Genomic DNA, 144,179 nt, shown 5'->3' with positions numbered 1-144,179 from the left:
GGGTGTCACAGTCTGACCCAAAGTGATTAGTTACAACCGGGGTGGGAGGTGGGGGGCAAGGCCGTGTTGTGAGGGCACCTTGCTCTCCCCAGGGACTCCCCCTGTCAGCTCTGTGTGCCCGTCCCCCGTTCCATCCTCCCCCAGCACCCCGTGCCTCAGATGACTACCAGCCCGCTTTTCTCCCCTTGACTGTCTCTTTGGCTTCCCCAGGGAGTTCCCAAAGGGCTGATCTCTAAAATCGCTGTCGCTGGGATAGACACCATGGCCCCGTCCCCATCTCAGCTGGCTGTCAATCCCCATGTGTTATGGGGCCCACGCCCCAAACTCTGGCGTCCGACACACAAAGCCCCTCTTCTCTGCGGAAGCCCAGCCTGGGGAGCGCGAGCTCCAGGTGGCGCTGTGTGGCTGCCAGGACATCCTCAGGCGGCATCTGTCCTGGTCGTCACCCCTTAGGAATTTTTCTTTGCCTTGTGCAAAAGGCTTGGCTCTCTGCCTGGCCTCTGGCTTTTCACTTAATTCTGTCACCATCTCCCAGGAACCGACCGCAGGGACAGTCACAGTTGTGGACCCTGGTCCACCAGCCACGAGGAGTGATGCTTCCTGCAGCTTGGCCACGAGGCTTCCTCTGATGATAGGAGCCCACCGTGGGCTCAGTAGACCCGGGTTGCAGCTGGGCTCCTTCACGTACTGACCGAGACGTTAGCATGTAAACCACAGGGCTGCGGTGAAGGTCAAGTGAGAAGCCGTGGGTTCTGTGTTTTGCCCAGGGCCTGGCACCCAGCAAGTGCTCAATGCATCTGCGATCTTAGGGTTTTTATTCTCATTATTATTCCTGGACAGTTCTCGTGTGAAGAATGGCAAAAGTTCAGGCTGTCACCCCAGGGTGACCACAGGACAGTGGGTGGGACACCGTGGAGGAGTGTTCCGTGGCCCGGGGTGGGGGAACAAGACACAAGGGAAGGGCAGTTGGCATCTCAGCCACGGGCCACAGGAGGTTATGGGCTCTGCGATGGGGGACCCCAGCCGTGGGACAGACAGGCAGCCCAGCGTTCAGCTCCTCCCCTCTCCCGGGGCCAGGCCAGTGCCCGTGGGTCCCCCGAGTGCCCACGCTTGCTCTGCTCTGGGTTCGGCCTTAAGAGCAAACCCTGTGGTCATGTCCATAATTTCATTTCGGCTCCTTCCTCTGGAGGGACCCACATCCACTTCTCCAGAGGTCTCCTTTGGGGAGACAGATGGCGGGGAGGGTCTAGAACAGTCCCATGCCTAATCTTCCAGGCCCCCAGGCTCCTGATCCCACCCACAGTATAAATGAACACAACATCCCAGAGGCATTGTTGGAAAGGGAGGCTCTACCCCACTTGATCCCTGCAGAACCCTTATTTTCATTCTTCAGCATTTAAAAGAAAAGAGCTCCTGACAGAATAATTCTGCGTTTTGTCCAGAGCAGAGACGGAGACGGAGACAGGGGATGTCTCCTTAGCGTCAGCCGACCGCCCTGCCCCGCCCCGCTCTCTATCGCTCCCTTGCTGTCTTCCTCCTCATCGTCAGAGCCAGAGGGTCGAAGAGGCCCCACCACAGGGTGTAAGGTGCTTCACGTGCCAACAGAGCATCAGGCCCTTTCCTTGGTGGCTTCCAGTGGCTTTCCCTGCGGCCATCACGGCCTTTGTTTGTTTTTATAAGCATTACAGGCTACACACAATGGAAAGAAACTAACCACTAAAGGGAAAAGCCAGAGATAAGAGTTTATAATTACAGAGAAACAGCAAGAAGGAGCAAGGCTCTCCCCCCACCCCATGCAGCGGTGAAGAGGGGGCAGGGGCAGGGCTGGGGTCATGAAGCCCCGTGAGCTGAATGAGCTCTTTCTTTCAAACCAAACAGGCTTCCATGTGTCCCCTGCATCCCCTGATCTTTCCTTCCAGAATCTGATACTGTTGCAGTGTTGAGGTCATTATCCTTAGCCAAGAAATTGTTTAGAGACAAAGAACGAAAAGCAAAAATTTAGGTTGCTTTTGCTTCCGCTCAAATATTGGGAACACAGTCTCTAGAAGATCCTTAAAAGAAGCCAGTGTGAACTGAACGCTGCTGAAATGACAGGCCCTAGACTACTTTTGCTTTTACAAGATGATTTAAAAAGTTGAACTCGAACCAGTCTTTCTCTTCTTGCAAATGAGTAGTTCGTTACTAGTTAGTAATCAATTTATTGACCTTTTCCCCAAAAAGGCTTGTGTAAGTATCATGGCCCATTTCCCTCACCCACTCTTCCTCACCTGACAGCAAACCTTGTTGATTTCTGCCTCCAAAACATCTCACAAAGTGCCCCATCCTCTGGGCCACCACCCAGGCCCACTGAATCTGGGGCAAGATCAAATGCTCCTGCGGCCCCTTTGAATTTGGCTGAGGTGGTCTAAATTTCAACCTCTCATCCCTTCTCCTTCCCTTTGCTCCAAGATATATCATTTCACATAAAACACTACAGGGCTGTTTTTAAGAAAGAGATCCACTTCTTAAATGAACTGAAGTTTCATTTAACAAGTGTTAAATTAATTTAAGATCAACAAACACTGTGGATTTCGATTTAACATCATTTGTAAATGAATTAACAAATCACAATCATTTAGCATCATACGTACTGGGCTGGTGCTCTGTATGCAGAACTCTGATCATTCTTGATCGTAAGCTAAGTTCAGAGATTTATGTTCCTGAAAATATGAAGAACTGTTTTTTCTCTTCTATGCTAAATGTTTCTTTTTCAGTGAACTTTAAAAATCACTTTGAGAGCACTGTATCACAATGTTCAGTGTGATCTTCCCCCAGTACTTAGAGGAAGAGGGAAAAACAATAAACTGGGAAAGGGCAGAAGACACCAACACATGGAGGAGAGGTTTAGATTTTGGGTTAGGATATGCAATACTAACTCTTAGCCTCAATAAATGTTCCCCTCCTCCCCATATAGCTTTAGTTTGAGATTTCTAAATCAATATTTCTTTAAAAACTTAAAAAAATAAGAAATATATGCTCATTGTAGAAAAATATAAAATATGGATAATACATAAATAGTGAAAATGCAAAACTGACAAAAATTCCTACATCGAAGCTAATCATGGTTAACATTCCAGTAGAGATTATTCCAGACCTTCATATGAACATATTCTTCTAGATATCTACATAAACCAATATTGGATCAACCAATATATACTGTTATGAACAATGGTCTTTAAGTTGGAGGCTATTTTTAGGCCCCTCTGGGGAGGAGGTTTGCTATGCTCGACCCCCTTGGTATTTGAGTGCCCAGTGGACTTCAGACTGAAGTCTCCCTACCCACCATGCTCTTTGGAGCGGGGACAACATCATGGCTTTTCCCTGGGGATGCTCTTGGAGACGGGGGACCAGGAATGCTGGTGTGCTCCAGGACAGCGAGGGGCTGAGCTTCGAGTCTCATGACCAAACTGGACCTGAGCAGCCAGAACACATGTGGGCCACTCCGGGCCGGGGTGCTGTGAGAAGCGCTCTTCTAAGCGGACTTCTCAGGCTCTACGCGCATGCGCCTGCCCTCAGTCTCCATCACTCGCTCTCTCTCGCTCTTTCTGTATCTGCCAACTGGCTAGAAAGTAGCGAGTTCTCACTCCTTCCTTCTATCTCTTTGTCTCTTTCCCCCTTAACTTGGTTTGACCTGCCGAGTTCTAAAGAACTTCATGCCACAAGGGTCTATTTTCAGCAAATGTGACTTACAGGATTATTCCTGCACGAAACAGGTCATCCAACACCTCTCACTGCAGAAGTTTCGATCAATTGTTGGCCACTCTTACCCTAAAGAACAGTGTGGGCCAGTGAGTGAAAAGCTGTGCACGGTTCCCCTTAGTGTCCAATAGAAAGTGGCTCCCCGAGCAATTGCTTTTTATAGCGCGCACAGGTGGCCGTACAAGCCCCCCTGGTGAAGGCAGAGTGCTCGGCTCCCCGCCTTTGCAGAGAGCAAAATTTTCAGAGAGAAGAGAAGCGCTAATAAATGACTTGCTTTCTTCTGGTAACTTGAGAGCATTAATTTAAAAAATTTGTTTTTTGGTGACTATCAGCTTTTTGACCGACTCAGTTCTAACTGGTAATCAACAGAAAGCATGTATTTCTTAAGAATTTTCTATCAGTAACTGTTATAGTCGTTCAGAAGATCCTTCAGAATTTTAGATTTAGCTGCAACTTGAAAGATAATCTGGCCCCAACTCCCAATTTTCTAAATAAAGAAACTAAGATTCAAAATCAGTAATTTCTTCAAGATCTCCGAACAGCCTGATTTGGTTTTGGCTTCCAGCATATTACAGCATAGTCTCTGATACTGGATTTATCATTTGCATTTGGTAAAAAGACAGCATTCCATGCCAAGGTGCACGTTCTAGATGCCTTTAGTTTGTGTGCTGCACATAAGGACAGGCATGGACCACAACTAGAAACCACTATGTTCATCTTTGTATAGACTTACACTCATGGTAGTTTCCAAATACAGAGAATCTGTTAAATATTAAAAAATGAAGCCCCTGTCTTAAGGTCGCATATCAAAAAAATCATGTCTCATTCGTCTCTAACTTTCTTTAAATAATGTGGGAGGAAAAGAGCAATTTCAGGGCAGGAAAAGGGAGACTGAAGTGAACTGGGACAGGTTCTCAGTTCTGAGAGTTAAAGAGCTTCTCTTCCAGATTTTTCTGCAAGGCAGTATTTCTGAGATTATCAATTGAAAGGTGAGGTCATCTGAAATGAATGTAGCCTCTGGCCAATTAGTCTATGCAGAAGTCTATTCTGTGATAGCATTTCCATCCCTTTCTTTGGGGCCTGTCCTGCAGCTTGGGGAGAGCAGCTGTTTTACGACCTGGCTGCCACTGGCTGCTTGGGTCTGGCTGGGCCAATAGTTTTCCACACAGCTCCCGGCCACAGTCAATTCTTGCTCCAGGAATAACCCAAAATAGGACAGAGTTATTTCCGAGGGATTTTGCAACTGGTATGAGGAGAAGAAACCACCTCTTGGGCATTGGAATTGTGAGAGGAAAAACTGGGGATGCCTCAAGGAACCACTTACCCCCATGTGTTCTGGGGAAGAGGAGACAGTCAGTCTGCAAAGGGGAAAGCAGAGTGAGGCGGACAGGGAGGACGGAGTGGGAGGTGGAGGGACCCTCACGGCAGCCACTGGGTCCCATGGGGCCACGTGTTTTCTGATTTTGATTTTTGTGAGTCTCTCCAGAATCCTCCTGGCAAATTTACATCTCTAACTCCTATAAATCAGTTCATGGTAAGTGGAGCAGTTAGGGCTGATTTCTATAAAATTACCCCAAATGTTCTCATTTATCTAGTTTGTCTAAGTAATTTTCTGCTAAAGGAGGTCTGGAAGACAAAGCAAATCAAAAACTTTTCTTTGTGAGTTTAAACAAAAAAATGGCATAACCTACAGATGGCCTTGCTTTCTCAGCTTCCTCAGGCACCGTAGCCATTGTTCAAGCCTCACTTGTGTGTGGTTCTTCGGTCTCTTATCCGTCTGTGAACGTTTCTTATCCAGGCCCACCAGGCGGTGGCTCCATCTCTAGTGGCCCCTAGCTGTCTTTAATCTTGTGGTATGAAATACAAATAGCCGGTACAGTGAAAACTGCGTGTCAAGTCTCTAATTGTGGTTTATTTTACACATTTATACGCACACGTGTGCTGAATTATGATTTGCGGGTGTACCTGCCTCCTCAACGCACTGTGTTTTCCAGGATGCAGATCACGTTGTATTTCTCTCTGTAGCTCTAGGCTCAGCAGGATGCCTGGTATTTTGTAGATATACAGTCTTTTTATTGTTTTTGAAAGAATGGATGGATGTACACTCATGAGGAAATCAGAATTCCAAGTTTATAGGAGCAAAACCATAATTTCTGACAATTTAAACGTTACCGAACTTGCCTACCCAAAGGGCAGGGTTTGTCTCTCAATGCAAAACTTTGTGAGTAAACTAGATTTGAAGTGACTCTTGGAGCAGGCTTTGCTCTGCACACTGATTTTGATTCTTCACCCTGGTCTCTGCTTGGCTCCTTTCACAGGGCATACATACACTGCTGTCAGGGTCAGAGTCATTCACAGTATCCGGGATCAGCCAGTTCTCTGAGGGTCACACGGAAGAACAAGCTAGTTCGCGACTCCTTGTGTGCTAACAGGAGATGAGGCTTTCTTTTGTGGTTGAAGAGAAGAGAGAAGGTTTGGGCAGAGAAGTCTGGGTTGAGAGGGGAGACAGGCAGCAGCAGGATGGCTCTGGGGACTGTTCTAGAGAGAGCTCTGCAGGCTGATGCTGGTGGTGGGTCAGAGGAGCTGCTTCTTGAGACCTGCAGCCCAGGTGATGTGGCTTTGGGGGCACAGAGGCACAGTCCCCCAAAGAATTTGGGGGGGGGGATTCTCTTCCCTTCAGACCTGTTGCCCAGGAAGCACAGGGCACAGGGTGTGGGAGGTCGTGCTGATGTTGCTGTCATGTACTTGTGGGCAGAGCAGACTGGGGCGGGGGTGGCGGTGGGATGGAGCAGTCCCGAAGCCTGGGTCCTGATGCCCACAAGTCTCACTCCTCACTGCAGACAAACGAGGCCTTGGGACACTTCCCCTCCACAGAGGATATAATTTTTTTGTTTGTTTTTCAGGAAGGTCAAATAGTCATAGAGATACATCTGATAAAGCCACGTTGCATCACACCATCATGAGATGAGTGCATTTCAGGTATGATTGTCCCCATTTCTCCTTTCCTCCCGTGTCTTCTCCAAGGGTCCCTTCGCTCGTTATTAACAATGGCGTCTTTCCCTTCCTCCTTTCGTTTATTTTTCCCACCACTCAGTTTAGTACTTATTTCTCTCTTGTCTCACATATTAGTTTGGTTTACTCATCTAGGTTATATAGGCAGCTCTTTGAGGATGGGGACCTGCTCTCACTTTTCTTTTCAATACCCAAACCATCTACCACATTCTGAGTACACAGCTGATATTCCAGAATTGTCTGTTACCTGAATGAATGGCTGGAAACAGAGTGATTTTCTACAGGGATGAGCCCTGGAGGCAGTAAAGCAGTGCGCTTCCTTCTATCCGAGTACAGCCAACCGTGGTACCCATACCTCTTTGCTATTTTCAAACAATGCATCCTTTTCTCCTTCTACCGTACACTCTGTATGCTCTGTGAAGATCCTCACTAGTGAGTTTTGGAGAGAGAATCTCTGAGAACTGTCAACTCAGTTTAGCTTAGAAGTGTATTTAGAATTCTATGAACAACTTTTTCTTTTCACATGTCTTCTTCTTGCACGTAATAGACATCCAGTGAAAATTTCTTCAATAGATGCAGATAAATAGAAACTAAGAAAAAGAGAACACTCTTATTTGAGTAAAAGAATGAATTCATATTATTTGTACCCCTATCACACTTCGCTTGGTTAAACTATATCTTTAGGACCCGCGGGAAGAGAAGGAGGAACAGTTGCCAACAAGCTCTTTGCTTGGCAAGTGAAGGAGGAAGTGACTCCACGTCAGCCGCATCTTTACTGTGATGGCTCTCTATTTCCCTCTGGTGGCAGATCTGTGCACTGCAATGGATGTTTCTGAGGCTCCAGTGAGGTTAGATTTGAACAGAATGGACTTGAAGGGTTTTAGAGGTTTCTGATTCCAGTATTTCTCCAGCTGGAGTGTTGTGACAGATTCTGGAAATGCCTCTGAGTTCTCTACATGATTAAACCTTTGTTTGGATTTCGGTGATAATCTGAAACAGGTGTGTATTCTGGGTTATGTGGATGGCCCCCTTCTAAGCGCTGCCCTGCTGCTCTGTTTTCTCATTTGTGTTTGCGCTCATGGTCAGGCTGGTGCCACGTATTCCTACTTCAATTGCCAAGGGAGGCCCAGTGAGGTTCGGGCTCCCTGTAACAATACAGGTTTTGCACGAAGCCACTACAGTAGAAGCAAGCACCCGTGCAAAAGACTCACACTGTCAATACTGCATTTGGAGGTGAGGCGCAGCGTTGTTCAGAAACGTGACATTCTCTCTCATGTCGGTTTTGCCAGTTGAGTCCTGTTGACCTGTGGTGTTGCTACTATTTATTTTTAAAATGTTTTAAAAGTGTGCTTTAGTGATACCTAAGAGCTATAAGCCTAAATGGTTTACACCTTACTTTATCATTGTGTAAATTTATGTGTTATTCCAGAAAATGAAGTAATCCAACTGTGGGGTGGAGAGAGCAAATTTTCCCTTTAAAAGTGGTCCAAATGATGCAATGGGGGGGGTCCCAGGTGAGTGACGTCATTCTCTCAGCATCAAGCAGTAGTCGGGGGCGGAACCGGAAATGCCCAGAACGGGTGAAGCTTTCAGACTCACAGCCCTGTGTGCTCCCCACCACCCATCTGCACCATATGGATTTTTAAAGATACTTTGATAGAGAGAAACTGCTCTTTGCTTCACTTTGTCAGTGGAGACCTGATCTGTAATCATTTAAAAATAATAGGCATTGGGGTATGTTCCTCCTTTTCACGTTGATTCAAGTCAAAGTGTATTTCCCATTGTTCATAGCACTTTTCTTAGCATTTTAAAAAAGTATAACATGTGATTCTTGCCCAAGAACAGTTTAAAATTAAATTTGGGGGGAAGACATATGTGGGATTTAAAAATATTTAATGATAGTGCAGCAAAGTAAGACAGTCAAGGAGCGACGCTGTCCCCTTGGTCCAACCTGCCAGGTGGCCCTTGACACTGCTTTCCTTCCTTGCATCCCTGCAGTAACCTTTTTGCAAAGTCTCCTGGGAAGTCGAGAAGGAAACCCCCAACCCCCTCGGTACCTCAGGTGCATCTGCCGAGGGCTCTGGAGCCTCACTCTTGTCCTCCGGAAGTGGCCCGGGAGCGGTCCTCAGGTCCATCCGTGGGAAGACGGCAGGATGGCCTACAGCGGGAGTTCAGTCTCTGATAAATCCGCTGCTCACGAGGTCTGATCGCGTGCTAGGCTCCTCGGGAAGAATCCAGGCCCCCGCAGTCGGGGTCTCCTTCTGTCAGCAGCGTCTCTGCCATCGCATGGCCCAGTCTGCCGGGGTAAGAAAGCAGCAGCCTCCCGCCAAGGTGGGCCCATGGCCTTTGTCACCAGTGTCTGCACGTGCGCCAATGTGTTGGCGCAGTTGTGCCTGCCTGTGCGCGCACAAGTGCAGGCTCGTGGGAGGCGCGGCCGGTGTCCGGCCCTCCTGGGGAGTAGAGCAGTCCTGGGTAGAGGATGGGTTTTTCAGCCTGTGAGGAAGGGTCCATCGGGGACCCCGAGTCCCGACTGGGGTATTCCTGACTCCAGAGGTTATGTGACTCTAACCCAAATCCCCAAACACAGGCTTGTGGTGTTTCCTAATCCCAGGCTGATTAGCCCTGAAGCCAGTGAGTGACCTTTGAAAGTGCGGCTCTATCTCTCCAGGACCTACAGATACAGGTCCTGTATCTACAACATAAGGAAGTATGTAAGCAGAGGTTCCAGAGTTTGTGAAAACTAGGACAGTCCCCGTTCCTTTCATGTGTAAATGAGCCATTGGTCCTCACACAGGGGCATTTTATGATTTCTCACCTCTCTCCGGCTAGTCTAGGGTAGCCTCCCTCCTGGGTCACTCGTTGGACGCTGTCACATCTTGTTCTCTGTCAGACTGGCCTGGACTCCTTCCTGTGGTACCTGTCACTTCTGCTGACGCCCCATTGGCCCAGACGCTTCACATGGCCAAGCCCAGCTGCAAGCGGGTGGGGGGTAGGCGCCACCTGGCAGGGCACGAAGAAACTGCAAACTCACAGCCCAAAGGGGTGTGGGTCCAGGGATTGAGGCTTTGGGGGGAATCTCCCCCACATGCAAAGAGCAAGGATGAAGACACTGGCCCCATCTTCACAGCACTCAGAGTCTGGGTGGGGGGCAGGCAGGGAGATATACAGTTCCCACGACCCAGTGTCAGAATGGAGTAAACCCAACAGTGGCCCTCAGTGGGCTCCATGCGGTGGGTGGAAGCGCCAGCAGGCAGCACCGGGAAGGAGACTCTACAAGGCGGAGCCAATGGCAAGAGAGAGGGCCTGGGTCTGCAGCCCCGGCAGCTGCACAGTGAGGTGTCTGGGACGAGGGGCCGGCTGCAGGGGATCCTGGTGGGTAGCAAGGAGGAGAGGTGGAAGATGAGGCCACCAGCTACAGCTAATTGACATCATTACAGACAGGGTGGTACCATGTTATTAGTTTTAGTCAGTCTCACATTCTTGCTCAGGTGACTCTTGAAATTTTAAATACTTATAATAACTCCAGCAAGTTTTTACTGGGAAGTTGTGCAGTTGGCATTTACTGGTGCAAGTGACACAGTAGGATGGAAAAGATGTGGATGAATTTATATCACTAGCCTAAGGATGATTTTTAAATCCTTTTTCAATTTCAGATGCACGTTGATATTTCTGTGGGAGTTACCTTTCTTATCCCAATTATATGGTCAAAGGGAAAGCACATTGAAAATTTTGTAGCTGAGGAGGCTGCAACTTCAGCTTTTTGGATTAAATTCGGCACAAGGACCCTGCCAACATTAGGGGCTGAAATTGCTGGAGATGTGTTTATTATGGCCTGCAGCCACTGTAGCAGAAATGGAATTTTGTTTGAGGTTGTAAAGAAAAAAATGCTGCAGGATTTATGGAAGCGCAAATTGCCTGGGTATCTCTGGAAAGGGTGTATAATGGGTGCTCCGGTGATGAGGGGCCCCAGGCAGCAGCTTTGCTTTGCTCTGCACTTAATGACACAAGCCTGTGAAAAGTTCCCACCTCTCTTCCACCCCCTTTCACTCTCTGCTCCTCCACTATCTTCAATTTCCCTCTCTGTTCCTTTTCCTCTCTTCTTTCTTGCTTTACCCTAAAAGAGGAAGTAGCCGTTTCTGCCCCCTTGGGAGTCCCTTCCATAAACTTTAAACAGAAATTGACAAGATCTGCCTTGCAGTTCAGTTCAGGAAACATTATGGGCTACTTTTCCAGAGAGGCAGGCAGGATTTTTCCGCAGGTGGTAAAAAGAAAATGCAAGGAGATGGATCAAAAACTAGAGTTCTTAATATAATCTTTAAAATGAGAGTTTTTAATACAATCTTATTTTTGTGTTCCCCTCCCGCCCGAGTCCCCAGCAGGTATTCTGGGCTTTGTCATGGAGTGAGTGAGAGAGGGAGAAAGAAGCTGAGGCAGGGCAGTTTCCTCATTCTTAAAGCTTCTGTTTGAGAGAGACGAAGAGGAGGGAGAGAGAGAGAAAGAGAGAGAGAGAGGTGCAGAGAGAGGAGATTTACAAAATATCTACTTGACTGCACAAAGGTTCTAGTACAAGGGTGTTCTCTGCAGCATTGTTTATAACAGTGAAATGCTGGAAACAACTTATATATCCAATAATCAGGCACTAGTTTAAAATTATGGTGGGGTGTGACAGCCTCCCAGCCCCCAGAATTTCTGACTCAGTCCGTCTGGGGTGGAGCCTGAGAACCTGCATTTTTAACAAGCTTTCAGGTGGGCTGATGCGACTGACCCGGAACCACCCTTATATCACTCTGAGAACCATTGTTCTAAATAAGGAAAAAGGTGTTTCAAAGTTAGAAGTAATAATCTTCTTTCCAACTTTTCCATATTTTCTAGAATGAGTGCTCCTTTAAAATATCATATGCAAAATATTGTAAAAGAATTTTGGAATTTTTATGAGACCAGTTTTTTTCTTAAGCTGAATAACACATCTGCATGAATAAATATTATTTACGTACTACCTCCCAATACCTGTAAATTGAATTTCAGATAAAATTCATTCTCTACTCTGTGTCCTAGCCCTTGCCAGCTGACGTTTGTGTATGTTGACTACCACTATGTGCATTGTGTGATATTTTGCAGTTCGAGTTGATAAATTCTTGGCCCGAAGCCATGGCTCAAAAAGTCACAGTACTGCTGACATTATACATGGAAGGATCTCCGTGAACCAGAGGGGTGCACACCCCTGTTTGAAGAGTTTTTAAACATTTTCTTCTCTTCCCTCTGTTTTTTTTTACACTCACAGCTGCTGAATCGTGGTGTGTTTCGGCGTCAGCACTTGCCTTCAGGAGTTCTTGCCCACCTGTCAGGTCAGTGGGGCTGCTATACTGGTCAGTGCCCAGGATCTGCTCACGTCCTCTTGGACCCTCTCCCTCCATGTCTGTGGGCTCCCCGACCTTTTTTAAAGGACTGCCCTTGGCTATGGGAGCACCTTAGCCCCAATACCAACAGGCCCAGCTCCCTGACTCGCGTGGGGACCACCCTGAGGTGTAATTTATCCTCTGAGGTTCCTCTGTGGAATCAGGCTGCAGTGACCCTCTATGGGGCGTTGGCTTGAGACTGAGCCTTTGCTGGCCCCCCCGTCTTGCCTTCCTCACTTCCCAGTCGGCCCTGGGAGCACTGCTTTCACAATCAACACATCACCTGTGTATGAATCTTCATCATGGGGTCCATGTCTGGGGAATTCTGACTTAAGTCATGGGTCCTTGTATGGTGTATGTAATCTACACAGGATTATTGTCAACAATAAAAATGCATTGGTTGGTACTCTGCTGACCAGTGAGGACATATAGAGTTATAAGGCACAGCTGATGGCCTGGAGGGAATCAAGATCTTGTTTGGGAGATGTAAAGCATGTAGAATAAAGTTCAGTGATACCTGGGGGCAGGATATTATTTGAGACATATTTGCCCATGCTTTCGTCTTCAGGTCACTCTCTGCCATCCTCCCCTCCCACCTGTGGAGTGCTGGGGGAGCCAAATTGTCCCTGTGTCCCAAGTGCAGCACAGAAGTCACAGGAAGACCCACAGGTATGAAGAACGGTGTGGTCAGGCATGTGAGATGTCTCAGTGGGGTCTCATGTGACTAGATGAAATGGCCAGGTGGCACCTTCCCAAAGGCTGTGCACCCTCTGAGCTTCTTAAACTTAGGGAAAGGAGGGGAAGGTGACCGAGATTATGTTTCTCTTCATCTTGATAGGAGGAGGTGTCAAAATAGAAATCCGGTCGACATACAGAAAACAAGAACTGAGGTCCATGCGCAGCACAAATGTAGGGGCAAGCACCAAATCGATGGTGCAGCAGGCAGCTCTGTGGCGTTGAGCATATGACAGTTTTATGGGTTCAAGGAGGCTCTGCAATGCGTGTGTCTTCTTGTATCAAGTCTCTCTATCTTAGACCTTCAGGGAAGTCAAAGAGTTGGTTAAACCAATAAATAAGAAAAATCCTATGCAAAAATCACACCCTCATGTTATGCTTTGCTTTGACTTGCTTCACTCTCAAGCTTGTCCAAGGCCAAGTAATCCCCAATTCAAGCCTGGTTAGAACTAATCAAAAGAGTTTTGTTTAACAAAGCAGAGGGAGGTCAGCTCTTTAAAAGCAAAATATTCAAAGGATTTAATTTTTATACACATAAATGCATCCTATTTACTGAGTCCCTAATTTGGCCCAGAGCTGAAGTGGCCTCTTCAAGGTAAACAAGGGTGAGGGACTTGTTTGCCTGGCTAGTTACTCCTCCTTGGCTTTCCTTCGTGGTAACTCTTGGAATGAAAGATGGGTGTGTCAGATCCTGGTTCCTTAAGGCCACGGTCCCCAACCTTTTTTGGCACCAGGGGCCGGTTTCGTGGAAGACAATTTTTCCAAGGACCGGGGTGGGGGGATGGTTTCAGGATGATTCAAGTGCATTACATTTATTGTGCACTTTATTTCTGTTATTATTACATTGTAATATATAATGAAATAATTATACAACTCACCATAATGCTGTCAGGAGGCGGAGCTAAGGCAGTAATGCGAGAGACGGGGAGAGGCTGTAAATACAGATGAAGCTTTGCTCACTCGCCCACCACTCACCTCCTGCTGTGCGGCCCAGTTCCTAACAGGCCACGGACTGGTACCAGACTGTGGTCTGGGGGTTGGGGACCCCTGCCTTAAGGGACTTCTGTTATCAATTTCTTTTCCTATTTGTAGTATAAGGAGGATGTTATTTGCCTTGCTAATTATTAAGAATAGGAAAGAGATGAATCCTTTTAGAGACTTTGGCTGGTACAGATTATGACCTGAGAAAACCAGTGCTTTTATGATACATAATGTTAACAGTGATATTGACAGTGAGATGCTGACCAGCCCCTTGTGTCAGTCAGGGTTTGATCAGAGAAGCAGAGACACTAGGGGAGATAAATATATCTCCCTGTCTGTCTATCTATCTATCATCTACCTGTCTATCTATCCAACACCTATTTGTGGACATAAATATACACATACATACAGATAGATATAGTAATAAATATAGATACATAAATCTTAAGGGCTCAGTTATAGAGATTTGACCGTGGGCAATTCTGGGAGCTGCTGCAATGATCTCTCTGGGAGCTGTTGCCTTTGTGCGATGCTGGAGCTTGAAGTCTGAAAGGCAGGCAGCAGGGAAGCAAAGATGGATGTAAAGTCTTGGAAACCAGGATCAAGCTGCAAGCCAAGAGCATGACACTGGAAGCTGTATCCATTTTCATCGCCTCTGACCTAGATGGTATGGCGGCCCTGCAGGGACTGGGCCCTTTGTCACTCAGCTAGTCACTCTGGCCCAGGGGTCAGAGAAGCTGGAGGGGATCTGCAGATCTGGGTGTTGGCAGGGGTCCATTCCTTCTGGAGGCTCAAGGGGACAATCTTCCTAGTCTTTTTCAGCATCTAGAGACTGTGAACCTTCCCCGTTTTGTGGTCACGTTGCTCTGACCTCTGCTTCCATTGTTGCATGTCATTCTCTGACTCTCCCACCTCCTTCTTCCATCTTTTAAGGACCTTTTGATCACGTTGGGCCCAACTAGCTAATCCAGAATAATTTCCCCATCTTGAGATCCTTAACTAATCACACCTGCAAGATCTCCTTTGCCGTGACGAGGTAGCACATTCACAGGTTCTGGAGATTAGGACATCTTTGGGGGCCATTATTCTGCTACTGCAGGGAGTGGGTTCCAGCTGTTTTGTGCCACACTCCCATGTAGAACTCTGAAATGGCCTGTGCTGAACTCTGGATATCAGTGAAGTTTACTTAGCTCTAAATGCTAGTAAGCACTTCCTGAGTAATGTAGGGTATAAGGCATGAATTAAGCCCTAGATCACTGGACACTACTGGACTCACAGAGGAGAACCTCATATGCTGTACACAATCCCATCTGCAGCCTAGAATCGTGTAGTTGTGACTATAATTACTCAGTGTATTTTTAACTTTTCTTTAAATTACAAAAACAACCCATGAAGATATGCTTGTTGTAAAAAAATTCAAAATGAAAAAAACAGAACTATAAAGAATGAAAGGCAGAAAAGCCTCTTAGATAGCCTCATCCACCAGAGAGCAGACAGCAGAAGCAAGAACTACAATCCTGCATCCTGTGGAACAAAAACCACATTCACAGAAAGATAGACAAGATGAAAGGACAGAGGGGCTATGTACCAGATGAGGAACAAGATAAAACCCCAGAAAAACAACTAAATGAAGTGGAGATAGGAAACCTTCCAGAAAAATAATTCAGAATAATTATAGTGAAGATGATCCAGGACCTCAGAAAAAGAATGGAGGCAAAGATCGAGAGGATGCAAGAAATGTTTAACAAAGACCTAGAAGAATTAAAGAACAAACACCTAGAAGAATTAAAGAACAAACAAAATGAGATGAAAAATACAATAACTGAAATGAAAAATACACTAGAAGGAATCAATAGCACAGTAACTGAGGCAGAAGAATGTATAAGTGACCTGGAAGACAGAATGGTGGAACTCACTCTGTGGAACAGAATAAAGAAAAAAGAATGAAAAGAAATGAAGACAGCCTAAGAGACCTCTGGGACAACATTAAATGCAACAACATTCACATTATAGGGGTCCCAGAAGGAGAAGAGAGAGAGAAAGGACCCGAGAAAATATTTGAAGAGATTATAGTAGAAAACTTCCCTAACATGGGAAAGGAAATAGCTACCCAAGTCCAGGAAGCACAGAGAGTCCCATACAGGATAAACCCAAGGAGAAACATGCCGAGACACATAGTAATCAAATTGGCAAAAATTAAAGACAAAGAAAAATTATTGAAAGCAATAAGGGAAAAACGACAAATAACATATAAGGGAACTCCCATAAGGTTAACAGCTGATTTCTCAGCAGAAACTCTACAAGACAGAAGGGAGTGGCATGACGTATTTAAAGTGATGAAAGGGAAGAACCTAGAACCAAGATTACTCTACTAGCAGCAAGAATCTCATTCAGATTCAACGGAGAAATCAAAAGCGTTACAGACAAGCAAAAGCTAAGAGAAGTCAGCACCACCAAACCAGCTCTACAACAAATGCTAAAGGAACTTCTCTAAGTGGGAAACACAAGAAAAGAAAAGGACCTACAAAAACAAACCCAAAACAATTAAGAAAATGGTCAAAGGAACATATCGATAATTACCTTAAACCTTTAATGGATTAAATGCTCCAACGAAAAGCCACAGGCTTGCTGAATGGATACAAAAACAAGACCCATATATATGCTGTCTACAAGAGACCCACTTCAGACCTAGGGACACATACAGACTAAAAGTGATGGGATTGAAAAAGATATTCCATACAAATGGAAATCAAAAGAAAGTTGGAGTAGCAATACTCATATCAGATAAAATAGACTTTAAAATAAAGAATGTTACAAGAGACAAGGAAGGACACTACATAATGATCAAGGGATCAATCCAAGAAGAAGATATAACAATTATAAATATATATGCACCCAACATAGGAGCACCTTAATACATAAGGCAACTGCTAACAGCTCTAAAAGAGGAAATCGAGAGTAACGCAATAATAGTGGGGGACTTTAACACCTCACTTACACCAATGGACAGATCATCCAAACAGAAAATTAATAAGGAAACACAAGCTTTAAATGACACAATAGACCAGATAGATTTAATTGATATTTATAGGACATTCCATCCAAAAACAGCAGATTACACTTTCTTCTCAAGTGTGCATGGAACATTCTCCAGGATAGATCATATCTTGGATCACAAATCAAGCCTCAGTAAATTTAAGAAAATTGAAATCATATCAAGCATCTTTTCTGACCACAATGCTATGAGGTTAGAAATCAATTACAGGGAAAAAACTGTAAAAAACACAAAAACACGGAGGCTAAACCATACGTTTCTAAATAGCCAAGAGATCACTGAAGAAACCAAAGAGGAAATCAAAAAAATACCTAGAGACAAATGACAATGAAAACACGATGATCCAAAACCTGTGGGATGCAGCAAAAGCAGTTCTAAGAGGGAAGTTTATAGCAATACAAGCCTACCTCAAGAAACAAGAAAAATCTCAGATAAACAATCTAACATTACACCTAAAGGAACTAGAGAAAGAAGAACAAACAAAACCCAAAGTTAGTAGAAGGAAAGAAATCATAAAGATCACAGCACAAATCAATGAAATAGAAACAAAGAAAACAATAGCAAAGACCAATAAAACTAAAAGCTGGTTCTTTGAGAAGATAAACAAAATTGATAAACCATTAACCATACTCATGAAGAAAAAGAGGGAGAGGACTCAAATCAATAAAATTAGAAATGAAAAAGGAGAAGTTACAACAGACACCACAGAAATACAAAGCATCTTAAGAGACTACTACAAGCAACTCTATGCCAATAAAATGGAGAACCTGGAAGAAATGGACAAATTCTTAGAAAGGTGTAACCTTCCAAGACTGAACCAGGAAGAAATAGAAAATATGGACAGACCAATCACAAGTAATGAAATTGAAACTGTGATTAAAAACCTCCAGCAAACAAAAGTCCAGCATCAGATGGCTTCACAGGTGAATTCTATCAAACATTTAAAGAAGAGCTAACACCCATCCTTCTCAAACTCTTCCAAACAATTGCAGAAGAAGGAACACTCCCAAACTCATTCTATGAGGCCACCATCACCCTGATACCAAAACCAGACAAGGATACTACAAAAAAAGAAAATTACAGACCAATATCACTGATGAATATAGATGCAAAAATCCTCAACAAAATACTAGCAAACAGAATCCAACAACACATTAAAGGGATCATACACCATGATCAAGAGAGATTTATCCCTGGGATGCGAGGATTCTTCAATATATGCAAATCAATCAATGTGATACACCATATTAACAAATTGAAGAATAAAAACCATGTGATCATCTCAATAGATGCAGAAAAGGCTTTTGACAAGATTCAACACCAATTTATGATAAAAACTCTCCAGAAAGTGGGCATAGAGGGAACCTACCTCAACATAATAAAGGCCATATAAGATAACTCCACAGCAAACATCATTCTCAATGGTGAAACACTGAAAGCATTTCTTGTACAATCAGGAACGAGACAAGGATGTCCACTCTCACCACTATTATACAACATAGTTTTGGAAGTCCAAGCAATGGCAATCAGAGAAGAAAAAAGAAATAAAAGGAATACAAATTGGAAAAGAAGACGTAAAACTGTCACTGTTTGCAGATGACATGATACTATACATAGAGAATCCTAAAGATGCCACCAGAAAACTACTAGAGCTAATCAATGAATTTGGTAAAGCAGCAGGATACAAAATTAATGCACAGAAATCTCTTGCATTCCTATACACTAATGATGAAAAATCTGAAAGAGAAATTAAGGAAACACTCCCATTTACCATTGCAACAGAAAGAATAAAATACCTAGGAATAAACCTACCTAGAGAGACAAAAGACCTGTATGCAGAAAACTATAAGACACTTATGAAAGAAATTAAAGATGATACAAACAGATGGAGAGACATGCCATGTTCTTGGATTGGAAGAATCAATATTGTGAAAATGACTATACTACCCAAAGCGATCTACAGATTCAATGCAATCCCTATCAAATTACCAATGGCATTTTTTACAGACCTAGAACAAAAAATGTTAAAATTTGTATGGAGACACAAAAGACCCCGAATAGCCAAAGCAGTCTTGAGGGAAAGAAATGGAGCTGGAGGAATCAGACTCCCTGACTTCAGACTACACTACAAAGCTGCAGTAATCAAGACAATATGGTACTGGCACCAAAACAGAACTATAGATCAATGGTACAGGATAGAAAGCCCAGAGATAAACCCACACACCTATGGTCAACTAATCTATGACAAAGGAGGCAAGGATATACAATGGAGAAAAGACAGTCTCTTCAATAAGTGGTGCTGGGAAAACTGGACAGCTACATGTAAAAGAATGAAATTAAAACACTCCCTAACACCATACACAAAAATAAACTCAAAATGGATTAGAGACCTAAATGTAAGGCCAGACACTATAAAACTCTTAGAGGAAAACATAGGAAGCACACTCTCTGACATAAATCACAGCAAGATCTTTTTTGATCCACCTCTTAGAGTAGTTGAAATAAAAACAAAAATAAACAAATGGGACCTAATGAAACTTAAAAGCTTTTGCAAAGCAAAGGAAACTACAAACCACATGAAAAGACAACTCTCAGAATGGGAGAAAATATTTGCTAACGAATGAACGGACAAAGGATTAATCTCCAAAATATATAAACAGCTCATGCAGCTCAGTATTAAAAAAAACAAACAACCCAATCAAAAACCAGGTAGAAGACATAAATAGACATTTCTCCAAAGAAGACATACAGATGGCCAGAAACACATGAAAAGCTGCTCAACATCACTAATTATTAGAGAAATGCAAATCAAAACTACAATGAGGTATCACCTCACACCAGTTAGAATGGGTATCATCAGAAAATCTACAAACAACAAATGCTGGAGAGGGTGTGGAGAAAAGGGAACCCTCTTGCACTGTTGGTGGGAATGTAAATGGATACAGCCACTATGGAGAACATAGAATTACCATATGATCCAGCAATCCCACTCCTGGGCATATACCCAGAGAAAACCATAATTCAAAAAGACACATGCACCCTAATGTTCATTGCAGTACTATTTACAATAGCCAGGTCAGGGAAGCAACCTAAATGTCCATCGACAGAGGAATGGATAAAGAAGATGTGGTACATATATACAATGGAATATTACTCAGCCATAAAAAAAGAAGGAAATTGGGTCATTTATAGAGACGTGGATGGATCTAGAGGCTGTCATACAGAGTGAAGTAAGTCAGAAAGAGAAAAACAAATATCGTATATTAATGCATATATGTGGAACCTAGAAAAATCGTACAGATGAACTGGTTTGCAGGGCAGAAATAGAGACACCGATGTAGAGAACAAACATATGGACACCAAGGGGGGAAAGTGGCAGGGGGTGGTGGTGGTGTGATGAATTGGGAGATTGGGATTGACAAATATACACTAATATGTATTAAATGGATAACTAATAAGAACATGCTGTATAAAAAAATAAATTAAAAAAAAAGAATAAAAGGCAAAAGCCATCTTCCAGCCTCCCTCTCAATAGATAACTGCTGTGACATTTTGGAATGTGTATTGGTCAGCTTCCATTTGCCCTTCTGACCTTCCCCATCCTTCTCCACCCTACCTGCCCTGCCCCTGGGAGACTGATCCCTATGGGACCGCATTAATGAGATCCTTTACTCTCCAGATTCTGACTGGACTTGGCCAATGGGAGGCACTAGGAGGAGATTGGAGGGAGGGAGGGAGAGGAGTGATGGCAGGGTTTTACTCCCTCTCGTTCCCTCCCTGTTGGGTCACTGTGAGTTGGTTGCATCTCCACCGAAATTCAGATGGTGACCTTTTCCAAAAAGCCATCTCCTCCATGTCCCCCAGGCTTGGCGGTTGTTGTGGTTCCCTGCTTTCGTTGGTCCTGGGAACTACATTAATCCTTATTCTTTCCCAAAATTCTTCCCCCACTTTTGTAAGCCATCCTTTTATCAAATTCTCTTCAAATTATTCAGCTCTAATGCCAGCACCCTGATGGATACAGAGCATGTCCTTCCACATTTTTTATACAACTTTATACATACACACACATAAGTAATCAGATGGTAAGCTGGATGCTTTGATTAGGGATGTGTGTGTGTGTGTGTGTGAGAGAGAGAGAGACAGACAGACAGAGAGACAGAAAGGGAGACAGAAAGACAGAGACACACACACACACACACAGAGACAGAGAGAGACACAGAGATATTTGAGATATACAACCACACAGATATTTGGAAGTAGATGGTCCAGAACTGGTTGAATGACTCACTTCCATGAAGGTGTGAGAGGGGTTAGTTTGTTGCAGACTAGAGTGTATTTCTCAGGAGGATTACTTTGAAAAGATACACATATAACTTCAGTTGCTCTGAGTACCAACCCCACCTCCTAGGGGTGGGAGCATAGGGGTGATTCCCCGTGTATCTCAAGTCAACAGGAACCTTGATGGGGCTGTTCCAAGTGGGGGGATTAGCATCTGACGCACAGCTCAGAACGTAAAGAGAGGCTTTACCCTCAGCCTGAGGCAGCTGGGTGAGGTGAACCTGGACTCACGGAGCTGGTTACACAAGCAGAGATGGCAGTGGGAAGGTGGGAGGTGGGGCATACGTGTTGCTCGTAGGCCAGATGGGGACCACAAGGGAGGGAGAACTGGCTATTTAAATCCTGTCCTAGAGGGACAACTAGGTCAACCAAGAGAATCCATGTAGATCTGACTCCCAAAGAAACAGGTGTGAAGGGATCAGCCATCATGGAAAATGCAATTGCATGTTTCCCGAGGGGGGCTCTAAAGTATCCACAAAGGTGCCCCTGAGAAAGAGAGAGTGACGCCAGCCTACAAGACCCTCAGTTGGCCAAGAGCTCGCCTGCCCACCTTCTTCTCACTCTCTTCCATACTCTTGATCCTGGAGGGGTCCCGTTAGCAAGCTGACGGCTGTGAAAACCTCCGGAGGGCAAGGGGCAGCAGCTTGGAAGTCTGCGGGCTTCTGGGTACAGCCGGCTCCAGGGGAGGTTGGGAGAAAGTCTAATTCAAATCAAGTTTGGAATTTTTATGACTATACAGGATTAGACATTTTTAGGTATGGAATTGACACTGTGTTTATGACTTAGAGCAGCCATAGGATTTGTTTTCTCCCTATGAGTTCACAGAAGTCATGACACTGCCTGAGTTTTCTCCCTGAGACAGAAGACGAACTGATCCCACTGTAGATATTTTAAAGGAACAGTGGAAGACAAAAATAAAGTCATTTTCTTATCAAATCTTACGAGGCTTTCCTGTTCCATATACACCTTAAAATTTTTTACTTGACCTTTACTATACTTTATACAATCTTCTGAAACATCCTCTAGTCGCTAACTGGCATGTATTAGACATCATCCTGTGTCAGTATAGTTTCAATCCATTGATTTTCCCAACTGCCTAGAACTCTACGGTCTGGATGTACAATACTTTCACCAGTCCTTTATTCCTATTATTTTTGTTATTTACTATTAAGAATAATATTGCAAAAATATTTGTTTACCACTTATGTGACACCTATGAGTAGATTCTCTGGATGGATCACTGACGTGGAGCTGCTGTCACAAAGAACATGTTGACCCCATGTGGTTTTTGTTTTTTTTTTGACCCCATGTGTTTTTATCTTCCTACCCTTCATGCTCTTTCTTTCTGATAATAGCATCCCTCTTTTCCTTTGGGGAAATGGAGATGTAATAAGAAAACATCTCAAATTTTTGTCTTCTGCTGTTATTTAAAAGCAAATACAGTGGGGGCAGTGCTTGCACTGCCTGGGGAAGAAACTTAGCATCCTGTCCTCTTGTGGGGAAGTGGAGTCATGTGATCCATCTAAGCCAATCAGATGCTACCTCCCGAGAACACAAAAAATGGAAAACGGTTGGGGATGATTTGTCCCAAAAGGGGTACCTTAATCAAGCTGGCTAAATATTTCTGCCCTAAGGCTCTACTGAGTCCTATTTTTCCAGAGACTTTGTTATTAATTCTTATTCTTCTAATGCGGTGGGGGGGTTTGTTTTGTTTTGTTTAAATCTAGCTAGATGTGTCTGTGTTGTTTGTTAATGATACAAAGAATATGTGTATTTAATATTTTGACAAATACCTCTAGTTGTCCTCCAATCTGAAGTAGCTGTTTAAACTTCCACCAACAATTGGCAGCTTTGGGGCTTCATTTCACTTTGATTTGTTTTAAACAGTTGTGTGGTGTTATTCAATTTTTCTAATACAATACCACTTCGATTTCCTGATAGAGTGATTCTACTTCTAACTGAGTAAAATGTCATTTTCTCCTGTAGGTTGGCCAATAAACAACTTATTATTCCTAGAATGCGACAGACTTGTATTATCTTGCCAGAAGTATAGTTGATGAAATGGCCCAGGGTCAAGTTAATTTGATTTATAACTGGAGTGATTCACAAGGATATGAACCACAAACCTGGACTCGAAGTATTCCAAAACTGAGTATTCTCACATGGTCACCTTGGCAACTGTAAATAATGACGTAATCCTCAAGTATCAGCAAAAAGAACGGTCAAGTATTGTACAAAAAGTTCCTCTAATTCACATCATGTTTGCCAATTATTTTATTCTTACTTTAAATGTATATTAGAAAAACCAGCTGTAGAAGCTGAACAATTTGAATTGAAGGCATATGAAAAAAAAATCAGATCCTCCAACTGGGCAAATACCATCACTGAAAGCAGTACATGTAGGATTCATTGCCCTGTGTGAAGAAACGTGTCCAGGTGACTTATGGACAATTGGAGCCATAAGTAAAGGTGAAAGATAGTGAGCACTCAATTACCAATAATTGTACCAGGGAGAGTATGGAGAAATGAAATCATGCCCGCCACCAACTTCTTGAAACATTTCCTGCAGTGTGAATAAGGGGGAAAAACTGTACACATTTGACTTTTATCTCCTCTCCTCTCTCCACCTACTTCTGTTGAAATTTAAAGAATGGAAAATGTCCAGAGGAGAGAGAATTAAAATATCCTGGCACAGGGGCTTTGCAAGGTTTTGCCTGAGAGCTGGAGTGCTATTCAGAATATTTGACAGCCAGTATGGTAACGTAAATGAACATATAAGGCAAAATTAAATCAGTTACCGCCATGTGTTTTATAGGATCTTACAAAGGAAGATCACTTGAGTAAATAAAGTTGTGTTGTTTTGTTACTAAGATACGGGGAAAAGATTGCCTTTCACATGGCAAGCGGTACAACTGACAGCAGAGAGATTGCCAAGTGCCTGAAATAAATAAAGACTAGTTGCCAAGGCCTCCAGTATAGACTGCTGATGAGAGTGGACACTGCATTCTGCTCATATTTCACAATTAAGGAAGGTGTTTTCTGTATGGAGTTTCTTTCTTTCTTTTTAAATAAGAGAAAATCAAACAAAAATTTAATAGCATGTATATGCGGGAGAGACCCAAGAAAACTGAGAAACTCCTGGGGGTTCTTTATAGATACTATTTCAGTTTATGGACTATGCCTTGTGTTTTGAGTTTCTTAAGAATTTTTTTAAAACATGAAGTGATGTTAAGTTTTATCTAATAATTTTTCTGAGTCAAATAAGAAGAGCATAAGGTTTTTCTCCTCTAGTCTATTAATGTGGTAGATTACATTTATGCTAATGTTAAACCTTCCCTGAATTCCTGGGAAAGAGCATATTTGGACAAGATATATTTTTGTTTTTATGCTTGACTGGATTTGGTTTGCTAATGTTGTTTAGGATTTTTGCATCAATGTTTATCAGTTAGAGTGTCTTTAATGTTCTCTCACTTTATCATCTTGGTCTAGTTTTGGCATCAAGATTATATTAACCTCATGGAATCCTCCTAGGGGAGCATTTCCTCATTTTACATCTTCTAGAACAGTGGTCCCCAAGGTTTTTGGCACCAGGGACCAGTTTCATGGAAGACAATTTTTCCAATGGACCAGGAGTGAAGGGGTGGAGAGGAAGATGGTTTGGGGATGATTTAAGCACATTACATTTATTGTGCACTTTATTTCTATTATTATTACATTGTAATACATAATGAAATATTTATACAACTGACCATAAAGCAGAATCAGTGAGAGCCCTGAACTTGTTTTCACTTGCCACTCACTGATTTTTGATATGAGCCTGCAAGCAATCGATCTGTTATGGTCTCTGTGTAGTCAAACCTCTCTGCTAATGATAATCTGCATTTGTTGCCATCCCCCAGCGCTAGCATCACCGCCTTGACTCCCCCTCAGATCATCATAAGGAGCGAGCTAGCTAGATCCTTTGCACGCACAGTTCACAGTAGGGTTCGCACTCCTATGAGAATCTAATGCGGCCACTGATCTGACAGGAGGGGGAGCTCAGGCAGTAATGTGAGCGATGGGGAGCGGTTGTGAATACAGATGAAGCTTCGCTCGCTCACCCGCCGCTCACCTCCTGCTCTGAGGCCCAGTTCCTAACAGGCCATGAACTGGTGCTGGTCCATGGCCTGGGGGTTAGGGACCCCTGTTCTAGAAGATAAGAACAATTTTTCTTTGAAAGTTATGTACAATTTGCTCACAAAATTGGCTGAACTTGCTATTTTCCTCGTAGGAAGATTTTAAACTACTGATTAAATTTCTCTAATAATTGTAGGACCATTTGGGCCTTCTCTTTCTTCTTGAGTCAAGTTTAATAACTTATAATTTTCCAGGAGTTTATTTCGTATAAGTTTTCAAATTTATTAGCATTATATTTATGAGCAGATTAAGTAATTATGATGAACAGATAAAACAACTATGATACTTCATAATATTTTCTTTTCCTTTTAATATCTGCTGTTTATGTAGTTGTGTCTTCTTTTTTTTAAGTTCCTATTTACCCTTTATCTGTGCCTTCTTTCCTTTTTTTCTTAATAAATTTCACTAAATATTTAGTTATTACTCTAAGGACCATTTTCTATTTTTATTTTTATCTTTATTTATTTATTTATTTATTTATTTTGATAGGTAAGAAGTGGATTTATTTAGAGACATACACATTCCATAGACAGAATGCGGTCCATCTCAAAAGGTAAAAGTGACCTTGGGAAAAACACACTCCACAGACAGAGTGTGGGCGGGGATTTCCAGGAATTGAGCCACCACTTACTTTTGGGCTTTTATGGTTGACCTTGAAACTGTCATGACGCCTGTGGGTATGTCAGTTAGCTAATGCATTTACAGTGAGTGTATGAGGCTCAAGGTCTACTGGAAGGTGAATCTTCTGCCATCTTGGACCTAGTTGGTTCTAACCAGTTTATGTCATATCCTCAAGGGCTATGTCATTCTTTTAAAGGTTGTGCCCTGCCCCCTTCCTTCCTGTTTTACTTCCCCCTCAGAGATTTTACTCCCATATTCTTAAGGGAAGCAGAGGGGCAATGGTCCGTCTTCTGTAACTGCTTCAAGGCTGAGTAGGGGCATTGACCCTGCCTGTCAGGGAGCAAAGATCTCTGGATGCCTGATCTAGGGGCCCCAGTAAGGACCATTTTTAAAAATTATACTCTCTGTTGTAGCTGTGGATTTCTTTTCATTAATGTCTGCTCTTTTTTTTTTTTTTAATTTTTACTATTGCCTTCCTTTTCCTTTAAAGAGTTTATTCTCTATTCTTGTTCTTTTCTTAACTTCTTAATTGGGCATTTAGCTTATTTTCAATGTTATAATTTTAAATCCAGGTGTTTGAGGTTACATATGTTTTTCTCATATATGAATATTTAAGGCTATACACTTTCTAGTTTTGCAACATCCTATGTGTTATGATATGTACAGAACTTATTATTGTTCAGTTCTGAGCATTTAAAAATTTCTGTTATGATTTTGTCTATGTTGAATTTCCAAATATAGATTTAAAAGTTTTATTTTATTATTTTAAAAAATAAATTTATTTATTTATTTTTGGCTGAGTTGGGTCTTTGTTGCTGCATGTGGGCTTTCTCTAGTTGCAGAGAGCAGGGGCTTCTCTTCATTGTGGTGCATGGGCTTCTCATTGTGGTGGCTTCTCTTGTTGCGGAGCACGGGCTCTAAGTGTGCGGGTTTCCATAGTTGTGGCATGTGGGCTCAGTAGTTGTGACTTGTGAGCTCTAGAGTGCAGGCTCAGTAGTTGTGGTTCACGGGCTTAGTTGCTCTGTGGCATGTAGGATCTTCCTAGACCAGGGATCAAACCCATGTCCTCTGCATTGGCAGGTGGATTCTTAGCCACTGTGCCACCAGGGAAGTCCCTAAAAATTTTATTTTTGACTTTGATTTCTGACTTCACTGCACTTTGGTAAGAGATCATAGTCTGTATGACACCTATTTTTTTTTTTTTGAAATTTGATCTGCCTTCTTTATGGCCTAGTTCATGGCCAATTTTTATAAATGTTCCATGTGTGCTCAATAATAATGTATATTCTGTATATGATCAATAAATCGAGCTTGTTAATTGTTTAAATATTCTACAGCTTTACTACTTTATCTGATTTATATATCCATAATTGAGGAAGGAATGTTGAAATCTCTCCTCTCTTGGTTTAGAAGCTATACATTCTATATTTTTTAGTTGTTACTCTTAAAATTTTGCTGCACTTAATTAAAAAATCTAAATTAAATTTCCCAACCTCGTTTCTGGACAATATATGTTTATTTTAACACTCTTAACAATGATTACCCCAACTAGATTTCATTCTTTTGTGATTCAGTATTTTAGTTGTCTTCTTTTGTAACTCCATAATTATATATTATTTTTATTATATTACACAACTGGTATTTGTTTATATTTACCTACATATTTCCAAAGTCCTTTGCTCACCTTCCGTCTTTGCATCTCAGACCTTTATTCTGAGTTCATTCTTTTAGAAGTTCCTGTAGTAAAGGTTTATAGGTAGTAGGTACTCTCAAATTTTATTTATCTGAAAATGCCTTTATTTTATTTGATTCTTAAAAGATAATTTTGCTGGGCACACAATTCTAGATCTGAGGTTATTTTCTCTCAAAGTCTGAAGATATTATTCCACCATCTTCAACCTCCTGTTGTTGAGAAGATTGCTGTTCAACTTAGTCCTTTTGTAGGTGTTCTCTCATTTATTTCTGGCTGCTTTTAATCATCTCATTACACTCTGTGTTTTCAACATCACTACAATGTACTTAGGTGTGTATTTTTTTGTATTTATCCAGGTTGGTGTTTGCTATGCTTCATACATTGATGGGTTTATATCTTTCATTAATTTTAGCCATTGTTTCTTTGAATATTTCTTCTTCTCTATTCTGTTTTTTTCTTCTGGGACTCTTTTTTCCATATCTCTTTTTTTAAAATATATTTCCCTCTCTTTGTATCTATGTGCTGCAATTTTAGTAATTTCTTCTGACAGTCTTCCAGTTCTCTAATTGTCTCTTCTGCCATGTCTAATCTGCTATTTAACTATTCACTCAGCTTTTATTATTCATGGTAGTATTTTTAATTTATGACTTATTTTGGCTATTGTTCAAACCATTATTTTTTTGATTCTGTTTTTATTTAATCATATCATGTATAATTATTTTATTTATTTTTTTAAAACAGACTTTATTGAAACATAATACTAATACAGAAAAGTACACAAATTATAAATGTATAGGTCAATAAATGTTCACAAAGTGAGCACATTTATATAGTCAGGACTAGATCAAGAAACAGACCATTACCCCAGAAGCCCTCGTGTCCCCCTTCTAATCAAGGGTAACCAATATCCTGACTTCTTACAACAACATAGGTGAGTTCTATGTATCTTTGAAATTTAATAAATGGAATCATTTAGTAAATAGGTTTTGTGTGTCTGGCTTCTTTTGCTCAGCGTTATATTTGTGAGATGAATTCAGTGTAAGCATGTAATTTAAGTTTTTTTTAAAATTTAATTTAATTTATTTTTTTATACAGCAGGTTCTTATTAGTTATCCATTTTATACACATCAGTATATACATGTCAATCCCAATCTCCCAATTCATCACTCCACCACCCTGACCCCCCACTGCTTCCCCCCTTTGGTGACCATACGTTGTTCTCTACATCTGTGTCTCAATTTCTGTACCGCAAACCAGTTCATCTGTACCACTTTTCTAGGTTCCACATATATGCGTTAATATACGATATTTGTTTTTCTCTTTCTGACTTACTTCACTCTGTATGACAGTTTCTAGATCCATCCATGTCTCTACAAATGACCCAATTTCCTTCCTTTTTATGGCTGAGTAATATTCCATTGTATATATGTACCACACCTACTTTATCCATTTGTCTGTCAATGGGCATTTAGGTTGCTTCCATCACCTGGTTATTGTAAATAGTGCTGCAGTGATAATTGGAGTGCATGTGTCTTTTTCAATTATGGTTTTCTCTGGGTATATGCCCAGGAGTGGGATTGCTGGGTCATATGATAATTCTATTTTTAGTTTTTTAAGGAACCTCCATACTGTTCTCCATAGTGGCTGTATCCATTTACAGTCCCACCAACAGTGCAAGAGGGTTCCCTTTTCTCCACACCCTCTCCAGCATTTGTTGCTTGTAGATTTTCTGATGATGCCCATTCTAACTGGTGTGAAGTGATACCTCATTGTAGTTTTGATTTGCATTTCTCTAATAATTAGTGATGTTGAGCAGCTTTTCATGTGCTTCTTGGCCATCTGTATGTCTTCTTTGGAGAAATGTCTATTTAGGTCTTCTGTCCATTTTTGGATTGGGTTGTTTGTTTTTTTAATATCGAGCTGCCTGAGCTGTTTATATATTTTGAGATTAATCCTTTGTCCGTTGACTCGTTTGCAAATATTTTCTCCCATTCTGAGGGTTGTCTTTTCGTCTTGTTTATGGTTTCCTTTGCTGTGCAAAAGCTTTTAAGTTTCATTAGGTGCCATTTGTTTATTTTTGTTTTTATTTCCATTACTCTAGGAGGTGGATCAAAAAAGATCTTGCTGTGATTTATGTCAAAGAGTGTTCTTCCTATGTTTTCCTCTAAGAGTTTTATAGTGTCCAGTCTTAAATTTAGGTCTCTAATCCATTTTGAGTTTATTTTTGTGTATGGTGTTAGGGAGTGTTTTAATTTCATTCTTTTACATGTAGCAGTCCAGTTTTCCCAGCACCACTTATTGAAGAGACTGTCTTTTCTCCATTGTATATCCTTGCCTCCTTTGTCATAGATTAGTTGACCATAGGTGCGTGGGTTTATCTCTGGGATTTCTATCTTGTTCCATTGATCTATGTTTCTGTTTTTCTGCCAGTACCATATTGTCTTGATTACTGTAGCTTTGTAGTGTAGTCTGAAGTCAGGGAGTCTGATTCCTCAGCTCCGTTTTTTTCCCCTCAAGACTGCTTTGGCTATTCGGGGTCTTTTGTGTCTCCATACAAATTTTAAGATTTTTTGTTCTAGGTCCGTAAAAAATGCCATTGGTAATTTGATAGGGATTGCATTGAATCTGTAGATTGCTTTGGGTAGTATAGTCAATTTCACAATATTGATTCTTCCAATCCAAGAACATGGTATATCTCTCCATCTGTTAGTGTCATCTTTAATTTCTTTCATCAGTGTCTTATTGTTTTCTGCATACAGGTCTTTTCTCTCCCTAGGTAGGTTTATTCCTAGGTATTTTATTCTTTTTGTTGCAATGGTAAATGGGAGTGTTTCCTTAATTTCTCTTTCAGATTTTTCATCATTAGTGTATAGGAATGCAAGAGATTTCTGTGCATTAATTTGGTATCCTGCAACGTTACCAAATTCATTGATTAGCTCTAGTAGTTTTCTGGTGGCATCTTTAGGATTCTCTGTGTATAGTATCACGCCATCTGCAAACAGTGACAGTTTCACTTCTTCTTTTCCAATTTGTATTCCTTTTATTTCTTTTTCTTCTCTGATTGCCGTGGCTAGGAGTTCCAAAACTATGTTGAATAATAGTGGTGAGAGTGGACATCCTTGTCTTGTTCCTGATCTTAGAGGAAGCGCTTTCAGTGTTTCACCATTGAGAATGATGTTTGCTGTGGGCTTATCGTATATGGCCTTTATTATGTTGAGGTAGGGTCCCTCTATGCCCACTTTCTGGAGAGTTTTTATCATAAATGGGTGTTGAATCTTGTCAAAAGCTTTTTCTGCATCTATTGAGATGATCACATGGTTTTTATTCTTCAATTTGTTAATATGGTGTATCACATTGATTGATTTGCGTATATTGAAGAATCCTTGCATCCCAGGGATAAATCTCTCTTGATCATGGTGTATGATCCTTTTAATGTGTTGTTGGATTCTGTTTGCTAGTATTTTGTTGAGGATTTTTGCATCTATATTCATCAGTGATATTGGTCTGTAATTTTCTTTTTTTGTAGTATCCTTGTCTGGTTTTGGTATCAGGGTGATGGTGGCCTCATAGAATGAGTTTGGGAGTGTTCCTGCCTCTGCAATGTTTTGGAAGAGTTTGAGAAGGATGGGTGTCAGCTCTTCTTTAAATGTTTGATAGAATTCACCTGTGAAGCCATCTGGTCCTTGACTTTTGTTTGTTGGAAGATTTTTAATCACAGGTTCAATTTCATTACTTGTGATTAGTCTGTTCATATTTTCTCTTTCTCCCTGGTTCAGTCTTGGGAGGTTATACCTTTCTAAGAATTTGTTCATTTCTTCCAGGTTGTCCATTTTATTGGCATAGAGTTGCTTGTAGTAGTCTCTTAGGATGCTTTGTATTTCTATGGTGTCTGTTGTAACATCTCCTTTTTCATTTCTGATTTTATTGATTTGAGTCCTCTCCCTCTTTTTCTTGATGAGTCTGGTTAATGGTTTATCAATTTTGTTTATCTTCTCAAAGAACCAGCTTTTAGTTTTATTGATCTTTGCTATTGTTTTCTTTGTTTCTATTTCATTTATTTCTGCCCTCATCTTTATGATTTCTTTCCTTCTGCTAACTTTGGGTTTTGCTTGTTCTTCTTTCTCTAGTTCCTTTAGGTGTAACGTTAGATTGTTTATTTGAGATTTTTCTTGTTTCTTGAGGTAGGCTTGTATACCTATAAACTTCCCTCTTAGAACTGCTTTTGCTGCATCCCATAGGTTTTGGATCGTCGTGTTTTCATTGTCATTTGTCTCTAGGCAGTTTTTGATTTCCTCTTTGATTTCTTCAGTGATCACTTGGTTATTTAGTAACGTATTGTTTAGCCTCCATGTGTTTGTGTTTTTTACGTTTTTTTCCCTGTAATTGATTTCTAATCTCATAGCGTTGTGGTCAGAAAAGATGCTTGATATGATTTCAATTTTCTGAAATTTACTGAGGCTTGATTTGTGATCCAAGATATGATCTATCCTGGAGAATGTTCCATGCACAGTTGAGAAGAAAGTGTAATCTGTTGTTTTTGGATCGAATGTGCTATAAATATCAAGTAAATCTATCTGGTCTATTGTGTCATTTAAAGCTTGTGTTTCCTTATTAATTTTCTGTTTGGATTATCTGTCCATTGGTGTACGTGAAGTGTTAAAGTCCCCCACTATTTTTGTGTCACTGTCAATTTCCTCTTTTATAGCTGTTAGCAGTTGCCTTATGTATTGAGGTGCATGCACCTATGTTGGGTACATATATATTTATAATTGTTATATCTTCTTCTTGGATTGATCCCTTGATCATTATGTAGTGTCCTTCCTTGTCTCTTGTAACATTCTTTATTTTAAAGTCTATTTTATCTGATATGAGTATTGTTACTCCAGCTTTCTTTTGATTCCCATTTGCATGGAATATCTTTCTCCATCCCCTCACTTTCAGTCTGTATGTGTCCCTAGGTCTGAAGTGGGTCACTTGTAGACAGCATATATATGGGTCTTGTTTTTGTATCCATTCAGCAAGCCTGTGTCTTTTGGTTGGAGCATTTAATCCATTCACGTTTAAGGTAATTATTGGTATGTATATTCCTATTACCATTTTCTTAATTGTTTTGGGTTTGTTTTTGCACGTCCTTTTCTTCTCTTGTGTTTCCCACTTAGAGAAATTCCTTAAGCATTTGTTGTAGAGCTGGTTTGGTGGTGCTGAATTCTCTCAGCTTTTGCTTGTCTGTAAATCTTTTGATTTCCCTGTCGAATCTGAATGAGATCCTTGCTGGGTAGAGTAATCTGGGTTGTAGGTTTTTCCCTTTCATCACTTTAAGTATATCATGCCACTCGCTTCTGTCTTGTAGAGTTTCTGCTGAGAAATCAGCTGTTAACCTTATGGGAGTTCCCTTGTATGTTATTTGTCGTTTTCCCCTTGCTGCTTTCAAGAATTTTTCGTTGTCTTTAATTTCTACCAATTTGATTACTATGTGTCTCGGCGTGTTTCCCCTTGGGTTTATCCTGTATGGGACTCTCTGTGCTTCCTGGACTTGGGTGGCTATTTCCTTTCCCATGTTAAGGATGTTTTTGACTATAATCTCTTCAAATATTTTCTCTGGTCCTTTCTCTCTCTCTTCTCCTTCTGGGACTCCTATTATGTGAATGTTGTTGTGTTTAATGTTGTGCCAGAGGTCTCTGAGGCTGTCTTCATTTCTTTTCATTCTTTTTTCTTTATTCTGTTCTGTAGCAGTGAATTCCACCATTCTGTCTTCCAGGTCACTTATCCGTTCTTCTGCCTCAGTTACTCTGCTATTGATTCCTTCTAGTGTAGTTTTCATTTCAGTTATTGTATTGTTCATCTCTGTTTGTTTGTTCTTTAATTCTTCTAGGTCTTTGTTAAACATATCTTGCGTCTTCTCGATCTTTGCCTCCATTGCTTTTCCAGGGTCCTGGATCATCTTCAATATCATTATTCTGAATTCTTTTTCTGGAAGGTTGCCTATCTCCACTTCATTTAGTTGTTTTTCTGGGGTTTTATCTTGTTCCTTCATCTGGTACATAGCCCTCTGCCTTTTCATCTTGTCTATCTTCCAATGAATGTGGTTTTTGTTCCACAGGCTGCAGGATTGTAGGTCTTCTTGCTTTTGCTGTCTGCCCTCTGCCATTTTGTATTTTGAATCTAATAATTCCAATATCTAAAGTACTTGGGAGCCAAAGTCTTGTTTCTGCTGACACTTCTTATGGCGTTTGTTTCTTTGGAGATTTATGATCTCATATTTGATTGATCGTAAACTGTGGGTCTGGAAGTGGGATGTGTTCAGCAGATGGTTCTGGGGGACTTACTTCTGAAAAACCAGGGCTAAACAGGCTTTCCACTGATTTGTGTTTTATATGAAAAAGGAGAAAATAAGCCCAGAGATACAATCTTGAATGGATGATTCACTCTTGAATGAATGAAAAGAATACAGGTCTGGTAGCGGCATCCACATCCAAGGGGTATCAGAGCCAAGGCAGAGGTAGATAGTGAGAGCGGTCCAGTCCTCAGTCTGGAGGCCCTCAGTCCACCGGCCAGAGGATGTGTTTGCCAAGGAGATGCTCCTCCCTCAGGTGAGAAGCCCTGGCAGTCTCTCTTCCTGGAGAACCTGTGACAGTTCTCCAGTTGGTTGGTTGGCTCAGCAGTTTCAAGGTTTCCTTGTGATCTCTGAAACATTGCGTATTTTCTTTTTTGCCAAAAGTTAAAATAAGACATCTTGCTTTTAAAAATACATTCTAATGACATTTTCATGTTAGGCTCTACAAACCAAGCTAGCAAAGGCCTAAAGAGAATATCCAGCTTGATTAATTAACCTAATTAACCTGTTCAGGAGTTTGCTAACTCTCACAATATGCAAAGTGACCACAATTTGATTGCTACATTTGAACCTCTGTTTGATATAAAGTTAATTAAACCATGCAGATAAATCGCATTAAAGTGAATGATACACGATTGGATCTTGTACTTTGTTGCTACCAAAATATCTTTTTTCTGAAAGACAATTCCATACACCGTGTCTTACTCATGTTTGTGCCTCCAGTGTTTATCATAGTGCTTGACACATCGTAGGTACTCCATGAACGTTTGTTGGAGAAATAAATTATTTAAAAATGATTCCCTAGGGCCTAGTGTGTTCTCCACATTCTTCATGGATTTATGGGATAGTAAATAAGAAGGGGAGCTCGCCATGAAGTCAGGAACAAGAACACATGATGATAAACTGTGTGATGCAGACTATAAGTGCTAAGAAATTTGCAGGGAGAAATTCTTTGAGGGGCTAGTCAGGAAAGGCTTCCAGGAGGAGGTGGCATAAGCTTTGAATCCAAGCTGCAAAAAACATTTGTTGAAGTGATGGTTAGATGAAGGGAAAATGGGTTGGGGCTTCTAGGTTCAAGGAGGAACATGAGAGGGCACAGAGGAGGGGTGGCCTAGGTGGCCTAGTGGAGCACCGAAGGGGGAAACCCTGCATCATTTCCATCCATGGGATGCTATACAGGCCCCGCTACATGCAGTGATGCTGCAAATGGAATCCATCCTGGAAGGGCCCACTCATAGAATTTACGAGCTGCAATATATGTTATATTTATGAGCACACAAGAAGGATACTTGTCATGAAAGCAAACCAGAAGATTATAATCTAGTTTAAAAACATGCCCAAGGACACAGGATGGTGAGATACACTGACAAAGGGCACCAGAGACAATGGCATAAATAAGAAGGGGAGGCAGTGGAGGGTAGAATGTCATGTTTGGTGACCCTGTAGAGTAGGCGTTCTGGGGCCTGTGCAGGTGGCATGTCCTCCCTAGCAACGTGGCCTCAGCTGGAACAAAGGTGAGTGAGCTTGGAGGAAAGATTCAAAGAGAAACAAATCATTGGTCAGTGAACCTGGGGATCTGCATGAAAGCAGGGGTGCTGCTACAGCATCAACCCGTGGTAGCTGGCCTCCAGGTCGGCCCTCCATGATCTGCACCTCCTGGTATTCATGCCTTTGTGTAGTCCCCTCCCACGTTAAATCAAGGTTGGTCTGTGCCACCAACAGAATGTGTTGGAAGTGACTGTGGGTGACTTCCAAGGCTGGTGGTAAAAGGATTGCTACTTCTGCCTTGGACTTCTGCATTGCCTGCTCTAGGGAATACCAACTGCAGACACTCAGCTCTCCGGGAGGCCCAGTCGGAGAGGAGCCGAGGTCCCCATCCAACAGCCAGCACGGACTTGCCAGCCACATGAGCGAGGCTCCTCGGAAGTGCATCCTCCAGCCCAGTCCAAACTTCAGATGACAGCAGCCCCAGCAGACATTCTGACTGCAACTCACAAGAGACCTCCAGCAGCCCCACCAAGCTGCTTCCAAATTCCTGACCCACAGACACTATGAGGAATAGTCTAGGAGTATTGCTTTCAGCCACTAATACTTGGAATAATTGGAACACAATCCTTCTGGAAAATAAGCAAAAACACAAAAAAACAAGCCTGTCACATCTCTGGGTAACCGTTCAGTCATGGACATGAGGCGGGGTCAGACAAAGGCAGGTGGAAGGCGGCCAGATGTGCTTTCTTAGCACAATGCCTGGGCCAACTTCTGAAACTGCCAACTGCAACCTGAAGACCGTCCTTCCTGAGCTCTTGTTCCACTCCAATTGATTAACGCCTCCCCCCGCCCCAACTGGGCTCTTTTAATTCCACAGGATTACAGTGGATGCACTTGATATCCCCCTATGGGAAGCACACATAGGGTTAAAGCCTCCTTGGGGAAAAAAAGAGAACAAGGGAAGGGTAGGGAGAGGTAATACTGAGAACAATTCCTGTAAGCTTCAAGGGCTGACATCACAGCCCTCTGGGCTGTAATTCGTTCCTCTCTGACCTGGAGTGTGAGCTGGGTGAGGTAAGGGCTGCCTGACTCGCAGCCACATGTGCATCCCCAGATGCTAACACATCACTTGACACAAAAATATCTGTTCAATAAAGGTCCTAGAAAGGAATAGATTCATGAATGATTTCCCTATAGCCCAAGCCCTAAGCCCGTTGACAAGAGGTAGAGGATAGAACTGGAGTATCTAGCTGCTTCCATTTACAGTATGTGTGACTTATGGTCCCGGGATACAGGTCTGTGGGCTTGTACATCATGGCAAGAGAAACATTCTCAGAATCCCTAACAGTTACTGTGCTAGACTGGATATCTGACATCTTAATCCTTTATGTTTCACTAATTCCCAGGATATCTGTACAAAAGAGAACTTGCCTTGGCACTGCCTTGCAGGGGGAACAAGTTAGAACTTCTGTGCAAAGAAAGCACGTTTCAGGCAGTGATGGATTTACAGCAGTTTGTTTAAGGAGTACCTTCCAAACCCTGAGAAGATGCATGATGTAATATTCAGGTCTTGGCGATTGTTGGCTCAGAAGGATCTCTCACCATTTGGATGATAAGGAGGTGTCTCTGATAAATGTGTAGTGGACATGGGGCAGGCCAGGCAAAACATATTTTTATTTGCACTTTCTGCCTTGGTCCTGATGCTTTTATTGAAAATCTGATAGAGAAGGGGTTTTTGGAGATGCATGGTATCGTGGCAAAGACATGCATTTGGGGTCAGGAGTGTTGGACTCTCACCCTCACGGGTCACTAGTGTGGGTGGACACGGCATATGACCTCTCAGGGCCTTGGTTTTCTCTCTGTAAGATCAGAGTGATGCCTCTGACGTTCTTGTGGGACGTGGAACAAAATGGTTACCCCTCAAGAAAATTTGATGAAGCGTTATTTTATTTCATCGCTGGTTAGAAGCAACCAGCTTTTTTCTCCCATGTCAAGGTGGAATCTACTTGCCTATGTTGATTTGCTCTTTTCTTTTCCCTTTCCCCTCTGTTTATGGAAACCTAGAGACTGATGTTTCCCTCCAGGCCTGTTGTGCCTGAATTAATGCTCTCCCCCCATCACTCCAAGCACTGTGGGTATGCCATCTCTTTCATTCTACTTCTATGTAGAGTCTTTTAAAAGTTTTGTGCACATCACCGTTGTGTAATGGATATCGTACAATGTCCTGCTGCTGTCACGGCACAGAGACAGATTCAAATATGGTGCTTAAAAAGGAATTCAAGAGCCAAGAGCCAGACTGAAGCCTGAACAAGATTTGATGTCGGATGACAGTATGAGACATGCATTGTAGTTGGTACTGGATGGCCATCTGAACTAGGTTTCTATTTCTCCACATGAAACAGGAAAACAGCATTTGAATCTATTTTGCTGCATAGGAATGCCATGACAATGTGTATGGGGAGTGCTGAACTCTCTGAATGTATAGTTATTTAAAAATTAACTAGAACCAGAGATAGCGTGCCTGGACACAGATTGATTTGTAAAGCTAGGAATAAGCCATAGAAATAACTTGGAGGCAGGCTAGTAAAGGATTGCAATTAAATAGCTGAGGATCTGCCTAGCCCAAAGATGACATTGTTCTGTTTCGTTCTGACAAACAAAATAGAAGCAACAACCACGAGCTTAAGAAATTATGTGAAAAAATAATAAAGTCTATCAGGACAAGTGCAACAATAGAGTGGACAAAGAAATGACCAGAAGGAAGGACACTTCAGAGAGCTTATATTTTTGAGATGATCACATTCAGGACAGATGACCATGGCTCTTAGGTCAGGTGTTTTGAGATCTTTTAAAAGGTTTTAAAAACCTTTACAATTTCTCTTAGGACTTTTAAGATTAAACACACTCTTAAGTTTGTAATCAAATCACAATCCAGAGTCATAAATGTTAGGTATTTCATTTACTATCCAACAGCCCATGGCCAGTTGTTCTGATCTAGTCATCAAAACTCTAAAGTTGGAGGTGATTTTGCATTTTACTTTACTCTGAGATGTCCAAAGAAGAAAGTGGCTCTAATAACGAACATGCTGGGGAGGTAGGTGAATGCACGTGTATTTCACGAGGAAGGAAGGAAACTACCCTTCGATGAGCCTTCCCTGTGAGCTTCTGCACGCTATGCCATGTAATCATTTTCTTAAAACTAAACTGAAGAGTGAAATCCTGAAATTACAAAAGTCCTAATGGAGAGTTAATGCCCAGGGTGAGAACAGTGTGACTTCTTGTATTGCCAATTCTCTTTCTCTGTTCCCTCTTGTCCAGTGTGTCAGAAAATCATCTTACCTGTACCTTCAAGCTGTACCGAGAGTCTCATTAGTTCTCATCTCCTCCATGGCTATCCAGTCCGAGCACCATCTTCCCTCACCTTGATCATAAAAGCCTGCTTACTGGCCTTTCGCTTCCACGTAAACCTTGTCACGGCACTCTTCTCATCAGGGTCCTCCAATGCGCTCCCCCGCCCCTCCACCGTGGGATAAAAGCCTAAATCTTAATGGAGCCTGCATTGTCCTTACTACGATGTTCCCCATCTTTTAAAACTTATCTCCTGCTAACTTTCAATCACTGCTGTTTTTAGTGTTTTAGATCCCCCGTGCCTAGAGCAGTGTCAGGCACGAAGTAGATACACAATAAATATTGGTTGAATGAGCAAATGAATGGCAGCTGATCTATCAGTATTTCCTGGAACTTACTGTGTGCTTGGTACTGTGATGGCCTTTTTGGGTGGCAGACAGGACATAAAGGTAAATCTTGATTCTCATCCTCCTGAGGACAGGGGGAAGGTACTGGTTAGAACTCATGGGTTGCGAGGTAGAAATCCTACTCCAACTTAGCCAAAGAAAACTTTTGTCTCCCGGAAGCAATCTTCAGGAAGGACAGAGCTGGGGCTGGAGCCCAGGACTTGCCCACTTGCACGATTCTTTCTCCCTGATTGGTTGTTCTCTATGTTTTGGCTTCAGTCTCTCTGGATGGTACCCTCGAGGCTGGAGCCAGACACACAGGCCCCTCTTGGCTACTGTATCAGTTTCTTGCGGCCGTTGTAACAATTACCAGTTTGTGGGCTTAAAACAACCAAAATTTATTCTCTCAGTTCTGGAGGCCAAAAGCCTGAAATTCTTTCCACTGGACTGAAATCAAGATGCTGGCAGGACTGTGCTCCCTGCAGAAGCTCTAGGGGAGAATCTGGTCCTTGCCTCTGACAGCTGCTCATGGCTGCTTGTGTGCCATGGCTTGTGGCTGCATCACTCCCATCTCTACCTCTGTGCACACATTGTCTCCTCTTCTATGTATCTCAGATCTCCTTCTCCTTCTTATAAGGACACATGTAATAGTATTTAGGGCCCACCAGATAATCCAGGATAATCTCTCCATCTCAAGATGCTTCACTTAATCACATCTGCAAAGACTTTTTTTCCCCCCTCTGTATAAGGTAACATTCATGGGTTCCAGGGATTAAGACATGGACATCTTTGGTGGGGGGGGGGGCATATTTCAGCCTACCTCAGCTACCATCCTTCAGCATCCATGAATGACCGGAGGAAAAAAACTTTTTCACCAGCTCCAACGAGAAAAGTCCTGACTCTGACTGACCCTGCTTGGGCCACTGGCGATCCTTGGACCAACTTGGGTGGGAAAGAGGGTGGTTGGGAGGGGACAGGCCCCACTGGAGCCGCTTGGTTGGAGTAGAGGAGGGGGTTTATTATTCCCGGAATAAGAGCAGGGAGGGGGGGTGCTGGGCAGACCAAGGCCATAGCGCGTTAAATGGCGGGGGGGGAAACATTGCAAAACTGGGGAGTAATTAAACATTAAAATGGTTGCAACCTGCAGGAAGAGTTCTGGGAGCTCATAGACCTTGCAGGATGAATGAAGACCTGGGACCCAGGGCAACGTTTTCCCGAAAGGAAGGCCATAGAATTCTGCCTTTCCTGGGTGCTCACTGGGCAAGCGGCGCCTGCCAGGGCTTAACCGCGCGGATATGGTGTTTCCGTTCAGAAAAGAGATGCTGTGTTTCTTTTTCGTCAGTCGAGAATTCGTCTTGCAATCTTTTCCTCTTTGCAGAAGGACACAAGTCTGGTCAAGTTGTGGCCTGTCACGACGGAGGGCTGACTCGACCTTAGGTTGTGAGCTGCAGTCACATGAGGTCTGCGAGGACGCTGCTGGGCGACGGCGGCACCTGCGCCCAGAGCGCGGACCTGCCCGGGCGCAGGCGTCCTGCTCGCCTCCAGGGGCTCTCCCAGTCCGCTCGGACGGGCGGCGAGGCTTCCGAGGCGGAGAGCCGACCACAGATAGGTGGGAATCGGGAGAGGTATCCCTAGGCCGTGCTAACATCATAGAGATCGGAGGAAGCGAGGCCGGGCGAGTGCTCGGCCCTGAGTGCTCCGCGCTTACAGAACGCTGCCTTTGAACCCAGTTCAGGCGCTCCGCAGAAACCACAGCCGGGAGCAGCGGTATCTCAGGACATTAAACCCCCCTTTCCCGGGCGCGGGGTGTGGGGAAGACCGGGGAGAGCCGCAGGGACGACCGCAACAGGCTGACAGAGGTGAAGGCGCCTGGCTCGGGTCCCCAACGTTGAAGCCAGAGGTATTTAAGGTGACAGAGGGCATGCCTGGGCTTGGCAAGGATTGGAGGTGATGGGCCATCCCCGCAGCCAGAAAGCCGGAGAGGTTAGACAGCGGGAGCGCACGCCCGCACAGCAATCCCTGCGTTTCTAGACCCGCCCAGCGCTTTTCCCGGGCGCTTGGGCACCCTGAGCCGCGGCCCCGCGCCCCGCCCGCCTCGGGCCGTCACCCCGCCACCCTCGCCGCCCCCGCAGCCCGCACGTCGGCAGGGGGCGCCCGCGCGCGGCTAAAAGGCGCGGCCGGCGGCCGGCGGCCTCAGTGCGGAGCGCGGCGGCCGCGGCGCGAGCAGGGGGCGATCGGCGCAGGGCCCGGGCGCGCAGGCGCGACGCAGAGCGCTCCGACGCACACCGACGGCGGGGACCCGACGGCGGCCCCTCTGCGCTCCCAGGCTCCAGCCCAGCGCCCACCCGGCAGCCGCCCGGCCCAGCCCGCCGCGCACCCCGGGCTCCCGATGGCGCCCGAGGTCGGGGCGTCCCCGCGGGCTCGGCCCCCGCTGCCCTGGGCGGCGCTGCTGTTCCTGGCCGCGCTGCTGCTGCCAGTCGTCTCCTCGGCGGGGGCTCCAGGTATGCGCAGTCCCGGCCTCGGCCGCCCGGCTCTCCGCGCCTCCTCACCGCTTCCCTGTCCGCCTTCCGTGCGCCGCTCACCGCGTGTCGCTCGGGGGGCCGCCGGCCTGCGCTGCACTGGCTGCATGTCCTGTCACTAACCTGTGCGTCCTCACCGCTCGCGGGTCGCGGCGCGGAGGGGCGGCTGGGGACGCGGGTCCGGGCATTCGGAGCCTCGCGCGCTGCAGGCGGGACCGGGGACACGGTTGGCGGCAGGGGACCTCAGCGCAAAGCGGTTTCAGCTTTGCCGTCGGACGCCCGGAAGACTCAGCAGTCTAACATTCCGGGAACATTCCGGCAAAGAAAAGAAGGGAGGAAAAAAAAGAAAAGAAAAGAAAGGCGGCCTCTCGGCGCTGCGGTGGGGGGAGGGGTGACGCTTTCCTTTGCCCAGAATTTCCCCGTGGGCATCCTTCTTTCCTCCAGTTCACCTGCCCCGAGGCAGGGATGCCTGGTGAAGGACGGCACTCGGGAGACCAGAGGGAGGCAGAGAGGCAGGACTGTTCTAGAAGGGCACGGGGATAGCTGTGAGCCGCCGCGGGGCGATCGGGTACCTCGGTGCCCAAGGAGAAGCCGCGCTCTTACGTTGCCTCTCGGTGGGAAGTTTGGAGCTGGGAAGAGGACATCTGTCTTGAGAGGAGGGAGAGGGGAGAGGGAGAGTCAGTTCGGGAGAAGCTCACCATTCCCCGAAGGCTGAGGCTGGAGACGGGGGTGGATGATTTCTTTGGGGGCAGAAATGTGAGCAACGCTTTTCAGAAAATGCAAGCGCGCTGTTTTCAGATTTCTTGTACGTCTCCCGCAGAGCGAGACAAAGTTTTCATCCCTAAGCCGTTGGTGGCCCTTGTTTCCACCTCCTGTGCAGGCATTTTCACACTTGACAACTGAGTGGCTTTTATTTATGTCATCGGTTTGTAGGAATCCAAGAAGTCAACATTTTTGTTGATACTGCTCACTCCCAGCTGGGTTATAAAAATTCAGATGCGATTCTCAGGAGGGCTACTTGCTTTATGATTCTATTTAGTGTCTCGATTGCCCTCCTGCTACAAGGGAAAGGGGAAAAGTTGGGGGTCACATTGCCTTCTGAGTCTTTTTGGTGGGTGCATCATGCATAACGCTTGTCTCAGGATTATGCCAAGCGCTGGGATGCTAAATGCCACTTTTTCATAAAACGAGGGTCCAGTTGTAGGTTGTTTTCGTCTCTGTTAGCTACTTCTAGGAAAGCATTCACTGAATATTTGTATAGTACTTATCAAGAATAAAACTGTTTTAAAGCCCTTCAACTTCCCCACCTACAGCCCGTGGCTTTTCTTTTTTTTTTTCCTAAATTCAAATTCTCTGAATTTGAAAGAGTTTTTGTGTCAGAAAACAGACTGAAAGTGGAACCAGTGGCACACTGGCATTTTACAGCCTTGTACCTGTTAGATTCCACTGCCACCTGCCCGATGGGTTTACATTTGAGTGGGTCTGAAGTCTGGGTGGCTTGTGATCGCTCCCGGAATCCTGCTGTCTTCTGCGTGCTGCTCCTTGTCTCGCTTTCTGCTCTGTAAATCAGTGAGCTGTGGAATGTTGGAGCTGGAACGCTTGCTGGCACTTCTCTCTACTGTGTTGACGTGGGATTTGCAATAAAATGATGACCAGACTAGAAGCAGACAAAGGAGGACAAACACATTTTGAAATGCATATCTACTGCATTTAAATGACAGAAGGAAAGGAAGCGACGTCACCTGCAGAGAGCTCCATGTGCTGGGGAAGAAATCAGGGGGCACGTAATTTATTCATCTGCTTCTCTGGAAGGCTTCCTGCCTGTCTTGCTGTCATAGCTACAGTCACTGCTCCAGACTTGTACTCTGGTACTTACAGCAGGGCTGTGGACACACTGCTTCCTCTCTCACTGAATGAATGCATGGGCTTAGCAAGCTGCTCGAGTCAGGCCCTCTCCTATCCCCCAGACCTTTGGGACCAGAATCCCTGTCATGAAATCACCCAGAGCCACCTTCCTAGTGGCTGACCCATCACAGGTCAGAGGAGCTTTCCTTAAAACAGAGGTGATTTGCAGGGCATGCTGAAGCTCTAAATAAACCCTTCAACTTGGTGGTCAATTAAAATGTAAAACAAAATAAGCAAGTGATGCACGCTCCCCCCCATCCCTACAATAAAATACTACGCAACCGTTAAAATTGTGATTGCACTTGCCCGTCTGATAAGATATGTTTTTCTAAAAACATGTGAGGACACAAATACTCTCATACATTTATAGTGGTTATCTTAGGATGGTTTTGGGTGATTTAAAAGCTTTTTTCTTTAAAGCTTGAGGACTCTTTCAGGGAATCCGCAAGGTCAAAGCGATTTTCAAAGTAATACTAAGATATTATTTGCCTTTTTCACAGTGTTGATGTCTGTAGTGAGGGTACAAAAGCTTAGTGAGAAAACTTCAACTGCGGGTGCTGTAGTGTGAATCTTAGCGTTGGTGCCATCGTGAGTTGGTAGTCATTGCATTTTTCAGGCTTTTGAAGTTAAGAAAGGATATGCCAGTTTCAATGAAGAATGTCCTTGGTGCAACAGTAAAAATTATTAATTTAACCAAATCTCCACCCTTGTATGCATGTCTTTTTAATATTCCGTGTGAGGAAATGGGAGAGGCACATAAAGCACTTCTGCTGACTGCCCAAGTTCGTCAGTAATCCTGCAGAAAAGCAGTTGTGTGATAGTTTGAGTTGTGAGCTGAACTAGCCGCTTTTTTTCATGGAATGCCACCTTTACCAGAAAGAATGGCTGCAGACAGACCAGTTATTTTGACTTGAGTATTTGGCAGACATCTCAAAAAATGAACAAAGGCGGTCTGCCGCTTTTGGTAAAATAACTGCTAGTAGGTCTTGCCAGTGAGAAAATTGAGCTGTCAAGTGAAAATTAGAATTTTGCCATGTCACCTCCAACGTCCTAAGCTTGAAAGCTTCCCAATACTTAGAAACTTTTCTAACAAGATAGGTGGTGATATAAAAGAATGTGATTTTGAAATACTGTGTTATAAAATGTGTCAAAATTTAGATGCTCTGCATAAGCAAGTGAACTGGTAAATCCAAGTGAACTGGTAAATCCAAGTGACCGATGCACAGTGTTACAAAATCTTGCCTGGCTAAAAGGTCCATCAAAGTGCAAAATAGCCCAGTGGATTTTTAATGTAACAAAATGTGAAAAATTCTTTTTATGGTTTCAGATTGTACATTGCAACTAACCTTTAAGAAACTGCTACTTGATGAGTTTTGGTGTAGTATCAAAGATTTTCCAAAATTATCTGTAAGGCTATTAAAATACCTTTCCCATATCTGTATGAGGTCAGATTTTCTTCAGGTACTTCAGCCAAAACAACATACTGCAATAGGTTGAAGGCATAACTGGATAGGAGATCCCGCTGTCATCTATGAAAGAGATTTGCCAAAATGCCAAAAAATGCCATTCTTCTCATTTTCTTTGTGTTTTGGAAAACAGTTATTTTTCATAAAATACAGTTTGTTATGTCAGCTTGTAATGGTTTACTATTGCTATTTTAACATGAATTAATAAGTACGTAGTTTAACCTCTTCCTAGATTTAATTTCTGGTCAGTAGATATGGATAGATAAAATCCACAAAAACACAAACTCTGTGAGATCCTCATTAATTTAAGAGTAGATAGGAATCTGAGAAAAGGAAGTTTGATAACCACTGCCGTATAGGAAGGATGTAGGTTCAACATCAAGGCGCCTGGGTTTGAGTCTCAGCACTGCCATTCACCTGCTGTGTGGCTTCGGGCCAGTTAGTCAATCCCCACTAGACCAAGCAAATGGAAAGATCCCTTCCACCTCTAGAAGCCCTCACAGATTTTCCTGTGGCCCAACCTACATGCAGCTCTGTAGGGTTCCCCTCCTATTTCTGTCCTCTTTTAGAGGAGGAGGTGAATACACCCTTTCCTTTTATCTTGTACATTGGAGCCCCTCCTCCCCCAGATGAAAGAACTGTTTTATTTGTCAACTGAGCACACAATTCATTAGTTGGAATTAGAGGTTGTAATAGAATTGCAGAGTGATAATTTATGTCCTTGGAAAGTTATCACTGGTCAGTTCCAGAACGTCATTTTACCAAGACCATTCATAGCTCTATTTAAGACACAAAGGCCCATTCCCTGAAAACCCGGCCCTGTTGGGGGTGAGGAGTGGAGGGGTGTATTAGTTTCCTGTTGCTGTTATAACAAATTACCACAAACTTAGTGGCTTAAAATAACACAAATTTATTATCTTAGAGTTCTGGAGGTTAGAAGTCTGCAATGGGTCTCACTGGCCTAACATCAAAGGTTTTGTTCCTCCTGGGGCTCTAGGGAGAATCCGGTTCTCGACTTTTTCAGCTTCTAGAGGTGCCGGCGATCCTCAGCTGGTGACCTCTCCAGCAATGGCATCACTAAACTTCCATCCATGCATCACCTTCTCTGACTCTGACCTTCCTTCTCCCTCTTTCACTTAGAAGGACCCTTGTGATTACATCGGACAACCTCCCATCTCCAGATTGTTAACTGAATCACATGTGCAAAGTCTATTTTGCTGTGTGAGATCACGCATTCACAGGTTCTGGGGTTAGGACATACCCATTTTTGGGGGCCATTATTTCGCTACTGCAAAGGGTGAGGGTGTGGGTAAAGGGAGCCTAGATGCAAGCATTTCAGGAAAGGCCCCATCATGATTTGCTGATTAAGGAGCAGAGCTGTTTTCATTGGTCCCTATGGAATTTAGGAATTTCTTGAGTTCTAGTAAAACTTCTATTCAGAAGCTTTTATTTCAGTTAGAAAATATGGACGTGAGTATTTAAACGTATAAAGATAAAGGAGAGAAAAGAATATATATGTATGTGTGTTCACGTGTTTAACCATAGAATATTTATGTTAGGATACATCCTGACATTGAGACCTTGGCTGCCTTTGGGGAGAACTGGGTAGCTGAGGGCAGGGAATGGATATTATTTCATTATTTTAAATAATTTTTAAAAATATTTATTTGGTTGCACTGGGTCTTAGATGCGTCAGGCGGGCTCCTTAATTGCAGCGTGCGAACTCTTAGTTGCGGCATGCATTTGGGATCTAGTTCCCTGACCAGGGATGGAACCTGGGCCCCCTGCATTGGGAGCGCAGAGTCTTAACCACTCTGCCACCAGGGTAGTCCCTGTTGCATTATTTTAGTAGACATATTTTAGAGCATTTGGAATCAGGGAGATATTGGTTAAACACATGGCGAACATCCTTTTTTCCTTCTAAGACATTATCCTTGTCTTAGTTACAAAGAAGATGAATTTAATTTAATTTGGGGGAATTGTGTTATTAGTATCATCTTATTAAGGAAAATTCTCCAGTATGGATCAGATGATTAAAATTTAGAAATTGTGAATAAGGAATTTTTGTGCCCCTGAGTATTAGGTGACGCCACATGGAAGATGCGGAAGACACAATTTTCTCCCAGTTCCTTCCTTTTTCGGCTCCTGGCCCGACAGGCGGCAGCACTTGCGGTCCACGGCCCTTAGAGGGCGCTCGGGGCCTTCCCGCCGCGTTGCCCCGTTGCCGCCGCCCGCTGGTCCCTCGCGTTCCAGCCCCCGTCTCCGGGGCTTTACAGAGACAAGAAACTTAGGACACACGTTCAGTTACCTGCTTTGGTTTTCCCTTGGTGTTTGCCCTTTTTTCTTTTTTTCAATTTTGCTACTCATTGGAGTTTCCTTCAAATATTAAGCTGGGAAGGACAAATCGCTCACTGAGAGTGGACATGCCTGCAAGTTAGCAATTTTCAGTTGCTCGTTGGTGAGAAAGAATTTGAAGCCTAAACCTAAAGCTGGGGTCAGCGGCGCTTTAGCTACTGGGGTACCCCTGTTATATCTGTAGGTTCTGGCCAAAGCTGCAGCCGCTGGAGGATGGGTGAGCACAGGGGACCCTGAGGGGGGAGGTACCTGCCTCCTGGGCACTGCAAGTCAGTTTTGAGTGAGTTTTGGTGAAACTCTCTCTCTCAGTATCTTCCCTCCATGCTCACTGGATTCTTTTTGTAACCAGGGAGAGTAATGCAAATCCTGAGACGGGTTTAGAAGTGCACCATAATAACTGGAGAGCTGCTAATTCTTCTCCTGTGGCCTCCTGTATGTGGAGACCATGATAAAATTATAACATCATCAGAATCCTTAAAGTACAGTCTAATTAATCTTATGTTCATCTTTATGAGGCGTTCTTAGGTGTGCATTTACTTTCTTTTTAATATGAACTGGCAGTTAAAAGTGCCTCCGTTTACCATTTCCCTGTATGTCATTTCATTTAATTTTCCCTGCAGCCTTGTGAAGTTGGTGACGTCCTCATCTAACCCCGAGGCGACTGGGTGCAGAGAGGTTAGCTGGTTTTCCCAGAGTCGGACATCTAGTTAAGTGGTTGTCCTGGGATTTGGACTTCAGTCTTCTGGATTGAGATCCCATGTTCTTCCTACACAGACTCCCTGGCTCCCGCTGGCTTGGACGTTTCCTATGTTCCCCTTGGTCTCCTCGTTAGGCCGGTACAACCGTTTCTGATTTGCTCTGGATACCCTTCCAAATCTGTGCTTTGGTAACATTGCTGTTGAGAAATGATTCTGCCGTACACGGAAGCATGTTAAACTCTGGTAGGGCTTAACTTCAGATGGGGTTTTAGTGAACCCTATTCCCTGTTACGAAATCGATTTGGCATTTGGACATAAGCAAGATCCTCATTGTGGGAAGTGCCCTCTACTTAGTGGGCCCTGGAGGCCAGTGCTCTGGGTCTAGTTTGTTACATGAACCCTTCAACCTTTAACGCAGGGGTTCTCTGTGAATGTTTGATCCATGTGATGGGATTCATAACCCTGAACCGCTGGCCTTGGATTTTCACCAGAAGGCTCCCAGAATTCAAGTTTGATTACAGCGGAGGGTTAAACCAAGCAACAATGCTGAGAAACAGGAGCTGCTTATCTGTGGGGTTGACAGATCCCCACCTGGTGAGACTGTAGTACTAAGAGCGTGGAAGTGTTTCAGACTTCTCAGAAGAGATGTGCCATTTAAATGCTGCGATTTGTCTTTTAGGGATTATTCTCTGGTGTCACATCTCTTCATTCACTCCAGTGGTCCTGACCCAGCCGCTCATTTGCACTGTGACCTTGGGCAGGTCATGACTCTTCAGGCCTCGGTTTTCTCATCTGCACAATTAGGGGATTGGACTAGAGATCTGGAGAAGGGCCCCTTCCAGCTCTCACTTTGTGGGAGTTTCCATTGGAAGGTGTCCATTCATTCAGCAAGCACAGGAATGCCAAGTCCAGTAAACGCAGTCCGTCTGTGACAGCACAGGCATGGGGAGGGGAGGGGAGGGGAGGGGACAGACAGTGTGATGCGTGTTAGGACTGGAAGGTCCAGGGCCGCTGTATTGTTTCGTCGCAGGCAGATGGTTGGCCAGAGCCAGCAGTCACGGATCGGGGATGCACCTGTGTTGCTCTTGCGAGAAGGGTGGACGGTGGGTCCCTGCTCCCTAGTGCTGTGGCCGGAACCGCTTAGCATCGTAGTCAACAATCCGAGCAGGTGTGCAGCCACGGCTCCTAATCTGAGACGACACCACATGTGTCTGCAGATGCAGTCCCACTGACAGTCACCCGCAGCTGGACCACCCAGAGCGGGGCAGGGCCAAAGAGGCGGGAGACCTGCTTGGTCAGGCGTGGCCTCGTGGGAGCTCAGAGGAGCCACCCGAGCCAGGCCAGGCCAGGTGAGGGCGGCCCCGGCCAGGCGGGCCCTGCTGGCTGGGATCTGAAGACCTGTTGACACCGACGGGTACTTTGGGTCGACAGAGGGGAAAGCTGCCGGCACGATCTCACGGGGGCAGCACCACCTCATCCTCATAGTGTTTTATAAAACAAAATCCTCTACAGCGAAGGCTCAGGCTCTCCGGACTAGCGATGGCCCAGCTGTGTGGTCGTCACACTGATGCTTCCACCTAGAAAGTAGAAAGCGTGGGTGAGCCCGTCACACGGAGGCCAGGGGGGCTTATTGTATTTGTTGTAGGTCAGTGTAAAGACAGCTTTACGAGAGCATTTCCCCAGCCAGAAGGGTCAGGACTTCGGACGACATTATGTGTGTAAAAGGTCATTTTTTAAAATCGTTTTTAAAAGTTTTTATTTTCAGAGAGTTGTAGATTCCCTTGCATCACCCAGTTTCTCCCGAAGGGCACATCTTGCATGAGGGCAGTGCGCTGCCCTGGTTGGGGAGATGACACTGGTGCAAGTCATCAACTCTATTCAGAGCTCACCAGTTTCATGTGCTTTTGTGCGTGTGTTTCTGTGTAATTTCAGCACACGTGTAGATTGTGCAAGCACCACAGTCAACATACAGAACATTCCATCAGAAGGACCCCTCCTGCTTTTCTTTTATAGCCACGCCCACCTCCCTTCTTCCCCTCCTCCTTGGCAACCACTAATCTGTGCTCCATCTTTGTAATTTTGTCATTTCAAGAATGTCATATCAGGGACTTCCCTGGTGGTCCAGTGGTTAAGATTCTGAGCTTCCACTGCAGGGGGCAAGGGGGCTCCAATCCCTGGTCAGGGAACTAGGGCCAAAAAAAAAAAAAAGAATGTCATGTCATATCAATGGAATTGTATATATAACCTTTTGAGATTGGTAAAAGCCTATTTTTAAAAAGTATATATTTTTGCCCATTCTGCTTGAGATCACTACAGTTAGTTTGCAAGTATTTTGTGTGTACTGAGATATTATGGTGAGTAATTTGGCATGGCAGGGAAGTACTACGCCCACCCTGGTCCAAGCCACCTTACCTGGATTATTGCGATAACCTTCTCACTGGTCCCCCTGCTCCTGCCCTCTTCCCCCACACTCTGCTTTTAAAACAGCATCACAGTGATTCTCATGATGCATGAAGTCACAGAGCCTTCTACCTCTCTCAGATAAAAACCGAGGTCCTAGCAAGTTTTCAAGGCTACATATGATCATCTTCCTCACCAGGCCTTCCCTCACTATCAGCTTCAGCCCCTGGGCCTCCTTGCTGCTTCCCTAATGTGCTAGGCACCTTCCAGCCCCAGTGCCTTTGCACTTGCTGTTCCCTTGGCCTGAACAACTTTCCATAAACATGTATGGGATATCCCTCACCGTCTTCAGGTTCTTTATGCGGTATCATCTTCTCGTGAGGCCTCACCTGACCACTCCCCACCATTTAACAGTATAATCTTACCCTTACCCCACAGCGCTTCTTATCCCAGTTTTATTTTTCTCCTCGACCTCTATCACTACCTGAGAGTGTGCGTATTTCACGTGTGTGGTGGTAATTGCCTGTCTTTCTCCTCTGGAACGGAAGCTCCATTTTGTCAGTTTTGTTCACTGAATTTTCCCCATTGCCTGGAACGCTGCCTGAAAATAGTGGGTACTTAGTAAATATTCACTGAATGATGGGATATGCTTTCTTTGGTATTAATTACATATGATATACATTCAATCTCTTTATGTATGTTGACCTGAGGCCAGCAGGATATGTGCAGTTGGTGGGTGTGGGGCAGGCCCCTGCATCCCTCTCACTCTAACCTGTGGAGTCAGCACATGAATTTTGAGGGGTGTTGGCTTGTGTTGGAAGTCCCGTCTGCAGCGGGAGTGAAGAATTTTATTTACATGGTATTCTTGTTTCCTAGGGCTGCCGTAACAAAGGGCCACAAACTGGGTGGCCCTTTAAACAACAGAAATTTATTCTCTCGTAGTTCTGGAGGCTAGAAATCTGAAATCTGCAGGGCAAGGTCATACTCTTTCTGAAGGCTCTAGGGAAGAATCCTTCCTTTCTTAGCTTCTGGTGGTTTCCAGAATCATTGGTGTTTCTTGGTTTGTAGATGTGTCACTCCAATCTCTGTCTCCGTTGTCACTTGGCATTCTCCCTGTGTGTCATCTTATAAGGATATTGGTCATGCTGGATTAAGGCCAACCCTCATCAAGCATGATCTCATCCTAATTTGATTACATCTGCAAAAACCCTGTTTCTAAATCCTGTTCACAGGTACTGGGCATTAGGGCTCAACATACCTTTCTGGAGGACGCAATTCAACCCACAGCATATGGTATGCCTTCATACCAACACAGTTCCTTTTCAGTAGGTGAAAGAATTCACACAACTTCCAGCACTGGGCCGTAGTTGAGAAGTGGGCAGATATGAGTCACTGTGTTGCATTGTGTGCTGAACTGTCAACCCAGAGCTCCAAACACCTATGCACATTCAGTGAGCCTAATTCATAGATCCAGCCTGGCTAAAGCCTTCGTTCATAAAGTAATTAAATAGTTAAATCAGGTCTTCTATGGGCAAGTAACTCTGTTAGGCTCTAAGGCACAGGCTACAAAGACTTAATAAAGAAGTTGGGGTTGATGCAACAATAAATAATGGCATCAAATGTGATCAGTGTAGCAATACAGGATCATCTAGTACTTTCTAATCAACTTCCACCTGCCAGATAGAGTGTTAAGTTCTGAATGTTTTTACACTGATGCACATAGAATCGTAAGATCAGCAAGGGAAATCACCAGATGTGTCCTAGGACTTGGCCTGGCGGGTGCACTTTGAAGTTGACACAATCTACGTTTTTTTCCTATTTAGTAAAAGTTGAGATGTGTTGCTGTCTTTCTTTTATCTAGGTTGTATTCTCTAGTGGTGTCTTCTAGGTGGTGTGATGTGGCAGACTTGCTCTCCCAGAGTGTCTGACTCCCTGACATTCTTTGTGTTATGGAAAGCCACCATGTTCTCTTTCTGCTGTAATACCTCCCTGGCTCTGCTGTTTATAATACTATTTTCTACCCTACCCAACAATTTCTTTCTATTATTTTCTGATAGACTGGGAGGATTGAAGCATCTTCTTACGTTGAATAATTCTCAGAATCCACATACATACCTACAGATATCCAAGCAAACCATAGTCAAAGGGAAGAGAAAAGAGGGGCAGAGAATACTAAGCTCCTTGACTTTCCTGAGACCTGGGCTGATCTTATTCTACAGTTGTCGTGATGACATTTTGACTGTAACACCCAGGGAGAGAGAGGTCTGGGAGATGAGGCACAGGCTACTGTCTGAGTAGATTGTGTGTCTCTTGTAGAACATGAGGGGTGTCTGGGATGAGTTCCATAGGGTCCGATGATGCCCTGAAGTTGTAATGAGCTTTCCTTGCAGGGAGCAATTCAGGAACATTCTGAGGGTTAAAGGGTAGGCTGGGTTAGAGTCTTAAGAGATTAAATGTCTTATTAGAATCCAAGTTGTGGAAAGCAGTGGCCAGTGCGCCACTCATGGGAGAAACCTCTAGCAAAGGCTGTCCTTGAACCCCACTGATGCCATACTTTGTTCTCTGATCATCCTAGCCTGAAGAGGACCTTCTGAGCCCTGATAAAGTTTACTGTTAGTAGCACTCAGCTGATATTTAATGTCGGATGCCCTTGCTCTTCCTTTTGGATGCCAATATAGTGCTTCCATCAGGAGACTGAAGACCTTTGCCTTTCTTATATATCTGTGATTACCTCACTTGTATCCCTGGGCAGTGCCTTGCTTAATAACCCTGCCTCACCCAATTGAGTAACACATTCATAGATGTTTACCCTTGAAGGTGGGGGAAACCTATTGGAATTTGGGTAGAACCATCTAGTCATGGAAAGCATTGAAGACCATTTTAGACACACAGTTGATAGGCAGATTGAAGAGGGGAGACTGGATCAGATTACCCAACTTTCAACTCTCAAGATTTAAAAATTCTAATAAGTATATTATGTAAGCGTATTTCCTGAGATTGAGGGAAATGAGGACCCAAAGCCCTCTCCTGCTGTGTGAGGAGGGAGTGCTGGCCAAGAGCCCAGGTACTGGGAATCCTGCCGGGTCGTTTTCTATTGGGTTGTAATTGGTGACATTGGTCCTTCTGTGGTTCTTCTTCCTACTGTTGTATCTCACATTTATTGAGTGCTTTATGATTTTCTTTCACATTTTATTCTCACAAGAATCCTTGGAGGGTAGCTACAGAAAAGGAACGAGTTAAGTTTGATATTTGCAGCGTGAAACATCGGTGGCATATTTGCTTGGTTGGGGGGCTTTGAATGGGAGTGGACATGTCCTAATAACAAGGGGAGAAAAAATGAGCTCTTCTGAGCCTTTACTTGACTTGACACTGATGGACATTCCCTTCTTCCTGAAGATCTCTCCACTCCTGTCTTCCATGATGCACCTTGAATCCTGGTTCTCCTCTTTATCACTAATGTTTCAGATTTAAAACATTTTGGTCCCAGTCATCCTGTAGACACCAGTGTTCTTTGGGTTTCATTGGAGGTGCTAAGTGGACAGTTGGATGCACCGGTGCTCAGAGGAAAAGCCAGAGCTAGAGTTATGAATTCGGGAGCCATCAGCACATGGGTGGTGTTTGCAGTCCTGGGACTGGATGTGCTAACTTAGAGAAGGCCCAGGAAGGGTACGCAGAGAAGAGGGGGGTCCAGAGCGGGGCTTGGAAGCACTTGAGCGTTTTGAGTTCTGGCAAAGAGGGAGGAGCTGCCGAAGGAGACAAGTGATGGGGAAGAGAAACCAGGGAGTATGGTGTCCTGGAAGGCGGGAGACTGTGGGTCAGGGAGGACAGGAGAGGTACTTCCACGAGGAACATGATTCAGCTGTTGCTGGAAGCAGCGCAAGTGAAGGACCGAGAAGGAGGATTTGGCAACACGACATCTTCCTGACACTTACAAGAGCTCGTTCAGTGCAGTGAGCTCATGTGTCCCAGTGAATTCAGCTTCCACTAATGACTTTCAGTTTTATACCTTTGGTTCTGATTTCTCTCCAGGCCTACATTGATTGCTTGTAGTTATAATGACAGCTGAGAGGCAACCAGGTATAGTAGGAAGAGCATGGTCTATGATTTCAGATAGTGACCACTATCACTTACTAGCTGTGTGCCCCTGGCGAGTCACTTGACTCTCTAAGACTCAAGTTTCCTCATTTATACAAATGAGGATACTGTTTGGGTGAGCAGATGTAAGCTTTTATATACAGAATGGATAAACAACAAGGTCCTACTGTAGAGCACAGGGAACTACGTTCGATATCCCATGATAAACCATAATGGAAAGGAGTATATAAAAAAGGAATGTATATACGTGTATAACTGAGTCACTTTGCTGTACAGCAGAAATGAACACAACATTGTAAATCAACTATGCTTTAATAAAAACAAAATATTGAATAAAAATGAGCATACCAAAGCGCAGTTCACTGGGTTGTTACGGAGATTCAAGAGCTAGAGGTTATGATCACGTGAACGCTTTAACCACCTCTGGATCCCCAGTGCGTAGCCCAGAATCTGACACGTAGTAGGTGCTCAGTAAATATCTGTTGCAGAAGTAAATGAAATGGCTGGCACTGAGTAGGTACACAGCAATTGTTCATTTCCTTCCTTCTCTTTTACTTCTCTATTTTTTCCTTTTCACAAATGGTCCCATTGCAAAACTTAAAACTTTTTGCTCCTTGGGTGTGTTGTGCATTTTTTCATCTTCATCGATAGATGATTTGCCTCTGCCCATTCGTAACCAGTAAGTGATTATCTGAAATATTTTAAAATTTTAAATATGAAAACGTATTTCAGAAAGTGATTATCCTTAGCAATCTGGGTTGACACTGGGTCCATGTGGGGTTGGCTTCCGGTCATGTCTGCCTCATTTACTCTGTTTCGTACCTTCCTCTCCACAACATTTGCTTGGCCTCTCTTCTAACGGTATTTTTTCAGGGAGCTTTCTGAGTAAGATGAGCGTTGATTATAGCGACAGTAATGCCCAAGTGTTTAACATAGTCAGACAATGACTTTCACATTTTGGGACAAGGAATGAATTTTCAGGGAGTTTTCTTTGGCTGGCATGTCAAGCAGTTTGTAGTAGGCTGAGTTTAAGCTGCACCAGCTATTTCTCAGCTGCGAATTGAATTTGAAGAATGTGCAAAAGATCCCACAAAAGCCTGGAAAGTACTGGTTTCTTGTAGGGTTTCTGATGCCAGTCAACAGCAGGAAGGAGTCCTATATTCCCTTCTCATATCGAGGCATTTTCTTTTTAGGGTCCCTTGTTTTCTTATTGTCATAGATAAATATGTCTATGGAATTCCTCCAATTACATTTCCCTAAACCATTCTGGAAAGCTGGTGGTTTAGATGGGGAAAAATTCTTGTTTTTGTCTCTGGAATAGTAGCTTTTGCTTACATTGGTTCCTGAATAAAATGGCCAAGGGCTTTAAAACCTTAACTCCTAATGTTCAAATTCTGCCAGCTCTGCTGGTTAAGTTCACCCTTTCTGGCTGCATCATGATCTGGGTAGAAGTACTTACTCAAGTCCATGGCATACTGACAAATAAATCATTGACATTGTCAAAATTAAATTCCTCAGTGTGTGTGAAAAAAAAGACACATAAATGTATAAAATCAAAAAAAAAAATTAAATTCCTGGAGTGGATCCCTTAAAAACAACAAACAGAAAGAAATTAAAGTTAAAGCAGTTCTTATTTAGAAATCAAGAGAAAAAGTGATTTGTTTTTATGGATCCAGAAATGATGATATCAGGTAGCAATGGATTGGGCTGCTGATAACACGCTATCTGGTGAGCAGTGGCTCAACAGGTTAGGGAATTGTTTATCTTACTCACCAATAAACTCGGGAGCAGAGAGGTTCTCAGGGACCCCGGATCTTTTTGTATTTCCACTCTGCCACCCCAGGCCAGGTCATCATTCTCAGACTTGTTACCTGATTGATGTTCCAAGATGGCTGCTGCATCTCCAGGTATCACATTGACATCCTGGGGAGGGGGAAATGGAGGAAGATACAAAAGGCAAAAGCATAGGACAGCAGATCCTGACCCTTTGATAATGCTTTCCTGGAGGTGGCAGCAGTAACTTTCTCATATGTCATTGGCTAGAATTGACCACATGACCACCCTTAGCTATAGGGGAAGCTGAAGCGTTATGAATATTCAGTAGCTGAAGCGTTATGAATATTCAGTATCTCAGCCTCTACTATAGAAGAAGGCACGGGAGGAAGAAGAAGCTGGGCATGGCTCTTGGGTACCCAACCCACAGTGTCTATACAGCAGTTTCTGAATTCAATGCGAACTGCTAAACTGTTCTTAATTAGTTGGGAAACTTGGCTTGAATGGGACTAATAAAAATTCAACTTAAAACGTCTCAGAAAACATCCTGAGGGAAAAGGCAGATTCGTTTTAAGAGTATCCTTTGGGCTTGAGAATTTGATTTTGGCTTTGCCACTTGCTGTTTGTTTTGAAACAGAATTCTTTGCTGCTTCATTTTTTGGCCCATTTGTGTGTTTTTCTGCTTTGTAGATCTTTCCCAAGGTGCTAGGGGTCAGGAGAGAAGAAAGAAAGAAGATAATGAAGGGGAATAAAATGAGGTTAAACTATATTAGCAAGTATTCTGGCTTCCACTCTTCACCCCAGTATCCCCCCAAATACAAACACACAGCCTAGAATCTAGAACATTCTAAGCAAACTTTGTACATCGGGAGCTGTTAACCCTTGAGGTGACGTGAGAGTGTTGGAATGACAGCGTTGTTTACCAGCATCAAGGGACTGTGGCTGTGTAGAGGGTGCAAGTGGCCTTGGGTGGGAAGCTGCGGGCCATCTCCTGTGGAGAAGGGGACAAAGGAGAAAGCGCTGCCCATGTGGCATTGGGCTCTTGCCTTGGGAAGTCCCCATGTGCCCACAGGAGTGCCTGGTGGCCTCAGGCTTGACCAGCTTGTGTGCAGCCCCCAAGGGGAGTAGTTTCCCGAAGCCAAGTGTGGGGATCAGCTCAGCCCATGACACGAGGCTGCCTGAAGCTGGCGCAAGGGGGAAGGTGCTTGCGCAGAGCTGGATGTGGGTGCAGTGGTGCTGCCAGCGAGAGAGGATGGAAATGGACTCAGACAAACTCTACTTAAAGACTAGCCAGCGGCTCGAATTCTGAGATTTGGATGGCTTTACCATTTGGCTGCTTTGAGCTGATGGAGAAAAAATGTGATTCACAATTGTATTCAGTGACCATCCAGCGCCCTTATAAGCACAGCGGCAGGTATGCATATGAATTTGGCCTTTTCGTCTGAATAAAATGATGCTCTGTTGTCATCAAAATACTGGACAATGCCCGAGGGGCCGGGAACCTTGCAGGGAATTCGGGTTTAGCAGAGGCTGCTGGTGAGGTGCGCAGGAGTGCAGTTGCACCCAGGGCCCGGCTGGCCCCTCTGGTCATCAGGAAACCCGGACTGATGCTCCAGGCACACACAAGAGCTGCCCCGGGCCATTTGGAATCGTCTAGCTTCTCTGCTCACATACACCCTTACCAGGTAAATACGACAGGACATATTTGCCGTATTTGGGGGCATGGGGTAGAGTGTAGAATCCAGTAAGTCACCATTAACCTGGAGAAACTGACTGGGTTTTGAGGGATGTGAACCAGGGTTAAAGTCCGGAGAGCCCTGGCTACCCTTGATCTCCCGAGGGACCCGGAACATCTGCTTGCCTTGGTGTTTCTCTCTGCGTGAGGCCGGCATTGTGTGGATCCCCGTGGTGGGGTCAGAGGTTCTGTCTGCAAAGCTCTTTCAGCTCCCTGGAGTGTTTTTTACGTTTAAAGACCCCAGAGATCTAGAGTTTGGTTTCATTTTTTATGCAGTTATGCCTAAAGAACCATGCCAGCCGAGGGGAACACTTTGATTGAACCCTATGCCTAGCGTGAAGTATCAGAAGAGGAGCCAGGCCATTATTTTATTTTCATGCTCTGACTCTGTCTACCCAACCCCAGATTTCCAGGTGGAAAACTCAATCAGCCACCTGTAAATGTTACTAGTATCAGTTTTACTTCGCACAGTTGCAAAACAGCACGCACTTCCCCCCTCCCCTTTTGTTTGAAGGGAAGGGTCATAACTATTTGGCAAATAGAATTCCAACATCTATTTGAAAAATTAGTTAAAAAGCAGTCATTTCAGTGTTTTGCCCACATGTTGCCAACCATCTGGTTGTTTCTGCATTTCTGGAGAGTCCTGTGCTGTCTGGTATCTTACGGATAACTGTTGAATTTTTCCAGCTTTCCTCGGAATCATAGTCAGATTTGTAGATCACATTGCTTCCTCCCCCAAGCTACACTGCAATTTCAGTACATCCTAACCTTTTTTGGCGTATCGATTGGATTTTTGGTCAAACATTTGTGGTTACACTGAGATCTGTGTTTTCTTCATTTCAGAGTCTGGGAAGTATTTGGCGGTTTTCAGTGGAAAGTCAAACTTGAATTTCAGACAAAGAAGCAGTAGAGAGACTTACACAAACATGAAGTCTTTTTTGCATTAAAGAGCAATCCTTGGTATACTTAAGAAATAATTTTAGCATTTTTGGGTTTTAAGGGACCAGTTTATTTCCAAAGCTTTTAACATTCCTTTGGGGGTTTTCTCCTTAACCAAGGTTGTCCTCTCCTGCTCCTTGGCCTCCACTGCCAGACTGGGTGGGCTACAGGGCGCCCTCAGCTAAGAATGGCAGCCATCCCTGGCTGGTATTTGCCTTAATTTCTTTGGGTGTGTCTGCACTGGCAGCCTTTTGTGACCAAATGTACTGGCTGCTGGGGTAGCTTCAAAAAAGTTATTTTTGACTTCCATAGAAGATTTTGATTAATAGGCTCTTAATCCATTAGGTTCTGACTGCAAGTGGCGAAAACCCAACTTGAACTAATTTAAATTCCAGAATTCATGGCTTGTGGAACCGTACATTGGGAAGGGCAGGGGTTGAGCTGGTCTTAAGGATGCCCAGACTCTTTCTCTCCATCTCTGGTCTCTTCGCCGTGTGACAGCAAGAACTGGTCACCCACAATTCCAACCGAAAGCAAAGGCAGTGCTCAGGGTCCAGCTCCAATGAGAACAATTCCTGTGAAGTTTTGGGGGCTGGCTGGGTCACAGGACCAGAGGTCTGTTACCAGAGAATTGGGGGAGGCTTCACTGGGTAGAGAAAAATAATATGTGTCCTTCACACAGCACATTTTTGGTTCCCTGCCTTGCAGAGATTTTAGGGTCTTATTAGGACTCTTTAGGAATGTAGGGAGCTGAGAGACTTTGGATTCAATTAATTTTAGTCCAGGGAATCCTGAAGAATCGACACCAATTCCGGTGAAAGATGGCAGAGGTTGCAGTTCTGAGAGAACCCTGACCCCCTCTGGGCATTTGAATGAATCTCTTCTGGCTGAGGCTAAACAGGATAAGAAGTAAAGGAATAAAGCAATCTGGACTTCAAATCTTTCTATTTTATTTAAGCTGTGAGGCTGAGAAGCCTTCACTCTTGGACTTTACCTTGTCCCTGGGACTTTTGTAATAGGAGAGACAAATTGAAACGGGGACTTTTTTATGTTGCTAGTATTATATTTTCAGAGTATCTTTATTCTGTCATTTCATCTCGTTGCTGAAATCCCGTGGGCTATTTTGGACACCATGAGGTGGGCAAAATTTGGGATTGAAATAGGAAAGGCCAGAAGTGGATTTTCAGGCTAGAGGTCAACTTGGCTTTGGACTTGGTTAAAGAATGAGCCTTCCTCATTTCAGAGCTTTTTGGGGACCCGGGGGGGGGGTGCAGTTCCCACCTACGATTAGTACTGGGGGAGGCTCTGAAGGCGGGGCAAGTGGTCCTGACCCTCGCTCTGAAGAGGCAGTCACACTTGACCTCAGGTTGAGGTCATGCCCAGTGGGGTGAGGGAGCAAGCTTCCGGGGATGCTCGGGGACTTCCATTGTCCTCTCTTGATGTTTGCTTTGGCCTCTGTCCTCATCCTGCTCCCTTCCCTCCTTGAGGCGTGCTGATTGGAGGGGTGAGTGGTGAGAGCCCAGTCTCCATTGGTCTACTTTCTCTACTCGGTGGCACTCACAAATTAGAAGAGACAGGCACACAGGTGTCCTCTTGGAGCCTGCTTTGCTGTAGGAAGGCTGCATTCGGCTCCAATCCTGCCTACCCATGGGGAGCGCTGGGGGGAGGCCCAGGCCTGTTGCTCTCACCCAACCTGTGAGGCAGTGGTCCTGAGCTGGTCTGCTCTGCAGGCTCAGCTGTGTCCACCCAGAATTGGAGGCGGGAGGGGGGACGGGAGGGGGCACAGGAGGCATGATGGAGGTCACACATTAGACCCACCTTCTCCAGTGCAACCTCCTCAGTAATAAACCTGATAGTTTGATTTCTGACTCCTTTATCTACTTTCTCAAATTGGTTGAGCTCAAATGTTCATAAGGACCACTTTTGTCCCCTACCCTTCAAATCACGGAAAAGGTCCTTCACACGTTTAGTCAGGTGAGATAAAATTGTATGTGATTTGTTATTTATCAGCTCAGGAGAAACGTACAGACCCTTTTTCATTGTTGTCCATTGTTGCTATCTAACGTCAGTCTATAAATTGTGTAGTTCAATATGACCGTGAGTTTTGAGATACAAATCTCTTTTTCATATTTAATTTTCAAGTCAAATCAAACTATCGTTTGAGTCATTTCCCTCAGTAAGTACGCAGTAGAAAACTCGAAGAAGAAATACTTATTTTTCTTGTAATGACTGCGTCAGTTATTGTCTCAGAAAATATTGGGTTCTACCAATTACCATGTTATCGGTGGATTTTCCTACCTCAGCTGGGGGGTAGCCTCCTTGTCTAGATGATTCTGTGAGGGGTTGCTCTGTCCAGTGCAGTCACAGGAATGAAAGGATTTGAGCTTGTTTGTCAGCTACTGTTCTGTTTCTAGATGGTAGGTTGACGGTAAATCCAGCTCAAAGTATTCATTCATTCCTCTGATATTCGTTGAACTCTGTGTGCCAACGCTTTGGTGTAGCGGATTTGACTAAAGTCAGTCAACTTGGAAAGCTGTGATGGAGCAGGTACAGAGGAAGCACACAGGCGGGTTAATGGTGGTCTCACAACTTCTCCCTCACGTCTGCCATCCATCTCCCTTCCCTTCTCTTTTTGCCTGTCTGGAGAATGTAATGAAGTAACTGGAGGATATTTTTTAAAAGTAGAACAAAACAAAACAAACAAACACAACACTTTGGATCCAGAAAGATCCAGTTACCATTCTGAATCACAGTCTTAAGCAGGATTTCCCCAAGGATTGTGTCATTTTTTTGGATCACTTTTATCCTTGATTCATTGTATGAATGGATTCTGAACTTTCCTTCTCTTAATCTGAGAAGTAGCCCTTGACAGAGCTCCCTTTCTAGGAACGTATTTATTTTCGGCTGTTGCGGATAGGTGTGTACCCTTAAGGATGGGTGGTGAGTCTGAACCAAGAGTTTCATTTTCAACACGCTCAGTTTGGAACTCACGTGGGCCTATCAAATAGGCAGTAGGAACTCTCCGTCTGGGATGGTTAGGGCAGAGCTGGGCATGTGGAAGTCATTGACTGTACGAGTAGTTGAAGCCTAGGTAGCACCTCACACTCCCCTCCCTAGACGCATCCTGAGATGGGTCCTCCTTACTTCCTTGGAGCCTAGGCAAGTTTTTTTTCACAGCTTTTGGGTCTCTTGGGAGAGAGAGGGAATTCTGGAGGTGGGAAATGAGTCCTTGAACAGATCTGTACCTCAAGCTTTCAGGGGCTGGGTTAGTGCTGATTCTTCTCCAGACTTTAGCATGCACCTTGACCTGGCGCTCTTACTGATGGACCAGACTCCCACGGGAGTCTCAGCATTCACACAGGACATTGGGAAGTTGTCAGGATCAGCAACTAAATGGTTTCTTCTGGAGTTAAGGTAGAGGTCACCAGCTGGCTGCCAGTGGACTGAGTCTGGCCAGCTGGTGTGTGTGTGTGTGTGTGTTTCTTCATATAGTGTTTCTTAAAACTTAAGTGAATTAGTATAAAATTGGGAGACTTCACACAAAAATCAGGATTTCTAGCTTCTTAGAAAAAAATCCCCAGAATATTGGACAATCTGGATCCTGAATTCCTTTTGGTCAACAGGTGCCAGAAAGTAAATTGTGCCTTTGGTCAGAGTGTACATTCCTTAATATGTCTTCGCTTATTTGCTTCATCTTCCTGGTCCTTGGAGGTGTTTGGGTTGGGGACCCTCGGTTGACCTCATTAGTCTAAACCATCCTAACGTCTTTCTCTTCAATCCATTAGCCATTTAAGTGAGTTCTGAGTGTGTGGTCAGTATCTGATGCCCAGAGAGGTGCCAGAGTGGGGAGGTGGGGAAGGGACAGGTGAGGGATTGTGCCCTGTTCTCTAATGATAAATGAGCCCTGTAGATGTTGGGCAGACCAGGCCGGCCGTGGGACCTAGCTCTGGACCCAGCCTTCCCGAGGACTTCCGTCAGCCCCGGAGAACCCCTTGAGGCCACTCTGCGGACTCTCTGAGGACCGACACTGCAGAGCCCTTGGAATCTTGAAATCCATCCTTGAACAGGTGTGGATCCATACTTGGACCCTTCAACCAAATTGGCCTGCTAGGGCCCTCTTGAATGAGACCTGGAGTTTGGAGCTTAGACCCAAGTAAGAACTCTGGGTGCTGACTGTCCCTTATTTTTCATTCTCAAACGGACCAGTAGAGGTCTCATGGGAGCCATGGCACGGAGATGTCTAGCTTGGCAATTACCAGGTATCTGAAATATCATCAAAATACCATTTTGCCACTCAGTACCTGGTAAAACATTCTTGAATCTGGATGAGGTTTACTGGTATGAACTGTGGGATGACTCTGTCGTGGTATGAAATTGCTCGAGTCATAGCAGACTCTGCTGGCTGCTGCTTCTGTCTCGAGCACCTTACCATCTGTCTCCATCAAAGACAGCCTCGAATGGGGGGTGATGGGGAAGGACACGGACAGGAAATTCTTTTTGTTTCCTCCGAAATCCCTTAGGGTGCAGCTTGAGCTCACGTCCTCATTTTGCCTTCTGTGGAGATGAAAAAACAGCTTGTCACAGCCCTAACCTGTCACACACACTCTGTGAGGTGCCCTCCCCCAACATCCCCTGTATTGGGTCATGTGATTCCTGTTCTATTAACTTTGGGTGTGTCCTTCTTCTCTTTGGAGAAGCTGTTCATGGCATACATGGCTTTAAAGAGTATACCCTTGTATCATCTTCATCAGATGAGAATACTGAAAACTATTACAAGAGGGTTCTGTGCTTCATTTATCTAGCAGACAGGAGGGTCTGTTCTAAGTTTCTAAGAACACTTAAAAATAAATAAGGAGCCAGTGTATGTCATGTATCAACTTTATGCTACCAGAATGCTGATCTGGAACCCAGAATGCAGTCTGCAGACCCTGAAACCAATTTCACACTCCTTATGTCTCTACTTCACATTTAAGGAATGAAGTCATGAGACCTACAAAACGATGATCAGGAATAGAACAAACTGCCATGTTTCTAGCCCCAAGAATAAGTCTTCTGTCAAGTAATCCAAGTTCATGCACATTGATCTGTACCTGCCTAGAACGGTTCTTCCTTAGATAGAGGCTGGTTTGATGAATACTCTCAGAGCTCAGGCACTTGGGGGGTGAGGGGTAGGCCTGGAATGACCACAGATTTCCTTCCATGTAGCCCTCCTGTTCTTCTTTTCGTCCAGGCCTTTCTGGGGCATGGGTGATGTTGACTAGGCAGCATCAACAATGAAATCAAGTTTAAATATCAAAGTTGATGAGAATCCAGGGAATGAAAATGTCGCTTAATTAAGTCACTGTAGTATTTTGTCTACTTGGCCCAATTTGTGTGTGTTGGGGAGTTGGGTGGGGGGATGGTACATTGGTCTAAAGCCTTTGGAGAGTCTTAAATTCAGGACTGATTTTACAAGCAGATTGACCCTAAGGCTGCCTCTAAGGGATGATTTCAGGGTCCCCAAAGGTCTTCGTGTTCAAAAGCGACCTTTATTAGGTAACTCTCCAAGGCCTAAAATGTCACCATTAGAAAGTTGTTCCTTTGGCCTAAGATTTTGTTATAAGAATGCAAATATTGTTCACTTACTCCATTCCTTCCAGGGACAGGAGAGGGTGAACACAGGCAGCAGGAGGCAAGGTGACTGTAGGGGAAGGCAGAGTACCCCCCAGAGGCGAAAACCATGTGGGGAGGTGGGATAGATGGTGGAGCAAATGATAAACACAGCTGGAGGCCTCACAATTGGTTTTAGGATACTAGTGGCTTCCTAAATTAATTTTCCATGAGTGTGGTCATTGGTCATTTATGAGCAGGGACAGAGTCCGAGGGTCTGTGAGCTGTGGGAAGAGCCTGGTTTTGGAGTTGGACACAGCAGGATTTGCATTTGGTTCCACCCCTGTTCCACACAGCTGTGTGACTCTGGGCAGTTCTCCTAACCTCTCTGTTCCAGGCCTTGCTTTCTTCATCTGCCATATGGAGGGAGTAAATAACACCTCCCAGGTTGTGTGTGTTAAGAGCACCTATTGCAGTGTAAGTTTCAGGGCAGAGGGTGGCAGCTGGTAGGCACTCAATAAGCCCTCTTTTCCTGTCCATTTCCCTCTGCCATTTTTATACTTTAGAGTTGTTTTACACCATATGGCCTTTTTCTTAGTGCACAAATGCTGATGCAGGCAGTTATCGAGTTGAGACACACTGATGGTACTTGATCATTGGCAAGAGGAGAACAGACAAACTCATGCATGGACACACTTGGAAACTGATGGGGTAAGCGGAATGCAATGATGTGCATTAGGTTTTGGCGACCCAGGGGGATTTGCCTCTTGTTCTTCTTTACTTTCCTCATCTTATTGGAGCTCCTTGAGGTTTTGAATGTCCCCCTATGCTGGGCTGATGCAACCATTTGACTGCGATTCTCATGTGACTTAGAAATTATTCCATGCTGTGTCCAAGGACAGATGTAAGGCAGAGCAGGAATGAACAATGAGCATATTTATAGATTGTTCCTCTTTTCAGATGTCAGTAATGAATATAAATCATCTTCAGACCCAGGCCGTTGTGTACTGATTGAATCACTCGCATCCAGAGGAAAATGTGATGGTGTTAGGGCTTTGCAAGTCTCACATTTCAGACCATCTGTCTGAAGGGAGGTTTGGAATTGAACTGTAAAGAAAAGCGTTATTCACTTATTCATTCATTTGTTTTCTTCCTTAGGAGAATCACCTAACCATGAACATCCTTTCGTGGTGTTGGAGTCCTTGCTTTGTTTCCACCGATATTTTGGTCAGGGTGAAATATTGGATTCCTGGGAATGATTTCTGCTATTGTGGGAAATGGGGATTGCAACTAGAAAGGGTCAAACACGTGGCAGATAAGGAGGGGAGGTTTTTGTAGTGAGGCCTTGGGAGAAATAAAGGAAACTGAGGAAAGGGAGCTCCGGTCCTCAGACAAAGTAAATCCTGAAAAGTTTCCCGTAGGCGAGGAAGGGTCAGTGAAAATTATGGCAGGGTCGCCATGATTGCTAATCTTAAATATCCAGAAACTCACTAGTGTGCTATCTTTATTGTCTCCTCAACTCAAAATTTCCCCGATGGTGTTAAGTTTCTTGTCTGTGATTTCTCCCATCTCGGGTTTACAGGACCCTCACCTCTGACAATGGGGAAGGAGTGCTTTCTGGGGTCTGGTCCGTGCTCATCTTCTGACACTGTGTTTTTGTCTCCAAAGTGGACATTCTTTCTCTAGTGCCTCGAAAATTATTATATTCAGACTCTATTTTTTCATTCCTTGAACTTCTTTAGTGGGGGTCCCAGGAGTTCTCTCCTTTTATCATCTTTACTCCTGAGGCAGCAGGGTAATTTTGGGAAGAATAAGTGATATATGTTAGGATCAGCCATACTTATTTTGTTCAGAATCTTCATTCGTGTTACAGTCACATACTAACCAATCTATATGTTATCACGAAACACTCCTTTTTCCCTTTCTTCTTCTATGAGAGTCTAAATTCATTTTTCTTAATGTTACTAAGTTTAAATGTTTCTGGGTTTTTAAGATTACTTTGCCCCCTCTGAGAATGCCTTGCATCATTGAATAATCAGTTTCAGGTCCAGATTTGCCCCAGAATTGACTGTTGCGTGAATATTAGCATCTGTTTATATTATGTTGCATTGCAATATCGGTTACATTATGAGCTGAGATATTTTGTTTGACAAAATGTTATGTTTCATTTTGGTTATTTTTGAAAATCAAGAACACTCTTTTGGAACTTCATAACTGGAGATAAACATGTGCTTCATAATAATTTGTCCTTCCTCTTCTGGGACAAAATATGGAAACATTTAAATTAGCTACATGCAGATAAAACCAGCGGGTTACCTCTCTTACAAGGTGTTGATCTTGGTTTGTTTTCTTTGTGGAAATGAATGATTCTGTTATCTCACTTTGGATACAATGGAAATTCTTCCTGATCATGTGAGTTTTATGTTATTCTTCTCAGAGTTGTTTGAAAGATTGTCCAGCTGTACCATGCAAAATCCTAAGAAGTTATTTAATACATGAATGCTTCTGGAGAATATGTCAAATTACTATTTTGTTAATCTTGCACTAGCAAGGCAACATGATCAAGCTGGAGAACGCCTAGAGTTTATTTTGATTTGTCTTACTTTTGGTTTAAATTTACCACCCAGAGTTCCCTGAAATACATAAAAGCTTGTGGGTTTGGTATGTCTGTTTTGCTGTCGCACTGTAACGATGTCCAAATGTGATGGTACTTCAAGTCTTCAGGGTTAGACAGATTGAAAGTCATTTGCTCTTTTGCTAACCATGTCAGAGAACGTTGGAAAAAATTCGTTTTCCCAATCTGCCCTTCCCATGAGTTGATAGTTGCGCTGTTTGCATAGCTGACCACCCACTGAAGCCAAGGCATGTGAAACTGCTGTCCACTAAAATGGGCCTGAAAGTCACGTGGGACCCACCCAAAGATGCTACCAGTAGACCCGTGGAGCATTACAACATTGCCTATGGGAAGTCACTGAAAAGTCTTAAATACATCAAGGTGAATGCGGAGACACACTCCTTCCTTATTGAGGATGTGGGTAAGTGACACTCTGGTCTTGTTCCCGGTCAGAACTAACTGTACACCTACATTCTCCTTCCATTCTCAGGGTGACTATTTGTGGGACAAAAATGGTACCCAGTGGTTCTTTGGGGATGGACAGCCAAGGTCAAGAGGCTATTAAGCAACAGCCTTCATCTTGCCCATGGGCTTCCCCAACCTGCATTTGAAGTCCAGCGTTCCTGGATCTCTCTCCAAATTGACGTAGGAAACAATTTTTAGTTTCTGGATGTGCTTTTGGAAAGTACGTCGACCCTTTTTTATCTCATAGGAACTTGACAACTGGACAAGTCTGTAGCCTGATCTTGAGATTTCTAATTTATAAACCATTTTATAGTTAGGGATTACTCAAGTAATATGTCCCTGTAGGGGTGTGTGATGTGTCATGCTTTGCCACATGTGGTTCAAAGATATAACATTTCTCGCCATTAGATTTGATTCTGGAAGTTTGGGGGATTTAGCATTTTGCCTAAATATATTCTTTTATAAGCGCAGGTGTAGGTGGTTTTGAACTCAGGCTTTGAGCTGCCTCCAGTGGATGCTCTATCTTCTGCTTTTTTGGTCCCACTGGCCTGAAACCCTGTTTATTCTACAGTCATCTCGTGGTCCAACCTTAAGATGGATCCTAGGAAGTAACAGAAGTCAGCACCTGTGACAACTAGGTTCCCCGCCGGCCACGTTAGCGTCCTGCTGCCTTCCTTCAGTGGATCAGAACCCGCTCGTGGCTTCTTAGTTTCCTGGTCACCATCCAGTACACTGACTCCTTCTCCGCCTCCTGCACTGTGATATTAAGCTTTCTGGGCAGCAGAGCAGAAAGTGCACGGAGGGGAGACAAAGAGGGACAGATTCCCGTCTTCCTGGTTCCAGCAAAACATACGTTTCACTGGATCTGAATCTCCTCCACGTCACTAGGGCCCCACAGAGTCCTACCGTGAGGTTAATTGGAGTTTCTATCCCACCAAAGGCACGAGCAGCGTCACATTTGCTTGCTCAACCCTTGGGTTGTTAAGGTTGCTGCAGAGAAGAAAAACATGCAGAGAGAAAGCCCTAGAACTCACTGCAAACTGAGAGTGTTTCCCCGGCATCTTTCTGATGAGTTAACTGAACAGAATCAGAGACACGTTGATGAAATGTCTTTGAAATACGAATAAGCTCAGAGCGAAGAGAGAAAGTGCCTGGCGAAGCCTGGTTTTGCTTTTTGTCTGAACCTAGAGCATTTCCCAGTTAGTCCGGCAGGTCGTGCCAAACCCTCAATGCCACCAGGCCCTGCCATGGTCAGACAGAAGGCGGACCAGTCTTGAGCATAGCAGGGGTCCCAGATGTGTGGCGCCCCTGGGCCTCTGGCTTTGAGAACTGAAGTTTTGTGAAAGGAACACTCCTCACTTTGAGCAATGCAATTAACGTTATTGCCTTTGACAGAGCTCTTACCTCTCCAATGCTTCATGCCCTCAAATGCCCACAGACTTTCATCTCTTCCAGTAATTGGCACCTTCACTTACCTTTCATAAGATAATAGTTCATTTGGAGGAAAACCAGCACTACTAGAGTTTTGCTTTTCGAAGCTGCAAGTTCAGGGTGCCCTCAATTTGTAACACGGTGTCTGGGTTTCCTTTTGCGTCCCAGCAACTTCAGGATCTCAGCCAAAGAGACCTTTGCTGTGTGTCCTTGACCTGTAGATGCACGTCAAAAAGTGAAGCCCAATTATTTCAAGCTTAGCATATCCAAGATCCCAGGAAATGTTTTTCTAGATTTTTGTTGAAATAGCCAAAGACAGCATGTACACATAGTAAGGGAAATATTTTATTATGAAAAGAGGAAAATCCCATGTAGCTTTATTTATTGCAATGAAGATTTCCCATGCACTAAATTTTATGAGTTACACTGAAATTTTCTCACTATTTTTTGGAGGTTGCCATTTGGAGTTTCCATTGGGAAATATTCTTTGTAGTTACTAACACTGTGGGTTAAACCAGTTATCTAGTGGACAGTGCATGCCTGTTTCCTCCATTGATTTCACATTAAAAAAAACACAAAAGCTTTTCTTGTTGACTGTTCATGAATCCAGGTTTATTACACATGTCATGTACTTTGTATTAAATAAATTTTGTGTTCTTTTGGTCAGGTGTGCTTCAGTTGCCTGGGATGAATGTCAGTGATTTTGATTAAAGAAAAGAGAGAAAGCTATAGTTAGACTGGTCACTTAATTCAGATTTTTATATTTGGTTATAACTGGTATAAGGAAGACGGTGACTTAAATTGTCATTCTTGGAGATTTGAAACGGTGGCTTGATATAAACCATATGTTTCAGAGCCGGGGGTAGTGTACTTTGTGCTGGTTACTGCAGAAAACAACAGTGGAGTGAGCCGTCCAGTTTACAGAGCTGAAAGCCTGCCTGGTAAGTCTTATCTAGAATTGGAGGCTGTATTTTTGTAACTTAGATTGGGAGATTCTTTGCTTCATCAGGTCAATACAAATCTAGAATCATTAAAGAGTTCCCAAACAAGAAATTTTTAGACTTGTATGGCAAGCTGAAAGATTGAAAACTAGGGGAGATTTATCCCTTCTTTTAGAATAATTTTGATGTAGGTTATTAGCGTTTTGTCTTAAATTTCGGAGTACTCATTAGAGTAAACTATGTATAAAAGACCAAAAATGTGTGTTGTCCATACAGGTTAGGGACCTAGTCACTCGTATGGCCTGAGCAGATCCTTTGGAAGATTGTTGAAGAGACCGTTGAAATACGCGTTTAGGGATGCACTGAAATGTGGGCACTCCAACAGTCCTCCTTTCTAACTATCAAGTTACATTTTCCTAATTTAGGAGGTGAATGGATCAAGATTGATGGTTTTCCCATTAAGGGTCCAGGACCATTTAATGAAACCGTCACAGGTACTATTTGCTCATTCGGTTCATGTCTTCACTGAAGCACCATCTCAAAAGAGGGCTGTGCTTCTGTCACACACACATGTGCTCACAAACCTTCATTTGGTTCCCATCGCTAAACTAACACACATGCCGCACAGTTTTGGTCGATCTGCTCTGCACCGGGTGGACCAGACTGCAGCCCGTGTTGCTCACTCCTCACTGCTCTTCCGTGTTCTGGCGTGGGGGCATGTCCTCGTCTACATCTGGGGAAGCTGTTGTGCTGTTCACAGGCAAATATGGTGGTTGAGATGGCAGCCCTGGCCCGATGAGGATATTTACAGCTCTTCTACCTGTGGATGCAGAAGTGAATGGGGCCCACCAAACAGTGGCTTTTATTGGCTAATATGCTGCATCAAGGCTTTCTCTCTTTTCTTATCCATGGGATATTTTGTGATATGTTAGATAACCTGCCTTCCATCTCTGCTCCATATTTGTATATATGTGTGTTTTATCATTTGGATGTTGATGTTGTCTGGCCATATTGTTTTACTTGTTGAGAGAAGTGTTGACATTTCCTGTGTGCTTCATGAATATATTTGATTAATGGTTAAACGATAATGCAAAATGAAAGCAGTGTTTTCAGAGTGTGGTTGGGTGATGTCCCAAAGGCAGTGTGGCAAGGAGCAGTGTTTTTAAATACATCAATCTGGTATTGTTGTTGAGAGCAAGGTGAGTATGTGGAAACCAACGACCCTAATCTGCTTCTCAGGTCAGATTTGATGGGTGTAGGCAGTTTTCAAAGTCCGCTTTATACAAAAAGGGGGTGGAAGAACAAAACAACCAGAAAACGAAACTGGATTTCTAGGAAAGGTGATATGCTCTTGTTTAAGTACGTTGGACGTGAGGGGATGTAGTGGTGATGTCTTATAGGTGATTGGAGATGAGGGCCTGAAAGTTGGAAGAGAGAAACAAGAGGTAGGTGTGGGTTTAGGAGTCATGCTGTAGAGTGAGAACGAAAGTAGGGAGAGTGATGAGTGGGTGAGAATTAGGAGAGACAAGAGTAGAAGCCAAGGATCAAACCTTGGAAGACATTGACAGTGAAAGAGTCAAGAAGGTAGTACACCTAGAAAATGTGCAAAATAGGAAAGGATGTTTATTTCAGAGGTTGTCTACCCCTAAAGATACACATGTAAACATTCACAGGCAGACATAAACCTTTTACTGACAGATGTACTGTGCCTCGTATTTGAATTTCATACTTTGTATTTTAAATAACCATTTTATTTTTATCATCTTCCTGATAGAGTTTTCTGAATGGCAGTTTTAGAACAAGTAATTTTCTTACTTTTTCTTAAGCAGTTAATTTCTTATGCCTTCTTTAATAGAAACAGGTGTGTGTGTGAGAGTGGGTGTGTGTGTCCTTTCTGAGTAAGCACATGTGACAGAAACCCTGGGAACTGGGAACCACAGACAGTCATGCCCCAGCTCACTCTTGGTTTTATGGACAGTGAGATCCTTTAACCTCTCTCTGCAGGAGCCTCTGTAGGCCCTAGTTGCCAAAGAATGCTCTGCTATAATACATAACACTGTATTTGCCATACATTATGTTAAAAAAGATGCTGGAAGAAATTGCTAGCCAAAACCTTTTGCAGTATATGATATAAAGCAGAACTTCAAAAAAATGCATATCCAGAATGCATAGACTTGGTTACAGTGTTCCAGAAAATAATTACATTTCATTGTTAAAGAAAATAATAAAAATAACTTTTGAGAAATTATCAATAAGGGATCAACATGCATCTGTACCTTTCTTAATACGGCCTGGAAAATATGCTATGCTATTGTTCTGAGGAAATTGTTAATATATGATAATCCTGTTAAACGAAAGAAGTACTATTCTGAATTCCAGGTATCTTCATGCAAAGTAAGGGATTTGTCCTAGAAACGCAGACATTAGCATCTGCACCTGGTATGAGGCCCCAAGGGTTGGCTCTAGTGCTTTGATCAGTAATACCTCACGTTCTTCCGGTGTTTACTTGAAACCAGAGGAAAATCCGTTCTTTTATTCTGCTGGAAACAGTGGTTTCAGTTCAGATTTCAGAAGGCCTCCTTTGCTGGCTGGAATCTATCTTGACCTCATTGTCTTTACTTAAAAATAGGACTTTAATTATTTAATTCATTCATTCAGGGCCTGCGGCTTTCCAGGCAGAGTTCTGGGTGCAAAAGACGCAATAGTGAATAAGATAGACAAGGGCCTTAATGGCCTTAATGAAGACTGTATTCTAGTGGGAAAGAAAGACAATAAACCTGTAAGCAAAAAGTAATGCATACAACGTGTATGAGTTTGGTAGGGATGCCATAACAAAATATCACCGACTGGTTACCTTAAACAATAGATATTTATTTGCTCACAGTTCTAGAGGCTAGAAGTCCAAGATGAAGGTGTCAGCAGATTTGATTTCTCCTGAGGTCTTTCTCTTTGGCTTATCTTCCCTCTGTGGGCATGCATCCTTGGTATCTTTGTGTGTCCAAATTTCTGCTCCTTCTAAGGACACCAGTCAGATGGGATTAGGGCCACTTTAGTAATAACCTCATTTTAACTTGATCACTTCTTAAGAGGCCCAGTCTCCAAACACAGTCACATTCTGAGGTAACTAGGGTTTAGGTCTTACACATAAAAATTTGGGGGGTGGGGAGACACAAAATTTAGCCTGTAACATAATCATAAATTCTTTGAAAAACCAACAGCACTGTGAAATAGAACAGGCAGGGTGGCGGAGCCTGGGAGGTGCCGATAAGATGACTGAGACCCTATGGGGACTGTCTGAGAAGCCGCAAGAGGGGAGGAAAAACGTGCAGGGAGTCCTGGAGGTGGGCTGGACCTGAGTGATTCTCAGATGGTCACTCAGCAAATGTGGACACTCTCAGGACTCGGAAAATGCAACCCTAGGGCAGAAGTTTAGACTTCCTCTTTGGGTAGCTCATCTCATATCTTTTTGTTAGAAAGTGTTCTTAGTATGTAAATGTAAGATCTCTCCTGTTGAGATGTAAACCCATCTCCCTTTGTTTTGTCTCCAGGGAAGAGATGTTGCAAGTCCCTTCACATATTGGAATCCTATTATTTAGCTTTCCTGCAGACTTTTCTGAAGTTGTTTTAGCTTCTTTTCCTGTGACGGGATCTGGGTAATCTGCTCTGTGCAGAGCCAGGCACCGGGAGTCAAAATGAGGACCACGGTCCAGGATGACGACCACGGTCCAGGATGAGGACCACGGTCCACCTCTGCTTCCAGCCAGCCCAGGGACTCAGAGGGCAATTCATCTGATTTCACCAGCTCTTCATCTGGGAAATTTTAGCTCTCAGTAGGATCCCATGTATTTTTAATAATGTTACGGTTTTCTAAAAACCTAGTCCTTTGTGCTTAAACTATGGTGCCCAAACTAGACATAAAATGAAAGTCGGATTTATGCCTCATATTTTCTTTACATTATACTTAGTTCATGAAGCTTACTACTTTTTTTTTTTTTTTTTTTTTTACAGTTAAATTACAGCTCAGACTCAAGTTCAGCACAGAGTTCACAATTCTCTTAGGCCATTTGCAACCAGCACTGGCATGATACCTGTGGCCCAGCCCTTCCTTTCCTTATCACAGTCACCCCCGGATCCCCAGGTTGCTCCCTGAATCCAGGCAGCTTGAGGGCACTTGGCTCATCGTGCGCCTCGCCGCACCTACGTCCTGGACTGCATCCACCTCCGTGACAGTGGTCCATTGGAGAGTCTCACTCCTGTCACTTAAGATGAAGTTGCTCCCCCCACAATCTAGAGTCATGAAATTCCCCATCATCTCACTTCTTCAGTGCCCTCATGTCAGAAGCTTGTTTCACATCCAATCAGGCTTTGGGTCTGTAGACCCTTCCCCTTTCCAGAGTCCAGAAGCCGTCTCCTGGCTCATTTCTTGCTTAGTTTATCTGGGTCCCCAGCATTTCAACCACACTCGTGTCAGCATGGCCATGCCAGCCACCCCCCTCCCCCCAGCTCTCTGGTTTTCCCTCCGGCATGCTAACTGCTGAGCCTCGTGGGAGAAATAAAGAGCTAAGCTGATACGCGTTGTGACAGCTTCTTATAGCTGGTTTTCTAACTTCATCTGGGCCCTCGGCTCTGCTTGGCAATTATTTGTCCTTACTCAGTTTCCTTTCTTTCTCCCACAATGGCTAGTCCAAAATTTGGCCACTTTCTTCAGGCTCCTTCCTCCGCCTGCCTTCCTCTCACTTCTAGCAAGTAACCTTGTTTCCTGCCTCCCTGGGAAATAAAGGTCATCAGGGTGACATCTCTTGTCCTCCCTCTCTTGACTTCTAAGCCTTCACGGCTCCCTTCCCTCCTCCTGGCTCTGAGGAAAGGTTGCTGTTCTCTTTAAGGCTGACTTCAGACAACGTAAAGCTTCTTTGCAAGCGTGGTTAGACCCGAGGGCTGTTCTGGGGTTGGATTCATCTTTGGAGCCTCCCCTCCCCCATAGGAACTGACTCAAAAGCTGATTTGAACAGGTGTCAAATTATTTGACACTGAAACAGTGAAACTATGAAACCCTGAAAACCAAAGCTTGGCCTCTTTCCTTTCTTCCCGGGCACTCCTTTCATAGGAAATGTCTGTGGACATATCAGGAAGGCATGCCCCGAGCATGCGTTTTGGTCTTTTCTATCAGTAGTTCATCCAAATGAGCACCCATCTCCAGGTACATTTTCTTGCTAGTTTGTTTATATAGATGTGACTGATGTGGAATTTGAAAATTCTAACCCATTGTCCTGAGATGGGCTCCTTCCCTAATCTCTTAACTTACAGCATAATTAATCCATCAAACCGTAATCATCTCCACTGCACACTCTTGCAGCCCAGACTCAGGCTCAGCCAACAGTGAGAGCTGATCTTCTGAGCCCCTCAGCCATACAATGATGGGGCTCCCCAGGAAGGCTCCAGGTTCTGTTCTAAGAACCTTCTCAGGTTCTAAGCTTCCTTCTAAGGTTCTAGGCTTCCTTTCAGCTTTGAAATTTCATGCATTAATGACACTAAGGCACTTTGAATGAGCGACCCTAAGCTTTGCAAGCAGTTGGGAAGCCTTGCTGAGCAATGGCTGTTTGCCTTGGTCTCCACCGTACTTGGAGTGTCTTAGGTCAGCAAATCCAGGAAGCGTATGAGCCAAGGAAGAAACACTGAATTATAGTTTCTGGGTGTTGGGTTTGTGACTGCATACACAAAGGTGCCCAGGATAAAGAACTGTCTCCAGTGATACACTGGAAGTGGCGCCCTCCCCTCCTCTGGATGCTAATGGCAGGCATTCTGCCAAATGAGCCAAGGAGCCGGTCGTGTTAACTCACTTAAACTGATGTGTGTGTGCATGACTCTGGGAAAGAGTAGCCTGCGTGGTACAGCAGTAGGCGAACCGCAGACAGCACTGCCGCCCTGGGCGGTCGTCAGATAATCCTGGAGCCAGATCCTGGGGCTGCAGAGTGTTGGACTTGAGCTTTAAGTGTAGCCCAGTTCAAACTTTTTAATTATGAATCAAAGACTGTCCTCTTTGCACACACTGGTTTCAATTTAACAGTTCTTTGGCCCACAGGGAATTAATAATGTCTGTGGCATTATATTTTCAGTAGCTCTCTCATGCAATTATTAGTGTTTTTTTTTAAGTGTGCAATTCACAGGGCAGACCTGCTTTGTGGTTCCTGGCCTGGATGGTGAGCTCCTCCGGGGCAGGGCACAACGATTTACTCATCTTTGTATCTCCAGAGCCTGGGCCAAGCGCATAGTATGTGCTCAAGAGATGTTTGTTGGGTGAAATAAATTTGGAGGCTGCTTCTTCTCCACACCTGTGCTCTGGAGGCTGCGCAGTGTGTCAGGAGGTCGGGCACCCCCGTCTCGTTTAGCCGCTGACTCTAGGGCTGGCCCTGGGCGGGCCACTTTGTCGTCACTCTGTGGTGCTGTCATTGGTCAGAGATCCTAGTTCTTGCCCCCTGTTTCTTGGCGGGGCCTGGGGGAAGGATGGCGTTGAATGCATTTGGAGATTGGAGTTCCTCAGGGCTGGCCGCTCTGTGGAGACAGAGTCAGATCCACCTGCTGTGGGCTTACCTCCCTCCACGTTCATCCTGGGGCTCGGGTCTCTTTACATGAGTGCCTGTTTCAAAGCCGCCTCTCACATCAGAATGTGGTTAGACTTCAACCTTACAGGCTGTTCTTTAATCATAAAAAGTAGGCAGTAGAGGCTTGTGTGCAGAGCTGTTTAACGTCATTTAGCCAGACGTTCTTGGGTGGGAACTCGGGAGTTTCAGCCCAAACAAGAATGCCGTGGGAAGGACTCAGCGCCGGCCAGCTGCCGGGAAGAGGCAGCAGTGGTGAGCAGCCTTCCAGGGCAGCAGGGCTGAAACCCACATTTTGCGGTGTTTCATCTCCATGTCTACACTGCTGAGTGTAAATATCTGTGCACAGATTTTCCCTTCAGTGAATTGTTAGGAAACGAGCGACTGTGAGAGAGGCCCTTTCCTCCGATGGATGGGCGCTTATTTCAGAGGCTGATGAGTGGCTGCTTCGAGTGGGCGGGGCAGGGGCTGTGGACACCTGGGGAGATGAACTGTCCCCACTGTCCCCACGTGTGTGGCCTTGAATGGGATGTTGGCCGACCTTGCCGTCAAGTCTTAGAGGAACCTGCACTAGTTAATTAATCTAACGTCCCAATAAGGCCAGCATCTTGGGGGCTGGATGCCACTTTCTGACTGCGTATCTGTCACCGGCTTTTCTTTGGATGTCTGAGTGAAGAAGAGGGTGGGAGGGGCAGTGGTGTCACTGAAGAGGGTTGCAGCTTCTAATATAGGCTCCCTGCAAAGGAAGATGTCAGTCCTGAAAGAAAGCACTTTCTTTTCTCACTTGTCAGCCTATTCATATATTGTAACTGGATCTTTCATTTGCAAATGACATGTTGGATAGCACTAAATATTGAAATAATGAATAGCCGTTCAACAGAAAAAGGTCTTTCATACCCAGAAAACAACTGCATTGCAGAGTATCCTACTCCCAAATGAAACAAATGCAGAAGAGCTTTAGACTAAAACAAACCAAACCAAAAACAAGCTTTGAATAATTTTTCTCAGAATTTTTAACACCCCTTCCTCTTAGCTTACATCGACCAGCAGGCTCTGTGTCCGCTGTGGGGTGAGGAAACGCCAGATGTCCGCATTTCAGCCCTTAAGGAGCTCAGGAAAGGATGATTGCTTCCTTTGCTTTCTGTGGCCCTCTTGAGTCCTCAGGAAGTATGGCTGAAAACTGAAGCACCACCAGATGGGTCCAGCAGATGCTTCTAATGATGTGCTTTCACATCCCTCACGGAGGAGGCTTTGCAGCGGGTCAGCTGCAGGAGCTCCCCATCCTTCCTTCCACCCTGAGTCAGGGGGGCTCTGGGCCGGGGATGGGGAGCGAGCGAGCTGGGCCCAGGCAAGGGCTCACCCTAAGCCCTGGTGCAGGTGGCCGAGCACGTCGACAGCTGTGTCACTGTTCCAGGCTTGTAGCTGAGCCACTGCCCTGAGTAGGACGCAGAGACCTTAGCTCTGCCTTCGTGGTGGTGGAGAAAAATTATTGGCTTAACGTAGGGAGAGATGCCCCTCAAAGGGCTTATGATCTGCAAGACTGAGGGATGTGTCCGTGCAAACAGTTACAGGACTGCCGATTTCTTGTTCTGGTAGGAGAGCACGGCTTCATCGCCAGCTTGTGCGGAGTTTGCCTGTGTCGCTAATGTCCTGCTGGCTGCCATCTTGGGGCGACCTGGCCTTTGCAGCCTCAGTCCTGTGCGGTGACATTGATGGTGTAATTTTCACTGATGTTCATAGCACCACTGGGGTCAGAGTCAGCCACTGACGGACATTTTTGGATGACATCCTCAAGCTGCTGACATACCGGTCACTCTTGGGGCTTCTCAAACTGGGTTCTCAGAACTCGGGAGAACATGGCACTGCTAGGAGTCCGACAAGGCATGAGATAAACGACGCAGATCCGACGGGAAGTGGTTTCTTGATGGCCGGTCATTTAAAATGTTATTTTTGACTTTAAAACAAACACCAAAATATTACAGAGTAGTCTATAAAATTCAAATGCAATTTTGAGATAAAACCAAGATTGGGGCTAAATTGCCATGCTCCAGGCTTTTGGGGCTTGAGCTTATGTTCTTCGCTGTTACATAAACGTTGGTGAAGTGTTTGAGGAGCTCTGTTCAGGGGTAAAGCGAGCCAGCACTTTTGTGAAACAAACAGCCAAACAAAACAACATGGCTGGAATGGAGTGGTCCCGGGGTGGTTGGAGCGTTTGCTTTGTTTCTGAGACAGTCCTGCTGGATTTTGAGGACCCCCCTGGGGGCACAGATGCTGGCAGCCTTGTGCCAGCCCGTGGGTTTGGCCTCTGACTGCACCGTCCCTTTCTATACCCCACGTTGAGTAGGATTCCCTGTGGCTTCCTCATCTGGTGACAGCCTGTCTGTCCCTGCATGATCCTAGGAAGCAGGAAAGAGGAGTCTCTGTGAAACCTGGACAGGGGGCGGCAGAAATCTTAGACTGAGGGCACTTAGGTTTGTCGGTATTAAAAGTTAGTTTTAAATGCTTTATGAAAGGCTTCCCCAATCTTTAACATTATTAGTAGTAATTGACATTGATTAGCTCGGGGGAGATCAAGGTTCTTTTTTTTTTTTTTTTTTTTTCTTTCAAGACCTTCTCTCTTCTCCCAACCCCTCAAGAAGCAGCAACGATGGACTGACTCCAGGCGATGGTTTCGGGGTGCTGTTCTGGTGTCTCTGAAGGACGCTGAGATGCGTGCCTGCCACACTCATTCTCCCCTTGGTGTCCACAGTGCCTCCCGGGATGAGTCAGGCAGCCAGGCCACTGGGGTAGCTGACCACGTACTTGGCTCTTCAGCAGATGGTCGCTCCTTGGAGACGGAACCACGGGTAAATGTAAGGGGAATAGTGTGATGAGTGGATCCTGGCGGAACAAATGGACCCACCTTCCCTGAAGAGCAGCCAGGCCCTTGGGAAGGAACTTAGCTGGCATCTTCTGAAGCAGGGGTACTCACGGCGTGAAAGTCTTAGATGGTGATGCCTAGCTCTGCAGACCAGTCCTTCACCAGAGGTGTCTGTGAGGCACCAAGGGGACCCCCTCCCAGACAGGCACCACGCTTCTGCCACAGTGCGCTGCTCGCGACACCAACTCTGCAGCCGCCGTGAGTTTCGGAATAACAGTGCAGAGAACCAGGGCTACAGCTCCGACAGACCTGGGTTCCAATGCCAGCTTAGTGCCTGTTGCTGCCCGGCTTCAAGATTCTCCCTTAATCTTTCTGAGCCTCACTTTTATTGTCTGTCAGTGGGGTGTTTATTGGGTTATTGTGAGGACGCTTGTCAGGTGACTTACCTGGTAGGGATCCAATAGATGAGGAAGGTTGGTGATACTCTGACAGACACTATTCCAAAATGAAGCCATGAGATTTCCTTTCTCCTTGTTAAATAGCTGGGCCTGTCCAAATAGACAACAGCTCGGTACATCGTTAAATGTGCTGAGGTCCTGCAGAGCTTTGGGACACATCAGAGGTGTTGCAGGAGGATTATGTGTCAGAATTCAGCCAGGAAGAAGGAGCCCTTGGCAGACAGAGGCTGTGAGGTGTTGCCGACCTGCCCCAGCGTCGGGGGCAGGGGACCCAGACTCACTGTGAGGGCCGCAAAGCGCGTGTCTGTCTCCTCTGGCTGAGACAGCTCGTGTCACCTCCTCTAACGCATCTTCCCTCCCCCTCTCCTGCCCCCTCTCCTCTTCCTAATCATGCTTATTCATCAAAAGCACGTACAAGCTCTGGAATCTCACCCAGACGGATAGACGTGGGAGGTGGGGGTGTGTTTTCACAAGCCCTCAGGTGTTCTGATGCACAATACAGCCTGAGGACAGCGCCTCGTGGGCCGGAATCCCGCCCGCCCTCAGACCAGTGTCCCTGGTGGCCTTGAGGTCTGCTGCTTGCGAAGGGCGGGGAGGCTGCCTGGGGCAGAGGCTGGGCGAGTGGAAGGCCGGTGAGCACCCCGGGATGAGGGTAAGGACCATCTTCTCAAAGCTTGGAGGTCAGCACAGTGGGAGTCAGGTTGGTCCGTAAGTGGGACAGACCACTTACTCTGCGAAGCTCCGGACTGAGTGATCCCTCACGTTCTCCTGGAAAACGAGAATGTCCTGCTAGCTGAGACCAGGCCAGGGAAAGCGGTCCCAGACAGCAGTGGCCGTGTACTTTTATGCCAACGAAGAGGAGGGACCCGCTCAGAGTGACTGGTAACTGAGATGCTGATGAGGAAAATGAACAGCGCTTATGGTGCAAAAAAAGTCACCTGGATGGAGATAGCCTCGTGTTTGTAGAGGCTTTGGCAATAAGTCCGTCTCTTTTGCTCACGTCTGGTTCTTTGGAACCCATTCTTTTAGTGCCCACTGTGCGTCAGGCATCACGGAAAGCTTTGTGATAACACCCGCAGCTCACTTTCTGGAAGGAGCCCCCCGCCCATCCACTGCATCTGATAAATGGGCGATTTCATTTTTATCACGACCACAAACACAACAGGCACTTAATGTGTGCTTGATAGATGCCCGTACGATGCGAAATGCTTTACGTGGATTCGATTACAAAACCCAGTGTGCTAGACACTAGTTTACAGAGGAGGAAATTGAGGTTTGGGGAGGATTCTCAAAATCACACAGGCAGTGAGAGGTAGACGCAGATTCAGACCCCTACTTCTGAGCCTGTGAAAGCCCAAATCAGAAGCTACACGTTTAACTAGCATTGAATTGTAAACGGGCAAAGCGTCATGATGAATTTTGGATTTTTTTTCTTTGTGATAAAAACAGATTTTAATTCCCTCCAATTTCAGAATACTTGCCAATTTGCATAGCTGGCGACACAAATCAGGAGGGACATTCTTCTATTTATTTATTTTTATACATTTATTTATTTATTTATTTATTTATTTATTTTTGGCTGCGTTGGGTCTTCGTTGCTGCATCCGGGTTTTCTTTAGTTGCGGCGAGTGGGGGCTACTCTTCGTTGCGGTGTGCGGGCTTCTCATTGCAGTGGCTTCTCTTGTTGCAGAGCACGGGCTCTAGGTGCGCAGGCCTCAGTAGTTGTGGCGTGTGGGCTCAGTAGTTGTGGCTCGCGGGTTCTAGAGCACAGGCTCAGTAATTGTGGCGCACGGGCTTAGTTGCTCCGCGGCATGTGGGATCTTCCCGGACCAGGGCTCGAACCCGTGTCCCCTGCATTGGCAGGCGGATTCTTAACCACTGCACCACCAGGGAAGTCCTGGGAGAGACGTCCTAATTGTGCCTGGTTTTTGGATACTTACCATAATCTACACGGTAATTGTTTCACCCAGCTGACCTGCCTAGTGTACGGTGTGTAATCACTGTAGGTCTTCTGTGATTGACCCGTTCTGTGCAACATCTACCTGGTTACGTGGTGCCCAGAGTGATGGACGGAGTGTGTCCTGCCAAGTTTAAAATACACGCGGCACTAGTGGATGTGAACTTGACTACCCTTGGCAATTGTGACTTCCTGTTTTCAAGATAAAAGATTTACAGGGATTTATTAGAAAATTTTCAGAAGGCTTCTGTGAGGCTATCACATACGGCTTAGAGAAAACAGATAATCTCTTTGCAAGTGAATTTGAACCATATGAATAGTTTTTCTTCATGTGCGCATCAGCTTAAAAGAGGGCTCCCAGATGATCTATAAAAGATCTATAAAAGCTGTTGAAAGTATGCATCACCAGAATTTCAAAGGAAAGAAAATTTGAAAGTACTTGAAAAAAATTGTGGTTGGCTTTTCTAAACTCAGAGATTTGAAGGATGGAGGGCTGTGCGCTGAGGGATGACACTGTCACCTCACTCTGGTTTCCAGAGTCAGTGGCCTCTGCGCAGTCTGGGGACAGTTGTCTGGGACAGTCTTGGGGGAGGGGCCTTCTCTGGTTCCTTAGCTACCTGCTGAGTATACTGTCTGATCCATTAAAAAGAACGCATACATGCAAATGTAATGCCTACTGTGCAAGGCATTATGCTCTCACTTGGAAGGGGGCCTGTCCAGTTCAGAACCCTTGTCCCACATTCATTAGCAGAAGAGGTTGGGTGTTTGGTGGGATGGCTCATGGGTGAGGGGGGAGCATGAATGGAAGGGGCGTAGGTGGGCGAGAAGGGAACTTGGCATCAGTGGCTGAATTCAGGTCGCTGCTTGGCACTTAGCCGTGTGGCCTTGGGTCTGTTACTTCACCTCTTGGACCTCAGTTTTCTCGTGGGGATTATGACATCCATCCTACTCACCTGGGGAATGTTGGAAGGACAATTAAAATGAACCATGCAAGAGCTCGTGACAAACTGGGAGGCTCTGTAGAGAGCAGTCAGTGTGGTTGGTTGTACTAGCCTCAGCCCTGTGCCCAAAGCTTGCTCAGCAGGCCTCACCTCGTCCTCGAACCCTGGTGCGGAGGGTTAGACAGCAGGCTGGAGCCTGGGGGAAAGCCTGTACAGTCTGACGGGGTGGCGTGGCCGACGTTTAGTGGGCCTGGCGTGGGTCAGAACCTCAGGCAAAAACCTGTGCCGTCTGGGACCGAGCTCCTTGTTCCTGGAACCTCACCCCTTCCTCTTCCTCAGGGACCCTGTCATTTTGGGGCATTCCAGTGGTCTTTTTCCTTATTACTGTTTGTTCAGAATTTTGCTATTGAGTGTCAGGGGCTGTTTGTCCTGGAGCCCAGCCCGACAACACTCCCCAAGGTCCCCCAGTAAAAGCGCGCTCTCCACGGACGCTGGTTCCACTGTAAAATGGGAGGCTGGCAGGGTCCCAGGACAGGGGCAGAGCCACAGAGTGGGGAATGCCACCTCTGGTCAGTAATTTATGTTTTAGCTGACTCCTGCGAGACCCAGGCATGTGTTTTTGGTAGCTTTGCCCATTTTGCTGGAGATCATCCCAGAAGTCCCACGCGGATGTGCTGCCTTCTGCAATGGAGGGGAGCGTGTTTGTGTCCCACGGGGCTTTAGAACGAGAGCTGTGGAGGGCAGCCCTGAGGCTGGTCAAGTCGGTGACAGCGCCGTGGACACCCACCACGTTTACTGCTGCCCCTGGGGAGATAGGCTCTGGTAGCCAGGTTGGTTGGGGGGAAAGTTCCCAGTCCCACTGGGAAAATGAGCAGAGCAAATGGCCTGTGGCAGCCTGAACAGGAGTCATTTCTCACCCCCGTGTCCCTGAGGTTCCTTTGAGGAGGTATGAGCTTTTCTTAAAAGTAAAATAAACATCGTATGTTGTTGGCAGAGATGATTTTCACCTTATAGACTTTTAAAAAAACATAGCCCTGACCCCTGCCCAAAGCTGGACACTCTGGAACCAAACACCAACCTCAGGGGGTTACCTCGGAGAGGCCGTGGCGTCACTCGTGAGAGGGGCTTCTCTTAAAACGGTTTTGTGGGTGGTGATAGTTTGTATCGGGGGCACACAGAGTAAAACCTGACTTAGAAGATGTAAAGAGAATGAAGCAAGGTGTTTTGCTTCCTTTAGAATTTCTTCTCTCGACCTCTATTCCCCTGCTTATGGCTCATGTCAAGTTTATTTCATAACTTTGCATAAATCTGAAAATGACACAAACTCCATTCCTGAAAAGTTAAACTCGGTTGTGTATTTTGTTCTGGTGAATGTCCTCCAAAAATGTGCTAACTTCAAAAACCAAACCAAAGCTTCACTGAGACTAAACATGCTGCTCCTTTTCCAGAGTTTGCTTTCCATAAGTGGTTTTTACAAGATATTTTCCCTATTTGTTTTTAAAAAACTATTCTTACCCTAGCCCCACACAAAGTCTGTTCAGCAGTGACACATGCTGATGGAGAAAATCCATGTCCACAGTCACCCACAACACTTAACAAGATTTGCCAGCCTGTACCTTTCTAGAAACACTGCATGTTGCATTGTTATGAGTATGTAACAAGAGATTCCCACTAGGAACTCATAAGAATAATCAACTCATAGGATTAATACCGGAACCCAATCGATTCATCAATGCTGTGCCATTAATGACTTGGACTATTGGCACTGAACACTTTGGGCAAATTATTTTCTTTTGAATTATAGCGATGAGCGTATTTGTCATTTCCGTAATTGCTTGGTGGTCCCTAATTTTTATAGAAGCTGGACCTTGAAATGGAGAGCCTACCCCTGAACTTGGAATAAAACTGAAATTGTTGTAGCATAACCCCAGCGAAAGTGGTTACACTCACATCACCAGGGTGCAAGACAAAGTTTTGTATACTTAGTTCATTGACTACATTATTGGATTAAAAACAAAAAATATCTCAGTAATCTCTACTGTGTGTACTGGGGAAAATATTTGTTGAACCATTGTATGGTATTCTCTTAGTAGCCTTTAGGAATGGCGGTGCCCAGTGACTGATTAGATAGCTCCAGCTAATATTCAAAAGGATATTCCTTTTGGACTGATTAGATAGCTCCAGCTAATATTCAAAAGGATATTCCTTTTGGACTGATTAGATAGCTCCAGCTAATATTCAAAAGGATATTCCTTTGGTTCCTATTTAAGACATTGGAGCCAGGTGTCTGGCTTTTCGGAATCACCATCTCCAATGGCTATTTACTGTGCTATTGAAACTCACTAACTCATGACGTTTGTTTTTGTATTTTGTCTTAGTGTTGAAATGTTAGCTTAGGTGGGAATTTTCCAGTTTAATAAAATTAGTCAGAACTGATGGCGGGGTTGATATACGGAAACTCATTAGGTAACTGGATCCCCAGAAAGGGCTAGAATGTGGCCCACTGTTAGAACCAGGCAGTGTAGTTGTCACATGGTCCATAGCCCTTGTTCCCAAGCTTATCAGCTCTAAATTGATGTAAAAGCAAAACGTTGAACACTAAGTATTGGCCACTGGAATGCCTTGCCTTGAGAATGTTAACAATGAGAGAGATTCTTTTTTTTTTTTTTTTTTTAATTTGGTTGTGCTGAGTCTCAGTTGCGGCATGCCTGTGGAATATAGTCCCCTGACCAGGGATCGAACCCAGGCCCCCTGCATTGGGAGCGCAGAGTCTTAACCACTGAGCCACCAGGGAAGTCCCTAGAGCGATTCTTGAGATTTTCAGTTTAGTAAGAAGAGTTCTCTAAATGGATTCATTTAGCAGGAAGGCAACAACAGACATGGGGAATAGCAGCTGGGTTTGTCTGAAGGGGCAAGACTTGGACATGTAAGAGAAATTAAGATCAAGGCCAGAAAGCGGTATGTAGTTCTTAGTGATTCACCATAAAGACAAGGAAAGCCTGTTTTTTTCAACTGTATAGTGGAAAAGCTTCCAGGAGGACAGTTAAAAATAGCATGAAAGTGTTTGCTATATTTCACGCTGAATTATAGCGATGAGCGTAGTTGTCATTTCCGTAGTTGCTTGGTGGTCCCTAATTTTTATAGAGGCTAGACCTTGAAATGGAGAGCCTACCCTTGAACTTGGAATAAAACTGAAATTGTTTTAGTATAACCCCAGCGAAAGTGGTTTGGCTTTAAGGGGGCAAGAGGAAATAGATGAAAAGGAACATTGTAAAACATCCAAGATTTCTGGCTGACAGTCTCACACACAGTATGTTTTCACTTTAAGTCCTTGAGATCTCTCGGTCTGCAGTGTGGAGAGGAACGTGGACACGGAGTGTCGATGCCCTTGGGGGAAGGATGTTCTCACTAGAACTGGTTACCAAAAATGGACGTTTTAAGCCCAACTGCTAATTGTGGCGGCCAGTCTTTGGATACGCTTTCCATCCTTGATGGCGAGCTCCAGGGTTTGCTGTTTAATGGTCTCTGTGTCGTGTCCTCTTTAAGAAAAGGACGTGCCCAACAAGCCCTTGCGGGTCCGAGTCCGCTCCTCCAACGACCAGCTGTCCGTGGCGTGGAAGGCGCCGCACCTGTCTGGAGCTAAGAGTCCACGCAGATCACGGGGCTTCCTTCTGGGCTACGGAGAAAGTGGCCGGAAGATGAATTATGTTCCACTGACGAGAGATGAGCGAACACACGAAATTAAAAAGCTAGGTGAGTTTCACGTTCATTGCTATTCGATGTGTTAATGATGTTGGCTGTCATTTCAAGATTTTGAAGCCTGTTTGTGACAGAACGTCGTATTTCAGTTGTAATGTTCATTTTCCAGGTATTACAGGTATTCAAAAACTCATTCTCTGTTCTATCCTCCATCCATGCCTCCATCCTTTCCACCTTCTGTGAGTGGTGGGACAAGGCTGCCCAACAAGTGCCCTTCAGCGGCTTCCTGACCCAGTTGCACTGGGTCATGTTTCTGGACGTGAGGGGGCGGGGCTAATGCTTTTCCATCTCGGCTCTGCTTTCATCGTTTTGCTCTCTAAGCTGCATCTTAGATCCTGGGACACTGGACCTTGCGTCCCATCGAGATGAAATGTGGTGGCAGCTGACGGAGCCTGCGGACCGAGCCTGCCCTCCTTCCTCTTTGCAAACCCTCACTGGGTGAAGGAAGCATCAAAGCACAGGCCGTGGAGGCTGTGACCCCGGGGAGGTTATGTGCTTGGTTGCTTGGTTCCAGGCCTGACCTCGGCTGGCCTTGCTCCTCGATAGGCCTGGACAGCGGACCCGGGCCACGCTCCCAGGGGCGCAGCAATGATCCCTCACGCCTGGCGCTTCCTTGGGGGTGGAGACGCTGCAACACTCGTGCAACACTTCTGCTTGTCTCCCTTCCCTCATGCCCCCTCACCTACGTGATGGGTTTGGCAGGAGGCGCTGGGCAGGCGTGGCTCGGCCCCTCCCTGCCGCCTCCTCTGGGGGAAGACAGGCTGCAGAGAACGCATTCTGTTCTGCCCCTCTGTGCCCGAGTCGTGGAGGGCCCAGGGCTCCTGGGGCAGCAGGGTCTGTCTGACTCTGGGCTCTGGTGTTAGAACGTACACCTGCCCCGTGTTCTCCAGCTTAGTTTGTACGAGCCATAGATATTTTGGCCTCCACTGCTTATTCTTGTTCGCTTTCTAATTAGATCAGTGCTCAGGCAAGGAAGAGGGTGTGATTTACTGGGCCTTCCCAAGACTCCAGTGGGAACGAGGGTCTCTTCACGACGCGGTCATCAGGCGTGGCTTGGCTCCCAGCCTACGCAGTGAGGGGCTGGAGACTGACCTGGGCAGATTTGAGCTGGTGGAGACACCGAGCGGGAGGCCAGGCTGGATTCGCTCCCTGGAAGATTCTCGGAAGTTACCTTCACTGCTCTGCTCACACACCCACTGTTGGAAAAGTCTGTTGGGTGTTCATGGCACAGGGTCAGCCTGGCGTTCTGTGGGCTTTACGGGGTCTCCACGTGGTGGCACAGGCAGCGGTGAGCCAGGCGTGGCATCGAAGCCTCAAAATAGACTCCAGACGTTTTCCAGCCAGAAGAGACTAGCTACCTGTCTGCTCCAAAGCCGCACGAAACCACGAGGGATCGTGGGAGCGAATGGAGAAATCCGAACTGTCCATGCTTCGTGAAGCCTGGCTTCAGTATTAGCAGTGAGACCCAGAGCTAGAGGCTCAACACCTGGAGCCACAGAATAATTTGGGGACTCTTCATTCATTCATTCATTCCTGGGCCTACCCCTTGCCTTGAGTGGTTGTACTGTGCAGGTTAAGTGGCTCTGTTCTGGTGATTCAGGCCAAATTCTACCCAGGATATCAGCAGATAAATAGTCACTAGTTTTGCATTTCTGATACTGTAGAGAGAGCATTTTGTAAGTGGAAAGTTTTCATTGTTCTGCATCTTTTATAGACACCACACATTAAAATGTCCTTTGGTGTCGACAACTTTTTCATCTGACTGGTTCTGTTGACTTTTTGTTTTCTCAGTAGTGAACCCCTGGCTCACCTGAGTGTCGCAGAAGGATTTTTTTTTTTTTTTTTTGCTTCCTGAACTTGAGCAAATGTTGGAACTGAGGTCAGTGGTGGGCCCTGATCCTGGCCTGAACCGACAGCTCAGGACTCTGGGGCTTCCACTACAACCTGCTAGCTTAGGAATTTTCACCAAATAAAAAGCGTTGGACTTGCCATTGTGAACGATCTCAGTGGTCACCTTGAGGAGGAGGTCTCACTGGACACTTGCTCCATGCTGGCCAGGAGGATGGGATGAGGATGGGATGATGTGAATTCCTGTGGATGTCGGAGTGGCCTGCTACGTTAGGGGATGCCTGTCTCCTTATTTTATCCTGCATAGGATTTTAATTCCATTGATGACCCAGATGCCACTGAAAGTGTGGTACTGCAAGGAATGGCCAAATGTTAAGGAAACTTGGAGAAAAGTGGTGGGCCTGTGGTCCTGTCAGCAGAAACCCTGCCCTCGGAGTCATCCATTAAACATGTCCTCCTGGGCATCTTCCATGTCAGGCACCATCCTGGGTACCAGCTCCCCAGCGGTTGCACACAAGGGCAGACGGTACCCAGAGTGCGTAGCGCTCACTGTTGTGAAAGCAGCTGGAGAGGGAAAAGCAGGCACCGGAGGCAGGAAGCTCTGGGCCTTTTGCGGGGGGAGGGAGGGCGCCAGTGTTGAATCCTGTGGTCAGAGGAGTCCCTGGGGGCGTGGGAATACAGAGGGAGAGGAGGTAGCCAGCCCAGGTGAGGTGGGAGCCGGACAGTAACGAAGAATGAGCAGGTGTACATTTGGAGTCCTTCGGAAAGTTTCCACGGACCTTCAGAAGTAGCTTCTGCCACATTACGTCGAGGTTGAGAAGTGAGGGGAAAACGGTGGCTCTGACAGGGAGGGGTGGGGCTTGGGGTCCTGTGGTCCCTGGGCTGGTGACGCTGCAGTCTTTTTGGAAATTTTATTTCTACCCTTTATTCAATAATCAGGAGCACAGAAAGAAGGGTGCTTTTATACCACTGTGTCTTTATTATATTTCTATGAAAAAGAGATGGACGGGTGCATACCCAGCTGTCAGGTGCTTTCTCGGGCCCGGGGTCAGTGCCCGGTGAGCCCTGGGCCCTGCCCCTTCCTCACCTGCATTAGTAACAGCCTGGGGTTTGGAGCCACGCAGAGCTGGGTGTGAGACCACTCCTGCATTTAGGCCATGACCTTGGGGTCATCTCACCCCACTGAGCTGGTTCCTCATCTGTGAAAAGGAGGCAATGAGAGTAGCTTCCTCGTGGGGCTTTGTCGGCACTAAATGAAGAATTGATGTGCAATGCTTAACACGGCACAGAGACTAGACCCAGTACGTGTGGAACCATTGTTACGGTTTACTGCAGTGTAGACTGTTCCTTCGAGATCATCTCGGGCCAAGCTGACTTGGAGAGCACAGCAAATCAAGAACCTGGGCATTCAGCAAATCCAAGAACTTTAAGAAATGCATCGCAGATATGTAAAAGAGTCAATTGTGGGAAATTATTCTTTTCTTGGTGGTTCCTGATAAATGATAAGCCACTGCTTTTCACATTTAGTTATTTATACATGTTCCTGGATTGTGAGGTTGAATGGCAGAGTTTTGTCTTTGTTGGCATTTGGTGTACTTGCCAGTAGCAGCAAGAAATGAACACACCTGAAAGGACTCCAATGTTGAGAAGCTTAGTTTGATGTTCTGTGAATTCAAGCGTTACAAACTTGATTCTTCCCTTTTGTAAAACATATATTTCAAAATTCTCTGACAGAATAAGATGTGAGAGCCTCAGTCTAAATAATTTACTCATGTCACAGTATGAGTTTCACCTGCCCTATGTGTGTGTGTATTCACACACACACACACACACACACACACACACACACACACACACACACACACACACACGGGAGGGAGCAGGTTGTCAAGTATTGCCCCTTCCCTTGAAATGTGATTAGGCTACAGAAGTTTACTTTACATAAACAGGGCTCTCAGTGTGAGTTTTTTTGAGCATGGGTCTCCTTTTATGTTTAACTTGACATGCTGTTTGTAAAAATGACAGGTTTATTTTCCCACTGCCATACGGAAGTTTGCAATTCCTGCAGGCAGGACACCAGTGTTAGAAGTTTCCTTTAGGGTCTTAGTGCCACCTTGTTAATGTGCTGAGGTATTACCTGATGATATAAGTATCCGCGTTCGAAGTATGTCAGGTTGCCTCATTTTTATTCTTGAATTGATCAAGGCTGCTACAGGAAACTAGGTCGATAGAACCTGGAGTTGGGCATTAGCAACTTTAGATTTAGGGAAGATTATGAGTCCTTTTAGGGCTGTGACCTTGGGCAAGTCAATCCATTTTTATGGCTTTCTGTCCTTATTTGTAACCTAAGAAGGTCAAATTGGAAGCTAGCCAAGGTTTCACTGGGGTCTCAGACTCCGTGACTCCATAGCACTTGAGAGTTGTAAGTTTTAGTTCATTATTGTAATTTGTTTCCAAATAAAGTTTTCAAGTTTAGGTTGAGTTGGACATTAGTGGGCCCAATGCACAATTTGGGAGGGTGGGGTGGAGGTGAACTAACTGAAAGAACAATCCAGAAATAAAGGATGAATTTAAACTCTTCCATTTGCTCTTAGCTAATCTTCAGAGACCCCGTTCTGAGGATTTTAGCTCGAAGGGCACAGCATGCCATCCGGGCTGCAAGCCTGGTGCACCAGCTCTTCTTGTCTCTCTCCCTTCTTTTTGATGACAAATAAAAACAGAGTCATTCCTCCTCTATATTTGGAGGTAAAAAAAATTTAGGGAATCGTGTGGGTAAATATACTATTCATTTCTTTTTTAAACATTGCTCATCTTTCTTTGATGCTAATGAGCTAGAAGCCCATTTTTCAGGAATTATAGGTAAAAATCCCTTCCACGTTTCCTGACATAAATCGTGTTCTTTTTGAGTTTAGTTCCCACAGTCCTTGGTCTCATCTGTAGTTGTCCTGAATGAGTAGGAGTGCCCGAGAGAGACGAGAAGGTAAGGGGAGAGGAACACAGACGAGCAGGGGTGTCTGAATGAGTAGGAATGCCCGAGAGAGACGAGAAGGTAAGGGGAGAGGAGCACAGACGAGCAGGGGCGTGCTTTCCAGAAAGCCAGCTGCAGAGCCTCATCCCTTGCTTGTTGGTCCACAGCCTCCGAGTCCGTGTACGTGGTCTCACTGCAGTCCCTGAACTCCCGGGGGCAGAGTCAGCCCGTCTACAGGGCCGCCCTAACAAAGCGGAAGATTTCAGGTATGTCTCCAAGGACGCGTCTGGTCAAGCCATGGTCTAGGGCTTGCTTGTTTCTAAATGATGCTGGCTGAGCGACAATGCACATGGATTTTATTGAGTATAAAAGGAAACAGCAGGGCAGACTTGCTCACATTTTGGAGGCATGTGTGTTTCCTTTGTACTCAGAGGCTAGAGTGTTCTTGTGATGAAATCTATCTCTGTGTATATTTGAATGGCTTCAGATCTGTCATGATAGGAGTGCCGAGCATTTATTCCATTTAACAGGCGCTGTCTGATCCATGCATAAACTACCCTTGGTGAGAGACTGGGAACAAAGGGAGAGAAAGAAGAGTAGGTGTGGAGGGGGCAGCATGCAAGAGATGCACTCAAACTTTATTTCAGCTAAAATTGCCTAAAAAATAGCATTGAGAAGAGTGAGAAAAATTGTAATAGTGTCTTGCTGGTAGCCTGATCATTGGTTACTTACTAAGGGATACTTTTTTCCACATCCACTCACAGATATTTTTTATATCAATCATATAGTAACAAATTAAAGATACCTTTTCTGGATCATGTGCCTTAATTTAAAGAGGGAACCTACAGCATAATGATTTTCATGAATTCACAATTTATTTGAATTATATAATATAGCATATATCTATATATTATACTTTTATACTGATAATTATTATAATTGTACGTTGTATAAGAAAAATCCCACATGTATGTTGTTTCACTTTTTAAGTTCTTTAATTGCTGCTCTAGAAGAAGTCCCTGTATCACTTTTCTAATGGGCTACATATTTCCACCTTCCCCTACTTGTAGTGAAAGCCACATCCTTTTGAAACATGATCCCTGAAAGATGAAAAGAAAAAAACAAAACAAACAAAAAACCCAAAAAACTCCAAGAGACTAAAAGCAAAATTGAAGACGTCTTGTGAGTCTCAGTGTTACAGATTGAGCAGAAACTATAAACTTTGTGACTTTACTGTATTCCATTGGAAACTGGCAAACTGAATTCTCTTTTCTGTCTGAATATTACTTTTAATCTGCCTTGGAATCACAGATTCTAAATTGTGAGGACCTTGGAGTCAATGTGACTTGTGCAATCGTTGAGCTAGAATTTTTATTTCATGCCATGATTGCCCAGGAAATGCTCTGAATTGACCCTTTCTTCCCCTAAACTTTTGCTTCCTGTAAAAATTGCATTATTTCCCAGAAACTCACAGTGTATACTGAGAAAACGCTGAGTGATCTGGAGTATCTCTGACCAAGGGCAAAGCACCTCCTTTTGTGCTACTGTTCTTATGTCGATTGGGTTAGGCAGCTTAGAATGTGTTTAAGAAGAGGAAGGGTGGGGAGTTTTGGTTTTCTGCGTTGACCAGTCAAATAATTGCTTGACTATTCTATTCATTTCATCTTATCTACCTCAAGCATAAGCAATTAAAAAAATAAACTCTGGGGACCAGAGGGACTCAGGGCAGAGCCTACTGTTGGGGACAGCCTTTCCATGTGCACAATTGTCATTGCAGAAGAGGATGAACTGGATGTACCTGAAGACATCAATGTCCGGGTAATATCGTCCCAATCTGTGCTGGTAGCCTGGGTGGATCCTGTTTTGGAAAAACAGAAGAAAGTTGTTGCATCAAGGTACCTTTCCTTCTTTCTTTGTCTTTATTTTCTATATGAGAGACATGGTTTTTCCTGCCCTGAAGAGACGTGTATTTATTTGAACGATTGTATTTTTGGACCTATGTGAACGCTGACCTCTTCTGTAGCTGACGGGTAGACTGTCGTATGACAGTCTAGCTCATCTCGAGTGTGGTACACATTGCCCACAAATCAGATTTGTGTAAGACACACAGCAGGACCTCACCTGTCATCTGTTCAAAGTCTTAACTTGTGTTTGGAATTTTCCTAGATTCTGTTTCTTTCTTTGCCCCCAGTTGTGTTTTGCTTTGTCTCATGAATGTTCTGTTCACGCACAGGGGACGTGGGTCCACCTTGGGAAGAGTCTTACCGTCTTCCTGTTATCCGGGAAGCGTGGCAGCAGGAAGGGTCCTATGTAGAGTGATGGCCATTTGTCTGATGTCTTGCACACAGTGCTTCTTCTTTAGAACAGTCTTCAGACACTGCACTACTTCCTGTCCAACTCCTCTGTGTGTAACATAGTGCACTGTATTTTGTCTTAAGCCATGATCTTAGGCTATTCTGGTTTTTACATTCATTTGCAATAGCGATGGAGGAAAAACCATAAGGTTAAAATCATTTTTGTGCTTAAAAGGCCACTGGTGAATGCCATTTCTAGTTAGTGGTAGATTAATAGAGTCACAAAGATTTTGTGTGTTAAATGACTAAGTAGTGTACATAGCCAAGAGAAAGCCAAAGATTTGGTGGTCTAGTCACTATATATTAATTTTTGAACCTATTTGCAACCAGGAAAAGTGATTATACTTTAGAAGATGAATGGAATATAACACTGAGTGTGTGTGTGTGTGTGTGTGTGTGTGTGTGTATGATATATATTATATATAGAGATATTATATATTATATATATATATTATTTGTACTAGATAGAGCTTCTGTTACTGTCTGCTAGTAAAAAAAGACATCTGCTTCTTGTCAAAGACCTCAGAAAATGCATAGTGATTCTCTCCCAAGCCATAGGGGCTCCCCCAACATGAAGTGTTCCTTATTACCACTGGACTTTGATTTCCAACATCTTGATAAAAACAAAAGAGGGCTTGAGTTTTCTTAGCAGAACTTTTATTGCAAATTGGTGTGCTGTGTCTGCAACTGAAGTCTTATCCTAACTAATTAAATATCGTAATGAATAGCACACTTTTAATGCATCAAGTGCTTTCTACTGTAAAGTGGCCACAAAGAAAACTTCTTAGAAAAGCAGTCCAGTAAATGGCATTTGCAATTCTTAATGTCAAGTGTTGAGGATGTCTTATGTCGGGGATTGCCCAGTGTGACCATGTTGGGTCACACCGTACTTCTCTGCCTGATAATCACACAGCAGAGTTCCTTTTATAAGCTCCTCTCTCCTGCTCTGTTTGTTACACATTTTTGTTCCATCTCATGGTAGTAAGTCTACTCGAAACCACATGCTGCCTTTCCTTATAGAACTTATAGAAAACATGCCTGCTTTAGCATGAAATGAGTCTTCTTGTCTTTCTTTTCTGGAGAGCCAAGGTACTTCGGGCCAGTTCTGGTTCTTAATATTGCCTCTTCCACACAACGTACACACACACACACACACACCCCTAATAAGGCCCTTGCCTCATAAAAACAGTCTCCCTTCTATCCCTTCCTTTTAATCGCTGCTTGACCTTTTGAGCAATAAGACATTTTGGTGTTGAAAAGACAATAAGGTCCATCTCTTCTGGGCTATTTTAGACACATCTCCCTGGAACTTAAGTAGATCCTTTGAGCCAATAACAAAGTCAAAAGTTTAGAATTTTCTCCTCTTTGATTTCTCTACTTACTTCCAAAAGTCATCACTTGTGGGGAAGGGAAAACGTCAAGGAATCCAGTGTTCAGGTGCAGAGAATTGGTCAGAGGGCTGTGCTGTTGCCTTGCATTTTCTTACAGACAGTACACTGTGCGCTACCGAGAAAAGGGGGAGTCCGCAAGGTGGGATTACAAGCCCGTCTCCAACAGACGAGTGCTGATAGAGAACCTGATTCCAGACACCATGTATGAATTTGCAGTCCGCATCTCACAGGGTGAACGAGACGGCAAATGGAGTACATCTGTCTTCCAGAGAACACCAGAATCTGGTCTGTATTCAAAATGGCCTTTGGACCTTCAACTTGGGAATTACCACTAAAGGAAGATTTAAAGACAGTTTAAGAAGCCAGTAGTGATAAAGGCCAGCAGAGGCATTTTTCAAAGTAACATTAACCCTAAATTTTGGAAGCGTTTCTATGTATGAACACGAAGTTTCCTTGGGTCCATGTTGTATCCTTCACTGGCTATTTTCATGAGCATGTTATTCTGACATGTGGAGCACATTAAAACCACGTGGAGCCTCCATAAATCCCCACTGTATGTGTGAATGCCCCCGGACAACATGTGGCTCTAGAATAGAGGAGAGACTCTTCTTTTTTAAGGCTGAGGTCATGTTTGATTTTGGGGGAGAAATTTGTTCTATATTTAAGACTACAATTATTTTCTTTTAAACTGTCTTTAGAAACCTTATTTAAAAGAAGTTGAAACTGGATTTTCATCTTCTTTGTATATTTCAATATTCAGCAACGAGAGAAATTCTGAATTCCTAAAAGCATTTCTCTATGTATGTCTAACCTTACCATATGAGTTGGTAAAACTGATATAAATCACACAAAGAGCAAGTGGAGAATTTTCTCTTGTGTATAATAAAAATTAACACAGTGGCTCTGCAATAAAATTGTGTATGTAGGGACCACATGTCATTTACTTTTAGAATACCCATAAGGGCATTTTTAAACCTTGGATCCTTGTCCTTTTGTAGCTCCTACCACAGCTCCTGAAAATTTAACCGTCTGGCCAGTCAATGGCAAACCTACGGCTGTCACTGTAGCTTGGGATGCGCTGCCTGAGACCGAGGGGAAAGTGAAAGGTAGGAACCTCATTACTTAAAGTATAAGAAGCACGTGGGAGTGAAATACCCCAAAGAGAGCTGTGTACATTGACTCTGATAAAAACTGGTTCTAATCGCAGGCTTGGTGACTGCAAAAGCAACAGGGAAACAACATACCTATACGGGGTGCTAACGCAATGGACAAGGATATTTCATGAAGGGTTTTCATTGTCAGTAAGACCCAGGTCATCATGAAGATGACTTTTCATCTTCCCTCTATGCAGGGATTTTGATGCTATTATCAAGAGGGCTGTTTTTAATTGTATGGATGTGACATCATAACCTTTAACCAAACAAAATGACACCCTGTTTTTCACGCTGTGGGCCTTTTCATGGTGCCAGTAAGATCATGGCAGGTAGGAGTGAGCAGAAATCCCACGGGACCATAAATGTCTCGAACGGGACTATAAATATTTAATGGGCTTGAAAATCAAGTAATAAAATAAAATGTTAAATAGATTTTTTCACTATTTGTCAGCATTTTGAACAATTGATTTTGGGTGGGGGGCTGGTTGAGGAAAATATGACCTTAAAATGGAAAAAAAATACTGTAGATTTAAAAAAATGAAAATAGCATAGAATATCCACAACTAGTTAAATTTTAAAATGGTCTGTTGAGAACATTAAATAAAAGCACAGATAATTTCTTTTTAATGTAAAAACATTCAAGAACCTTTTGGAAGTCTATCTGGAGACACTTAAAAGGGTGGTGTTGAGGGTTCCCCTGACATCGCCTATACAAATGTACTCTAAAGCTACTTTTTATTGTTGCTTGATTTTGGAAGAAAACTCTAATATGGAAAGTTTGTGTAAGCTTAAGAAAATTCAGAAAATTATCACTGATCTTCTTTGAGAATTTCTTAATTGAAGAAATTGGGTGGTTCTGTTTTATATTCAACTGTAAGTTATCTTTTCTGACCTATAAGGATAACTTGTCACTGAACAGTAGAAATTACGGAAGGTAGAGGTAGGATAGTATTTTCTAAACTTAATGCTTTCTCACTTCCCACGTTTTTAAAGAATATATTGTACTATTCTTGCTCATTTTTTCAATGGAATAAATCAGAAACAAATGAAGAGAAAAAATAGTTAGGATACCCCCTTTTAATTGTTCTTTTTATGACAGTTTGAACATTGGCTTCTGTATCATTATTGTGATGCTGAAAAGACTTCTGAAACTTGAATAAAGACATGTTTTAGCTGACTACCTTTTTTATAAAAAAAGTTATGAAGTTATTAAAAAAAAAAGTCAGTTATTGCTCCTTTGGTGACCTTATTACCATGCTACTTATGTTTTTCCCCTCTCCCACATCTTAGTTTATATTTATAGCTCTTTGGCAAAAGAAGCTCCCTGCTAGTCAATTAAATATTGCCAGAAGTAATAAATAGCTACTGAGTTTTTATGTCCGAAAGAACTCATGTACCTCACTAACCTAAAGGTGTAGTGGTAGGATTGTAAATTCATAATTATCCTGGGGCATTTTTTATGCCTGAGAAATAGAAAACATAATAAAAGAATATACTTTGACATGGTTAAATTTTTTCCAGATGAATTGAATCCACAAAAAAAAAAAAAAATCAGAATTACAAAATTTTGTAGACAGTGGGTTCTTTTAATTCTTACTTTTGACCACCACAAATGACTAGTTTGTTCATTTTCAATGAGAAAAGAATGCTGGTTTTTTTTGTTTTTTGTTTTTTTCAGACAAATGTACTTTTTAAAGATTAGAGCTTAGGGAAAAGGAAAGATCATCCATGCTCCCCTAGGAAGTATGATAATTGCTTGGTCATTCTGTAATTTAAATTATTTTTCTTGGTTAGCTCCTACTCATATTAATTTGATAAGTTTTGTAAAGCTTGAGTTCATTGGCAGGAAAATAGGCATGAGAGTTTTTAGTTGATGGTGAAAATTATGCTTTAAAACGTGGCTTCCTTATGTTGCAGTATTTCCATATAAGCATAGAGATATATTAGTTCCTTGGACTGAATTTGCTATGATTTTCAAAGGCCCAGGGCATTATATGTTTATAGATATAGCCAATTTAAGGATGGAGACATTAAACATCACATAAATCCATGACTCAGCAACTTTTCCTCACAGTTTTAAATACTGTGAAAAATCCTTACCCAAATATATGAAGAACTTTCATAATTCCTACAAAAGTGAAATTATATTCCAAATATGGGATTTATCTGGCTTAATGCACAAATGCAGATAGCCCAGATTAATAAAATGGAACTCTTAAAAGGTGTCAGCAGCTATTCAGAATCAGTTCCTAGGAGTTGTCATTTTTTTTCCTGTGGTTTCTTCTCTTCTGCATACAGTCTGTCATAGTAAATTAGTAAATAAACACAATGAAGAAAAAACCCAAACACAAGGGTAAATATTTTTGGTAAATGTATGAAGACTGGCCTCCTGGGGTCCATACAGTTAGTTTGCTGTATATGGAAAGTTGCCAGCTGACTGACTCTGTAGGCCTGTCTGGTAGCCTGATTGAATTGCCCGTTCACCTTCTACTGTGTCTTTCTGCTCCAGCTACTGACTTGGCGTGCATCGCTAGAGAATTAATTTTAGTAATGCACGTTCTAATTCATCCTGCCCATACAGTCTGTCTACTGGACACAGGACTGTTTTCAGTTTCCTCCTTCCAACCGTCTGCCAAATCATTTCAGAATACATTCTTTCATACGCCCCGGCTCTCAAACCATTTGGAGCAAAGTCCCTCACCTATCCTGGAGAGACTACTTCTGCCCTAGTGGATGGTCTGCAGCCTGGGGAACGCTATCTTTTCAAAATCCGGGCCGCAAACAGGAGAGGACTGGGGCCTCATTCCAAAGCCTTCATTGTCGCTCTGCCAACAAGTAAGTAAGCATTGTGTATTTGTGGCTCTCTTTTTCTCCCTCTTCATTACTGCTAATTGTGGTGTGTTCCTTTGAATCACGCTCTTGGGTTTAGAACGGCCCTGTTGATGAATTTTGGGGTTAAGGTACCATATTGATGTCTATAATATTTTTGTGGTCCCTTTAGAAATTGGTCTCCCCAAACGCTAAAATGTTATTGATGGCTAATAACATTAATTACTATTATAATAGTAATTATGAATTATCTAGTAATTATGTGACTAATGTATTCATTATGTGATTCATCTTATATCATTGTGTAATTTGGGGTTTATGATGACAGGGAAAGAACATTTTTACAGGCAGAATGTGACATTTTTAGTTGTTAGCTCATTTTAATGAATAAATGGCACATAAAATTTTTATAGTTTGTATGCCATTATTTTGGAATGCAACCTTACTCAGAAGAATTTCAGTTACCTTGTTTATCTGCTCAGTATCAAACCCCAGCAGGTTAATACAAACCAAAATTGGAGTGGGGTGTTTCTGGACTGTGTTTTCTTTCCTGCTTGTCTACATTTACACCAGATATTGGGAGCTTTCTCCTTCATTATATGCTGTGAGGATCCACAGTATACTGCAATATTCAACAGTTCTATCCTAAAAATACCCTGAAATAGATGAAGTTTGCTCTCTCTGGATCCCCCATTGCTATATAAGGTCTCCCCTTACGGCATCCCTTCCCGCATTCCATCCTGCTCTCAATAAAGGGTAAATTATAGGGTACACATAATGTTTTGCCTACCCCAGGGGTCTTTTTATTTTAGGCTTTATTGTGGGATTACAAATGTATCCATTATAAAAGGGATTTTAAGCAAGAAAAAAAGCAAGTAAGGACATGTCATGTGGAATAGGGAACTCTTTGTAATGCCTCAAAAATTACAAATTTGTTGCTCACCCCAGTCATTTGCAAATTACACACAACACATCTCCATATAGCTTTCAGTATAGATCATTCAACATTTTGTGCCAGGCTTGTGTGTATTTCTTGCCTACATTGTAAAGAATGGCTATAATGCACTTGTAGTATCTTGACAGTTATATTAAGAAAGTCCTATATAAGATTTTGTGCTTACAAAATCAATGAATTACTTCCAAGTACTCATTTCAGAATTCCTTCAAATAAGCCGTGGCATAGCCTGATTCAATTTATAGAAACTCAATACACATATTTTCTAGGACTATGTTACTTAAAGCAAAATAGAACTTTAAAAGAGATTGCTATAATTGGGAAAATAAGTGTCATGTCTAAAGGAGGAGAAGTTATCAATTATTATTACTAACTTTAAACACCTCCCTACTGCCATCTTACTCATTTTCCGTTGCATATCTTTCATGTTTCTTCTTTGACATCAAATCCTTTAAAATCTATTACAGCCCCTCCCAGTGAGTCTGATGTTCAGCAGAAAACAGACATGGGAGATCATCACAAGCCTGAAAAGCCCGATCCCCCCTCATCTTCGCCCAAAGCTCCAGCTTCCTCAAAAGACACTCGTTTGCCTGTTTCTCCCCAAGGGAGAAATGTCAAGAACCTGCTTCTTGACTTGAAGAACAAAATATCGGCTAATGGTGGGCTGCCCAGAAAACCCCAGCTTCCCCCTCGGAAGAGTGAAGGGGTGGATCTTCAGTCGACAGAAATCACCGAGGAGGAAGCGCTGGATTCCCGAGGGCACCCACCAACCTCGCCCTCGGAGACCCAAGGCCAGAAGTCCCAGCAGAGGCCACCAAGTAGACCTGCCCACCCGGTCCTCCCTGCGGGGCGGACTCCAGGGAGAGCCCGAACGCCGGGGCTGCCCCGGAAAGACGGCGTGGACAAGCGTGGCTCCTCGGCCGCCTCTCACCCTCGCCCAGGGGCGCCCCCCTCCGCCTCTTCGGTCCCAGCCCCTGAGGGCCCCGCTCACCGCCCTTCCAGCCCTGGTGACAGTGACTCCGTGGGCCAAGAGGAGGAAGGGCCAGCCGCAGGCTCCCCGCAGCCGCCTCCCAAGAGCGCAGCCCACGCCCGGCCCGCCCTGTCGCCCGGCCAGCACCCAGCCTGGGGCGCCCTGCGCGACAGAGGCTCCGCGTACCACGGCGCAAAACCAGCCTTGCCCGCTCGGAGGGCGCCGCACTCTGAGGATGGGGAGGAAAATTCCAGGGCTTCAGCCCCACCCGGGAGACTGTCTCCATCCCACGGGGGTTCATCTCGGCTGCTGCCCACCCAACCACAGCCCGGGTCCCCGCTCTCCAGGGGCGGGAAGGATGGTCACGATGCCCCAGGCGCCAAGTCCACCGCGCCGTTACGGGCTACCCAGCCCTCCTCGGTCTCCTCTCGTCTCCCCTCAAGGACACAGGCCTCTGAAGGCGCAGATGACTCGGACGGCGGCGGCGACCATGATACTGAAGAGGAAGGGAAGCAGGCTGAAGCCCCGGCCCCGGCACCTCGGTCCCGGGCGCCTGTCTCTGGACATTTCGGCGCGCTCAGGAACAGGCCCTTCGCTGCCCCCGGGAGATACCCACACAGGCTTGGCGGCGGCCGCGGACCCCGGTTACGGCCCCCCAGCTCCCCGCCGTCCACCGTGGCCCCCCGGGTTCCCTCGACGGTGAGTTCTCACCCAGCTTCTGACCACAGGCGAGGCTTGGGCGGCCATGAAGACAGCGAAGAAGAGGCAGGAGACGAACAGCCGCTCCCAGCCACCGTGGCGAATGACCACGCGTCTTCCTCCTCCGGGCAGCCTGCCTCCCGGGGCGCGGACCACCTGAGAAGAGGCCCCCAGAGAGCGGCGAGCCTGCAGCGGAAGGAGCCCCTCGAAGAGAACCCCAAGGCCGCGGGGACTCGGGCAGGGGCGCATCCTCAGGCCAAATCTCCGCCCTCTAAGGCGCAGGGTGTTCAGCAGAGCTCCGGCGCGGGCGTGGAGGGCGGGTCTCCCCAAACGCTGTCTCCTGCGCCTCGCTCACAGCACCACCCCGGGACCGGCGTGCCCCGAAGGACGGGTGCCGGGTCCGCCGCTCCGGAAAAGCAGCCTTCATCGGCCGTCTCCGCGTCCCAGCAGCAGCCCCTCGGCCCGCAGAGCAAGGAAGAGGGGCGTCCGCCTTCCAAACCCCAGGCCGGGCGTCCCCACCCCACGTCGCAGGAAAGCGCCTCCTTCTCAGACCCTTACTCGTCCAGAGGCAGGCAGTCACCCCAGAATCAGAGCGAGGATTCCGACGACAGCGCAGAGGCGGAGACCAGGGGCATCCGGGCGCCCGCATACTCGGCGGGTGCCAAGGTCGCCACCCCGTCCCTTCCCAAGCACCGCCAGGTGGAGGCTCAGGCAAGAAGCGCCGGCGACAGTCACCTCCGCAGACCCCCAGGCAGGCCCGGCAGCCTCCACCCCCAAGCCCGCCCCAGGCTCCCCGGCAGAGCAGGGCCCCAGGCGGTGGGGAAGAAGGACGGTGCGTCCCAGGCCACGCCATCCAAAAGGGAGCCCCTCCCGTCAAAATCGCAGCAGTCGGTCTCGGCCGAGGAGGAAGATGAAGACGTGATGTTTTTTAAAGGAGGAAAGGACAAGGACAAGGACCTACCGTCTTCCTCTGTTCCAAAGTGGCCCTCCTCCTTCATCCCCAGGAGCGGCAAGCACGTGGATGGGAACATCGCTAAGGGGGAGACAGAACCTGCTATCGTGCTTGCGCCTCCCAGAGTGAGCTCCCCGCAGGACAAGAACGCCACCCCGCTGAAGCGTCCTCCTCCTGCACCTCCGGGCAGCTCCCCGAGAGCCACGCACCTCCCGCCCAGACACCCCCCTCGCAGCCCTGCCACCCCAAGCCCCACGGAGGGCACCCCCTCCCCGCCGCGGTTCACCACGCGCGCCCCTGCCATCTACTCGTCCACCACCCCTATGCTCTCCTTGCGCCAGCGCATGATGAACTCAAGATTCCGGAACCCTTTCTCACGCCCGCCTGTGAGACCCCCTTCCAGACAAGGTAATTTGTTTTTAACTTAACATTTTCTTTACCATTCTCAGCAGTGTTCGTAGAAAGTCCTGAGAGCCTTTTATTTTATCGAGCATCTGCTCTGTCCAAGCATTGTGTTAGGAGCTTTGCAGATATAACATGATCGCATCCTCTTAACCATCGCCTGGGTTTGCATTGCTTCTCCTGGTCTTCAGATGAGGAAGCCAGTGCTTAGGGGTCTGAGTGGTTTGCTGGAGGCCAGACAGCCGTGCAGTGGCTGAGCTGCAATTCCATTCCCAAACACTAACTCCGCAGCCCTCGGCCATTCCGCTCTCCCATGCTGCTTCTTTGAGTTCCTTAACATATGCTCTAAATCTGAAAATATGTCGCAGCCGTGATGCCAAACTCAGGTTCCTGTGTTTTAGGTTATTTTTAGTTGTCCCTGTGCCAGGGCACATTAAGGAGTCCACAGGAAGGAGTATCTCCCTGTGTGGGCTGGATCTTGTGCTTGTTGTTCTGCATATAAAACCCTCAGCTGAAAATACCCCGGGACAAACTCAAATGTCTTGGGTGAGGATCGCTCAGGCATTGCAATCAGTGAATGTTGTTTCAAACCTCCAGAAAAGGCACGTTAAAGGCGAATGTCACACGGCGGAGTAGCAGGCCGATGTGTGACTTAGGTTGAGGACGGAATGTAGGCAGCTGTGAACTGGAGTCTACATGGACCCCAGGGCAGGATCTAAGGTATTTACCCGAAATCTGCATTCAGTTAAGTGGTGCCGTACCCTCTCCTTGCATGGAATCAGGGCTTAATAGAACACTTTTCAATGAATGTATTAATATTTGTTAATCTCTGCAATATGTTGTTAATTTAGCCCAGCGTAAAGACATAGAACAGTACCCCCCGTGGAGTTCAGTTTTCCATTAAAACGGACTCTTTTACACAAACCTAAGACCCTGATAATAGATGTAAAACCCACATTCCCTTGTACATAGAAAAAACTCAATAAATTTTAAATTTTCAGTAACTATTTGAGCGAGAGAAATGTCTCTGACCTGCAAATAGTTGTCAGGAAGCCCAAGCACTTTATCTGGTGGGCCACGCTGGAGCAGAATGCTCCCAGTGGAGGCCTCAACCAAACTGCGGCTGATCAGAAAGGGCATGAGGTGAAGAGAGAGGGCAGGTGCAAGGAGCAGACAGACAGCAACTGAAGGCCAGCCAACTGGGCCTGCCACTTCCTCTCTGAGCAAATACTTCTCAAGCAGCCCCACTGAAGTCAAGCTTTTAGTCAGCTCTGTGGGTTTATGCTCTGCAATTGACGGTTGGGACCCAAGTCAGCTAGAAATAGTGAGCATGTTAAGTATGATCTGTGGAGGAGAGCAGGACAGCATCTCGTACACTGTAGAGAGAATTATCCCCATCCTTCCAACTCTCCTTCCCTCCACCTTCCAACTGGCTAAAATAAAGCTACAGCTACTAGCTTTAAGGTCTTAAGCCTTATCTGGAAAATTTACTTATGCTGAACATGCTTATTCCCCCAGTAATGTCAGAAAACTGTGACTTTACCATACTTTTCATAGACATTCATATTTGTCATGTAGAAGTCACAGTTTAAGACTATCATTATCTAATATATTTGAGCTATTGGTTTAAAATTCTGTTTAGTGTTCCTGTTTGAAAAGATGTGTTACTACATATAGTTTGGCATGAAGCCAACTTTCCAGGAATGTTGAATTTACCAGGTTCTGTTGTTGGATTTTTTTTGTTTCTGTTTTGGTTTGTTTTTTGGTTTTCTTTTTTTTGTACTGTGTAGGTTATAATGGAAGACCAAATCCAGAAGGGAGAGTACTTCCTGGTAGTAATGGAAAACCAAGTGGACAAAGAATTATCAATGGCCCTCAAGGAACAAAGTGGGTAGGGTAAACTTCTTTACACATACCGGTTGTTTTCATGCTGTTGGGAAGAGAAAAATGGTGGGCGTTGTGTAATAAAAAATGAAGCGGTCTTTTTTTTTTTCTCCAGTTTTAACCACTTGTATGTCAATATACTTATACTATATTGTTTCTTCCAGTGCTCAGAAAAATCCTTGATTCTCCTGAGTAACTAGTTTGCTTTCTTCTCATAACTAATTAGGTCAGACATGGGCCTTTGTTCCCATTTGCCTTGATTGGTTAGGAAGGTCACACAAATGTTTGGGCCAACCAGTTACAGAAAACCTGAGGCACAACCTCTCAAATGAACTTCTTTTTTCCCACTCCTGCCTGATAGCTTTATTTTATTTCTCGTTATTGTTCGATTAAGGAGTATACATATTTTCTGTAAATTGTCTCAAATCCTTTGTAAAAGGAAGCAGGGTAAAAACAATTGAACAAACCAAAAATCCCTGAATCAAATAGGCAGTTTTTATCAGATCACCTTTTGAACCTTCCAACAATTTGACCAAAATAAAAAATAAGTATTAGTGCTTTATGTATGTTTAAGCTAAATGACTTTAACTTCCTGGGGTTAAGATAAATGTTTAGGAGTTTTTGGTGGGTTGGGGGTGACAGGCAGAACACCTTACAATGTTCAGAGTTTTAAAATATTTTTTCAGAGAGTCAAAATATTATTTATAGTAGAATTCCCAGTCAAAACTTCCCATTTAAAACAATAAGGTTTAGGAAAACATACTGAAGAACTTCAAAGAATTTTCAGTCACAGGTGACCTAAAGATCCATTTTATCATTTCTCAAAGGAACAGAAATTTATGGAAGGAAGAATGCATATTAAAGCAAAGTGTCATTGTAAACAATTTTGAATTGAAACTGCATGGAGTAGATTTCAAAAGTAGGGTTTATATAAATAAGTTTTATTTTAATTACTGAGACAGCACCCAACAAAGTGGCCTGCTTGCAGGGGCTCCTCCAATGTCCTGATTGTGCAGAGTCATGGTTTTCAAACATTGGTGAGCATCAGAATCCCTGGGGGGCTTGTCAGTGCAGTCTGGGTAGGGCCAGGTAATTCTCATATCCGACAAGTTCCCAGGTGAGGCTGGGGCAGCTGGTCCAGGACCACACTTTGAGAACCAACAGTGTAGAGTATGAGTTGTTTCTTAACAGAGATAATAATACCTTTTGTTCAAGTTTTATAATTCCTTAGAATATGAAAATTTTGCATGCATACTGTAATAGGCAATTTAATTACAAATTAAATTGGTTTTGGTATAGCAACTTTGATCTTTAACACTAACAGCCAAATAGAAACATGTCATGTTCATGGCAAGAAGTTAAAACAATTCAGAAATATATGAAAAAGATAATAAGCATCCCAAACCACTTCTTAGAAATAACCACTGTTAACAGTTTGGGATATAATCTGTCCAGAATTTTCTCTCTGCACTTTTAAGTTTATATACACAAATGAATATATTTTAGTTTGCAACATAATCAGTCCTATAATCTAAGTCTGCATCAGGATATGTCAATAAATATAGAATTTCCACATCCTTTTCATTGGCTGCATAGTATTTCACTGGATGGATGGGCCATAATTTATTTAATCTCTTTCCTCTGTTGATGAACATTTAGGTTGTTTCCTCCTGTTTACATACTACAACATATTAAATGGTAAAAGTATTTTGAACATCTTTTGAATATTTGAGAAACTTAAAACGATTTACATATTATATAGATAAGCAATTATAATATGAAATGTGACTGTTTCATACTTTATTCTTATTAAACCTTATGAATGATGCTGACAAAAATAATATTTCCTATTCACATATGTTCATGTAGTTGGATTAAGGTGAACATTTTGAAATGTTCAACATATCCTTTAATCTGTGTCATGGATTTAGGTCGTGGATCTTGATCGTGGGTTGGTATTGAACGGAGAAGGAAGGTACCTCCAAGATTCACAAGGAAACCCCCTTCGAGTTAAACTAGGAGGAGATGGTCGAACCATTGTGGGTAAGTGAGAGTGTTTTTTAAGGAACGAAAGTGTCCTGACTTAGCTGTAGAGTGACAACTTCTCTCTTTCTCCTCCTACTCATTTTTAATGGGGGCCCTTGAGCCATGTGGAAAAGGAGGTGCCTCAGAAGGGGGCGGAACTTAGCTTCTTCCCTGATCCAACTGTCTTCTTACAGACTCCACCCTCTAGAAAAGGTGGCTCTTGACTTCATTCTTGGGATTGGGCAGCGGAGAGCAAGAGTCAGCAAAGCGGCTTCTAAAGCCAAACCCTGTCTGCTGCCTGTGTTTATATAGCCTGGGAACTCAGAATAGTTTTTACATTTTTAAATGACTGCCAAAAGATCATAGAATGATAATATTTGTGACATGTGAATATTATATTAAATTCACATTTCACTATCCATACACAAAGTTTCAGTGGAGCATAGAAACATGCATTTGCTGGTGTACCGTCTATGGCTTTTTTGCCCTGTAGTGGCAAAGTTGAGTAGTGGCGTCATAAAGCTTAAAATATTTACTCTCTGGCCCTTTACAGAATGAGTTTGCCACCGTATTGTCCACAGTAACACTTAAGTCCTTAGGGGTAGGAATGAAGAGGGGGAAAGAATTACTTTCCTTACTGGAGACTTTGAGTTATTGCAGGCAATGGGGCATAGCAATGAAATATTTATATATTTATATAAGGTAGTACAGAGTAATGGACAATATAAATAGCCTAGAAATTTCTGGATAGCAGCAGATAATGCTCCCAAAGCTGATGCCCCTTTAATTATTTCTTTGCCTTTTACTGCTGAAAATAGAAGCCTCTGAGAAGACATTTTCCACTTGCTTTTTGCTTCCCCTGTGTCATCTCACCTTGTTGCACAGCTTTTGTTTGATTTTGTTTCAGATCTGGGAGGGACCCCCGTGGTGAGCCCCGACGGCCTCCCCCTCTTCGGGCAGGGGCGACATGGAAAACCCTTGGCCAGTCCCCAGGATAAGCCCATTTTGAGTCTTGGAGGGAAGCCCCTGGTGGGCTTGGAGGTCATCAAGACAACCACCCGTGCCTCCACCACCATCACGCGACCCACGACCGCCACGCCCCCTCGGCCCACCACGACCACCACCACGCGGCCAGCGACCACCCGAACCACTACGCAGTCAACCACCACTACCACCGCCCCCGAGCCCACCACCCGCATCCCCACCTGTCGCCCTGGGACCCTGGAGCGACATGACGAGGATGGCAACCTCGTCATGGGCTCAGATGGGATCCCGGAGTGCCACCCCGAGGAAGGTAACCGTCTTCGTTCTACTGGTAACTCGCGTGATGGCGCGCTGCGCTGCCGACTAGGGTCGCAGAGACTGCGGGGTGGTGAGTGGGGTGCACAGTGGGGCAGCAGCTGCAGGCATTTGTAGCTCACGGCGTTTATTGACCGCGCTGTGTCACAACTAGGGTGGTCAGATTTAGCAAACAAAAATACTGCGTGGGACGTGCTTATATGAAAACTTCTCTAAAATTCAAATCTAAGTGGGCATCCTCTGTTTTATCTGGCAACCCTTGTCACCACCCAAGTCAAACATCTGGCTGAAACATGGGACATTGTTAGTTTGGACCAGAGCTTCCCAGAGTGGGTCCCACTGGATATTAGTAGATTAGTACTTGTTATAATAATAATTATAATATAATAATAATTATTATTATACAGTAATTTTTAAAGAAAAGGTTCTGTGATTAGCTGTGTGATTTAAACAAGGTTAAAGGAATTTCTTACTGTTGAACTCTAACCGTTGAATAGTCTCATTGTGAATTTTCAAGTAAAGTAGCATTTCCCAAGCGTGTTTGATCAGCAGTCCTTTTGGAAAATGCTTATCCTTGCGTGGCAGTAGGGGCCGCCCACTGGCTAAGACTGAGCCCTTTCCCTGCTCTGGGACACCCAGCCAGGGCCGTCCTGCGCCCCGGCTGTGTCATCCTGTATTTGCCTCAGGCTCGAGAAGGCAAATTCACCCCCTTTCCCTCGGGTTGAAATGAATTGCAACGCAGGCTGTAAAGCTTCTGTCTTTGTAAGCTAACGCAGAGTGAAGACCCTTCATTTCAGGAAATCACACTCATGCCCCGAATTCTTACATAGCATCATTGACCTGATAAACCCAATCAGTTTGAACGTGAATGCTGTCTCCAAACTGGGAATTCTGTTTGAAGTTAGTCTTTCCATGGACAAGTTCCGAAGAAACAGGAACATTTGACATACCTGAAAATTTCACACCAAAGAACAAGGAACACACTGAAGAAGAGGACGATTGGGAAGAAAATTCTCACACTACCAGCTAACCCAGTGAGTACAAATTGGAATTTACCTTTGGGTTTCCGGTATGAAAATATTATGTATTTTCCTTACTTCTGCGTACGTTGATGTGTTTATTTTTTTTAATTGAAGTATAATTAGAACAGATATTTGTTTAATGATTGGTTGTAAACAGAAGAGTGACTATTTTGGATTTGGTTCTAATTACTACTACTATTATTATTATTAATATTTTACATTTTCTTTTGTCTCCTCTGATGTAGGCCTTATTGCATGTTCTTTGCATTTCCTTTGTACTTTGGGGCTTTTTAGTTGGCATGAAAGTCAATATTTTTCTTGGTATTTTTGTTTCTTCTTTTCTTTGCAAATCATGATAGAGATGTGTATTTTTTACTTCACTCCTGTCCATTCGTCTGATAGCCTAGCCCAAGCCACATTAGTGTCCAAGTGTTAATAATAATTTATCTCTAAAAGCAACTGTACTCCAATAAAAATAAAAAAATAAAAATAAAAATAAATAAAAAAGAAATGCAACGGTAGTAAAAAAAAAAAAAAAAAAGTAATAATTCTCCTCTAGACAGCATTTTGAAAATAAGTACAAAGTCTTGGAAAAAAAATTAAATTTGGGGAGAGCAACCTATCATCCTCAAACAATATCGTAATGTACTATAATTTATGATTTTAGAAATACTTCTGTATGGCTTACCTTCCTTTTTTATTTCTGCTGCTCCACTAACAACTTTATTAAACATTTTCTTCCTAGTATCATTTCTAATCATAGTTGTTTTTATTAAAAACATCTTTAATAATAGCTTTCTTGAGACAAAAATCACATGCCATCAAGTTCTCCCTTTTAAAGTGTATAGTTTTTAGCATATTCGTAGAGTTGTGCAACAGGCACCACTATTAAATTCCAGAACATTTTCATCACCCTCCAAAACAAACCCTATACTCATTAGTAGTCACTCCCCATTCCCTGCTCCTCCCAACTCCGGGAAACCACTGATCTACTTTCTGTCTCTGTAGTTGCCTATTCTGGACATTTCATGTAAATAGAATCATATGAAATGTGTCCTTTTGTGTCTGGCTTCTTTCAATTAGCATAATTTGTTTTCAAGTTTCATCCACATTGTAGAATATGTCTGTACTTCATTCCTTTTATTGCTGATTAATATTCCATTGTGTGGAGAGACCACATTTTGTCCATTCATCAGTTGATGGACGTTTGGGTTGTTTCCACCTTTTGTCTGTTTTGATTAGTGCTGCTATGAACATTCGTGTACAGGTTTGTTCCTTTTTCTTTTTTGAATTCCTGTTTTTAATTCTCTTGTGTAGAGTTGCTGTGTCGAATGGTAACTCTCTGTTTAACTTTTTGAGGAACCACCAAACTGCTTTCCATAGCAGCTGCACCATTTTTATTCCCACCAGTAATGTATGAGGTGTCCAATTTCTCTCCATCTTCACCAACACTTGTTACTATCTGTCTTTTTCATTCACAGTGGGTGTGAAGTGGTATCTCACTGTGGTTTAGATTCATAGTTCCCTAATATCTAATGATGTTGACGTAGCTATTTTTTATACTTTCTGTGTATAGGTTCTGAAATTGAAAGGGAGCATGATTAAGTCTTGTGTCTAGATAAACCCTGATTTAGTGAATTCGTTTGGTAAATGTTTCTTTATCATTGTACAGTGATTTCATTATGAGAAAACCCATGTGGTAATTTGAAGAGGATGGAGTAGCTCTTGTTTTTGTTTTTCTGGCTTCATTCATAATTTTGGAAAATAAATGTCAGCAAATGATCATTAATCATCTACTCCACGTGGGTTGGGGTCTGTGGGAAACATAGAAAAGTCGGTGACATAGCTGTGCCTCTGAAACCTCACAATCTAACGCACTATCTACCCGAAATTACAGTAGATAGAAACAGCTCCCTCTCATTAGGAAACAAAGTTGTTTATCTTTATGGCAGAGCAAGATGGGATAAAGATCCGTTTCTCCAGGCCTGAGGCTTTGGTGTCTCGTGGCTCCTTTTGTTCTCTCATCTCTGTTGTCAGGTCTCATCAATTCCCACCGATTCTTCCTCCGTCACATTTCTTAGACTTCATACCTCCATTGCTAGGCTGACCCTATTGGCCCAACACTCAAATTATTACTCCTTACTGGGCTTCCTTACACCAGCCTCCATGCGTCTCCTATCCAGATGTGCAGCTAGACACACATTCCTTGAATGCGACTCTGATCCAAGCACTGCGCTTGCCTCAGAAATAGAAAGCATAGTCCCCGCTTCATCCACCAATGGAATGCAACTGTCAGGGCTAATCCTGGAGAGAGGTAGAGGTGGAAGGGAGCATCTTAGGGGGGAATTAGCTTCTAAAGACGGCTTGTAATTTGAAAATCACAGTCAAAATTATTCACGAAAATCCTCTGCATTATCTATAAAGTACAGTAGAGTTTGCCATTTCTTGGTTGAACACGTTCCAGTGGCCTCGACCTGCAAAAACGCATCCTGTAAATGGGACAGTGAGACTCAGGACAGATGCTGATGTCAGTGGAGCGACAGTCCCAACTCTCCCCCTCACACTTCACCCCCAGAACCACCTGTACCATGCCTCCCTGCCTCTTGCTCTGCTCTCGTGTTTGTGTTTTCTCTCAAGTACTTTTTTTGTTGTATTCGGTGTACAGTGGGCCCTCTGTACCGCGGGTTTCACATCTGCGGATTCAACCAAACTTGGATTCCTTGTACTACACTATTTTATAAAAAGGACTTGAGCATCCACAGATTTTGGTATTCACAGGGGCTCCTGGACCAATTCCCAGTGTATATCTAGAGACAACTGTAGTTCAGTTTATAATGTACACCCACAAGTGCTGGGGCTCCATGTGTATACAACCAATATTTATTTACCAAGCAAATTTTGGCCATGGCACTTTGCAACCTAGTAACCTGAAATTGCTGTTGCAGGGATGATGATTTAGAACCTGTGTTGTGATCCCTGAGAGAATACCTGCCCTTCCAACAGTCCCCTCTTCAACCCCCATATAGCTGACCATTTGTCATTATCTTCCATTGGCAAAGTCCTAACATTTTGTTTCTAGCCCTCCAATTTTAAAATCATCTTTTCACATCTCTTAGTCTTGGCTCCCCTGGTTAAATCATGCCCCTCTTTCCCTTAAAAACACTGCTTTAAAATAGTGTTCTGGGAATAACCTTGTGTCATTAAATCATTCCAGTATTTTAAGCATTTGTTATAGAGGCCATATTGTTTGCATATTCCTGTAAGCATAGATGCATATTATATGCTTGTTTCCAGCGTATTGGTGCTCTTTCTCTCTCTTACACTCACACACACACACACACACACACACACACACACACGCACACTTTTTTGCTTGCTGTGACTTCTCTATTAAATAATAAACTCCTTGCAGTAGAGACCGCATCCTCTGCTTCATCTCAGATTCCTCATGGTACCTAATTATGCATCTTTGAATATCTACACCATACCCCAAGCCATAGGCATTCTCTGTTTTCTACTGAGGAGTCTTTTACCAGCGATCCTTGTTTTTCAGGTTCCATTTCGACAGCAGATCTGATGGTATCGTGTGTGTCTGGAAATGTTACGAGCCAGCTGAATATCTTCAACAATTTGTAACCTGACCTTGGGGCATGTTTTAGAAGAACATCAGTCATTGTGGAAAACAGTTGCCTCCTGCCACAGTGCACTCTCAAGACAGAGAATACAAACAGAATAATTGAAAATTCACTTGAGCTGGACCAACCAAATAATTTGCAAATATCCTTGGGTTTCAAACAGCTGGAATTTACCTTCTCTCTAAACTTCTAATGAGAATCTTTTTTATAGTTTAAAAAAAATATCCCTGGAGCTAATACCCGAACATTTTGCGCTCATTTTTTTTCATGACTGTTTGGACAAACTACTCAAGAAAATAAACTTGAGTACCACATGGTTGGTGGCTGGCAGCTACTTTTATATGAAGAGGTGGAAGCTTTGGACATTGATTCTGGGTTGGCTTATAAAACATCCAGTTTTATGTAGCTCCAAATGCTTCAAAATGGCATTCAGGTGGGGCAAATTCTGAGGGTCAGCTTTTCCCCCAAAACTGTAAATCTATTTCATTACATCTGGAAGTTTCTTTTACTTGGCATCAAGATGGTGCTATTTTAGAAAAATTATGCCTGACTTTATTTGGCCTTAAAACAAAAAAAGGAGCACTAAATCACTCAGTAGGATGTTTACTTTTGCCAGAAGACTTCAGTGTCACTCATCTCAAGAAGTGATCCAAGTTCGCAGGTGAAAGACAGCGTTTCTGTTGCCTGGTGCTGGACCAGAGCGTTTCAGCTCCTCAAGGAATTGTGTTTAGTATCAGGAATCCATGAAGGAAACCCTATACTTTCCCCTTTTCTCGTTCACTCCGGGATGCAAAAATTGTACAATTTATTCATTTTGACCTGACCAAAAATAATAATGAAAGGAAATGAACCTGAGCTGATAATGAGGTAAAACAAGACTACGTTCTTGAAAGGTAAATGGACACAGGGAGGAAAATGGTTTCTGGGAAACAACAGCCAGATAACTCCAAACGTTAGGTGGTGTCAACCTGAAAACTGTCTAATTTAAACCAGCCCAGAAGAAATTCCTCTTGGATCCAGGCATATTGACATTGGAATGACCTAAAAAAAACTCGCGTCTAATCGTTTTTCTCGAAATGCCCATCCTGAAAGGCGGATCATTTACAACTTCTCTTTGTTGACTTTCGTTGGCCCCGTCAGAACATCCCCAACGTCACCACCTCCATGGTGAGGCAGGTGGGGGGTCATGTCACGGGCCTCGGGTGTATGCGGGGCTTTTCATCGCAGAGGGGCCAGACAGGCGAGGCAAGGTTGCCACTGTCCTCGGCTGGTGGAATTTGTTTCGGCATCACATTCATGAAGTTATTCAAAGTAGGCTCAGACAAGGCTAGTAGAATGATTACATTGGTGTATTTCTCAGGAATGGTCAATGATTTCCTAGCAAGAAAACAATTCAAAATTGGTGCCTGTAATTTTTTGAGTGAAGGGGGTCGGTGTACTTTCTAATTCAATTCCCCCTTCATTATGCTGCGGAATGATGATTCTAATAAAGCGCCTTAAGGTTTACAAGCAAAAGATTGGTTAGTCCAACTTTTAAACAGTGGCGGCAGTTTGATGAAGTATAAAGAACATAGTCCTTGGAGCCAAGGCCTTCAAGTCCAATTCTGTTCCAGCTCTTTGTCCTTTACCAGCTGTGTGACTCCAGGCATGTTATAAATCCGTGGTGTCCTTGGCTGAGAAGTGGGTATAATGAACCCCATTTATCTTATGTGGGGATTAACTCGAACAATATATATGTGACAGTGCCTGATGCCCAGAAGGCAAGTGATAAATCCTAGTTCCTGCTTCCTGTCTCCTCACACCCCCTCTGCCTTTTAAGTGTGCCTTGAATTGAGAGTTCTATATAATTGCTGTGGCTTCAGGTCAAAAGGAAGAAAGGAATTCCTCTGAACTTTTAAGGTGCCTCAAGATTTTACCAGCTACAAAGAAACGGTCTCCTTTTTGCAGCTGCATTTTCCTCCCACAAGTCGAGAAGTAATATATTGATCTCCTCCCACCTTCTCAAAAAAGCTTCTGCTGAAAGGACCCAGCTGGTGGAGGCAAAAAATGTGTTTTTTGCCTTCACTCACCTTTCTTAACCAAGTTGTCATCCATGCTCGTGATATCAGTTCAGTCGTTAATAATAGTCATTTTAACAGTGGTTCTTACAATTAGGGCTTTCTGGAAGACATCAAAAAAATCACATATAAAAGTCCATCAATTGCGTTGAGAGGATGATTTTGTAGTCATAATAGATCTCATGGTTTTGTAAATAAAGCCCTACCTGTTTGTAAAGAGAAGTTTGTAATCATTGGAATATTATTTCCAAACTTCATATGCAAGTTAAGAAGTCTAATCAGTACAGATTTATCTCCTGAGTCGTTGAGAGAGGGTGGGAGCTTAGAGGGGCAGTGAAGCCAGATTGGAAAACAGGAGAGGCAGGAGGTCACCCTGCTTCTGGAACATGTGAGTGGCAAGATCCCGGGGTTGGAGAGAATGAGGGTACCATGAACAAAGGAGCTCCCGGAAGAAGGATTTTCGTCCCCATCCTGGGTACCAGCTGCCACTCTCTGCTCTCCCGGAATGCCTGTTCTCAGGCCTGCAACATCCCGGGCCAGGGGGGGCCCTGGGCAGGTGGGGAGCCTGGGCACCGCAGAGGTGGGAGGAAGGTCAGAAACAGCCCCTTGTGCTGGTAGGGAATGCTGGGGAGGTATCTTTGTGTTGATCCTTGAGGGCATCCCAGTGCCCTTCTCTGAGTACAAAGGAGAGAAAATCTGGGTTCCAGCTCCCTCCCTTCTGAGGAAGCTGAGGAGCCCCTGGCAGGGGGCGCTTATTCCCCTGGAACCATCGTGGGGCTGGGGGGCTGTGCCCTTGGCGTGATGCTGAGAAGAAACCCTGGGGCATTTGCTGATCCTTCCCCTCTCCTCCTTCACTAGATGAGTTCTCAGGATTGGAGACAGACACGGCAGTGCCCACGGAAGAGGCGTACGTGGTCTATGATGAGGGTACGAATGTTTTTAAACACATTATTTGGATACTTTTCTGATGGGAGAATCTTATTTTAATGACTAAGTGGATGATCTCAATTTCCGTTTCCTTCGGAACTCGGGTGGTTATCCCGTCCCCCTCCAAGTTACCCCCCAGTACAGGTTGACCTAAAGGAAAACAGTGTGCTTGATGCACAGATGCAGCTTCCAGACAAGCTCTCTGAGCCCCCCTTTCCCTCCCTCTCAACCCCTCCTTCCTCTAGAAATTCTGGAGCTGCTTCATTCTGAACCTCCCCGTCCCCCCTCCACACTGTTAGTAAAATGACTTGGTTTAACCAAGTCCCCGCCTCCAGCCTTGACGCTCCCCATTCTCATTCTTTCCTTTCTCTCCTTTTCTAATGACATTAAAAAATGCAGTGCTCTAGATGCGCTGATTTTCTTTTTTTTGTTTTATCATAGCATGTTTCCAAGTCAAGGTAAGTTTCTAAGATAAAGAATACACATGCCTTGCATGACATCTGGAAGAGTCACTCCATCAATGGCAACTAATCCTGTCATTATACTTACGACCCTGCGATTGGTCTGTGTGTTTTGTAAGTTACCTCCGAAATTGAAGGAATTCACGTGGAAATCTTGTCCCCACCCCAGTGCTGGCCTTTGACACTCGGGGTGTCTGTCCCCTCTTTTGTGCTCTGCCTGCCTGCTGCTGTCTGTAGTTCCAAGGCTCTTAAATCACGAATGTGGCAATAACGTCACCTTTGATGCAGTCACGATCGTTCCGTGTCGTGGTTTAATCCCCCAGTTTTCAAAAAAAAAAAAAAAAAAAAAAAAAAGGACTTAAACGAAAAACAGCAGATGTGAGAAAGCAAAGGAAGCTTTCTTAGCATCTTTGAAAATAGCACCTTTCTTATGATTTGGAGCTGTTGAAAGAGAGCAGAGTTTTCTTTTTTGTTAACGGATTAGTTCTCTGAATAGGATTAATCCTACACCCCTCCCCAGAGAAAAGCCCATACACAGAAGATAAATTTTTTTAAAAAATCAAGTTTCTTTTCTCATGTGAATTTCTTATGGCTTTAAAAGGGAAAATTATTTAGGCAGAGAATGGTCTTGGACCAGTAACAGGAGCCTGCAAAACTGGGTGAATTCTAAGGTTCTGTCCAGCCTTGGTTCTAAAAATCTCATTTTTCTGGTCATTGTGTTTCTTTTTTTCCTTCCTTTCTTTTACCAGGAGCTGCTTTTCCGAGAGGACTGAAATGGGAGGAAATACTGTTTTGTTAGCAAAACAATGCTGTTCAGGCATAGCATTTATTCTAGGGGGTGGCGGGCTGTGTGCGCGTACATGCTTTCGTGTAGAGATCAATCTTAAGAAGGTATCTTTTGATGGCACACAGTGCCCCTTTCCTGGAAGTGCCCAATTACAAAGCCGTCACATCGTTTCAGATTATGAAGTTGAGACCTCAAGACTGCCGGCCACCACCAAGCCCTCCACCACTGCCGCCACTCCTGCCGTCATCCCCCCAGAAGGCTCCATCAGTTCCTACCCTGAAGAAGAGTTCGATCTGGCTGGAAAGAAACGATTTGTTGGTAAATAGAACTTCCTGAATCAGAGAGCCATGGGTTTTAACTTTCGTTCTTTGAAGAAGAGCACAACTAATCCCTTGGATTGGCCAAGGCAGCGCATTTGCAGCGGTAGCTTATTTTCCCAGAGTGAATTTTCCATTTGGGCTGATTCAGCGAGTCATTCCTGTTTAGATGCACATGAACTTGCTTTCTGCAGAAGTCAGGAGTGGGGGGTGCGTGCAGGAGAACGTTTGGTATCCGACAGAATAGAGTTTAGAGAGGCTGCCTTGTGTAGACGGAGAGGAAGGAACACTTTCGATAATCACCAGTCCAGGGAATATGAGTATTCTTATTGTAGTCAACTTTTCTGAGATGAGACTTCCCCTAGGCCTTGCCTGCACTTCATTAACTTCTTCCTAAAAGATGAGCAGTCTACTGAATTGAGCTACTTAGAGTGTCAAAGAGCTGAAGCTGTTTTCCTTCAGCTTTTTTTTTTTTTAATTAATTTATTTATTGTTGGCTGCGTTGGGTCTTCGTGGCAGTGCGCGGGCTTTCTCTAGTTGTGGTGCACGGGCTTCTCATTGCAGTGGCTTCTCTTGTTGTGGAGCATGGGCTTTAAGCACGCGGGCTTCAGTAGTTGTGGCTCACGGGCTCTAGGTGTGCGGACTCAGTAGTTGTGGTTCGCGGGCTCTAGAGCGCAGGCGCAGTAGTTGTGGTGCACGGGCTTAGTTGCTCCGCGGCATGTGGGATCTTCCCGGACTAGGGCTCGAACCCGTGTCCCCTGCATACGCAGGCGGATTCTTAACCAGTGGCCACCAGGGAAGCCCATTCCTTCAGTTTTTTCTTCCACTCTTTTTTACATTCTTTTCCCGTATAGGTCATTACAGAGTACTGAATAGAGTTCCCTGTGCTATTCAGCAGGTTCTTATTATCTTTTCTATATATAGTACTGTGTATGTCAATCCCAATCTCCCAATTTATCCCTCCCTCTTCTTTCCCCCCAATAACTGCAGTTTTGTTTTCTACATCTGTGACTCAACTTCTGTTTTGTAAATAGGTTCGTTTACCCTTCAGTTTATTTCCTATAGTTTTTTTTTTAAATGGAACTGTCATTTTCAAGTTATCTTTTTTTTTTTTTTACTTTTTATTTATTTATTTATTTATTTATGGCTGTGTTGGGTCTTTTTTTCTGTGCGAGAGCTTTCTCTAGTTGTGGCAAGTGGGGGCCACTCTTCATCGCGGTGTGTGGGCCTCTCACTATCGCGGCCTCTCTTGTTGCGGAGCACAGGCTCCAGATGCGCAGGCTCAGCAATTGTGGCTCACGGGGCCAGTTGCTCCGCGGCATGTGGGATCTTCCCAGACCAGGGCTCGAACCCGTGTCCCCGGCATTGGCAGGCAGATTCTCAACCACTGCGCCACCAGGGAAGCCCCCAATTTCCTATAATTTTTGTTAGCCTCAAGGACTTGCGATCTAGAAATTGATTTTATTCTTTTTTCTCAATTATTAAAATGATTTCAGGAGGATATTCTGTTTCACTAAACTGTGTTTCATTCCCTTTGGGAGTCTTCTTTTCCCATGCCCTTAATGAACTTCGCTAACAAGACAGATTAACATATTAATAAGTGGAAAAAAAATAAGTTATTACTGAGTGGAGACAGGCAACAGCTTAAACTAATATCACACTTTTCTGTTTCCAAAACAAATGTTCTGCCATCAGCAGAGAACTCTTGCCAGCCAAGATGTAGTACTGAGTGTCTGAACCACACGTACTTGAAGAACAAGAATCTTTGTGTGTGTGTGTGTGTGTGTGTGTGTGTGTGTGTGATATCTGTTTGAAGTACTTTATTTTTTTATTTTTTTGAATTGTAAGAATCTTAATTGGAAGGAGGAGTCCTGAGGCAAATGGTAATGCTGGCCCATGGCACGCCGCAGCCTGGCTGTATCCACCGAATGTGCTGACTTTTCTCTCTGTAGTCCCGTGACAGAAATAGAAATGCTTTCAGTGCTATGATTAACTGCTCCAAAGAACTCTTCAAAGACTGAAAGGCTTACTATTGTCTGGCTATTTTCATATGCCTATAACTCTATAAAGCATAGCAGACGACTCCCCCAAACTTCCTGATGAGATCATGAACAAGCTCGAAAGGCCTAATTTTATACACAGTATTGGAATGTAGAGGATCTAAAAATTGCTTTCAGTCCTCACAGCCACTGAGAATGAGAACCTGTACGAAAAGATGCAAAGGAACGTTTAGAAAGTTCTAGAAATTGTTACTTGGGAGCACTTGGGGGTCTTGAATATATAGAGCTCAAATCCAGTTCCTTGGGTTTTCTAACTTCTAGGGCATATGTAATAAGAAGAGCTGTGGACTAGAGAGAGAAGCTTCTGTTTGCCCCCTGCTCTGGGGGCCTCTGTCAGCATCCGCAGGCTCAGCTGGAGTGTGGGTTATCAGTTCTTGTCCTGCCTTAATTCTGGGGCCCGTGTATCTACTGAGATCACGTGTGTAGAGAGAGCTTGAGCCTATCCATAAAGGTGAGGTAGCTATTAGCGTCCTGAGCGGTAATGTTGTAGAGGGTATTCAGGCCTGGCCTGTGCGGACATTCCAGGTAGTTATGTGCGTTCCTGAAGTCCCAGGAAAGGCCACCCAGAACTGAGGCTAAGGCTGTGTATCTTGATCAGTGTATGGTTTTTTCTGGTCCCAAGACAGTCTAGGGAATGAACTGAGTTGAGAGAACTCTTAGGTCGGGCTGATTCACACCCTTCTAAGTTTTTGGGCATAGGAATGGCAGAATGCTGCAGGCTTATGTTACATTGAATTGTAGTTCAGAGATGTTTCAAAACCACCGAGGTCATAATCATTGATGTTGATGGGGCAATAAGCTCTTTTGACACCATCATGTTAAAAGATATAAATATATAGATCCATACAAGAGAGCTAGGGATGTGCGTCTGAGTTTGGCATCAGGGCTGATGACCCTGGATGCTTAGCAGGAAGAGACTGAATCGGGGGGGTCTACTCCGTGGAGCAGACGTCACGTTTCTGCCTCCAGAGAAAGCCTTCAGCAATCCGATTGGGTATCTTTGTTCTTTTCCAGCTCCTTACGTGACGTACCTAAATAAAGACCCGTCTGCCCCATGCTCTCTGACTGATGCTCTGGATCACTTCCAAGTGGACAGCCTGGATGAAATCATTCCAAACGACCTGAAGAAGAGTGCCCTGCCTCCTCAGCGTGCCCCCCGCAACATCACCGTGGTCGCCGTGGAAGGCTGCCACTCATTTGTCATTGTGGACTGGGACAAATCCGCCCCGGGAGATATGGTAACAGGTGTGTCCAAGGCAGATGCTCAGAGTTCCTCTCAACCAGGACAGGAATACAGACAATAAGGGATGGATGGATGATGGATGAGTGGGTGGATGGACGATGGATGAGTGGGTGGATGGAAAATAGATGGGTGGATGGATGGATGGAGGGATACATGAATGGGTGGATTGGATAAATGAATGATGGATGGATGCAAGGATGGATGGATAGGTTAAATGGATGGACAGATGCATGAATTGGATGATGAATTGGATGGATGAACGCAGATGTCTTCCTTTAAAAGGATGAAATAGAGGCAGTACGGGAAGCCTCGTGGGGTAGTATGAAGAGCACTAGATGGAAGTCAGAAGTCCTGAATCCTAGTCTCAAATTGGTTTTTCTGACTTTGAGCTACCTACCTCATCTCTCTGGACCTTGCTTTTCCTCCTACCTACTTCATCTCTCTGGACCTTGCTTTCCTCCTATGCAAAGTGTCGTTACATCTCTTATACTCTATAATCCTGCAAATAACCAGGGAGTCCACAGAGCCACATGTAAGATGAGATCCCACAGCATGGGTGATGAAAGAGCTCCTATTTTGCGCTACCCGGAGTCACAGTCAACCCTGGGGTCGTGACTCAGCTTCTTCCCTTTTTTCCATGTCTGCTGGGTGCTTCCAAACCAGTCTCTGTGTCCCTGAATTCCTTAGATGGGACCCAGATGTGATGGAAAAGTGCCCAGGGATCTTGAGCCTCCTAGGTCTTGGCCTGTGAGATGTTCATGAGTTCATTTGATTCTGCCAAGGATATATTTGAGGATAAATTTGTTGAGATAAGTTCTTACAGTAAAGAATTAATGTTTTTTTGAATAGACTCTTCTTTTGCAAATGATTCTTTTTGGGTCAGTTAGTTATATAAGAGGAAGGAACATATGTGTGTGTGTGTGTGACTCGGGACTGGAGATGGTGCTGTAAGTCAGAGTTTGACATATTATCTGTCACTATTATGCTAGTGTGGTTCATCGAATTCAAAATTTTTAGTGCTTTTGCTTTATGTCCCCAATATTATCTCTTAAAATAAGAAAATATCCAAGCACATCCAAAGAGCAACTTTTCTAATGGAGTTTGCACAGCAGCTCCAAAACCAGGATAAGGAACACAGGAAAGAGTGCCTGGGTATTGTGCCAGGTAAGGTGGAAGGGCCAGGGGAGAGAGAGGGTACAGATCAAGGGGGCGGAGTCTTGGTGTAACTGTAAGTGCTGGTCCGCCCGAGCCTGTGAGCTGCATAGGCTGCAGAGGCCAGCTTCTGTGAAGTCCAGCATGATCCTAATAGAAAACGAATAAGTCAATGGAAGGAGGAAAGCTTGTAGTCAGAACAGCCAGAAAATCCTTTTATTAACTGAATATGATTTTATGAATGGCAATTTTGAAAAGCAAGCAAGTAAGCGTACAGAAAAAAAAATAATGGAAAATCTTAAGCTATTTAGCTTTTGATCTCTTGCATAACAGATGTTACTTAGAATAAATATACCACTGTGCCCTGAGCCACGGGGCTTCTGAAAAACAGAAGGATGGATACAGGATGAGAGCGCCAGCCACCTTAGACATGCCTCAAGGGCTGGAGCGTGAGGAGCCTTCAGAGAACTCCTGGTAAATGTCATTGGACTTAACTCTGAAGCAGTTCCTGTATCATCCCATAGAGGGCGTGCTTCTGAAACACATGCTCTTGTTAACTTCACATCCCAAGCCTTCCAGAGCTCCCTGGAGACTTTGAGGTCATCTCATCAACACATACTCTACACCTAACCCTAAACCAAACCTCAGTGCCCTAATCACGAGTACTCATGCCACGAGCATAGATAATATGGCTGAGGTATTTATAGGGATTCGGGCACTCCCAGTAGAAGTTGTGCAGATACTACGAAGCTGTTTACTGTGGAATAGTTCAGTGCACGACAGCCCTGCAATATGCAGGGCTGTTTAGACCCCAGAGGCTAAAAGAGAATATCGTGGGAGCTCTTCATCAGCAAATGAGTCAAGCACCAGCTCTTTTAGCTGTAGAACAGCGAGGCAAAGTGGATACACAGATACCTCCTAGACCCAAACAGAACATCACGCTTCTGGGCCCACTGCAGGGCATTTGGGTCCTGGTAGCTCCATGAGATATTGAGCGCTCTGCTGGTTTCCACCAGCTCTACTTTCTTTCACAAGCGGTTGAGTCAACATGTAACCAGGTGGTATCCAAACGATATGAAACTCCTGCAGAGTGAATAGGCCTGCAACCCGTTGCTTTCCCTGATCAGTCCCAGTGAATGAGGCAGTTACTCCGTCAGGAGTGACTCCATAGGAAATCACCCTCATGATGGCCTCTGAGATTTTCCAGGACAGGTTTTGACAAGAACAGAGAAAGCAGGAGTTACACGTGCTCAGAAAGCACGTTAGAAAAATTCAGACCCAAGGATAAGCAGAGAAACCTGCGTAGCACGTGGGACGAAGCACAGGGTTCTGATGGAGTTGATTTCAAGGCGGGTGAGCCGGGCAGACCCGTCAAAACAGGGCTCCTCGGGCACATGTGCGAGGATGTGCCCTCGTTATATGCAGCATGTGTGGCTTGATGTAGCTGTCCTCAGAGGAGGAGGGAACCCTAGGGAGAGAGCAGCAGCCCTTCCCAGGCCCCCATGAAATATCTGTTGAAAAAAGAGAAGAATGAATTCCTCCGGAAAGCAGCGTGGAAGGGCTTCAGAGCCCGGTGCCTCTGCTGCTTTCTGCTCCCTGTGTGCCTGGTGATTAGCCGTGTGACTCTCATCCGCTCTTTCCATCCCCAGGATAGGTCTTACTGGAGGCAGTCAGAGAGAACGGGTCGCTAGATAAAGTTGTCTGCCTCTTAGATGCGTTTGATGCTGTTGATCTTTTCCTCCTTGCCCTGCGATCCAATTCTCTCAACCCGAGTCTCCCTCACAGGCTCACCCTCTTTGACCAAACATTAAAGATCGGACTTGCCGAAGCCTTGGTCCTAAGTTCTCTTTTCCTCTTACTCTGTGTTCTCTCGCTCCAGGATTTTACGCACGCACACGGTTTTACTTCATCTGGGAGAGGAGTCACTGGTTTATAGCTCAAGGCCCAGCCCGCCTCTCCTCTGAGCCTCAAACAGTAAAATCATGTCCACTTGACATCGACACCGGGATGTCTCCAAAGCATCTCGGAGTCAGCGAATCCAGAAGCAAACTCATGATCCTTCTGAGCCCCAAACCTGCTCATCTGGGTTTTCTATCGCAGAGAAGCCCTCACTTTTCCACCCATTTTTGCAAGCGTGAAGCTTTGGAGTCATCTTAAAATCTCCTTTTATTTCCCCTCCATATTCAGTTGATCACTAAATCCTGTCAGCTTCACCTTTCAGATTTCTCTTGCACACATCCGTTTCTCTGCATTAACTACCACGGTACCTGAGTTGTCACCACCTCTCACCTGGATATTGTGACAGCTGTCTAGCTAGACCACCCCACCCACGCCCCCACACCCTGTCGGTTCTCCGTTTGGCACCAGAGAGATGCGCTGAAGACAGTCTTGTTGTGGCACCCCTTCAGTGTGTTCCCTTTCTTCTAGAATGAAAAGCAAAAGCCTTCGTGACCAAAGGGCCCTGCATATTTTTTCCATTTTGTGCTTCCTCAGCTTCATTTCATGTCGCCCCCCCCCCCCCACCCTGCCACTCTGAGGCTCCGCCTTCTCCTGGTTCCTCCCTCTTCAGCATCTTTGCCCAGGAGTTCCCTCTACCTGGAATCCACCCCACCTCCTACCATGCATCTTAGCTGCTTCCCATCCTTCAGTCGTCAGCCCCATTTCGGGGCCCTGGGGAAGCTCTGCCCACCCCCTGTCCCCCAGCACATGGACTGCTCCTTCTTAGTTCTCATCACAGCCGTATAATCCTGTTTGTCTGCCTGCCTACCGCCCCTGGAGTTTTAGATAAAGCGAGTCACCATTTGACCTCCAGCACTTAGTATAGTGTCTGACACATAGAAGGCACACAACAAATATTTGTTGAATGAATTAACGAGTGTGAACTTGGACCAGATTTTTACCCCCTCCCTCAGACTCAGTCTCTTCATGTGTCAGAATGAGGGCAGGGAAACCTATGTACTAGGACCAGGAGAATTCATCAAAGTAAAACTTAATCCAAAGGATTCGGCATAATGTTTGGCACGTAGAAAGTACTTGACAACGATTTCCTTCCAACGTAAGTAAAGAATGTGTGAAGCTGTGACGTGAGCTTCACTTGGCCTAATGAGGCAGCCTTGAAGGCTGGGCAGGTGTCAGGGCTGAGGGCCCACCCGCTGAGGCCCATTAACAGCAGATAAGGCAGAGAAAAGAGCTGCCTGCCTGTTGTCACTAGACATCGAGGTCAAGGGCAGGCAGAGGTATTCAACAACTAGAAACCAAAGGAGAGCCGATAGCAGTAGGTGAGGAGATCACCCACCGTGAGTCTGGGGTCTTTCAGCCACACACACGGCATTCACCATCACGGTTTCTTCGTTTCACGTGAAGGACAATTGTGTATATCTATACCGGGAACTTCTTAAATACTTGTGTGGAGGTCACTGCTCTTTTCTTCTGCTGCGTGTTCACAGATGTTATTAGTTCTAAGGAGATGAGGAAGGCCAGGGAATGTGGGAGATGAGGACAAGGAAGAGAAGTAGGGAACCAGCTAGTCATCGGGAAGCGTCTTTAATTTTGTTATCTGCGTCTGGTCTCACCAGTGGGTACCAGCGTTCTACCCCATCCTGACCCAACACACTCCCCTTCTTGACTTCTCCCACAGAGCTGCCTCCACGCCACTGTTTCCTCCCCATCATCCTCCCCTGGGTTATGCCTCCGGTGTGATGTGGTTCCTTGATGCTCATTGGGTTCTGCCTCCTTTCCACTTGTAGGTTACTTAGTTTACAGTGCATCCTATGAAGACTTCATCAGGAACAAGTGGTCCACCCAGGCTTCATCAGTAACTCACCTGCCCATTGAGAACCTGAAGCCAAACACAAGGTATGATGTGTCAGTCATTTACAAACGGAAAATGAGACCTGCGTGCCTGGTCATGGATATCCTTAGGTTGAAAAGGAAAGGATTAATCAAAAATGTTTTTATGATTTCTTTTGAATTCTCTAGTTAGTTCTCATAGACTATCAATGAATGCTTACCATATGTCATGTATTTTTCTTAGGAGAAAGCACTATGGGCACCGTAATTGTTAGATTATTGTATTTCTATTTTGTTCCCTATTTTCCGGAGACTAAAACTACCCACCACTGGGGAAGGAAAGGTTGCTCTGTGTGTTGAAAGGGGATCGATCTGTTTGCACTCACCCCATGGTGGCTTAGGCAGCACAAGCTTTGTACGTGACATTGATGGAGCAGCAATTACTCAGACTCTATACTGTACAAGTTCAGATCATTCAAGAAAGATGTATTTTACACATTAATAACGGTTACAAGAAGCGTGTAACCTAGTCGGGGCAGTGGCTCGCTAGCCGGAGGGCCATCTGAGAGTGAGCCCCCAGTGTGAAATATGCAGAACTTGTTTCGAGGGTACAAACAGCATGAGTGTGCATTTCCTGTTTTATACTATCTGGTTTTGCTGGCAACAACCATCAGGAAAGAACACAATGGTCGAGCTGTGGTGTGCTTGTAAACTGGCTCTCTGGGAAAAAAAAAAACAAAAACAATAACAACTGGTTAACGGTATTTGCCAATTTCTCCCACCATGGCCAATTTTGAGCTACCCTGGGTCTGCGGAATTCCTGATATTTAACGATCGGCTCTCTGAAGCCTGTAGAATGGCTCTAGCACACCGTGTCACGTCAAGCCACTGTATTTCCATAGCAAAGTGTTCTAAGTGAAGTGACTTGGACCCAGGTCTCCCATTTTTTATAGAGTCAGAGGAACACAGAGGAGATTGGAAAAAAATACTCTCCTTAAACAGAAATGTGTTGAAAGGGATAGAAACTGGACAATATCCTCGGGCACCGAGAGGCTTCTGCACTAGCGGAGAACTTTCCTCAGGGCCTGTTAATGTCCTGGGCTCCCTTGGACTGAGCTTTCATAAACTGTTATAAATTTTGAGATTCAGCAAATAAAAAACAGGAAACTGAGAGAGCACTTTTCTTAGCTCTTCCCTGGTAGTAACGAAAAGTTGATTCATTACAAAAAGAATAAAACTAAAGAAAACGAAGTCAACATCCCATTTTTTTATTGTGGGCAGAGTGAACGTTTTTACAGCACAGCCTCAGTATCAGCTGAAAGAGGCCTTAGGGATGTTTGGCCTCATGGCGCCTTGCCAATCCCAGTCTCCTGCACCCTCCACAGTCCAGCGTTCCTGTGGCAACTTTTGGTACCAAACTGATGGTGAGGTTTGCATAATATCAGGGCACGGTCATGTAGGATGGTTTATTCATTCTTTCAGTAGGTATGACTGAGTGCCCATGACCCACCGGTAAGCGCTTACTGGGTGTCTGCTCAGGGCCAGGCACCGGGCTTCACACAGGAGAGAGCAGTGGGCGTGGGGAGGGCGTGGGGCAGGGGTACACAGTACACCGCGGCCCCTCATGGCTCGCACAGCCTGGTGGAGACGGAGGGTTTATAGACGCATAAGTATGAACTTTCCCCGGCCAGTGTCGTGAGGGAGAAGTACACTGCGCTCTGAGGGTATAATAGGGGGCTTTTTGCCTGAGCTTGGGGGTTAGCGTGTAGTCAGGTGAGCTTCCATGGCGAGTAAGATAAGCAGCACTTGACCTGGAGAAGGCGGGTGAGGGGGTCAAGTTGCTCCAGGCAGGAAGGGTGTTGGGAAGCCGGTGTGTTTAAGGAAGAGAAGGAGGCTGATGTGGTGGGGGGACAGGGGAATGGGGAGGAGAGGAGGCTGGAGGCTGGACCAGCCGGTCCCAGAGGGCCCTAGTGTCCCCTGAGGCTCGAGTCCTGTGTCCACCCACACCGAGCGCCCTGATAGACAGGCTGAGAGCAGCAGCTGCCTCTGCCCCGTGGTTCGTTCGTTCTGCGGAGGGAGTGGGCTGGCCGGAACACGGGGCGTGTGCTGCCTCCCACAGAGACTTCCTCAGAACCCCTCCAACAGCTGCTGAATTTTTACAGCTCGGGAAGGTTGCCACGATGTGAGGACGCTCATTTTTCCCCGCGTTACCCTAACGCAGGGCGTCTCCGATGGGCTCACTGGAGTGTCCACGTGCTTATTCCACGGAGGCTGCGTCTCCCCATCCTCTGCACAGTCCTCAGGGCTTCTCAGGACCCCCTTCAGAGTCCTTGTAAGAGACGCAGAAGTCGGTCCGGCCCAAGAGGAGACAGGATGTAAAAACTGGCTTTGGTTTTTTATAACTGAATCTTCTTTTTTGACAAGATTAAGTGGGCATTGTCCACCTTATTCACCCAACTCAGCCCTGAATCGCTTTCTGGAATCTTCATATTTTAAGTCCATACCTAAAGTACAAAGATTTGTCACCATGGAGGCAGGCTATTCAAAAGAAGGTGCCAGAAGCTTGTATAAGAAGGCAAGGCATGGATTGCTTTTGTTACTTGGGTGAGACAGAGACTCTTCAGGGTATGAAATATACATGTTAGTCTGTCGAAAAAGTTTAATGTGGTTTTTGAAAACAGGAATTTTACTTCTTTCATAATCCCATGTTGTTTTTCAGCTCAGCATATTTAAACTTACTTTGACATATTAGGTGAGTTCAAGTGGGAATACATCTCTAGAACTGGGCCATGTGGGCTTTGTGGAGGGCTGGAATTATTGTGTGAACAGGAGGGTAGATTTGGAGAATACATAGGTTTCAGTGGTAAAACAAAATGGATACAGGCAAGAAATCGGAATAGTATCTCTCAGCCAATTGGTCATCCCTCTGCCATCTCCTCAACTGCACAGGGTGTTTCCCTCTGTGGAGCTGGGGAAGGGGTAGCAGGTTGGCTCCAGGGATGGCTTGAGAAATATTCAACAGAAAGGTCCCCTGTAGCCTCCGAATATCAGTGTCACTCTCTAGGTTTCGATTTCCTATTTTTTTAAGGAAAAAAAAGTATCCGTAAAGTTTGACTGTTATCATTGATGTATGCCCAACCCACTGCTTGAACTGCCAGCAGAGTTTGCCTTAAATAACTCCACGACCGCCAAGTTAAAAGTACGCACAACTGAGAAAACACGAAATGCTGAGTGAATTGAGATTTGGGAATTCCTGTGTTCTTAATTGTGCATACCTTTTTTTTTAAAAAAATGAAATTTAAAAATGGATTCTGTCCTAAATGAGATGTGAGTATACTTTCTTGGAAAGCTTAAAAGAAGACTTGATTTTACCGAATGGGCTTTTCTTTGCTCTCTGTTTAATCAAACCCAAAGTCAAATATCTCTGTGTAACTGTGAGACCAGAGGCTCCCTTGGGGTTCTCAGAAGCTCAAAAACTCAGGAGGCTTGGTGCCAGGGCAGAGGTGCCGTGGACACATGCCTTTGCTCTCTAAATGTAAATAATTCTCCTTTTAAAAATTTAGGGTATCTTATTTAGTGCACGTGATCTGTGTGTCTGACAATCAAATACAGGATTTTGTAACATTGAAGTGTAGCTTCTGCTGGCTGGAAACCAAGACTCCTTCTGAACTCTCTGAAGTGGTGGAGAGCTTCCCCTCACAGGGACTTTTTTTACCCGCCTTCTTTACCTGGAAGTGTTGATAGTTAGGGGCTAAGAGAGCACAGATAATACCTGGAATCCCAGAGGGGAGGACAACACAGAGATTAGCAGTAGGTAGAGTGGGTCTTAACTGTGTTGGTTTCCGGTCTTTTCTCATCACTACTTTTGGTCCTTATAGCTCATCAGAGTCGAAAGTAAGATGCTCTGGGACTCCCAGTCTACCGGGCTTGTCATTCTCCCTCTAGATGAACAGGCTGATTCAGACAATGTGCTTTCTAGCACATTCTCTGTTCCAAGAAAAAGATTAATCCACAGCAAAGCCTCTCCAGGCCTTTTCCACTTCCCCTTCCCAGACTTGCTTCTCTTTCCTCGAGGCACAGAAGCTGGAAACTCAGTGACTTTAGGGCTCCAGAGCCAAGCATAGCCCTTGTCCTGCACCCAGAACACTGTGGTCATGTTAGTTCCCCCGAGGAGACCAGCCTCTGGACTGCGTAGCCTTCTCCCTGCCAACAATGTGTTTGCATCATCACACTGTCAAACATCCTGCTTTTTCACACAAAGTCCAGTGATTAGAATTAGGTTAAAATTGGAATTCTGCTTGGTAAGCGTTTCACTGCTCCGGCTTCTCCCTCTGGGTCAGTAGAACTCAAGACGGGACAAGAGGAGACCATTCCATCCAAGGACGGGCCTGCGTGGGGCAGTTCAACCCTTGATGCTCTAAGTAACACACACAATCTAAGTGACCTGTTTGCCCAATATGCCCCTGTGTTCCCATTAGTCACATGTATTGTTTTGAAAAGTTATTCGAAAATGAGAGAGTTTAGAAATAACACGAAGAAATAGCAGTGGTGTATGCATTTGTAAAAAATAGGACTCAAACCCTGCCACAGAGTAGGTGCTGAATAGTTTGGGTGTTTGTCTCATTACACGAAAATTAAACAAGGTTCTCTTTCAAAAAATGTTTTCTTCCAATTTCAGGTATTATTTTAAAGTTCAGGCCAAAAATCCTCACGGCTATGGACCTATCAGCCCTTCGGTCTCATTTGTCACAGAATCAGGTATGGGTGACTTCATGTTCTCGTTTTTTTCCTTTTCTTAAAAACAAATAATCTGAAATCATGTCTACAATAGAATAAAAACTGAAGAAGTTAAATCCTCTTCTCTTTAATCAGTTCATATTGGATGTCATTTTATAAGATAAACATGATTTTCTTTCTGCTAAGCTAAAAGTTGGATAATAAAATTTAGAGTAATCTTCATTGGAACTGCCTGGGAAGTGAAAAGGTCAAATTCCAATGAAAAGGGGGGGGAAAAAAATTCTAGTTTTCAACCCTGTGGGAAAGATAAGTTTGAATCTATCTGTAGAGATTTAGTTACAGAGATAAATTCCTTTTGTTTTTTTAATTGCAAACAGCTGAAGAGCATAAATGTCATGTGACCTGAGGAGCAGTTGTTTCTTTCAATTAGTCAAATCTCTACGTTGCTTCCTGTACTAGGAGACAAAAATGTCTCTACTTAATATGGAGGGTCTAATTAAAATACTGTCCATCTTGCAAGCAGTATGACTCAGAGGATGCCCCTACTTTGGGATGCTGGTGTGCAGAGCTCTCAAGCCCTTCAGGGAAATGTCCCCGTGGTCGTGGTCTGAGGCGGTACACACAGAGCTGGCCCATGGTGGCAGGTGCCGGGTTCGCAGCCTTTCTGTATAGGAAGCCAGGCTGGAGAGTTGGTACCCATGGTCCCAAGACAGGCACTTACAGAAGCCCAGCTGGGTCGGCTCCAAACTAACGTGGCTGTCGCTTCCATTTGGTTAGATTATTTCCTAAGAGCAGGAGAGTAAAACAAGCATTTACACTTATAGCTAATGGTGTGTCACTTTATTTTATAGATAGCAGATGATGTCAGAGTGAACGGGCTGTACAAAGGGGCAGCACAAAGCAGATTTGGGGTGATGAAAATGTTCTGTGTGATTGCGGTGGAGTTCCATGAGTCTATATGTGTGTTAAAGATTCATAGGATGTGTACCCTAAAAAAGTAATTTTACTCTGTGATAATTAAAAAAAAAAAAAAAAAAAGGATGGCCCATGTTTACCTGGCCCTGTATTTTATAAAAATGAACTTCTTCTAAAGCAGAATTCCTTATAATGTAGTTTCATATTAAGTGGCACTATTTGGGCTAAGATATAGACATGTTTTAAAACAGCTTTATTGAGGTAGAAATGGCATACAGTAAACTGTTCATCCTCAAAGTGTACAGCTGAGGAAGTTTTGAGGTATGTTTATACCCTTGGAGCCATCACTGCAGTCATGCTGGTGAACAGCTCCATCACCCCGACAGTTTCCTCCTGCTGCTGTACAATCCAGCCCTCCCTTCCCTCCCCGTGTGCCCATCCTCTCCCCTCTTCTCAGACAACCACTCATTGGCCTTCTGTCGCTATGGATTCATTTGCACTTTCTAGAATTTTGTATCAATGGAATCATACAGTGTGAGTTCTTTTGTCTGGCTTCTTTCACTTAGCATCCTTTTGAGATCCATCCATATTGTCATATTTATAAGTAGTTCATTCGTTTTTATTGCTTCGCAGTATTCCATTGTATGTGCCACAGTTTGTATCTATTCACCTGTTAATAGACATTGGATTTTTCCTACTTTTGGGCTATTACAAATAAATCTGCCATGAGCATTCATGTACAAGTATTTTTCAGGACATATGCTTTAATTTCTCTTGGGTGAATACTCAAGAGTAGAATGGATGGATTGCATAGTAGGTGTGTGTTTTTACTTTTTTAAGAAACCACTGAACTGTTTTCCCAAGATGGACACATTTTAAAACAAAATGAGTATTGAATTATTTTGTAGTACCCAATGTCAAAATATTATCTTCAAGGACCCACACCTTCTATATAAATAACAAGACAATATAAATAGAAAAGAGTATTTCTTGAAAGGAAATGCCTAGAAAATAAAAACTAAGGGAATGTCTTGGCATCTGTCAAATGAATCTTACACTTTCTTTATCTATTCTAGCTTGGTTAGTTCTTTTAATTACAAAAAAACATTCCAACAGTTGCATGGCTGTGTGATGTAATAGTGAAGTCAATTATTTATTTTTCATTCTACAGATAATCCTTTGCTTGTTGTGAGGCCACCAGGTAAGTTTCTCTTCTTGATAAACTTGACATTCTAGTAATCAAGTTGAATATTGAATATGAGATTGTTATGGTTACAGGTAGACACGCTGAACCGTTTTTGTATTTTCATAATTTTCTGACAACTTCTATGGTTTCTTTGCACCCATCATCCTAATCTAGGGAAAAGCATGTTCTGGAAATTTTTAAGTAGGGCCATAGCAGCCAGTATCTATAAAAACCATTATGGGTGGCCAGTATCTATGAAAATAGATAACTTTATTTTCATAACCCCTTTGATGAATATTTTAAATTGCTGAAAAGATAGCAAAATGCATTAAGTGTACGACAAAATTTTACTTTGTTTTTCAAATAAACCGAGAAAGACCTATTGCTTAAGTTCAAGACTGGTCTTATGAGTGACAAGAACAGGAGGTGCCTGTGCTGAGGGATTTTGGGGGTGGGGAGGTAGGGTGACATGCCCTGGCAAGGTCAAATTTGCCATTATAGCTTATGTTCCTTGGCTTAAATTAGGCTTTTTCTTACTCTGAGAATCCTTTATAGAGATGCAAATACGTTAACTGCATTCAGGTACAAGGAACTCCCCAGTTGTACTTCAGTACAAAGAAAGAAGAGAAAAGACAGACAGAGAGAGAGAGACCACTGGGAGGTGGGAAAACTGCTCAGAAAAGCCCTGAGAGAAGGGGAAGTCCCAGTGAATAAATCAAATTCTCTGGTATTTTGTGCAAGAATAAACACTGTGAAACGCCATGACTTAGAAGGTGTGCTGTGTGTTGTCTAGGTGGTGAGCCCATCTGGATCCCATTTGCTTTCAAACATGACCCCGGCTACACGGACTGCCACGGCCGACAGTATGTGAAGCGGACGTGGTACAGAAAGTTTGTGGGAGTCGTTCTTTGTAATTCACTGCGGTATAAGATCTACCTCAGTGATAACCTGAAAGGTAGGTCTTTAGGGATGGTGTGCTATGGGAAGGTGTGGAAAGCTTTTAGTTTATCAGGTGCTAACTTGACATAGCAGGTGCATCAGAATGCATTTGAGGTATGGACGCATCACATCTCAGTCTGGCTCAAGTGCAAACCAGTTTTGCAGGCTCTATTCTGGAGTGACTAGCATTTACATTGGTACCCAGGAATATATGTATATATTTTAAATCTACTACTTTTTAGGAATGAAATCCAAAATTCTGTTAGAAACGTAAAGGCCGTTTTTCTTTGTTGTTAATCCCGTAACATGAACAACAAAGAAAAACGACCTTTAAGTTTCTTTAAGGTATGAGTGTAAGCTGGAAGTATTGAGGAAAAGTACCCCCTACGATTTTTGCCATTGGAGCAACTTTACAGAGAAACAGTGTAGATGGTGAAACATACATGAGCTGCACTATTTGTTCTGTGTCCAAAAACTACATTGTTTTCATCATGGTAGGGGATTAAAACAAAGAATAACATAAGTATTTACTTTGAACTACTAACTAACTAACATTTCAAAATGCCATTTCTACCCAGCTGGTTTTAACTCACCCACCTACCGAAAATTGTTTTGTATTTCAAAATTTGCACAACTTTTAATTTTTCTAGTACATACATTTAAAAAGAAAGAAAAGTTTTCCTCGGCTGGTTTATATTTTGTCATAGGTCAGTTTTTTTGTTGTTTTGTTTCTTGCTAGTGCTCATCATTTCTAGATAATGTCAAAATCTCCCCAACCATCCCCCACTCTTGCAATTTCTCCGTGTATATGCCTCTCCCTACAACCAGTCTGTTTGTTTCTTGCTGCTCTTTTTTCCCCTCTTGCACACTGCCCTTTTGCTCTTCTGCTTCAGAATTCCCGGGAGAGGTTACACAGCCATGTCTGGTATCCCAGGGTTGAGAGAAACAACTTTGCCCTACTGTGCAGCTCTGGTTCAGGACCAAGGACAGCGCCACATGCTACAGACACACACCCTACCTCTAGTTATGTATGAAAATAGTTTCTTCTATTTTTCTAGGTATTCATGCTTTTCATAATTATTTCATAATACATTCTCTGCCTATCAGAGTTTCCTCCTTCTTTTTAAAACAAAGAGTAGAAAGGTCTCCCATTTACAGGCTGAAAATGCCTATAATATTAGTAGTTTCCATTTAATGAACACTTGCTAAGTGTTTAGCATACATGATCTTGCTGAATCCTTGTAACACTTTGAGATCGGTGCTATTATCACCATCTTTCAAACATGGAAAGTATGACACACAGAGTTTAAGTAATGTGCCCACTTCAAAGCTTGTGCAAATCCCTAAACCAGCTGTGGCAGTTCTGGAGCAGTCACTGACTCATCGTATTCCTTTATGCAGATACATTCTACAGCATTGGGGACAGTTGGGGAAGAGGTGAAGACCATTGTCAATTTGTGGATTCTCACCTGGATGGAAGAACAGGACCTCAGTCCTACATAGAAGCCCTCCCTGCCATTCAAGGTAATGTGAACAAAGGCCCAATGTAATATACTGGGGGGTGGAGAGGAGGGCTGATATAAGGAGAAAATTCACTATAGCTCCGCACTTGGTTTACCATTTGAAGATGGATATTAGCGGAATTTTGGAGCATAAAAATAAGGAAGAACCAAAATACTCCTACCACATGCTGGGTTTAGGGTGAGCCTTGGAGAGGTAGGGATACAAAGGAATATAAGACCTTACCCCTACTCTCAGGAAACATGGTCAGTAATTGGGAAGGGAGGACAAATATGTGAAAGGTAACTAAGAGCAAGCAACTTAAAGTACAAATAATGACAAGAGTTATGTCACATGATTGTCTCATTGTCAGGTAATTGTGCAGATTATAGTTACTCTCTGAGTTCAAAGAGTGCGGGCTGCCACTTGAGGCTTCCAGGGAAGGTTTTCAGAAGAGGCAGAGTCTGAGCTGAGTCATAAAAATACATGCCAAGATTAGAGGGCCTTCCAGGTGGAGAATGCCACGAACAAGAGTCCAGTGAAAGAAAAAATAAACAAATACAAACCAACCATGATATGCTTCAGGAGATCATGTATCAACTATTTCACGATGGCATTGCAAGGTGAAAATAAGTGTATTAATCTCAAAGTTAACAACTTGTAATACATTACTAACTACCCCAAGCCCCCAAATAAACAAATAAAGAGAACAACTGAATGAAGTCCAGCACTTCTAGTGATCTGGCATTTTTTAAGATATAAGATGTTCTGATCTTTAACATTTTTTAGTTTGGAAAAAAATACCATAGGTGGTACAAAGATTACCCATTTTCAAAAAATTAAGATACATTAAAATACACAAAACAGTAAAACAAGTATATTAGGCAGGGTTCTCCAGAGAAACAGAACCAATGGGAGAAAGAGAGAGAGAGAGAGACAGAGATGGAGAGAGGGCAAGAGAGAGAGAGAACAAGATTTATTTTAAGGAACTGGCTCTATGATTGTGGAGGCTGGCAAGTCCAAAATCTACGGGGTGGGCCAGCAAGCCTGCTAGAGACCCTGGGAAGAGCCAATGCTGCAGTTAGTCCGAAGGCAGGCTTCTGGCAGAAGACCCCTCTCTTCAGGGAAAGTCAGTCCTTTCCTACTAGGGCCTTCAACTAATTGGATGAGGCCCACCCACATTGTGGAGAGTAATCTGCTCTACTTAAAGTCTGCTGATTGAAATGTTAATCTCATCTAGAAAATAATTTCACAGAAACAGCTAGAATAATATTTGACCAAATAGCTGGATGCCATGTCCTAGCCAAGTTTACACAGAAAATAAACAATCACAATAAACATACATAATACACCACATCTCTTAATTGTTTCAGGATCTTGCAGTGCCCCAGGGTTAGTATTAAATGCATCATTTGTATTTCACTGTGTTTCTGTGACTGTTGTCACGGTTTTGGCTCTGAACAGAGGTGCTGGTTCATCAGAAACTCACTGGTGGAATGGCAGGTAACCTTTCATCTTACAAGAGGACACAGGGCCAAAGGGGTGAGAGCAGTTGTTGAGTTGCCAACATTTTTTGAGGAGGTTGGAGTATCACTTCTTCTTGAAAGGAGAAGTGGTCAGAACTGCTACAGGATTCTTTCCTCTGAGAGATTTGCTTGAAAGATCTGAAAGTCTACCGCAGATTCCAAGAAGTAAATCTTGGAAGCCTGAGGTTCTAGGCAAGTCAGGCGCCCCAGATTCTGTGGGAATCTCGGTTAAGGTTGCTTGCCCAGCTCAGGGCCTGCCCTACTGGGAGTGCTCCATTGTGATTGACTAAAATGATCTTCCTCTGTGGAGAGAGGGAGAGAGGGAGGACTAATGAGCACTCTTTCCTACCTGTGTCACACGTGTGGCGACTGGATTAGCCCCACAAATCATCCTTGGGATAAACCTCAGAGGGTGGGTGTTGTGACTCCCCACAAAAATGGTCGTATTTATTTGGAAGTAACTTTTGTCACAGGGCCAACTTATCAGAAATCTTCTGTCTGAAAGGAGGTTGTAAGGGTGAGGATTCTTCCTGTTGGTTCAGGTGCTTTTGATGCTACGATACGGACACCAATTCCAAGTGTGGGTTCTTTTCCCGCACCACCACGCAATTCTCCAACAGCAGTGGGTGCTCTACAGTTCAACTCTATTCCGAAACCATTTACCGAGAGAGAGCATCAGATGCCATAGTTTCAGACCTCAGTCCTACAGGACTGCCCCTCTTCATCCACTTTAGATACCAATCACAAGTCCACATTGTCACCTGTCCTTCTGATAAGGACAGGCTATAAATCAGAGGTTCCCATGATCCCCTCTTTGGATTTGATTAACTTGCTAGAGGGGCTCACAAAACTCAGAGAGACATTTCACTTACTAAACTGAGGTTTATTATAAAAGAAGGTAACTTGGGAAGAGCCAGGTGGAGGAGATGCATAGGGCAAGGTATGGGGGAGGGCAGGGAGCTTCCATGCCCCTTCCAAGCACCACTCTGCCTGAATCTCCATGTGCTCGCCAACCTGCAAGCTCTCCAAACCTGTCCTTTGGGGGTTTTCTGGAGGCTTCATTACATAGGCACAATTGATGAAGTCATTGACCATTAGTGATTGAACTCAATCTCCAGCCCCTCTCTCCTCCCTGGAGGTTGTGGGTGGGGCTGAAGGTTCCCACTCTACAATTACACGGTTGGTTCCTCTGGCGACCAGCCCTCATCCTTAGGTGCTTTTGGAAAGTCACGTCATTAGCATAAACTCCGGTGTGGTTGAACAGGGTTTACTATGAATATAATAATATTCCACACACCTTTATAGCTCTTGTCACTCAGGAAATTCCAAGGGCTTCAGGAGCTCTGTGCCAACAATGGAGATGAAGACCAAATATACGTTTTCTATTATAACTCACAATATTACTCATTATTCTTTCCCTCTCTTTCCTTTTGCCTTCCAGGCTACTATCGCCAGTACCGCCAGGAGCCGGTCAGCTTTGGCAACATAGGTTTTGGAAGCCCCTACTACTACGTGGGCTGGTACGAGTGTGGGGTTTCCATCCCAGGGAAGTGGTAACCCCAGGACGGTCGTGCTGGAAGCCCACCCTGCCCGGCCCCCTCAACTGACTTGCACTAGGGCCCGTGAGCAGGAGAAGAGGTGGTGTCCCAGGCCTCACTGTCCCCAGTGTCAGCAAGGCCACACGGTGGACACCGGACACTTCAGGCATCTTTGATCTGGAGCTCAGTCCTACTTCTTGGCCTGGACCACACACAGGATTCAATGTTGCTGTTGACTGCTTCTCCACATGTTTTGCTTATAATAGCTCATCCCAGACACGGCAGAAATGCGCAGCTACCGGGACGCCTGGTGTGATTTTCATACTTTTCAGGCACAAAGTTCAGACGCTTTGGTATCTCCAGGGACCAGCATAAACACGCCGTGCTTGCTTTGCGGAACACCACCCACGTTCTTTGTTCTCACTGGACTCCTCCAAAAGTAGCTAAATTTAAGCTTTGGATCCCTTTCTATGCAGTAGAACTGAATTACTAAAAATGCCACCAAAGGAAATGTAGCCTACTTAAGATTTATTCTATGGACTTACCCACCACTAGACCAATTGTATCAAATCTTATTTGTAAATTCTCAATTTTGATATATATATATATATATGTATATATGCATATACATATCCACACTTGTCTGCAAAGACATTGATTAAAATTGCTAAATTTGTACTTGTTCACTAGATAAATGTGTGTGGGACTTTTTGGAGCAGAGGTGCTGTTTATTAACATCTTTTTAGAAGGGTCCAAAGAATATGTACTCTGTATAACACGGCAGGAATGGAAAGGTATGTGTTCTTTCTGTGAATGCTGCCGAGCTGTGGAAATGATTGGGATGCAGCGATGCGAGCTGTGAGCCAGTGGCAAACTGAGTGATTTCCACCTTCCCTCCTCACGTGAGAAATGGGCTGGTGGTCTCTGTGAGGACATATCCAGTAAGTTTCCAGATTAAGATTTTAGGTCCCAGATGATTTTAAAATCCAGTTTAAAGAACCTTCTTTCGCCTTTCCTGCCTAGCTCAGTATCTACTCCTTGAAACAGAAGCATCTTACCCCTCTCAACTGCAGCATGAGAGGGTTTATTTAATGACACTTTAATTCTTCTTAAAACGTGGTGTCCTTTCCACGTGAGTGGCACCTCCACGTCCTCAGGCAGCTCTGGAGAACGAAGGGTTTCTCTTCTCTCCTAAGTTTCAGGGTAGAAGAACCAGTAGTGGGAATGAGCCAGAGGCAGACACACTTCTGGGGCCCGGGGGCTGTACCACTACGTAAACGATGTAATGGCAGAAAGCATTCCGCCTACTGGAATCAGCTATTTTCGGTGCCAGCAGCGTGTTGAGGTGAAGCCTGATGTGTCCGCTAAGTCTGAAGATAAAACAGGAAACAAGTCACTGCGGGATTTTTGTGATGGGGCAGCGGGAGCTGACATCTTCCCCAGTGGCCACAATTCCCTCTTCTACGGTAAACAACAGTGAAGAAAATGCAGGCGTTCTGACAGTCTGGGAAAATACTAGGATAGGACTCTTCTGGGTTTCTGGGGCTCTTGTACATAGAAGGGGAATTGTTTAAAAGGGTGTCTAAAAAACACCTATTTTCCACACTAACATTCAAACATGCTTCACAATAACAAGCAAGGATAAGATCTTTAAATATAAGTGAATTTTCCTAATAAACCCATCTTTGTTCTGGGGCCTCCCGCGGAAGAGATGGGGGGTCAGGTCCAACACAGAGACGCAGACGCCTCTCCTCCGTGATTCACACTTTCACACATTAAACGTCGTGTTCCCTGTCGGCCTCACCCTGAAAGGTTTTACGCTCATTTCATACACAAAAGGACACGTTTCCCTCAGAAGGATTTCCTTACTTCACAGAAATACAAAGATATCACTGGTGTTCATTCAGGCAATGTTTTTTGAGCCCCATCTGGAACCTTAGACTGTATTTGATTCTGGAAAGCTGAACTTCTATTACAAAGAGATGTTTGCAGTTCTTTATAGAAATTACTGCAAATCCCAGATGATAGCACAACCAAAACAAAAACACTGAATTTATGCACAGGTGATAGTATTCTCGATATTCTCTCCAAATTAGGTTATGCAATAGTTCAAATGAGTCCACAGCGGTCACATCAAGTTTCTAGTGCTGTGTGGTCCTGGAGGACACGTTTTAGGGACTCCATTGGCAGCGGGATGCCAAGAAGGGGGCATTCAAGATAGTAGAGGGTCTGGAAACCATTCCATGTCAAGTTAGAGGAGTTTAATTACCAAATGAGCCTTGCTGGAAAATACTGAGATGTTCATCGCTGAAAAACCTTAAATATAGCTGGAAATGTCTAAACTTGCAATTTGAGGCCCTCAGCCTGTTTTTAATTGGCCTGTGAGCTCAGAATGGTTTTTCTATACATTTAAAGGGTTGTAAACAAAACAAACAGTCCAAGCAAAAACACCAATATTGTGCAATGGAGACCATACATGGTTCCAAGGCCTAAAATATTTACCCTATAAGACAAAGTCTGTATAGCTGTAGATTAGAGTTTTCTTGAGGTTTAAAGAAGGTTTTAGCAAAGTCCAGATTTTAAAACTAGCACATGCTACTTAATAGATGTTTGTTGGCTCTTCTCTGACTTGAGTTATATTTATTATCTAACTAGCAAATCTGAACTCTGCATTGATCAGTTGATCCGGGTCCCCCAGTTTCCTGTTGGTCAAGCCCTCTGTGCTGTGGTCTCAGGAAGTATTATGGTCTCTAGGGGACTTCATGCATATTTAATATAACCATTTGGTTAAAACATAATTTCCAGCTTTTACAAGATGAGTCTTGACTTAATTTTTTTTTCCCTTTTTGACCTATTCAAGCCATGTATCTTGGTCAGTTCAGGAGGGTGGGGAATTTGAGAATGTGGTGATGAATGGGGTTAAAACGCGTTTGCCTCTCTGTACAGAACACAGATCTCAGTCACTATGCGTAATTATAACCCCACAGGTGGTCCAATGGTTAGGACTCTGCACTTCCACTGCTGGGGACACGGGTTCGATCCCTAGTCGGGGAACTACTAGATCCCACATGCTGTGCAGCACAGCCAAAACAAAACAAACAAAAAAATAAAGATGAGGAAACTGAAGAAAAGGACTGTTCAAGGATACACGGCATCAAATTGGGTGGATCAGGTCAGAATGAGCCTTGTGATTCAGAGTGGTTCCTTTCAGTATATACAGTTATCTTAAAGTCAGGTAGAAAAGTAAAACTCAAACAATGCAAAAATCCTTCCTTAATGAAAAGCACAAATGTATTTCTTACAAAATTCTAAAACAACAACAACAATAAAACAATTCCACCAACAGAATCAGCCCACACTTCTGCAACAGAATACAGGTTGTAGATGCCTTAAAATCATCTCCTTAAGATGTAACTAGTTTACAATTGGAGACAAGAAGTGAATTTAAAAATATCTTCCCAATCACCCCATGTCCCCATTCTCAGATTAGGCTGAGTCAGGAAAATTGTATGAAAACACAAAGTGTACTTGTCATGAATGGCGATCGAGTTTAAATATTAACTGTAAGATTATCAATGTACACATTTAAAAAATCATGATGAGAGCTAAGCACATAAGGATTTATGATAAAGGGAAATAAAATCAACACAGAAATGGAGGCTGATAAATTTAACACACACACAAAAATTCTTGGTCCAAATTGGGAAAGCTGTTCTCTCTCAAGCAGAGATTGTTTGTTGGCCAAGAACAGAAATGCCCTCAAGTGTTAAGGAAAGGGTTTAAGTGAGGTTGGACCACGTGGTCTCAGGACAGGGAATAACTTGCGGGAGGTGCTGCCAGGTCGTGGAGGTGAGCGAGCAGTTGTTCTTGCCTCCCTGTCCATGAACAAATATGCGACCCTCCAGCCTGCCAAGCCGTCTGAGTCCCTCTCAGCTCCCCGTGGTTTTCTGCAACGGTTTGTCAGACCACGCCCATAATCTTCACGCTCCACCCCGCATCGCCACTCACCTCCATCCGCTTCCCCTCCCACTTCGGGAGACCCCACCTCACTTCACCAGGCAGATGGCAGATCTCCACGCACCTGCAGCGCGTCCATCCTGCCATCCTCACAAAGAGCTGCCCCCTCCGGCCCAGGACCAGACTCTGATCTGCAACTGCAGTGTCTCCCTTTTGAAAGATCCTTCCCCAACGTTCAGACGTGCTCTAGTGCTTCTCATCTTAAAAAATTTTTAATTCGAATTAAAAAAATTTTTCAACACCCGTGGTCCCCTTCAGCTACTCCCTTCACACTGTGCTGGCTTTGAGCTCAGTTCCTGAATTAATCACCCCCATTCCATCCCCTCGCCCCCCACTCCCCTCTATTTCTTACACGGCCACACCCTGGCCTCTCGCAGCTCAGCTCTCCCAGGTCTCTCCTGGTGGCTACATCCAGTGGACACTGGTCAGGCTATTTCTGTTGTGATCTTTCGGCGGCACTTGACAGCGTGTCCTTCTTGAGCCATCTCCTACCTGGACCTTCCCTCCCAGCTCCAAAGGCATCCGAGCCTTCCTGGTCCTTGTTTCAGGGGCTTTGGTGTTTCAGGGTGACTCTGGCGACTTTCTCTCCTGGCTTTTCTTTCAAAAGCCTAAACACATAAATAGATTATTTGAGGTGGAGGAGGAGGAAGGTGGGTATTACCGGGTCTTTGTGGAGTTGGGGGGAAGACGGGTAAGAGCAGTGCAGGAGACATCCCCCCAAGACGAGGGGGAGAACGCTAGTTGGGGTTCTAGGAGGAGCAGGGCCCCACAGACCTCTCTCTCTCCATCTCCCTGGGAACACAGCGGGGTGAGGATGACCGTGGGGAGCTGATGAGGCCGGACCTGGGTGAAGGGAGGCTTCCAGCTCACCCCATCCGAGCCCGTCCCACCCCACGGGGCGGGGAGCAGGAGGGTGTTTGCCTTCCAGGGCCATGGAGGCCTGGGTGGTGGACACTGCATTAGTGACAGCTATGCCTCTCATCCACTCAGCAGATGTCAACTGAATCCAAAATCCATGCCAGACATCCTTCTAGACCCTTTTCCAGGCTGCAGGGTGCCCAAAATACACACGATCCCTGCCCTCGTGGGGACTGTATCCTCGCAGAGCAGACAGAAGACACACAAGCCAGTGACCAGGTGTCAGCTGGTGGAAGTGAATGGGACAAACAGAGCAGATGACTGTGTCGTGGGCAAGTGGGGACCTAAAGCAGTGAAGAGGCTCCTCAGTGGCTGGAGAGAAGGGAGGTGGGCATGGAGGGAGCACCAGCAACCCCTGAGACCGAAGGGTTTCTGCCTTGGCACGTGGGATCTCAGACCTGACTTTCAAAGGCAATAATAAAATAATGCTCATCTTCTGGTCTTTGAATTCAGTAGAACTAACCTAGTTGACCCATTATGTTGCTAAAACTTTGACACCATAAAGGAAAACGTCTTGTTCCTGTCCCACCCAAGGGAGGGCTGACCTCAATCCAAGTCCACCCATCCAACTAATCACCCATCTTCAAGCTCCACACATCAGTAGGGGAGAGGAGAGGGACAGCAGGGGTCTTGCACCCAGAATCACCCAGCCAGGCCTCGTCCCTCCTCTCAACAGTGACTGGCTACTGACTTTATGTTTGGGTGGAAAAAGGGTCCTTTTGTAATTTTCCCAGAACAAAAGGCATTTACCTCATGATGAGCTCAAATCTCCCTTCCAACAGAAAAATTAATTGGTGTCTATCTTTTCTGGAACTTTGCCATACCAATTTCCACCACTCACTGAATTATCAGTTTTATGAAGACAGAGGCTGTAACAGAGCAGGATCCTAAGGGGCCTTCCCAGAACAGATGCCCCCCCCCCGCCC

At 44.4% G+C, this 144,179-nt stretch overlaps 1 protein-coding gene across 4 annotated transcripts; it reads left to right on the top strand.

The window, feature by feature from the left end:
* Positions 1 to 41,509: 41,509 nt before the first annotated feature.
* Positions 41,510 to 138,975, top strand: FNDC1 (fibronectin type III domain containing 1). Of its 4 annotated transcripts, XM_068551294.1 has the most exons (23): positions 41,510 to 41,802; positions 67,616 to 67,810; positions 70,140 to 70,226; positions 70,652 to 70,720; positions 86,585 to 86,791; positions 91,781 to 91,879; positions 93,391 to 93,508; positions 95,456 to 95,643; positions 96,357 to 96,464; positions 99,159 to 99,347; positions 100,764 to 103,325; positions 105,110 to 105,210; positions 107,135 to 107,246; positions 108,136 to 108,522; positions 116,100 to 116,168; positions 117,591 to 117,734; positions 120,808 to 121,038; positions 125,935 to 126,043; positions 130,656 to 130,735; positions 132,801 to 132,830; positions 133,609 to 133,770; positions 135,156 to 135,278; positions 138,222 to 138,974. In XM_068551294.1, exons 1-23 carry the CDS (start codon positions 41,691 to 41,693, stop codon positions 138,335 to 138,337), a joined length of 5,598 nt encoding a protein of 1,865 aa, XP_068407395.1. In that variant the 5' UTR covers positions 41,510 to 41,690; the 3' UTR covers positions 138,338 to 138,974. The 4 variants fall into 4 exon arrangements, with proteins under 4 accessions (XP_068407395.1, XP_068407396.1, XP_068407397.1 ...); XM_068551295.1 differs by lacking the exon at positions 91,781 to 91,879 and having other exon boundaries at positions 138,222 to 138,975; XM_068551296.1 differs by lacking the exon at positions 67,616 to 67,810.
* Positions 138,976 to 144,179: the final 5,204 nt, after the last annotated feature.

Source organism: Eschrichtius robustus, chromosome 9 (genome assembly GCF_028021215.1).
Source record: "Eschrichtius robustus isolate mEscRob2 chromosome 9, mEscRob2.pri, whole genome shotgun sequence".
NCBI classification, from domain to species: domain Eukaryota; kingdom Metazoa; phylum Chordata; class Mammalia; order Artiodactyla; family Eschrichtiidae; genus Eschrichtius; species Eschrichtius robustus.
Note: the sequence above shows the minus strand (reverse complement) of the source record. Positions and strands in the feature narration are given on the sequence as shown.

Bases quoted from the DNA above. Each gene is read 5' to 3' on its own strand.
- FNDC1 (XM_068551294.1), top strand. From the start codon at position 41,691: ATGGCGCCCGAGGTCGGGGCGTCCCCGCGGGCTCGGCCCCCGCTGCCC. The intron at 132,831-133,608 runs GTAAGTTTCTCT...TGTGTTGTCTAG, and splicing joins GCTTGTTGTGAGGCCACCAG to GTGGTGAGCCCATCTGGATC. The intron at 135,279-138,221 runs GTAATGTGAACA...TTTGCCTTCCAG, and splicing joins AGCCCTCCCTGCCATTCAAG to GCTACTATCGCCAGTACCGC.